The sequence below is a fragment of the Erpetoichthys calabaricus genome, chromosome 1, assembly GCF_900747795.2.
Source record: "Erpetoichthys calabaricus chromosome 1, fErpCal1.3, whole genome shotgun sequence".
In the NCBI taxonomy this organism is placed as follows: Eukaryota; Metazoa; Chordata; class Cladistia; order Polypteriformes; family Polypteridae; genus Erpetoichthys; species Erpetoichthys calabaricus.
Window position 1 is genome coordinate 267678065 of NC_041394.2, and position 144179 is coordinate 267822243.

A 144179-nucleotide genomic window follows, 5' to 3' on the forward strand; every position below is an offset into this window, starting at 1 on the left:
TGCGCTCTAGGGCTGATGCTAGAAATTAACAGCAATATTCCTTCTCTTCAGCATGTACATTAATTCAAAGTCATGAGAATACTGCACTAAATTGCCATTTTCATTTCTTCTCAATGGAACTGAAACATGAAAGCATACTGATATAAACACCTTACTCCCAAAAATGTTTCTCTTCATTTCAGACTGGTTTCCTGCACCTGGTTCAACTTCTTCTGAATTTGCGTTATATAATTTATGAAGGTTGTCTATGCCACCTTTCTTGTACAGTTCCATCCATCTTTCCATTCACCTGTTTCTAATCTCAGCTATTTTCTCCCCAACAGTATCCTTGGAAATCAGAATGTTTCTCATTCATATTAGGCACAAGGCGAGAATCATCACAAAATAATGCTCCCTGTCCATCTAAAGGCAACTCTCATGCACATGTCCACATTCACTCATGTAAGCCCACATTATTTTGCTGTACATGCATGCTTTTTGCTGCATACAAATTATAAAGAGGTATTTGTTAATAATGCCTTCATTAATGCTGTTTCTTATTGTGTAGGATATAGAACGGTGTATTGCTACTGTGAAAAAAGGGAAAAGAAGAAAATTTTACTCTCTTAAATTCTGGGAATTCACTGTTTCTACTTTTGAAACAAAAATTCCTAGTGAGGTACAATGCATGTGAAATACACAAAAAAAATTTTCCCAGGCTTTAGTGAGTTTTTTTCTACATATTTAACTCTTAAGTATGCCATTACATACTTAATTCTTGGAACTTTATATATGAGTCAAGTATGCACGAGTAGGACATATCTGCAGGGCTCCGGACAGGTAAGCAATACCACATGGGGACAAGAGGGGGCACTCTCGCTAATGCAACATTTCTTTCCATCTGCAGTTCAGAGGGACATTGACTGGACGACAAGTGGCTTCATTTCCAGGTCTTCACAATCAAGACCCCCCTTCCAGGAAACAGCTCTTTAATATCACCCTGCACCAGAAGGAAGCAGTCAGACTCACTGCAACTGAGACTAAATGCTCAGGAGCACTACTTTCTTTTTCTCATTTAAAAGCACTCTCACTTACTAATCAGTTTTCCCTTTTCATCCATCTTGATATGCATTAAATGGGGGGCCCACTGGTTCCCTAACATTTTTTGAGGCTTATCCATGTCTAATTGTTCACAATAGAGAGAAATTGCATTGATAAAGTGAATATACCAAAGAAAACTGATACATATTTTAGCATGTCATAGGGAAATACTTGGAAATGCATGTGTTTCACTCACTCCAGTGTTGTTAAGTAAAACTAATAACGCTAAAAGATTATTGTTGTAGCTTGTTTATACCAATAAAAATTGATATTTTTGGGATTTCCTGTTACTGTAAAAGTAAGCAGAAACCATGGATAACCAGTGACATAAGGAATTTACTGTAGCCACACATCAATGCATTTCAAAACGATGACATAGAAACATATAAGAAATGCAGATACCAACTAAGTAAAATGACCAAAATTGCAAAATGTCAGGACAGGAGTAAAGTAAAAGGTAGAATTTAGCAGTTGTAGTAACTCACGTAAACTTTGGCATGGATTAATGATATTTGCGAACTATAAAATGTAACCTATTCCAGTTTCATTTTTTCTTCCCGATGAACTCAATGCTTTGTATACTCACCATTCATTTATCTGCAGCACCACATGATTCATCTTTGTTTCTGTATATAAGGAGAACTTTTAAATGAGTTAATATCCATAAGGCATCCATATTCATAAGGATAAAATTATCCCTGTTAACTGTAAAAAAAAAAAGAAGAATTTTACCATAAAAATGAAAGTGACAATATTTTAAGGTCTATGGTATAACTTTGTAGTAATAAGTTTTTTTCTTTACAACACATTCCAATAGAAGTGAACATTTAACCATAACATAAAATCCATGCACTGTAATACATATGCCAATATTTATTGGCATATTAGAAAATATTGTCAGGATCAAACACTAGCACACAATTTGCATTAATAAAGTACTAACAACCAATAGCAAACATATAACATTTAATTATGTACACTGAAAAGAATTCAGTGTTTAAGGAAATTATGGCAGATTGTTTGGTGGAGAAGTAAAGTTTGCTTTAGTGGTGTATGGTGCCTTACCGATGTGCCAGCTAATCAAATACAGCCCACCATAAATCAGCTTCTATAACCTCAAAAAACCTTCAGCATGCAGGGAAAAATAAGTCTTCTAAATCTGTTACATTTTTTCCTCTACTGTTCAAAGGTATGCAGTTCACCAGGAACAATATGGTAAAAGGGGGCCTGTCCTTATGCAAATATCATAACTTCGGTGTTACTGAAACAGTGCTTTATCATTTTAAATTTTACAGTTGTTTACCTTTGCTATTTAACAGTTTTACACTGTACAATAGCGACTTTTTTCCGTGTAACTGTAATGTATGTATCAGTAAATGGTCAGTTAGTCAGTCATTGTCCAACCCGCTATATCCTAACACAGGGTCGCAGGGGTCTGCTGGAGCCAATCCCAGCCAGCACAGGGAGCAAGGCAGGAACAAACCACGGTCAGGGCGCACACACACACCAAGCACATACTAGGGACAATTTAGGATCGCCAATGCACCTAAACTGCATGTCTTTGGACTGTGGGAGGAAACCCATGCAGACATGGGAAGAACATGCAAACTCCACGCAGGGAAGACCCGGGAAGCAAACCCAGGTCTCCTTACTGCGAGGCAGCAACGCTACCCACTGTGCCACCGTGCCGCATCAGTAAATGGTATGTAGCATATTTTGAAGGTAGAAAAATATTGATTTTATAGAACTTGGCCTGTAAAAAACAATGAAATGTGTTATTCAAGATATACAGGTAATTTTCAGTAGAACATAAGGTAACTTTTCCTTTTTTCAGAAAAGAATACATTTACTGACATTTTTTTTTCAGTTTACCTAAGAAAACAAAAGTGATAATCTGAATGACTAGAGACCGATCAAGATGAAATGCTTTGACAGACTGCCATGACACATTAAACAGAATATTACGGATAGTCATAAATTATTAGTCCAAAGTTCTGTTTATGGAGTACCAGCTAAGCATTTAACACTGTTGTTCTGTCCAAGCTGTCCACAGAACTTCTCAATTTTTGATCTCCAAACAAATTTAGTATATATAGTATCCAGAAGTGGACTTGCTTTTGTAGTTTGAATCCCTGTTTTGCTGCATTACCCAATTGTGCTTGAGCTTCGGATCACAGACTGATTACTGAACACTCCGCTTCAGTACTTTCTGCTACGGGGCCGAGTTCATGCTTCCCTCAATTATGACAAGTCACCCAGGCTAAGAAGCAGCAAAGCAGTGCCACACCATCATCCTGCCAACACTGTGACTGTGGGCATAAAGCTGTGTTAGCTTTACCCCAGATATAAGTGGACCCACATCTTCTAAAAAGTTCCACCTTTGACTTCAAAACATTTTGGGAAGAGTCAAGGTGTTTTTTGATAAATGTTTGACGAGCCTTTATGTTCCTCCTGTTTAGCACTGGTTTTTTGCCTTGCAGTTCTTCCATGGATACCATTTTTGCCCAGTGTCTTTCTAATAGTGGAATCATGAATGCCAGCATTAACTGAGCTGAGACATCCCAGATGAGTTTTCTATGCATTCTTATAATTTTGCTAGACCGAATGCTCCTGAACAGGTTTATCTCTATTCCAAGTTTTCTCAATTTGGAGATGATAGCTCTCATGGTGGCTCACTGGAGTTTCAGGGTTGTAGAGATTGCTTTGTAACTCTTCTCCAACTGATATATTTCAGAAGTTTTCTGCTTGACTTGCAAAGCTAAATAATTAAGTTTATTTCTAACACCCTCATTTGTTATTGTTGCCAATAACTAAAATTTTGGTTTTGTTCCTTGTTCAGCTTATGGAAATCATTATCATTTATTCTTTAATGCTATGTTGTTAATTTACTGAGTTTAAAGCATACACAGTCTAATAGATATAACATTATATTAGCATTTGTTTTTACATTTGCAAATTTTCCATCAGCCTATTCCTCTTGAAAACACTTATGTCATTTCTATGATTCATTCTTTTCACATGTTCGCTGACTATAGTTAGCCAATAAAAGGTGTCATTTTGCTTGGCTTTTCTCTACATTCATAATGGCTAACATGGTACAACACCCTAGTACTACAGAAGTTTTCTGGAATTTCTTTTGATTGAGGCGTGATGTCCTGATTGTTGAGACCTTTGTAGCCAACTTTACATTCCTTGAAATGTTCTGTTTAAGTGATGTTTAGATTCAATTGTGGTTTCAGCAATCAGGCCTGGGTGTGTCTAGGCTAATTTAACCTGTGATTTATGTTTGGTTCATTAGTTGTTTTAGTGACTAAGGGGGCAATTATTTTTTCATATGAATGATACAGTTGTTGGTGAACCTTTTTCCTTTAATAAATCAAAACAATTAAAAATTCTACGTTGTGTTTAGTTAGGTTGTCTTTTGTATTGTGCTAAATTTGTTTGGAGATCAGAAACAATTTTTATGAAGAAGCCGAAAAAAGGAAAGGGGTAAATACTTTTTCACAGCACTGTACATCTTGCAGTATTCACATTTAAGATGTTAAGAGACTCAATAATTATTTGGTTTTGATGGCTATTTGATATGATTGATTGTCTTATCTGCCAAATATGAAGTCTTAGGCAATAAGACCCTTGAGATGCTGAAACAATAGTTAGCCTGAAGAAGTGACTTGTTTCCATTTTCATATTAGAGAAATGGATATAATTTTGGAAAATATGTAACTTTTTTTCTTTTCAACTAAAGCCGATTTGTTACTCTATCTTGGAATGGTGGTGCACTATTGGCAGGCTTCTCTATCTTGTGTAGGGATGTGCTGGTACGCCTTTATCTTATTCGAATAACTAATAAAAAATAACAACAATTAGCAGTTCAGCCTAAGTCGTCCGTGGTGGGGGTTGTTTCTGATGTTGTATAAGATACTGTTGCAGTTGATTTTTCATTTTAACAAATGGTTTGTGCATTGGGGTGAAATATTGTTCTTTTCACAGTTTGTTAAATGAGACTTGTAACAATTAATTAGTGTTATGTGTTACTGTAGCAATCTAAGATTATTTAGAGAAGATGCAGCTTTCAAGTAAATAAGTTGTGTAAACAGGACTGTGGGCCTTATAAGGAAGGCTAGTATTTTTGATTGTGTGCATTCAAATAGACGCCGAACAGGCAAATGTCTTTTTTGATTGAAGGAATAGTCAGCGAACATGTGAAAAGAATGAATCATAGAAATGACATGTGTTTTCAAGAGGAATAGGCTGATGGAAAATTGGCAAATATAAAAACAAATGCTAATATAATGTTATATCTATTAGACTGTGTATGCTTTAAACTCAGTAAATTAACAACTGTCTTAATAGCATTAAAGAATAAATGATAATGATTTCCATAAGCTGAACAAGAAACAAAACCAAAATTTTAGTTATTGGCAGCAATAACAAATGAGGGTGTTAGAAATAAACTTAATTATTTAGCTTTGCAAGTCAAGGCAGAAGTAAAGTATCTTGGCGTTATTATGGACTTGGATGTAAACTTAAAGATCCAAATCATATTTTTACCATATTTGGATTGTGTTCTTTCATTTAAGAAACATTGTAAGAGTTTTTAACTGGGTTTTGACCAACTAGACTACTGTAATGCACTGTCAGGGCCGCCTAAGAAAGACATAAAGTAGTAGTAGTAAATTGCACTAGTCACTGCTAGTTTTCTCTTTTTCTTTTCCAGTTTCCTGCAGTGGCACCCTGACCCACTGTCAGTTGATTGAAGTGCCCTGCAGCTGCCTTTGATTTTGGAGGATGTGGATAATCCAACTCTGACTTTACCATTTTGACATAGGATAGATTTTAAACTGTGTGTATTTTTAATAGTGAAAATGATGCATATTACAGTTTATTTATGTTAATTACTTTTTGTTTTTGATTATGTCATAATTCTGTATATAGTGAATGTTATAATCTTTTCTTGCGTTTTGCCTTGAGAGTTGTCACAGCGCTCTGTGCCTGCACTTTCCGAGTGCTGAGTGCTGTGCAAGAACAAAGTATTTTGTACTGTTGTATTGCATTTCTGAGGTGACAATGATAGATTGCCCATCTAACTCTATGAAGAGGATACTTGTCATGTGTTGTATTTACCCCATTTTTTGACCCACTTTGCATGCCCTACCTACGTAGAAGGGGGTCCCTCTGTGAATTGTCCTTCCCAAGATTTCTTCCCTGCCAAGTTTTTTTGGGAGTTTTTTTTTCCTGTCATCTTGGAGAGTCAAGGCTGGGGGTCTGTCAAAACGCAGCATCTGATAAGAGCCCATTGAGGCATTCCCTGTGTGATTTTGGGCTATACAAGAAATAAATTGTTGTTATTGATATTCCGATTAATCATCCACTGATTTAAATTTGCCAGTTTCATCCCAAATTACTTGATTGTTAAATGGTAAATCAGCTGATGATTTCAGAATATGCTTTTCTAAGCTTCATGGCAATTAAGTTATTGTGTTTCTTTACGCAATGTATTATTGTACTTAATGAAGTGCATGTGTCATTTTCCTTCCTGAACATCCTGTAAACCAAGCACGGACAGTCAAGCATCAGGAGAGAGTGAACACAGAAATATTCACATTTACATTAAAGAAAGTGGATTAACAAACTGATAAAAGGGAATCTGAAAAGTTGTCCTGTGTATGGAGAGGAACAGTCGATGTACTGATTGTCCAGCTGAACTTCCGAGTGGGAGAGAAGAGAGGCATGTCTTTTACAGAAATTAAGCTTGTTTAATGAGTTCAGACCTGCTTGTTTTGTCCTTTAATTAAAACAGACAGTCCTTGTCGGAATGTGAATAGTGAGAAAGCTTGTGTTTAGTAGAACAATTCACATTTTAATTAGAAATAAGAACTGCTTAGTAAACAATAAACTTGCCAGCTTAAGAAACAAATGTGGTAATTTTATACATAAACCTGTGTCAAAGTCAGATTCACAAAGCCAGTTCAGGATAGCAAAAATGCCTTTATTGACAAGCACAGAGTCATTTACTGCATGAAAAAGATGACTGACAATAACTATGTATAATGTTAAATGTTAACGTTTACCCCCCCGGATGGAATTAAAGAGTCGCATAGTTTGGGGGAGAAACGATCTCCTCAATCTGTCAGTGGAGCAGGACAGTGACAGCAGTCTGTCGCTGAAGCTGCTCTTCTGTCTGGAGATGATACTATTAAGTGGATGCAGTGGATTCTCCATAATTGATAGGAGCCTGCTGAGCGCCCGTCGCTCTGCCACAGATGTTAAACTGTCCAGCTCCATGCCAACAATAGAGCTTGTCTTCCTCACCAGTTTGTTCAGACGTGAGGCGTCTTTCCTCTTAATGCTGCCTCCCCAGCACACCACTGCGTAGAAGAGGGCGCTCACCACAACTGTCTGATAGAACATCTGCAGCATCTTATTATAGAGGTATGTGATTAGCTTTATTTCTCATGTTCTTCTAAGTTACTGATAAATGGACCTTCACAGTCAGAATTCTGTTACACTAGATTATACTGGTTCTCTTGTAGAAAAGTAGCAGCAAGACTGGGTCACAGATCAAGAGGCTTTAATTATAGACAAAGGCTAATTAGTTAACAGCTACAGCAAACAATAATATAAATCATTTAGTATGACCAATATCTAATCAATTAGTGAAAGTCACATTTACAAGTAAAAATCCCCTCTTACAGTACCCCGCTTTTATTTATCTAGATCAGCAATAAGCATTTGATTCAGGCAGGTCCCACATTAGCATAAGATAGTTCAAGTGATAAAGCAATTAAGGAGAAGAGCTGAAGAGTTTATCATGATATTGGTGACAGATGGCATAAAAATAGCATTTGAAGAAAATGATGATGACAAAAGTTAATAATGCATCAAATACTGGTTTTAACCAAGACAAAAAATCGTGAAACAGTCGGTCGGTATTCATGATGTCCAATTGGGAGCAAAAACTGAAACAGCCACATTAAGACCCTTACAGAGGAGGTCGGAAAACTTTTGAGAAGTGTCTGGATTGTAGGAGGAACATTTTTGTTCTATCATCTTACAGATGCCTACCTAGGCTCCTAAAAGCATACTCTGGGCCATTTGATCCCATTTGTAGCAAGGGCCTCAGAGACGACATTAGCCACCAGTAGTAGTTCATCGGCTAGTTCATTTATGTGTGCTCCAGCTACAGGCCCAAAAATGTGAGACAGAAAAATTGCTCCATACCACAGGCCATCTCTGATAGGACTTGTCTGAAGTACTGAGATGGAAGCACATTTAATCTGAGCAGGAGACAGAACATGTCCTCAATGAATAATTCCATCAGGTAGCATATGGGCCACGTAGTTCACTCCTCATTAGACCAAGTAGGTGTTGTAGGTGCCTCAGGCTTGTTGGTGATCATAGCTAGGATTTGAACAAGTAAAATTCAGGTGTCCTAAACCATCACACAAAGTTAAGTATTTAGTCAGTCCTGGGGTTTCCCTGCATCAGCAGAGGTGGAAGAACAGTTTTTTTATAAATCAGTATTCACCTTTAGAAGTGAAGTAGAGTGGCTTAATGTGACTACAAAAAGGTATGGTTTTTCATTTGAGGAAAAACAAGTTTGGAAAGGTCCATAGTCATATTAAGAAAGTAACCCAGTCCAGTGTCTTTTTGGAAAGTTAAATTCATCTCTCTGCCACGGTCTGAGAGAAGATGATGCCAGGTGGAAATATTACCATCCACATAAACGTAGTCCATCAATAAATGCATGTTAGCCATGTATATTCTTGATAAATAATTTATAACAATTTTATCAGAACTGTGGCTTGTAATTATCAAAGTGTTTTATTTTATGGTATATTCATTACAGATACATCTTTTGTGTATGTGTTTATATTAGTTTTAAGGGGATTTTATTAGTACTTATTATGGTAATTGAACAACAGGCTTACAGTATTCTATTTTGTTAATAGGTAACCTGTGTTCTGCAGTTTAATTGTAAAAATACCATTATAATACAGAACATTAAGATTTCTTCATAGCTGGTTGTGCAGGGGCTTAGTGTAAGAAAAGAAAAAAAAAATTAAGCCAATTCTAGTAACATGACATTGGTACAGGATCTAAAAATAACCTGACCGGGACCTCCCTAAATAATAGTAATATAAGTTATGCTTAATTCCATTAGGGAGTCTTAAGTTTCAATTAGATTTATATTTTTATTTGTATTGCCGTTTATTTATTTGTTAATCATTTTTTCTTTCATTCCATCCATCCATTTTCCAACCCGCTAAATCCAAACACAGGGTCACGGGGGTCTGCCGGAGCCAATCCCAGCCAAAACAGGGCACAAGGCAGGGAACCAATCCTGGGCAGGGTGCCAACCCACTGCAGGACACACAAACACACCCACACACCAAGCACACACTAGGGCCAATTTAGAATCGCCAATCCACCTAACCTGCATGTCTTTGGACTGCGGGAGGAAACCGGAGCGCCCGGAGGAAACCCACGCAGACACGGGGAGAACATGCAAACTCCACGCAGGGAGGACCCGGGAAGCGAACCCGGGTCCCCAGGTCTCTTTGTAATTATAATAATTTAATCTCTTAAAACACCTCGGGCTGTAGTCTTTGTATATTAATGTGCTATATAAATAATTTCTTATTATTGTGTTCTTCCTGCATCCCAAAAATATGTATGTAAAGTAAGTGGCATATCTTTAATAATTTTACTGGCTTCATATTTGTAATTGTGGATCTGTGCATTATATGTTCCAGCAGTGAACAAAAAAAGATGGTTTGATAATGGATAGATATTTTAAATTGAAATCCAGAGGATAGTCTCTTATTTTCTTATAATTTAATGTACATTTTTCTTCTAAACCATTTTATTACAAACCTATACATTTTTGGAAACACTCCAGTGCAAATAGCAGATTAACTATAAGTAAGTACTTAATATTGTATTACAGTTAGTAAATTCACTGTGCCTCCCCCCCAACAACTTATGTATTTTTAGATATTTTTTCAGATACAATATTGTCTTCGTACATTTACTTGGCTACTACATTAAGTGGATAAACACTCTGCAGATATGAATATTGACCAGTCGCAAACTTAATTATTAATATATTAGAAAGTGTAGTAAACAGCTTTATAGTAAACAAAATATTTTATTACTTTCATAAAATGAAAAAAAAGGACCATACACACACAAAATTCACATCTTCTGCTTTGATAAGTTCTTAACATTAAAGAACATCATTCTTGTGTTTTCAACACTGCATGAATGTATGCTGAGTAAAAACAAATAGATAGCAATCAGCCAAATTAAGACATCTCTTAAAAATGTTTTACATCATAAGAGCAGGAATTCTCTAAACCTTGATCTTTAATTGAAGTGTATTTCTGTTAATTACCTGGTATGAATACAGTGGGCTACATTTTTTCATGAGAAAGGACAAAAACCATGAAAACTGAAAGATATTTCATTGTAATGATGATATGTGATGTTCTGTTTAACACCCTTTATTGTGTGTGTGTATTTTTTATTTTGTCATGATTCACTTTAAAAACAATGTGCTATAGTGTTGCCTACATGTAGACACCATTCACATTTACACAATACACAAATACGCTGCCTGTTTAACAAGTTGTGTATAATCTTAATAGCATAAACCGTAGTTGCGTTATTTGGTAAGATGCACATAATACAGAGTACTTTTCATCTGACAAGTATTAATTGCCACAATTAGTCCTGAATAAAAATAAATCCTCCCCTTTCTGAGTGTTCTTCAAATAGGAAAGTCCATGTAACATGTATTGCTTGCTTATACTATTTGCTTACTCTGTGTACACCCCGACAGCATTTGGACTATAGCAAGCCTTAGGGTTTGCAGCTTTTCATTTCATCTGTGCTCTGGCATAGTCCTCCTGGGCAGAATCTTTGCTCTATAAATATACAGCATTCATTTTACAAGTCACTTGTCAATACTGAGCAAACATCTTTCTAGGCAAGTGGAAAAGAAAACCTTACCTAATTACACTGAGGCTAAATAAGGTCATGCACTGTTTGCATTTAAAATATTTAAAACCACAGCTGACGATAACAGTTTAATTTAAGTTATACAGTTATTTACAAAAGGTTTCAAAACATACCAAGATCTATAAGACCTACTGTAAATTTGGATTTGCACATATGCAGCTTACCAAAATCTACTAAACACTTTAACCCTTTAACTGAACTGAAATTCATAGTTGTTGCTTTTCACCTTTCAGCTCTAAAGGTAACTACCCTACAACAATATAACACAATCACCCAGCAGAAATTAACAGTGAGCCAAAGTTGACTTATTCCTTCATTGATTCAAGTATATTCAGAAAAGATTACTGGGAGGAGTTAATGGCAGGTGATAAAATGTGTTGAAATGAAATGCAATGCAATGCAAGACGTATTTTATAGTATATGGGAAACACACATTTCTAAATAAATAAATATAAAATGAATGTGTTTGACAGCTCACTGCATGCTATGAACATTTAATACCAGTTCTGCTGCTACATTTGTTCATAATTTTTCCATTTAAGGCTGTGTAGTAAAACAAAATAGTCTCAAACACAGTGTTCTGCTTCTTACAAGCCACCACTATCTTTGCTAATATTTGTGCAAGACTGTGATCAAACTTATTGCTAGTTGTTGGACTGTTCCACTTTGCACATTAACCATTTTGACAGATGCCAAACCATGATCAAAATGTTCCACTTTTTCCTGTACAGCCGAGTCTTCGTTATGTGGACGATTTACAGCGTCCACACATTATTCTTGAATTTGATACTGTTTTCCTTTTACACATAACATATCTCCACCATCTGAAATGTACAGATCCAGCAGCTTTGGGACAATCCTTTAAAACAAGGTAGTATAACCATGAAGGTCCATAATTGTCCACAACTTTAGATAGTTGCCATGCCCAAGCTAAAGCAGTCTTCAGGTGAAAGCTGCACGTAGAAAGGAAAATAAGGGTGGAAAGATGGTTTCAATAATAGCAACTTAGAAACACCACCCCATTATGATTGTCATGATATTTAGCTCAGATATGTACTGCACAATTGAGTTGCCTTTAATGCCATTAATGGTACTGTTCAGTATATCCACACTTTATGTATCCAGTGACTGTAATATGCTATTCGAACAAAAATCCCAGGACGATTCAAACGACCACATCCTCTGCCATGGACACTTATACCGTGTAGAAATTTTATTTCATGATACTCGCACACAAGAGGGCCTCCATGATCCTTCTGTAAAATGAGACAAAAATAATTAAATTAATTAATTAAAGTGGCAGACACTGATTAAAATGTACAACTGTTGAAATTTTAGTAATTAATAAACCCTTAATGCTGAATATATTAATTATACACTAGACCAATATCTCTCAAACTCCTGGAGACCGCATGTGGCAGACGGTGTTTGTTCTAACCAGTTTCACAGTCAGTGAGTCCTTTTGAGTCAATTAATTAGTTGGCCTTTTTTTCCCCCTTCTTCTCTTGTGCTGCGTTCAGAAACACACAGCAGTATAATTTTTATATTTATAGTACATTTAGAAATATTTGTTTTTGCTGTAGTTTTAAATGCTTAACTCTTTTGTTGTTTTGCTATTAATTGTCTTTGGTGTAGTTTGGCTCCTTAATTGTATCATAACAATGACAACAACAAGCAAGGCAGACATCCAAGCAAACAACACTTAATGTTGGAAGAATGGCACTGCTTCAGTGTCTGGGCCACTAATGTGCTCATTAGTAAATAATAGATTAAATAATCAGAACACCTGGAAAAACAGTATGAAAATTGTGATGATTAAAAATCTTAAAAACAGAAAAAAGCAATTCATTAAAAAAAAAAATCTCCATATAACATATGTAAAGATTTAGTACCTTTAAATAAAAATTCACCAGATTTTATTTTGTAATTTGTACATTGACACCCAAACACAGAAACTGGGAAAGAACAGCTTTCTTAATTAGGCTAGTAGTCCATTTGAAAACAGAAGTAAACAAACCTGTAGCCACATGAGGACTGAGTGTGAGAACCACTATACTGTAGCATCCAAAAAAAAGAGATCCTAATAGCAGAATAAGTTCCAGCAGCACCCTTTTTTTTAAATCTACATGCTCACAAATAAACACACTTTGGAAATGTGTCTCATTCACCCATTTCCCTTAGCCACTTATTTATATTCAGTTTCTGTAGGGATGCTGAGGCCATTCAAGCAGCAATAGCCAAATTACTGTAAATAAACAAGATGTTATTTCATTTTTTTTATACCTACAACAAACCTTTTTTTGCTTTTATTCTATCAGGTTCAATTGATTATATAGTATTTTGACAAAGCCAAAAGACTGGAAAAAAAAATGAAACAGCAATCAAATGCCTAGATTAATAAAGATGTTAATTTAAAGCAGAAGAAACAGTAAATCACAGCTATAATTGAATGTTAATCAAAATTGAAAAAAATCTGCACAATAAAGTTTACGTAAGTCCATATTTTATGTCAAAAAAGTATAGGACAAGCTGGAGGATTATCACAACACTTCACCACTAGGTGATGCCAAAGAGTCATGTCATCCTAGGTGCCTCTGAGGTTACTGCAGCCAGTTATAGATGTAAAAAGTGTGCCTACTCAAAACAGTGCTCTTGGAATGCTATTCATTTATAATATATGAATTGCATTAAAAAAGTACATTTTTTCTTATACTACTAAGCATTACATATGTTGAATACAAATGTTACTGAAATCTTCTTATTTCTGCAACCATAATCTACTATCCTAGGCCATACAATAAATATCTCCAAAAATAAAAATGTATCAACAATAAGATAATATATTTGGCACAGGGAAGTAGGTGTACTAGTGAGTAGGTTTATTTGTATTGGTCGTGGACATACACTATGAAAGCAGTCAGTGCAGGAGTGCTCATTTATTGATGCAAACACTGCCTCTGCATTTGGTGCAACTGTTAACTTCTTTTAAACATATAGTTTTCCTGTCAAAATCATTAATGACTTTGAACATCTACATTCATTCAGGAATAATGAACCAGTGCATGTCTAAAAATCCATCATGAATATGGTGTTGGTTAATTTTATTGTAATACTGTATTTAGATAGATACTTTATTAATCCCAAGGGGGAATTCATATACTCCAGCAGCAGCATACTGATAAAGAACAATATTAAATTAAAGAGTGATAACAATGCAGGTATAACAGACATTTGGCATGTTGGATATAATGGAAAATGCACTGAATAAAGGCCTGTTAGTTAGACTTCAAATGCTAACTAAACACAAGGGTGTAGTAACATTAATAATCATTAAAAGGGCTTAGCAATATTTACATCCCATTTTGAATGATAACTTATTAAATATTCAGATTCTTCTTAAATTTACAAGAACAATGCCTCTGCTAAAGGTAAACTAAGTATTTTATAAGTGATTTAGATCATATAAAAAACACAAAAAACAACCTACCAGGCTGTAAATGGCAACTTTATATATTACCAAAAATACTCTTCTTTAATTTATTTATGTTAAACTAAACTGGAACATAAACTGGTGATTCCATGTGTATAACAAAATTCAATTAAATGCCTAAATACAAATTGTTAGTGACGCTTCAATCACTCAGCCATCTAAACTGGCTGCCTTTCATTTCAATGACTCGATTGGTGATCAGTAAATCAGCATGTAGTGCAAGACGTACCAAATGCAATAGTCACATCTGCTTGTTCACGTGAAACAACTCAGCACCCCGTGGACTGATTTGTGTTGAAATTTTTTGCAGATGTAATTCTTCAAAAAAAAATTGTCAAGACCGCTCACTTTTTCTTGAGACATCTCAAACAGATCACACTGTAAAAAGTTCTGAAATTTTAAAAGCTCCCATTGAGAAGCATTGGCAAATCTGCAAACCTGTTTATCTTTAAACAGAGAAAGTTTCTGTGCAACATCAACTACAAAATAGTTTACAGTTTCAATTTTACACTAACAAATATTTGTGTATTTTTCTCTTTTACTTGTTCTTCAGCCAGTCCGTATAGATTTGCAGTACAATGCCAGGGAAAGGTGCACCGGTGTGCAAGCAGCTCATTCAGCATCACCCTTCTTCTGCTGCTCTTAATCATAACTTGTGTTTTGAAAGGGAATGACAGTTAATATGCGTTTAGGAGATCAGAGCCGCTGGGCAGGTAACAAGGACAATACTGTCATATACACTTTCTATGGTGCATAAAAAACATGATTGTGCCACAAACAGCAAGGACAGTGCAGGATTACAATTTGTGCTGTGCTGAATGAGTTACTTTGTGGTATAATGTACAACAGACAGAGCTGCAGTTACGGCTTTGCAGTGCCCAAAGAGCCTCTTTTGCTTTAGGGTATCTTTAGCCTATTATCACAATCTTTCAGATAATTGTCACCTTTGATATTCCCAGTATATGATTAAACCAATTCTTAGTTATTTAAATAATTAAATAACTGTGTTTTAACTAATATTAATGGCTGGATGGGGAACTTAATTTACTTTCCCCCTTTCTTAGTTTAATGTTGATTTTATGCTAGCATTGATCATTTTGTATTAATAGTTGTTTTTTTTTTTCTGGTAATTATTGGGTACTACTCTACTATGTATACTTTCAAAAATGTGTTTAAGAAAATTAAACAACAGGCATGTCACCACTAACACACAATCAATACCATTTTTCAGTCAGTTGAAATGGAATCTGCTGTGCTATCAATCCATAAACTTATTTAGGCTACAGTATCAGCTATATGATGCTGTAAAGTATCGTTAAAAAGCACATATTTCATCTGTTGTCTACTAACACATGTAATTGTATTACGTTATAACTGTTACATTTGAATAGAACTCATTGTTACAAAATATTTAATATTAATATTTAATAAACAAAAATGTGATAACTGACTCCTAGATGAAGTATCTAAAAAAACAAAATGCTCCAACTTTGATGTCAGTAAACTCAGTCATTGAATACATCTGAATGTTAAGCTGTATTACTTTTTCTGAGTTATTGTTACTGTTAACACTACCTTAATCCATCCATCCATTATCCAACCCGCTGAATCCGAACACAGGGTCACGGGGGTCTGCTGGAGCCAATCCCAGCCAACACAGGGCACAAGGCAGGAACCAATCCTGGGCAGGGTGCCAACCCACCGCAGACACTACCTTAATACTAGTGGATTTTTCCATGGTGTCTAATACAGACCCATGACAGAAGTTAAAACTTATCAGTTAAAGGTCTCTTTGTATAACCACAGTGTTTTATATGATGTGTTTATTAAGTACAATTCAACAAAAGACCAGTGGTAATAGTCTGTCTTTTGGTATAAGCAGTATAGCTTTCTAGTGGGTAAATGAGAAAAATCATCTTTCAGGAAATGTCTGACAATTTATTCTTAAATACAAGTGCAAACTTTAAAGGCATTTAGCAAAAACATCATCCATCTCTTGAATTTTCTTAATTCATCTTTAGTATCTTAGTCAGCTGAAGCCAATCCTGGCAGCACTAAGCACAAATGAATACTCCGGTCTAGACGAGACAGCAGATCACTGCAAAGGACACCCCACCGCCCATCAATCAAGATTTGCTTATTAACCTCCTTGGGGTAACTGAAGAAAAATTCATGTGGATGCAGGAAACATGTGGTAAAACTAAACAAGAAATGGCGGAGTTCTGATTGTAAACCCACAACTATTTAACTTTGTCCATTGCACCATCATATTCATTAAGTGAAACAATAAACTAAAATACTATATAGAAAAAGAAGAGAATCAGTGGATCATTTATTTGACATTCAGTACAGGTAAACTGAACAGGTCCACAGGTGGTTAAATATTTCATGCACACATTTTTTTACGTAACACCAAATCATCATCTTACCTCACACGTCCCTTCATCTTTCTTTCCACCAGCACAGATTTCGGAATCTTTTACTGTGATCCTCCCTTTGTGATATTCATTACATTTATCATTTCCAACAATTGGTAGATTAACTGCTTTCATAATGCCATCATGCCCAGTACCTTAAAAAAGAATTATTTTATTTAAAAATGAATGTGTTAATAGAATAGAATATTTGGAAATACTATAAATAATGAACCCATTTCTGCTGGCTGATAAACAATAGCATATGAAATACTTACACTCAAATATAATTTTCCATCATAAAGTACGTTTACTTTAAAACCATTAGGCCCGACTGAAGCCTAAAAATCCTCAATACAATTTCTGACAAGTATAGAAAAATGAAAAAAGTACTTAAACTATTGTGTGCACATGTGTAGATCAGAAGCCCATTGTATTTATATCCAAGGGTAGGTCACTATCAATTGTAAATTGAACAAATTTACTTTTAAGTGATCTCTTTTGGAACTTAGTCTGGAACTAAACAAATCAAAAATTAAAAACTTAAGAAAATGGGCACATGCACCAGCTCAGTGCCCCTTAATGAATTGTGACTAGTAAAAGGAAAAGGACACGCACATCTCTGAACGTATTAATGAAGCCAATGCACTGCTTAGGCTGAGGGGAATGTGAAAACATACCATTGCATTTATTACATTTTTACAGTCAGGGAAAAGCTAAGACCTTTTGGAATGGCATTGAAGCTCTCATCATATAGGTGATTATAGTGAGCTTATTTCTCAGATGGTATTCATTTGCTCATACCCCTCAGGACAATGTTAGGTTTAGAACACCATGAATGTCAATTAAAAGGCAGTTTATGCTACAGATTCTTGTTACTCTCAACCGATCAAATGTTAAATTAGAAAAGCAGGTTTCTTTTACAAGGAAATGTGTCAGTGGCAATAAACTTCTTTGAATATACTTTGTATTAGCTATATCTGTTCAAATAATAGGAACATGTGCCTGCCTATAAAGTAAGTCTGCCTCTGTATTCAATAAGCAAAACTGGTTAAGATGCTGGCCTCCAACATTAGACACTAATGACAATTCCAGGAATTGCATAAATCCTCATAACATTTGAAAATTGAACTTGACATTATTTTGCACCTATGACTGCATTTGATTTTAGATAACTAACTGGACTTAAGATATGAATTTTAAACCTATTTATCATGTGGATAGATTTGGTTGCATACAACAGGGAGTGCCTTCTCCCACCCTTTTGCCTTGATTTTCATTTTACATTTAGAATAATTTTTAATTTGAAGAATTGTAGGATGTGAGAGGAGAAAAAGAAAAAAGAATAAAATACATTGTTTTAAAGAATGAGTGGAATCCCTATTTTTATAGTTCTTTAAGACTTTATTTTATTTATATGCTTTTGTAATGCACCACATTATAGATTATAAAATAAAACACACTTTTAAAATAAACAATGTACAAAAAAGCCCTTCCAAAAGTCAAGGCATTACACTACCCATCATTTAAGTTTTTATAATGGTCTATCAAATTTGATGAAGCATGTATTTTAAACACAAAATTAAAATGTTACTCACAAAATAAGGAGAGATGTTGGCCAATACAAGTTTATGTGATGGCCAGGAGGAAGTGGGTGGCCAGTTGGCCATAGTCTAACTGTGCTTGTGTCCGACTTTGCCGTTATAATTGACTATGGACCCTCCAGAGGTTTATTTTCTGCATCGATGCTGAGGACTACAGTTTTTGTTTTCCTCTTCTCAGCTGTCAACTGGTTATACTTTAAAAATGAGTTAATGGACCCATATTGCTGGGCTCTCTTTATGTTAATCAGCTTCAAACTACTTTGTTTTCTTGTCCCTTTAAAAAATCATTCTGTGCACTCATTATGTAATTAGTAATTTGTAAAGTTTGTTATTGCATTTACCTGTGAACTTCTTAACAGTGCTCTGTGTCTGCATTCAGTGAAAATCAATTTATTTAATTCAGCTTATTTTATTTTATATTGCATTTAAAATATATATTCACTTTTAGGGTATTTATTTTAAGTACACCCCCCCCCCCCCCAAAATTCAAAAGTGAGTTAGCTCTTACCTTTTGTCTCACCCCAGCCATAAACTGTGCAGTTGGTGTTTTCCTGAATCACACACTCGGCTTGTGGAAGTGAAATATTGCTAACATTCTCACTGCGCAAAGCAGGCCTAGCTTAAAAAAAAGTAATGTCAGAGAATTCAAAATATAGAGCAGTATGTGTAAAGATAATTAACTTTTTTTTTTTTTCTGGCAAAATACAATTCATATGTTGTTTATTAACTACAGTGGAACCTCAGGTCACGAACGTCTCTGAACACGTACAAATTGGGTTACGACCAAAAAGTTCGCCAAACTTTTGCATCTGTTCACGACTACACACTTGGGTGACGAACAAGCCAGTTTCCTTTCAGTTCGTATGCGCTGATGATTTCCACACGCGTTCAGTCTCTCCCTGTGCATTCACTGTGAACTCTTTGTGCTCTGTTTCGTTTCCCTTCCGGCTTGTACGCGCCAGTGATTTACGCACGTGTTCAGTCTCTCCCTGTACAGTATAAGGTGGTCCACATTTAATTATGCAATTTTCATTACTCTATAACTTATTAAGTTTATTACATAGAAAATCACCTGAAAAATCCCTGACCATCAAGAAGTGTGCGAACTGACGACATGAAGAATCGTCTTCACGCCGAACTGGAATTGTCCCTGCATAAATCAAAGTCATCCAGACGATCTGGATCTGTAGAATTAGATCTGGACCACATCATGCAGAGGAACTTTGTGGTATAGCGGATCCACAGCTCACGTGAAGAGGCCAGTTTTAAACAAATAATCGCGGCGCTACAGTTGCCACGTCCTCTTCATATATAGAAGCATGAGGCGGCTAAAGGGAGGAAAAAGAAAGACGGAGGTTGCAAAGTGAGGAAGTAAGCAGGAAGCAGTGTGGAAACAACCAGAGCGAGCGAGCGCTCGCAGGTAGGCAGCTTGACAGTGAGCCCAAGCAGGGGTGTTTAGATCAAGGAGCTGGACTGACCAGAAGAAGGATGGCTTGCCATGTAAGGCCGAGAAGGCAGCGGGGGTCACCAGTTAAAGAATGCACCGGGCTTATTTTTAAAGCGACGGCTTCCAGCATTGTATTAACCTTGTTGTATTTAATGAAGACTTTTTTCTATTGGATTTTAACCTCCACTTCACTTTTGTTTTTATGGGATTATTTATTTATTGAAGGATTCTGAAAGCACTGCACTTTATTTAATTTGGACTGTTTTGATTGTTGTTTTGTTGATTTTAATAAAAGCACTTGGCACTTTTTGCACTATCCCCTTGCTCCATTGTAGCACCTCACTGTCGTGCTCATGTGTAACATTACCGACGGTGACGGGTTTAAGGGCTCCCGGAAGCAAGATGGGAGCATGGTGTGAACCCGCATCGTCACAGACTTTACCTCAAAACTGTAATCTCCTCTCCACCCAGTTCCTCCTCACTTCCTTCATGCCAGAACTCGACTCATGCAAGGTTAGTTTTCTTGGTTGTTTATGGTTAGTTTTTGTATAAATTACGGATTTTTGAAATGTTAATTTTTTTCCCTGTGCTTAAAACTCATTAAAAAAAAGGGGTTTACAGCGAGCAGTTCATAAGGCTATAGCGTGAACTCTTGCAATGTTAGTTTTCTCTGTGTTATTCAATGTTTTTATATTTAGTTTACTATTACACTGTGCATTCTATGGTATAATTCACTATTTTTGTGCTTAAAAATCTTTAAAAAAATATATATTTACATACAGTTCGTACGGTCCAGAACGGATTAATTGTATTTACATTCAATGCTAATGGGGAAATTACTTCAGGTCACAACCAAATTGGGTTGCGACCAGAGTTTTGGAACAAATTACGGTTGTGACCCGAGGTTCCACTGTATATATATTTCTATCTTTATTTCAGAAACATAATACTTTTATTGCTATTTAAACCCTTACTTTGATAATTTCAGCATCACCAGGTTAGACCCTTCTGGCCCACAGACAAGATGGGATATCTTTAGAACCTGCTTATTTGATATCTCTCGTCCTGTTTCATTCAGATGAAGGAAACCCACCCACAAAGTATATTCTGTTAAATCAGGTATGCTGCAAGATAAAAAAGCAAAAATACTATGAAAACAAAAAGTTTAGTTCTCCTGTTCTTTAAAAGTAACAGCAACGTTGAACCTTTGACTTGTGTACTATTTTCTTCTGTTGTATTCACAGTAATACAAGCATGAAAATCTACTCTAATATCTGTAAGCACAATATAGGGCTACAAAAGCACTACTACTGTAATAATATATATACAGTGGTGTGAAAAACTATTTGCCCCCTTCCTAATTTCTTATTCTTTTGCATGTTTGTCACACAAAATGTTTCTGATTATCAAACACATTTAACCATTAGTCAAATATAACACAAGTAAACACAAAATGCAGTTTGTAAATGGTGGTTATTATTATTTAGGGAGAAAAAAAAATCCAAACCTACATGGCCCTGTGTGAAAAAGTAATTGCCCCCTGAACCTAATAACTGGTTGGGCCACCCTTAGCAGCAATAACTGCAATCAAGCGTTTGCGATAACTTGCAATAAGTCTTTTACAGCGCTCTGGAGGAATTTTGGCCCACTCATCTTTGCAAAATTGCTGTAATTCAGCTTTATTTGAGGGTTTTCTAGCATGAACCGCCTTTTTAAGGTCATGCCATAGCATCTCAATTGGATTCAGGTCAGGACTTTGACTAGGCCACTCCAAAGTCTTCATTTTGTTTTTCTTCAGCCATTCAGAGGTGGATTTGCTGGTGTGTTTTGGGTCATTGTCCTGTTGCAGCACCCAAGATCGCTTCAGCTTGAGTTGACGAACAGATGGCCGGACATTCTCCTTCAGGATTTTTTGGTAGACAGTAGAATTCATGGTTCCATCTATCACAGCAAGCCTTCCAGGTCCTGAAGCAGCAAAACAACCCCAGACCATCACACTACCACCACCATATTTTACTGTTGGTATGATGTTCTTTTTCTGAAATGCTGTGTTCTTTTTACGCCAGATGTAACGGGACATTTGCCTTCCAAAAAGTTCAACTTTTGTCTCATCAGTCCACAAGGTATTTTCCCAAAAGTCTTGGCAATCATTGAGATGTTTCTTAGCAAAATTGAGACGAGCCCTAATGTTCTTTTTGCTTAACAGTGGTTTGCGTCTTGGACATCTGCCATGCAGGCCGTTTTTGCCCAGTCTCTTTCTTATGGTGGAGTCGTGAACACTGACCTTAATTGAGGCAAGTGAGGCCTGCAGTTCTTTAGACGTTGTCCTGGGGTCTTTTGTGACCTCTCGGATGAGTCGTCGCTGCGCTCTTGGGGTAATTTTGGTCGGCTGGCCACTCCTGGGAAGGTTCACCACTGTTCCATGTTTTTGCCATTTGTGGATAATGGCTCTCACTGTGGTTCGCTGGAGTCCCAAAGCTTTAGAAATGGCTTTATAACCTTTACCAGACTGATAGATCTCAATTACTTCTGTTCTCATTTGTTCCTGAATTCTTTGGATCTTGGCATGATGTCTAGCTTTTGAGGTGCTTTTGGTCTACTTCTCTGTGTCAGGCAGCTCCTATTTAAGTGATTTCTTGATTGAAACAGGTGTGGCAGTAATCAGGCCTGGGGGTGGCTATGGAAATTGAACTCAGGTGTGATACACCACAGTTAGGTTATTTTTTAACAAGGGGGCAATTACTTTTTCACACAGGGCCATGTAGGTTTGGATTTTTTTTCTCCCTAAATAATAAAAACCATCATTTAAAAACTGCATTTTGTGTTTACTTGTGTTATATTTGACTAATGGTTAAATGTGTTTGATGATCAGAAACATTTTGTGTGACAAACATGCAAAAGAATAAGAAATCAGGAAGGGGGCAAATAGTTTTTCACACCACTGTATATATATATATATATATATATATATATATATCTCCATTAAATTTCTGAATTTGTCTTTCCTAATATATATTAGAAACCACATGCCCTCAGTTATATTAACCTTGAACAATGGTGCCTGTCCATTGCGGGGCAAACTCAAACTTATATCGACACTTAACAGGATTTATTTATTTATTTTTTAAATTTTATTAAAATCAAATAACATTCCATACAAATAACTCAAGTTTTACAACCAAAAAAAAAAAAAAAAAGGTTCAAAACAAATCAATTGCGCCAGACAGGATTTAGAGTCACCAGTCAGTCATACATGCACAGCTTTGGAGGTGAGGGAGGAAGACTCATGGGACCAACATGGATTCCAGACATGTGGGATTTGAACTCTGAATTCTTGAGGTGATAGGAAGGAAAGCTAGCCACTGCACAACTGTGCCACCTTCCCAATACTACAGTATATTGGGAATTATTATATATTTGCAAGTATATTTGCAATTATTAATTATTTAGAGTCAGCCTTTACCACTGTTGAACAGCACTGGAAAAATAGGAGGTACATGTATTTTAACTATGTGGTGCAAAAAAAAAAAAAAAAAAGCGTCTGAACTGCTATCAACAGTGTGAAAGAATGGAAATGTGTCAGTTTTTATACGTGTGAACACCATATCTGTTAAAATGCATGAAGACGGTTAATGACTAGTAAGCTGCAAGTAATTATCTACATAAAATTAATAAAATTTACATGGTAACAGATATGAAGGTTTTTGATCATACCTGTGAATTCTGTTTACATAATAAAATTGAAACAAATTACTAATTTAATAATTTAGATATATATTAAGGAAAATATGTCTAGTATACTTTAGCAAATAATCATTTTAATTAATCAGTACATAATATGTTCCATTATTGTGTTTAGGACATTAAACCATATAAACAAATTGTTTACATTTTTTCTTAAGATATTTTTATTGAGTTGTTTATGGAAACAGTACCCAAGTACATTTTGTTTTCTAATTTGCTGTTTTAATTCTCTGCGATATTGTACTTTCAGTTCAGAAGAATTTTTTTTTTTTTTTTTTTTTGCAGTACAGGAATTTTTGTTTCAATTTTCTTTCTAATCAAGTGTCTGTCTTAGGAAGCATCAGAGTTGACTAAGGCAGGTTTTTGGCCATAATTTTGATGTATTGAGAGGATACTTATTTTACAATTCTGCATGTGTTTGCACCAACATGAGCAGACCTTATTTTATTTAATAAGGTCATACATTAGAGCCATCATTGCCAACATTGTAGACATTGTTCATTACTAGTATTCTTAAGCTCAGAATAAAAATAATGTTTTGAGAAGTATACGAGGTTTACTTATGCTGTAATTAAACAATGTTATCATAACAGCAAAATATATTTGTTTTTGATGGACTTCTAATTGCAGGATTTGGCAAGAAAAAGGGGAAAAAAAACTATACAATACCATGAAGAAAAGCACTGCCTGGCTGTGAGAACCCAGTCTTCTCTTATTAATGATCCTCCACACCAGTGTGTATTTCTGTGAAAAAATGAATAAAAAAATTAACTAAATTTAACGTTAAAAATATAAATAGTCTGATAATAAAGTGAATATTTTGAACAAAACTTGCACAAAAGTTTAAGTACATAATGCTTTATTAAAAAAAGAAGGAAGAATTCATAATTCATAAAGAAAGAAGATTCATAATGTCTTATGAATCTTCCAAGGAGTGAGCAACCTGTCAAAATTACTCCAAGGGCATAGTACAAAAGAAGTCACAAACAAACCTTAAACCGTCTACATAACATCAGGTTTTTAATGCCTTAGTTAAGGTCAGCGTTCATGACTCCACAATCAGACATTGGGGAAAAATGTGCACTGTTGGAGGTGAAGCAAAATGGAAACCACTCCAACAAAGAACATAAATGCTTGTCTTTTTTGCCAAGAAGGACCTCAGTGATCCCTTGGACTTTTGGGAGGGGACAGATGAGACAAAAGTGGAACTTTATGGACAGCAAGGGTTGCATTATTGTCTGGACTAAAACAACAGAGCATTCTAGACCAAGGACTTCATACCAGTGGTGAAGCATTCTGGTTGAGTCACGGTGAGGCTATACTTAGCCATCTCAAGAACTAGATGACTTGTCATAATGGATGAAACCATAAACTATCCTTTGTATCACACATTTCTAAAGGAAAATATCAGGTTATCTGTCCTTGAGCTGAAGCATAGGTGTGTGTTATGTTGCAAAATCCAAAACAAAAAAGCAAGGTTAAATTACCTTCTGTTCAGCAATTCTAATGTAAAGATTTGGAATGATCTAATCAAAGTCCAAACCTACTGCAAAATCATTAGAGATGCTGTGTCAACATTTGAGTCAGGCTCAACATTAGGCTCTAAAAATGACTTATTTTTCTGACATAAAGCAGTTCTGCAAGGACAAGTGGGCCAAAATTCCTCCAAAATGATGTAAACGACTGATACCGAGTTACGGGAAAGTATTGGTTGCAGTCATTACAGCTAAAGGTGGTCCAACTGGTTATTAAATGTAAGAGGGCAATTACTTTTTCCAAAGAGTGCCAGCTGGTGTTTGATAATTTTGTACATTCAATAAATAAGTAAAAAAAAACATGTTATCTATTTATTGGCCTTTATCTAATACTAGATATTGATGGAAGATCTGAAAATATTAATTGTCAAAAACTTGCAATTATATATATGATTACTCTCATCTAACATTAAAACATGCAATCATAAAATAAATAAAATCATTGAGTAAATATACACTGAATCACAAAATTAATGTAGCATCAACATAAAGGATTTTTTTTATTTAATGGCATACTTTAAACTTAAATAGTGACCTGAAACCTGACCTTTTAACAAAATATTACTTGAGCAAATACAACATGAATATAAATGCCTTCCTAAAAGGCAAGTTGAAAAGAAGGAAATAAGAAAATGAAGCCAATGTATTAATTCTCAAATTGGTATGGTATATCAGACACAGATATGTCAAAGTAAAATGAAACGATCGAAACGACTGTTGACTTTGAACACAATACTAAAGACAGACTTAATTGAAATCATAAGCATCTCTTAAATGGGCATACATTAAAACTTGTGTTAAATCTCTGCAAATGATCCTCAGTTGTTCATCACCATCAACTAAATTTATGATTATACTCTAAACAAGTGTTTTTCAAGTGGTGCACAATGAGAGCTACCCAGGCATGCCTTATAGGACCAACTTATGAACAAACAAAGGGACAAAGCAGCTGGAAAAATGCGTCCAAAGTGCTGTGTCTGCGAATGCCAACCTCCAAGCTGTTTTTTTATTTTGCCAGTGTCTCTGATAGTCTCACCCTTTCGGGCAGTTTAACACGTCTAAGAGATTTAATGCTTTTGTGGTTGGCTGAATCATGGTGTGACTCGGGATTTTTTGGTTATGTAGCATTCTTTGCATAAATTTTGTCTTTATATTAGGGCAGTAAGCACTGTGAGCTACCAGGCAGACTGGCAAGTTAAATACAGAAGCACTAGAGACTTATTTTGGTTTTGCACATATGTGATACAACATTGATTCAATCCTCTTACAGAAACATGACATGAAGAAAAAAAAATGTCATTTTTACCTTTGTTACTTTTTTCATTTGTATTGCTCCAGGACTACCATTAACCCCCCTTCTTCCCACTCTCCTGCATCAATGTTGGTATGTATAAATCAAGAAAATGAATACCAGTACGGATGAGTATTGTAATTCCTTAGGTTCACACTTAACTATTTTGTATTATTGTTTTGTGATGTGTTAAAAAAAAAATGCATGAAAGTGCCATATTTTTATATATATATATATATATGGAAATGTTTATTTAAAATGATGTGCCTTGATTTAATCAATTAAGGGTACTATAGCATGGAACTTAACAATCAAGTAAAGTTTATATACACGAGGGGGGACCCAAAAAAAACGAGAATTTTTTTTTTTTTTTTTTTTTTTAAATCGTGTATTTCTCAGAACATTTCCAAAATCTAATCACTCTCAAAAAAAACTCCCTGAGATGCAATACACTAGCAAAGTGATAGCCTTCAGTGCCTCCGCCGTTTGCTTCTTGACCTCCTGTACATCCTTTAAGGTCCCTCTTCATTCTAGGGAATAAGAAAAAAACCACAGGGTACAAGATCCGTGTTTTACCGTTGCCATCCCGTATTTCGTGAGAAACTGCCATACTTTAAATGCTGTGTGGGTAGGAGCATTGTTGTGATGCAGAAATCACTCGCCTGGTCGCCACAATTTGGGTCGTTTTCTGCACACAGCATCGGGCAATCGCTTGAGCCCTTCAAGGATGCCGCTTGGCCAAATGATGCAGAGAGCAGTCTAGAACATGCACCTAGCGGCAAACATCGGAACTAACACCCCTCCAACCTCCAGAAGAAAAAATCTCATTATTTTTGGGTCCTCCCTCATATATTTTATTATATATAAACTCAACTTGATTGTTAATATATTTTCAATAGAATTGTGCTACAGTTTCCTTTTAATTAAAATTTACACAAAAAGTTTGTCACACACGAAGTCCTTGAGTCCCCAGGGTTGCATGCTACAGTACCCTTACTTGATTAAATCAAGGCACATCATTTTAAATAAACATTTGCTACAAGGTAGCAGCAAGTGTACTGTGCAGTTTAATAACATTCCTCTAATGATTGATAGATGAAATATAAACTTGTTTATAATGATGTCAATCAAATTCCTCTACCATACTCATACATGGATTACAATATTCCCTATTGTAGGGAACCTTGCTTTTAGTAATTAAAGCTGAAACGTACTCAAATAAAGTACCTTATAAGACTTAATTTTCAGATCTGGTGTTAATCACAACCATCTCATTCATATATGTTTTGGGTTTTGTAAAATTGTATCGGAAGATGATTTATTTCTTTTTTATTTCCAGTAGAAGGAATGGGCATTATTAATAATCAAATCTGCTGCAAATCTGAAGCTTACAAAATGTTCTTGACATGTAAATAATAAAAGTCTTTAATACACTCAGAAAAAGTATCCTAAGTATAATATTTAATATTTTTAAATGCATAGCTCTGATATTAAAACAGGAAGGAACATTACCCTTTTTGTATGCTAACCATCCAGCTGGCTTCTTTAATTTTGACTGGACCTCCTCCAACAACTCTAGTTGTCTTAATGTGAACATCGCATGATTTTTGTGGGACAACTTAAAAAAAATAATAATAATAATAATAATTAGCACATCAAAGAATCTAATAACTTGACAAACAAGTAAATACTGTATCTAATAATACCACAAATCTTGCATTTTTGCCAAGTGTTATTTTTGATTACATTCATTTCAGTTACAGAACTGTTTTGAACATCATCCTTCAAAGTTTTCCAAAACGTATTTTAATATATTGCTTTACTAGTGTATCTATCTGCAACAACACATGTGTTCTGAATTTTTTTAGGTAAAGAAAAAAAAGACGTTACAAGGTAAGGTAATTCTACACACTAATCATGGCACAAGGGAATGACGAAGTGTTGCATGCTGATTATCAAGTAAGAATTTCACTGTACTTTGTACACATGACAATAATGATCCTATAAACCTATAAATGCATAATTAGCTTCACAAAATGTGAGCATCTAAAAAGGAGGTGTTTTGTCTTTGGTATGGAGCAGTGTACATGATGAAAGGTATTGGAATACTTGTGTAAGAAATGCACAAAAAGAAAATTTTTAAAATGATTGAGTACTATATGAGGTGTGACAATTTAATTCCTGGAATGCACCTTTAAAAAAATATATACGTGGAACTGTATACTAGTGGCTACTGTGTCCTTCAAAGTACTCCCCTTGTGCATCTATACACTGACTTAAACGGCATTCCCATTTCTGGAAGCAGGCCTGGAACTCATTTACCGGAATACTGTTGAGCAGCTGTCTCACATTCTGTTGGACATCAGTTATATTTGAAAATCTTTGTCCTTTCAGCGCAGCTTTTAATTTTGGAAATAGCCAGAAACCACAGAGAGCCAAGTCAGGTGAATAGGCAGGATAATTTAATTGGGTAATCGATTTTTTGGCCAGAAGGTCTTTCACAGTGAGCGCAATGTCATGATGAATGATCCACTTGTCAGACCACAATTCGGGTCTTCGAAAAGAATCTCGTAATCTCTTCAGTACCTCTAAACAGCATTGTTGGTTGATTTGTCCCTGTTCAATAAATTCTTGGTGGACTATTCCCTTGTGTTAGAAGAAACAAACCAGCATGGTCTTAAACTGCAAGTATGACATGCATGCTTTTAAAGGGTGCTGTGAACCTGGGGATTTCCATTGCATGTTCTGTCACACCTCCTCACACATCTTTGAACCTCTTATGCCACTCAAACACACTTGACTTTTTTATAGCATCTTCACCATATGCTACTTGTAACAGTTGTAATGTTTCAGTAGTGAATTTGCCGATTTTCACAAAAAATTTAATATTAATATTAATACGCAGAAATCCATTACCTTCCCAGTAGCTACTTTACAACCAGCTCTGTCACCTTGCAATTTACACACGTATTTGATTTCAATACAATTACATCACACATGACACTATGTGACCATTCTGGGAATTAAATTGTCACACCTTGTACAGGGTATACAGTTTTCTATTTATGGTGCCATCTCCAGCTTAATTTTTCCTGGCATTCTGTCCAGATGCCGATTCAAGACAACTAGTTCATGGAGCACGAGCTCCCTCATTCTGTGTTACAGAATAATGCTCTTGTAGGTCCTTTGCTTCTTTCTCGCTTTGTTATGCTCTCAATCATTCCTCAAAATGTTTTCAACTCTCAGAATTGTTTTCAGGAATTTCATCTGACCATTACATTCTACAAATATAAAAATTAAACTGTCTGTTCTTTTTTACTCTCTACATATCCCTAATAACTTCATATCTTTTTAAATTGCTTTATATGTTCTGCTGCAATACAATTCGCCCGTCCTACTTTAGCCATCTAAACAATTTAAGGTACAGTATTTTTCAGTTGCTTAGTATCTCATTATTTCTCTAGTACAACCCAAATTTTTTAGCCTTTATCTTCTTTCTATTTGTCTTTGGCACATTCTTTCGGCCTTGGATCTCTGTCTGGTTCTTTAGTAATGCTTCATTTTCATTCTTACTATAACTGAAAATTTTCCCTACCTCTTCCTTTTGCCTTAGACTAAGCATCCATTTCCAACACTTTAGGTAATATCCATCCATTTATCCATCTTCCAACGCAATTCAAGATGGTAGAGAGGTGGTGCATCCTACAGTACATGAGACACGCACCTTACGTGAATGGGGCACTTTTCTATCTCCCACTAATAACCACACTAAGAAAATTAGTTTCCAGTTACTCTAACCTGTACTTCTTTAGTTTGTTGGAGAAAAATCAGAGAGCAAAACCCACGTGAAAAATCCACACTGGCAGTGGCACTGGAAATTCGGACTCTACAGCTCTTAGGCAGCAGCTGCACTAAACATTGCAATACCACCCCGGGCAATATGATGAAAGGTGGATGGAAGGAAAAGGGGAAAAAACAAACTGAGAAAAAAACGTTTATAAATTAAAACTATGCAATAAATCAAAACTTTAAACAAAATCCTAATTAAACCACGCATATTTACAAGTTTTTGGGTTGTGCTTTAGATATTAACTTAAACTTAAATAATGAAAAATGTCCCATTCACAAGAAGGACACAGAAATAATTAATAAAAAAAATCACCACTAAATATAAAACAGTGGGCAACTGTGATACTTGTGCATATAGAATAAGTATATATTCACAACATTTTAACAGAGAGCAGTGCAGAAAATATTTATTCTACTTCTTATTCATTTCATACACTTAAAACATTTTCATTTTACTGTCCACTACTGAAGTCGTATATGGTAAATTTACCTGGTCTCAATTTTCTTGGTAAAATATGCTGATCTGAAACATATTCTTCAGAAGAATAGCATGCTCAGTTCTTAAGGCACTGGTATAAAGATGTGTGAGAGATAGCTAGATACAGTATGTGGCCCACAGGAAGGAAAACTGGCAAGCTTTCATAGAAAAGAGAGTAATTGTACTCAAGAGTAAATGTAATAAAGAGACTTTTTCAAAAGCACAATAAATCAAAACAAGCAGAATTTGATGTTAGCACTTTAACAAAATATAGCATAATGTTTTAATTTCATTTTTCAAATAGTGAAAGCAATAAGCAAATTACTATACCATATGTTCCCATTTTAACAAATCCGCAACAAATTTGCTATGCATACCTTTAAATGTTTCCTTATTTAATTCTGATGAGGCATTGCCTGAAAGAAACAAAGTGTCCTTCATAAGACAACAAAAAACATCCTATAAAACAAAAGTTCACATTTGAACTGTGTGAACAGTTTCAAAAGAAAAAGGAAGGGTTACCATGAGTATCCATTTCACAAAGCAGCACAGATTGCACTTAAACAGCATCAAATCAGTTTTATTAAACAAGTTAACAAATTATAACATGAAGGCACCTAATACATTTTACAAAAACAGCCAATTATAATGTAAAAAAGTACTCATATGTATACTTCAAATTCAGATTGAGTCTTCTATGTATTTGAAGTGTAAACAAAGAGAAAAAACACACTGGTCTGTGGTTCGCCTAGCTACTCCCAAAGCCTGATATATTCCAAGTCGAAGTAATTTTGTTAAGTGATGTTTACTATTAAGCATATGTGACCCAGCTAATATAATGGACAACCAAAGAAAGGCCAGTTCTTTTCTGGATACATTTTTAACAAAATGTGCTCAAAAATATCAAACTCCGATTGCACAGAATGAATCTGCAGATGTCAATGCTTATTGCTACAGTAAACTTCTTTGTTTATTTTATGTTTCTTTTCTGAATTACAAATATTCAAAACTGATATATACTCAATCCATCCATCCATCCATTTTCCAACCCGCTGAATCCGAACACAGGGTCACGGGGGTCTGCTGGAGCCAATCCCAGCCAACACAGGGCGCAAGGCAGGGAACCAATCCCGGGCAGGGTGCCAACCCACCGCAGATATATACTCAATATTATGGGAAATACATAAAAGTGAATTTGTGTTTCCCTTACCAGAATCCATATGAAAAGTTGCAGTAAATCTAGATTACCAACACTGTGTGCTTCCTTAAATTTTTAAATATTAAAAATACACATTTTACCACCCTCTGCCAAAGCTATGGCATCTATGCTAAATATGCTGGCAAGTACTAGGCTGTAGGGCCATTTATATTATTGAAAGTTTCCTTAGAAACAATTAATATGCAGTAACCAATGAAACAACTGGTGCTTCAGTCTTGTTATTAAAATGATTAAAGACGTATGACTGCCTCTTGCTTAAAATTCTTTTATTATACAAAGGTAAATACTTTGCCAAGTTGTTCATGCTGAGAAGATGATATCAGATTAGCTAACAAAGTGAACTTGATGAAATAAAATGTCTTGCTTCTTTTTCAATAGTTCTGCTGGGCATCTCACATTTTTCACTGTTATGTAGTGATAAAGTAGCAGTTCATCTAATTGTTAGTATTTTGAATTCATAATAAAAAACCATAAATAAAAAAGCTGCAGTAAATACATGCATACATAAATAATTTTTAAAAGGTTAACAAAAATCATGTCTTACAGCGCTTTATATCACAGTAGTCCCACGGAAAAGAAGGGTTGTTTGTGTAGCACCAGGGACCGTGTTTGTCTTTGTCAGGATTCCGACAATAAGCTTTTTCCAATCCAGCATCAGCATAGTTACTAAAGAAGAAAAACGTTCACGCAATCATAATTTGCAATTGAAGTAAAACTTCCATAAATGGGGACTGTAGATTGACTTTCACCATCTTTAGGTAGTGCTCAATTTTAGTTCCAAAATGTGTCTGGGGAATAGTCTTGTGGCATTCCCATATAATTTTACACAAGCATGTGGTTTTAGTTAAATGATTTATCTTACTTAAAAAAATGGAATTTTACAGCTATCCCATGGTGAAGGACAACAATCTTTACATTGTAAGGACTCAGACATCAAACTTCAAAATACCGTACAAATCAAATTTTAATGTACACTAAAGATGATACATAAATAATCTAGGAATTAAATACTTTAAGAAATGAAAACATCACAATTAAAAAGAATATGCTTTTGAGAATTCACAGAAAGAATCACAAATACTCTTTTTTTTTTTTTGACATGCCAAGACACTGTTACCCTACATTAGGCACAAGTCATGATCAATCTTGCAAGGGTTCCAGTTAGGGGCGGGCACGTGTATACTCACATCCACACTGGGCCAATTTATAGAGGAGAGAAGAAGTTGGGAGTGCGGACTGATTCAGCAAGCTGCTCCACCCACCACACAACGACCCACCTCTGTATCCTAAATTAGAACCCAAATGCAGCAACATCTCAGCACCACACTAGTTTGAATGGAGTGGAGCAGTGTGAGGTTTTCTTTTTTACAGTGGCTGGAGTGCCAATCCTGCCAGCAACCCCCAAATTTCCTCTAAGTTGGAGGACCTGTTTGAAGGTTAACGTCATTTCTAGAATGGAGCAAATGCAGATTAAGGGCCTTGCTCAAGGGCCCAATGGAGTAGAGTCACTTCTGGAATTTACGGGATTTGCACTGGCAACCATCTAATTGCCAGTGCAGATCCCTAGCCTCTGAGCTTATTTATAGCAAATGTATAGTTACCAGATAAATCTGCCTGAAAATCTATGGGATGGGAGAGGAAAACTGGAATTTCAAGTTTTGAAAATACAACCAGTATATTGTAAGGTACTATTGAAAGTCAAGATAAATTAAGAAAACAATTTAAACCTCTTTTAAAAGAAAATTTACTGAAACCAAAAACAGGACTGGCAACGTTATTTTTTTTAAAATTATTTTTTCAGTTACATGGATAAACAGGTGGCCCTAAATATTTAACATAAAAATACACTAATTAATGATAAAGTAGATAAGCACTGCAACAAAAACTAACTGTATGTACTGCATACATTGTTGACAGTAAATTTGTTTCTAGAAATCTTAGTTCAGCAGACTATGAATATTTCTGTTTTAAACTCATAATAAGGCAAAAATAGCATTTTGCTCATCAGTTGATTAAGATGTTAAGCAAACTGAAACATGTACTGTGATGGAAGCACACACACGTACATTTAATATTATACACACGCACAGATATACAATTTGTTGTGTCAAAGTTAATCTTTTGTACCTCTTATTTTTGGGGCTTCTGTCCCATAATTTACAAGGAATTCCAGATCTGGTCTTGGATACATACCCTCTGTAATCTTCACCACTTCCATTATAACAAACTAGAGAAGAAAATATACTAATTAGTTAACCTGTTTGATGTTTTTCCCTCTGTCTTTATAGAAATGAATAACAACATTTTGAGGAAGAGAAAAGTTAAAAGCCTCAAGCAAAATCCAACACCTTATATACATTTATAAACTTAATGGATTACCGTAGATACTCGCGTATTAGTCGAAAAATTAATGCTTTAAAATTCATTCAAAAAAACAGGGTCGACTTATCCGCAGGGCAACACAATTTAATAATTATAAGCCAGCAATGGGTCTTTTTACTTCTGGTACATGCTTCCTCAGTTGGTTTGCCCAGTTGATTTCATACAAGGGACGCTATTGGCGGATGGCTGAGAAGCTACCCAATTAGAGCAAGCAGTTAAGTTCCTGTGTGCTGATTGGCTCAGCGACGGGGCGCCAAATTCGATTCCGCTGCTTTAACCAGGAAGTCTGGTCTCGCTCATTCAGCATCAACGTGTTTCGCTGTGTAAAGAGTTAACTTTTGTGCTCTTTTGTGTTTATCTTTGTGCATAGTTAAGCCCTTCGTTATGGCTCCAAATCGATCTGCTCCTGCTACTGCTTCAGAGGCCGTGCCCAAGTGCCAACGGAAGATGCGAACGATTGCCATAATTATAATTATTTATAATTAGTTTTACCCTCGACTTACACGCGGGTCATAATAAATTTCGTAATTTTCAGCTTAAAAAAATACACTCGACTTATCTGCGACATTGACTAATACGCGAGTATCTACGGTAATTCTCATGGCATTTATGTATGGGTGTGTTGAAATATTGTATACCCAAATTAAATTCAAATACTCCATCTCACACTCGCACAAAACCGGTGTGTGATCCAGTGTCTGAAAATAAATTCATACATTACACTGCATATTAGGTACATTTCTAATGATTTACAGTTCAGTGGTATAAAGCTTTATATAAACAGAACTGAGGAAAAAATAATTTCCCAAGACATTTATAAAATGTTAATACTGCCTGGGAAATGTGTAAGAGTAAATGGATTACATCTACAAATGTCATTCAGATGCCAAGCCCATCCATTATTGGTCCATTCATAGGGAATGCTGTCAAGTGAAAAACTTGGCTTTAAAGCCAGAAGCCACAGAAGGACATGTGTTCTGAGGCTAAAGGTCTAGAAGCTGAACGTAGAGAGCATTAAATCTGCGTTTGCTCAGATTAAAATTACAAATGTGACTTTTTTAGTAGCTTCAGGAGTGGATATTAAGTGGAAGGCTATGAGGAACAACAATAAAGAAGAAGGGGGACACTGTAAATGATAGTAATATAATCACGAATACCTAGGAAAAATGACTGAAGAGAAATTAAATGAGGAATAACCTAGCTATACAGTGGACTGTCAAAAGAAGTGAAGGCAGCATGCCAATACAGAGTATTGTTGAAATAACTGGAGACAACTAAAGTGTAGGAGTAAAATGGTTGACAGATCCATGAAGGAAAGAAGAATGCTGGCTGATCAAAAAAAAAAAGAAGTTTGCTCATTTCAATATATAAAGAAGAAGTTTGATAGACTGTAGTGTGGTACAGCCAAGCTTTTAAAGCAAGCCAAGGCATTGATTAAGAGAGTGTCTGAGATTGAGAAAATTGGACATCAGGTAAATGTTACTATGAAAGACTGTTTAGTTTCATGCTTGGGGTGAGAACAAAGGATACTGTCTTTCTTGTGAGGTGAATGCTTGAAAGACTTCAGGCAAAAGTGGGCAAAAATGTGCATTATTTATTTATAGATCTAGAGAAGGGGGTCTGATGCCTACCCCATGAGGTAATGAGAAAGTGAAGGTATCAGTAAAATAGTTTCAAAAGTGTGTCAAAAGATAAGGCTATTACTTTCTAAAAACACAAACTAAAACGGAGTACAGTATACAAACACAGTGGACTAAATGAGTATTCATTAGTCTTCTTAACTCCATTAGAAATCTGTGGCCAGTAGCCAGCCCTGAATAGGAGACCAAATGATCCCGGGGCATACTCAACACCTACATTGGTCTATGACACCTTTGATACAGTAGATAGGGGATAGAAAGCATCCCAACAGTTACATCACTTTCAGAAAATATGGTCTAGCTGGAGGCCAAAGATTGTTATTTGTAAATAGGCAGAGTAAATTTTAAAAACAATTATTTAACTTGTTAGAAATATAGTCATTGCTTGACTTACGAGGAGAGTTTATAAAGTAGTAGTTGAGCAAGCAACTGATAGAAAAATTGTTTTCAACTGTTCCATAAAACACCGCTATAATGGGCTCATCTTGCCATTCAAAGTAAACAGAATCACTGTATTCCCTTTCATAGGAATTGTCCAGAGCCCATAATTATAAAGGGCATTAAATCTCCTCGACTTCTTCTCAAAAACATGATTGTTTTTCTAATATGCTTCAACTGTGTCTGCTGTGGGCTTTTAACCAACTTTCTTTCAGATATTTGGATGAACAGTACTTACATCACAAGGCAACGTTTCTAATTTAAATTCTGTTTTTGTACTTTACTATAGTCATCAGACCATCAAAAAACTGTTGATTCTTATAACATCTACATGTTGTATTAACAAAATAAATCCAGGAATTTCATAGAATGTATTAGCATGTTGTACTAAATGATGGTGGGGACAAAATGGGCAGGATGGATGCAGCCACAAAAACCATTAATAAATACTAATGGGGTTTGATTTGTCTTCAATTTTGTTTGGTTATAAATTGATCTATTTGTATGGAATGATTACAATAAAAATTAATAAATAAATACTAATGCAGTAGTATGAAAACCAGTCAGATTCACATTTCACAAAAAATGTACATTTATTAATAGAGTAATGGTTACAGAAAGGGCTAAGCAACAAAATCCAATAATGTAGAGTTTTTTTTTTGTATTTTTCTTTTTTTGGCAAAAATATTCAATTAATATTAAATTAAGCATATTTGGGGTTGACTAATCTTATTCCAGTGAAAACTTCTCACCTTCTGTGTCAGACGTCTCTGAAGTACACCTTGGGATGTGAGTGCAAAAAGCAACTCGTACATTTGGATCAGTAGTGAAGCACCAGGGTAATTCAGCACCATCTGGGTTCCGGCAATAGTTTTCTCTCAGATCTCTGATAAAAAAAGTGTGTTACTTGTGAGTACCATGTCCAACGGGATATTACTGATGAAAATGCTGCAGTTAAATTTCACATTAACAACATGCTGCAAATTCTACTAAAGGACATGCTTCATCTCTAAACATTTATCTGACCAAGTGTGATGTGGGGATGGGATCAGATTACAGTGCTTTATAATGAATTTATAATGAATTTTGTCATATAATAAAAATGCAAATGATGCATCTTCAAAGATAGTGATACTAATAAAAAGCAAATAACAATTTTATTGCATTTATACAGAACTTTTCTCACTACTCCAAGCACTCTCTACTCGGAGAGGACTTGGGAAGCGAACCCACAATCTCCTTAGTGTAAAGTATTACTCACTAGTATGTCAACCACTGGTAAATAAATACTGATGCTCATGGATTGACACTAATCTTAAGTCTGTGTATTTTGTAAAATGAGATGCAGAAGAGCACTTGACCAGCTAAAGTTCATCCTTTCTTTCCAAGATACACTTGAAAAGGAGATAAGGCCAGCGTCCAAAGGTAAGTCACCAAAAGTGGTCAAATGCCTGCATTCTAACATGTTTAAGTAAAAAAAATTGCAGTTTTATTTAATGAAACTTGAACAAGTTCACATATTGCTACTAGAGCTACAGTATGTACATCTTCATTTTGTGGGCACTTCAGTTTTAATATTTGACATATTGATGCAACAGGGTACAAAATGGCACATTGCTCGCGCTACGTCTGCATTGTGCAGGTAGCCACACAATAAGTTTAGCAAGTGCTAACAATGTGTAATGGTCAAAATTCACTATCTGCTGTGATTGATAAACCTATTTTAATACTACTTTATTATATGTAAAACCTTTAATAGAATAGCAGCACTTCCCCACTTACTGGCATTTGTAATTTTGTGGAGTGTATGAGTGGTTGTGTGGAAACTGAGAATCCCAATGCTGGCACTTGACACCACTAGGAGTAGCGTTAACTGTTCCTCTGTACTTTTCACCTTGACCTCTAAAGCACTTATAAGTGATGTCAGGATCTAGTTTCATACTTTCATCTGGCAAAACAAAAAAGAAAATCTTTAGGACAATAAAAATGTCTAAATAGATTAATGGCAAAATGATCATTATGTCAAACATTAGTATTTATAGCAGTCTTCCAGAAATCTCACACAACTTAATTCTAGCTTAATCTTTCTTTTTCCTGAAACTGCTTCCTAATTTGGGCAGTAATGACAGTAGACTATATTCATAACTTGACAAGTAAAACTGTTTCTGTGTAGCAATAGTAATGTAACAGTATTTTACCTGTAAACAAAACAATGCATATGTTACATTTATTTACATACTGAAACAAAAAAAAACTAAATTTCTAATATAAACCATAAAATAACCAAAATTAAGAAGTAGTAGTAGTATTTCCTTATATATAGTCTCACACTCGCACAATGGAGATGGTTTATGGGCTCAAATAGTGTCATTTCTCAGTCGGACTAGGGGTTGCTGTTGGCATCTGATCCTTTCTCCTCTAGTCCCTCTACAGACCAGCCGAAGACGTCACTTTGCCCACCCACTGATGATGCCACATCTGGTATTCAGAACCCACCTATAGATGACATCACTTCCTGTTCTGGCCACCCTGATCACACTTCCTGCTTCTGCCACATTTATAGTCCAGACTCACCCTGTTAGCTCAGTTCTGTTTTGGACTCTGGTCTGTAAAGATGTTTTTGCATACCATTTTTTAAAGTATATGGGCTGGCCGTACCCTAAACCTTTTTCTGTTACTGCCTTATTTTTTGACTATATTATATATATATAAAACAGAGAGAGAGATAGCTATAGATAGATAGATTATATATAAATCAATTTTTACAGACATAAGATTGAAAACAAATCAACCCCCACCCCTGAGAAAGAGAGCTAAGCCTCTTTCACCAAGGCTGTCCGATAGGCATTTAAAGATTTCGGTCCAGAATGATGTTAATTTGTTGCAGGTCCAGAATATGTGGCCTAGTGAGCCTGGAACGTGATTGCTACGTTTGCAGGATGGATCTTGCCCTGGAAACATTTTGGACAATTTTAAGCGAGACAGAGGTGCTTGATATATAATTTATTATTATTATTATTATTATATATAATTTTGAGTTGAATAATTGTATGCTTTGTGCATATGGAGATCGAGTGGATTCTCTGCACTGCTACTTTCCACTCCTTTTCCCACTGTCCTCTTGGATCTTTGAAAGGGAGATATTAACAGTACATATCATCATACAACTTACTCTATTTTCAAATTATTTTCATCAGTAAAACATCTGTTCCTTCAGTGACCATATTTATAAGTATTCAGCATAATATCAGATAAAGTCAAAATCAATGCACACTTGAACAAAGCATAAAATCTTCTAGTCAGTTTTGTCTGTTGCTAAAACACAATTAAGCATTTCAAAACACGCTTCAAAAATGTATTGCACATTGACCAATACAACTTTTCCTCACAGTAAACATAAAACGATCGCAGTGCAGAAAGTGATTTTGTTCAGTCTGTAGTGTTTTAATTTGGTAATCTTCGGTTCATCTGTTCTAAAGTTACAGCTATGTATGCTACAGACACAAATACAGATGAATGCACAAACATTACAGCAGAAATAGACAAGTTGCATAGCCTAAATTGCATAAATCTACTAAATATCTGTAAACTGAAAATTATAGTGCCCTTGTAATGTTTTCTGCTATACTATTTATAGAGCAAATAAACTAAAGGCTTGTGTCATCCTGTGATACCAGTTAACTACCAATGTACACCACTTATAAGATTTCTAATTACAATTTAGCCCATTTTGGCATAATTCTACAGTAGCCAAGTATGAACGCAAAACTGCATAAACATTTTTTTTTTCAAGCTAATACATGCCATTTGAGAGAGAAATCCAAGACATAATTTAATTAAACATACTAACAGTTTGGAATTTTGACAGATTTTTGGGTATTTGCCAAAAAAAAAAAAAAAAAAAGCTACATACCAAATTTTTCCTTTTATGAAGAGGCTGCAGCATATTGACTGCTACTATCTGTAGTAGTAAATTACCAGGTAAAGCATAAGCTACAGAGCCTCTGTGAATGATTCTGCCAGTAAAAAATGTATTTCAAGTACACCCACTACAGTGTTAATTGTTCCAAAGACTTTCAAAAGACCGCCTAACAGGTAGATTAGTCTTAATCATTCTAATTCAGTAGAATTTACAGTACCAGGCACTACCTGTACTGATGAAATTATCTATTCACCTTCAACACCAGCTACTGTACCTGAAAGGTGCCAATGGACCTATGTTCAAATGGATATCCGGTTGTTCATATCTTGACCAGGACAATATGTTAGTAATCTACTTTTGCACCAGGAATACAGGCACAAGTAGGGATGAGTCATACTTCTTCAGGTATTTCACTTGGAGTTATTAGTACAACAGTACATCTGTTGGTAAATGTGCAAGATTACGTACATCAAAGCAGTCAAAGCCCAGCCGTGTTTTAAAAGTCTTACGGTGGAAGACATAATTGGTAAGGCAGAGTCGCATTGTTGTAGTTTCCTATCAGTGTCTATATAGTGCAGACTGCACTGAGAGAAGAAGAGATTCTAAGAAATGTACAAATCAAACTCACACACACACTCGAGCTAAAAGATCTACAAATGTCTTATTGAATTATTGGAGACTTAAAACAGTGTAATTGAAAAAGACTGTCTGAACCAGAAAATCAAAGCCAGATTTTTATACTGCTTTCTCAGGTCCAAGCTATGAATGGAATGGAACATAAGCAGCTGTACAAGGTGATCAAGAACTTGACACAATTTACAACAAATCAGATATCCTGTCTAGCACAGTACACAGACACATTGTGCAGTTAGCTTCAATTTGTATTCAATTTTAAATAAAGTAATACTATACAAAAAAACAATTTAATACAGTATTAACAAAATTTCATACAAATGGACCCAAACCATTCTGCATTAGTAATATTAGTAGCACTGTACATACAGGTTTCTGTATTGAAGTCCGAGTGCATTTAACAGCCCCATTTTTGACGCAGTTCTAACACAAATATTTGTTATTCTTTTAAGTCATTTTTAGCTCCCATAAAGTGATTCATAATACTTCCAAGACCCACATATTAGTTCAGTAATCTAAAAGCTAACAATTGTTTTTCTTTTATTACTATAATAAATACTCCCAAACACCAATGTTCAACCTTTGGCATTGTGCGGATGGGGGAGTAGATCTGTGCAGTTTAAAATGTTATTCAGCTGGAAAAAAGCCAATCTGGGGAAAACATTAGAATAAATTGTAGATTGTATTGTGATCCAGAAAAAAAAGAAATAATTCATTTAAGAGGTAGGTAATGGCAGTATTTTCTTTTGATAGTGGAAAAGAACAGTAAGTGCAGTACATATGGAAAGGGAAACAAGATTACATGTGGAAACTCATTTATTCAAACCCAGGTCCTGTACAGAGACTGCATCTGCAAGTTTTTACTGCACTCCTCTTCGTTCAAAAGGTTCATTTGTGCCTAAAAATGCAGTGCTTGCTGAATTACAGCCATTCATCTTACTCTACGTCTGAAACCAGTTAAAGTGCAAACTAATAAAAAAAAATGAAATTTATTTCTTTTGGAGGTGGAAAGAAATGTATTAACACTCTATTATTTTAATGCTTTGTAAAGAATACCAAGAAATGCTTATCCACTATTCACAGGATACAGTATTAACCACTTTAATACCTGTTCATCCCATCATCCCTCTTTCCCTGAACTTTCATGATCCATTATACAGTTTTGGAAAACCAGAATCCATATTGTTCGCATTGGGAACAGGTCCAGTGACAACCCTTGATTGGGCAATAGCTCATCTAAGGACATGGTCGGACCCAGTGTCACATTTGGCCGATTTAAAAAAAAAAAAAAAAAAATATCAGTCTTTGGGGAGACAATTTCATCTGGTTTCTATTTTTCCAAGAATTGCAAAGATGTCATTCCAGGACAGTCATTTACCATCAGCCAGTCAACCTCTTACATCATGAAACTGGGACTACTTGAAAAAGTATTCAGAAATCCCACATTAGAAGAGACAAAAATATGTTTCTTAATCTTTCACAAATACATGTGAAAAATCCTTCGAACTTGGAGGAAAAAAAATTATCATCTAAATTTCCATGTAAATAGACTCATTTAAGAACAGATCAGTGTGCCTTTATATACACAGTTTATTCAGAAAGTATTCAGACCCCTTTCCTTTCTGCACATTTTATTGTGTAGTAGTTTTAATTTTAAGTGGATACATTTGCCATTTTTTTTTTCAATTTACAATCAGTAAACTGTAATAAACACATTTTTAGAAGGGTTTGTGAATGTATTAAAAATAAAAAAAACTGAAATCTCTCATTCATATTAGTATTCAGACCCTTTGCTGAGGCACTCCAAGTTGTGTCTCAACCAAAGCCCAGACATGTTTACTTTAACTCCTTTATGGTGGATGCCAACATTTGGGGCAGAGGGAGGAAAAAAAAAAGCTGGAAATGGTGATAAAACTCACTATTATGTTATAGGTGGACCCTCTTTGCTAAGAGGATGGTTGGACTCAATTAGTTAGATTAGATTAGATTAGATTGATAGATTGATAGATTGATAAATACTTTATTAATCCCAATGGGAAATTCACATTTTCCAGCAGCAGCATACTAATACAAAAAATAATATTAAATTAAAGAATGATAATAATGCAGGTGAAAAAAAGACAATAACTTTGTATAATGTTAAATGTTAACGTTTACCCCCCCGGGTGGAATTGAAGAGTCGCATAGTTTGGGGGAGGAACGATCTCCTCAATCTGTCAGTGGAGCAGGACAGTGACAGCAGTCTGTCGCTGAAGCTGCTCTTCTGTCTGGAGATGATACTATTTAGTGGATGCAGTGGATTCTCCATAATTGATAGGAGCCTGCTGAGCGCCCTTCGCTCTGCCACAGATGTTAAACTGTCCAGCTCCATGCCAACAATAGAGCCTGCCTTCCTCACCAGTTTGTCCAGGCGTGAGGCGTCTTTCCTCTTAATGCTGCCTCCCCAGCACACCACCGCGTAGAAGAGGGTGCTCGCCACAACTGTCTGATAGAACATCTGCAGCATCTTATTGCAGATGTTGAAGGACGCCAGCCTTCTAAGGAAGTATAGTCGGCTCTGTCCTTTCTTGCACAGCGCATCAGTATTGGCAGTCCAGTCTAATTTATCATCCAGCTGCACTCCCAGATATTTATAGGTCTGCACCATCTGCACACAGTCACCTTTGATGATCACTGGGTCCATGAGGGGTCTGGGCCTTCTAAAATCCACCACCAGCTCCTTGGTTTTGCTGGTGTTTAGTTGTTGGTGGTTTGAGTCGCACCATTTAACAAAGTCATTGATTAGGTCCCTGTACTCATCCTCCAGCCCATTCCTGATAGCAGTGTCATCAGCAAACTTTTGCACATGGCAGGACTCCGAGTTGTATTGGAAGTCCGATGTATATAGGCTGAACAGGACCGGAGAAAGTACAGTCCCTTGTGGCGCTCCTGTGTTGCTGACCACACTGTCAGACGTGCAGTTCCCAAGACGCACATACATTGAATCCCTGGATGTGTGTAAACAATATCTAGAATGGCATCGACATTTGGTGAGAAAGCGAAGCGAATGCGCAAAGTAAATTACTCTGCACATATTTTTTTGTGTGTTACTGCTGAATCAGACTCTGACTTGTCAAACTACGGTTTTGATGGAAGTGATCTGGAGATCGAAACTAAATGTCAGGAACCTGCATCAGGTGATTGGTCCCCAGCTGATCATAGTGCTGAACATGCTCATGGAGCTGACATGCCTAATGCAGTGTTCATCTTGGGAGGAATACACAGACATGGATCTGTGGGAGGCAAACTGACAACAGGACTTCATCAAGTGACACGCCATGCTAGTGGACACTACAGACTCCAGGCCACTCGACTTCTTCCAGAAAGTGCCTTTCAGCTTATGAGTGATGAGACAAGTACGTATTTAATAAGTATGGGAATTTACACACTGTAGGACCTCATGGAACATAAAACAGACTGACATGACATAAATACATATTTTATGTTGATATATGTGTGAAACCATTGCTTTGTGCAAGTTTCAGAAAACAGTTTTTGGAAAAATATTCAGCCCCAGGACAAAATGGGGAAAAAATTCCCTTGTTCATTGAGGTGACTACAGTCACTATCAGTCCTTCAGATGTCCTCTGCTGACAAGGGAGAACTTGTCAGAAGAATGACCATCTCCATCAAGAAGTTATTTATGTTAGAGTGGCTATGCAGAAGCCACACTTGAGTAAAGGGCTCTGAGAGCATAAGAAAAAAGATTCTCTGGTCTGATGAGACAAAAATGGAACTCTGTGGACAGTACCCCATGTATTATGTCTGGCAAAGATAAGACACTGCTCATCACCAGCCTAATACCATCCCTATGGTGAAGCAGGGAGCTAGTAGCATCATGCTATGGGGGTGCTTCTCAGTGGTAGTGACAGGGAGGCTGGTCAGAATTGAGGGAAGGATAAATGCAGCTAAATAAAGAGAGGTCCTTGAGGAAACTCCACAGTGTATGCAACCTCAGACTGGGTTGACAGTTCTCTTTTCAGCATGACAAGGACCCAAAACATATAGCCACTGGAACGGCTTTGGGACAAGTCTCTGACTGTCCTTGAGTGGCCCAGCCAAAGACTAGACTAAAACCACATAGAACACCTAAAGAGAGATCTGTAAAATGGCAGATTACAGACGCTTTGTGTTCAATCTAACAGAGCTTGAAAGGATCTGCCACAAAGAATGGGATAAACTGCCAAAATCCACGTGTGCCGCATTTCTAGAGACTTACAAAAGAAGACCTGAAGCTGTAATTGTTGCTAAAGAGGCTTCTACAAAGTACTAAACTAAGGGTTTGAATACTGATATGAAAGAGAATTCAGTTTTTGATTTTTAATGAATTTGCAAATATTTCTGAAAACCTATTTTTCCTTTGTCATTATGGGTTATTGAGTGTAGACGGATGGGCAAAAATGGCACAGTTATTCATTTAATATTAAATCTAAAACACAAAGTATGCAGAATTTTAAAGAGTCTGAATACTTTCTGAATCCACTATGAAGTTCTTACTTTACCATATCAGAGGTTAACTTTAAAGTTTCATTGGTTGAATGTAAATGACTGTTCTGCAACAACAGAAATACTGTACAATAAAATCTGACATGTGATCAATTCTGCATGTCTTAGGTATGTAGGAAGAAATGGACTGTGAGGAGAAAGTCCATGCAGGGACAAAAAAGGCAAAGGTGAAGCCCCCAAGTTGCATCGGCAACACTACCTAACGTATAACCCCAATAATGATATTAATTAGAAAGTAGTAATAAATAAAGTTGTTAAAAACATCAAATTATACAGCAGCTTTAAATATCATACTTGATGTTGGAAGAAGTCAAAGGGATGTATAATTAATCTGGGTAAGTTTGTTAAAAGACAATAATTATCCTTTAATTATGATACTGGTAACAATAAGAACCAGGAGAAAGTTCACATTTATAGTTACACAATAAAAGAAAAAGACAAAATCATGCAAGCACTTTAATAAGCAAAGAATGGCACTGGGAGATAACTTCTATAGCAAAGGGAATCAAGAACGTGAGACATTTCATTTAATATTTGCAATTTTCTTTTAAATTCCCTCCCTTATGCTGTTTGCTATTTCAGAGTGTCAGAGGGTTACAGGTTGGTCAATGTGAATGCAGAGAAAGCATTCCACAGTTTAAACTTTACACTAGAAAGGTGTGAAATGAATAGAAAGAAAACAAAAAAAAGAAAAACAGGAAAAGGAAGCAGTAAATTTAATGGACACTCACCACAAACTTTAATGTTACAATACTCTTTTTGGGGGATGGGATCCTGAGTGAAGCACCATGGCCGGGGACTGTTGTCAGGATTTCGACAGTAATTGTCATCAAGGCCTTTATCAGGATACCTGTGAAGAATAAGATGACATCAGTGCAAACATAAACTAAAAAAGAAAGAAAGAAAGAAAGAAAGAAAGAAAGAAAGAAAGAAAGAAAGAAAGAAAGTACTACAATAGTCAAATTTAAATTATACTGGTTTATAATACACTGTGTGTAGACTCTTTGACCAACACATTTCATCAGACAAATTGTACTTCTTAGAGAAATAAAAAAAAAACACAGATGAGAAAAATAAAAAATTTTGGAGTGTGTTAAGTAAATGTCCATGCAACTAGCAAGTTATATGAAGAACGTCAAGGCCAAAAATATTGTACATTATATTTACTATACTGAAATATTACCACAGTTTCATGTTTTAAATATTTCCTATTTTTATAATGAACATATTAGCAAGGCATTGGAATTTAAGCCACAAGGTTTTGTTGGCCTAATCTTTGCATGCCTCCGTTTAAATAGTGCACTTATTATAATACACTATAACAGAAGAAACTTCTTAATACTTTAGAAAAAGATTGAGTAGTCATTCATTCCTTCAAAGATCCACAACTGTCAAATGGCGAGAAGTAATAATGAGTTTTCTTATTGTAAGCAGTGGATGATAACTTAGAAAACTGACAGTATTAACAAATGAGCCATCATGTCTCTCAAAGAACAATTTGTGGCACAAATGTATATGATGTTCACCATTCTGTACATGGAGGTTGAATTTGTTGTTTCCTTTGGCTGTGGCTCTATAAGTTAACAGCATTTTCCAAGTTGGAGCCTGTCTAGGCAGCCTTTGGACAAAGGCAGGAACAGGACACCAGTTCACTTCAGACTATAAGTGATTGTTTTGCCAAAGGTGCAATGTGTAATGCCATTGTTTGTATTGGTCACAAGTAACGGCTGCTTAAGATACTTCCAAACGTCACAAATCTACTAACCGTTTTGGGTAAAATAAGTCATTATGTGGTTTAATCAAGTCCCAGCGCTGGCACTCCTTCCCTGACTCAGTGTGGTCCACGTGTCCTCTGTAGTTTTCTCCATTGCATGTCATGCACTCAACTTAAAGAAAAAGTAAAAACAAATCATCAGCAACCTAACAATAAGACAAAATGTTGACTGGAAACATTTCTACCTAACATTTAACAGAATTTGCTTGTAGCTATTTAGGGTTTAACTAAAATTGTATGATTCATTTAATGACATCAGCAAATTATCTTTGGCATTGTAAAACTGATTTCAGATGGAAACATTAATGGTGTATATTGCTCATGGGCACAAATTATTGAAGAACTGATGTGTTTTAGCAACAAACAAAGAATACGGAAATTATAAACAGCATATGCTGTATTATATGCTCAGCTGTAAGTACTGCAGGAAAACTATGATGGAAATATTGCAAGTACTGTACTTTTAAAGTCTGGACAACAATTTTTATGTAAGTCGGATGTATTAATGTTCATTTAGGTGAAAAAATCCTAAATATCAGTTTCCATTCAAAACATTACAATATGTATTTATTGTAAGGAATACACAATGTGTCCAGTTGATGGTTTGACATTAAACATTCTGATCGATTTCATATACAGTATCAAATATAAAGGAACTATCATACAAAATTATGAGAAAAAAATAAAATTAATTCAGACTGGTGCTGGTTCATTTGTAAAACTCTATGGGTATTTTATGAAACAAGATGTAAAGTGCAGAATTCTTTAAAACTTGTATATATTAATTGGGGTCAATACTTTAATCTTTAAGTAAAGCTAAAAAAAAAAAAAAAATACAGTGAAACAGTATCTGTTATTTTAAGACAACTGGGTACTCCATGAAATTATAACTCTTAATGTATATAAATAAATTTTTAATGGTATATGTACACACACATACAAATATATTAACAAAAACACAGCCTGAATGTTTTATTGTTTATAATCAGTTATCACCACCAACCATTTGCTAAATCCTATCCCCCGAAAAACAGTACTTTAGAGGGAAAAAATATATCAGGGGCAATGAAACAACCTATACTGCACTGGGCACCAGTCTTTTGCAGGGCACACTCTAATAACTAAACTAACATCACTAGAATGTAGAGGTAAAAAAAAATATATATATATATTCCACTTATGGAAAGTAACATTCATATTCTCTTAATCAAATTACCTTCAGAGCACTGAGGAATCCCACAAGACTGATGCCGAACATCAGGATCAGTAGTAAAACACCAAGGTCCTGAAGTCTCATTGTCGGGATTTCTGCAGTAGTTCTCCTGCAGGTCCTTATTTCGGTAGCTCGAAGGCAAAAAGCTAATTTTAAAATGACAATCAATACAGGTTTATAAGCATGCACAACATTCAGGAAGCACAATTATTTTTGCTTTAAATGCACATATGCACAATCACCAACAAATATTTTACTTTACTGTGCAATTAGAGATCTACTTTTTGTAGCTTTGTTTCCATTTATGCAAGAATTGAACACTGTAGGAGCAAGAACACAACCCTGGTGATCCCCAGAATCAACTGGGAAAAAATGCAGAGGTTCTGCCTCCACTCTGCAGAGCACTCACAGTACCAGTGTACAGGATATCCAGCAACTTCAGGGTGGACGCCACAACGTCGGAGATTGTCACACAGATCAGCTCGAACATTTTATGAAAATCGACAAATACCCATAAGAAACTCTGCCGATATTTGCATTTGCACTCCATGAGAATACTCAGTGCCAGGATGCAGTTGATGATAGACTTCTTAGGCCTAAAACCAGACTGCTTCGGTTGCTGGTAGGTGAGCAAGTGATCATGGGTCCTATTGAGGATGGCACTAGCAAGGACCTCACCCAGAAACCGAAAGCAGTGTTATCCCCCTGTAGTTGCCTCAATCCAGTCAATCACCCTTCCCGGGTAGAAACAATAAAACCCATTTTCCAATCAGTTGGGATGATGCATATGAAAAGAGACATTATGATTTTATAAAACTTTAATTTCCTTTGCTTTTTGCAGCTGAAGTCACATTTTATAAAAAAGAAATGCACTAGTAAATTCTCTAAAAACATTTTGCAAATACGATGCAACACCATATAATTATTTAATAAATAATATATAAAACGAATGTCTTGAATAGACACATGAGTAAATAATGCATAATTTCAAATGGTTTAAAACTAGAAACTTTATTACCTAACATTCTGAAAGGTCAGTAGTTTGTGATAGGGTCCACATTGGGCCAGTTTCAAACAGTCAGTTATCCAAACACCAATGAGAGTGAAAACTCAAAAGAAAAATCCAGAAAGGTCGCAAACACAAGGAGTGCCTACAAAATCCACACGGATGATATCTGCATGCAGAATTCAAAACAACAACACCAGATCAAAGAAGAACCAATGTTAACAACTGCACAACTATTGTGCCCACTAATTGCTTGTTGTTGACCCTCTAAAAATGTAAAAAATTATTTAAAAACTTTTGCATAAAATATAAATTTTTCTATGAGTGTATAACATATGACCACAGGCTAAATCTGTCTCAAATAAAACTGTACTGCACAAGCAGGGGAAAAGCCGTGCACAAAATTACGTATTCATCAACCACAAGTCAGAATGGACACATGAGCATCCTCTCATTGCAGTCTCCTAACTTCCCAGAGCAGAAATGTGAGACCAAACAATGATGAGATCATCAATAAAAATTAAAAAAAAAAAAAATAATAACGGCTATCTTTTCATAGTTTTTTTGCTATGTAATTCAATGTGCAGTGCTTTTAGAATCTAACTATTTGAATGTATGCTTAGGGTGGCATGGTGGCGCAGTGGTAGCGCTGCTGCCTCACTTCCAGGTCCTCCCTGCGTGGAGTTTGCATGTTCTCCCCGTGTCTGTGTGGGTTTCCTCCGGGTGCTCCGGTTTCCTCCCACAGTCCAAAGACATGCAGGTTAGGTGCATTGGCGATTCTAAATTGTCCCTAGTGTTTGCTTGGTGTGTAGGTGTGTGTGTGCCCTGCAGTGGGCTGGCACCCTGCCTGGGATTTGTTCCTGCCTTGTGCCCTGTGCTGTCTGGGATTGGCTCCAGCAGACCCCCGTGACCCTGTGTTAGGATATAGCGGGATGGATGGATGAATGCTTAAGCTAAATACATGCTGTACATGTAATGCAAGTATCCTACTACAGTGTTGTGGAGTTCAAGTGAACAGAACATGCAGCACAACTCCTGGTCCAGGCTTTGGTCTGGTCATGTCTGGACTACTGCACCTCTCTACTAGCTGGAGTGCTGGCAGGTGTCACCAAGCCACTGCAGAGGATTCAAAATGCAGCTGCATGTGTGGTGTCCCATGAGCCGAGGTGGGCCCTTGTCACCCTTCTTTTCAGATCACTACATTGGTTTCCTGTAGTGACACGTGTTAAGCCAACCAGTTCCTTACAGAGTAGTCAGCAGGTCAGCACCTATATAAATGGAGACAGCTGCTCTTTCTCGACCAATCAAGTCTGGTAATAACCGGCATTTGGTGGTGCCACCTCTGCTTGGCATCAAATCTCAATCCAGACTTTTTTCATGTACAGCTCCTGGCTTAACTTCCATTCAATTCATTGCATTTAAGATGGACTTGAAGACTCTCTTGTTTGGGGAAGTTCTATCTAATTAGCTGTTAGGTCTTTGTAAAATAGGAATTGTAACTCGCTTGTTTTTTGTGTCAAGCAGTGCACTTGTGGTGATCAATTTTGTACCCTTGTCCTCAAACAACTGTTCCCAAACAGTTTCCTGGACTTATTTTTACTTAAGCAAATAAATATAAATGTAAATGAATACTGTGCGCATGCTCCTATCAGCTCTATTGTCAAAGAAAGTCACCACAGTGATGCTTAGTTTTATATGGAAAAAATAAGTCACATGAGGTAATATTTTAAAACTTCTCTTTAATTGGACTCTCTTTCACCTGACAATTTAACCTGACTGTGTATTTGCAAAATGTTTTTTTTTTTAAGAACATTTAGTGGTGCAGTTCTTTTGTATAAAATGTGACTTCAGCTGCAAACGGCTACCAGGGAAATTAACAGTCATAATGTCTCTCCTTTTATGCATTTACAAAAGAGTGATCAGATACCAACTCAAAGCAAAACCACACGAGCTGCAATAGCTTTTCATTTGCACACATAATGCTTAGCTTAGTCTAGACCACCCAAACTTCTCTCTTTACAAAGCTAGGTATAATTCAATTAAGAAATGGATAAATAACAGATTGAACTTGGTCTTGTGTGGTGGTAAAGATACACAATTTTAGCAAAAGCACACGTCCTTGCATATGTTCTTCTTCATTATTTACAGTATTATTATAAAGAGTTATTTCTTTACCTCCCCTATTTGTGTAAAAACGTCTTAGTGCTATCTGCACAGTGATTTATGGACCTGTTCCAACCCATTAGGAATATAACTGCTAATAGAACTGCTAACGCTTACACAACAATTTTGGTATTTAAGTTAAATCAGACATCTAAATCATAGAAATGTAATCAAATTTGCAAATGTACAGTTTAGCATTATTAATATGGTGCTTGTCAGGATGTGTTACAAATTAAGAGTGACAGATTTTGTGTACAAAAAAAAATCATATGCCTAATAATACTTTCCATACAAGGACATAATTTCAGCACAAAGAGCGCTAAACTAGGTGAATTAAGTGTCCAGCAAGACTATCCTAAAAATGCTAAAACTGCAAAAAGCATGGTTAAAAAAATGCCAATCTGCTAAAAACTGATCATAAGAAATATACTTTTAAATTTTACCTATATTAAAAGTGGAAGCACAGAGCTTTACAGCCCCCATCTTCACAAAAACTCAACATCTGTGTTCCACCAGGGGAGGCACACACTATTATGAACATACGTTTCCAATAGCTTTAAAAGCGCAACACTGAAAGGTTTATAAAGAAGAGAGGACTAGGTAAGTGATTTGTGTTCTCTACACAAGAAGCAGAGTCTCGCTCAGCTAAATAAATATAATCTTGTAGTCCATGGAGACCGTGCAAACAGATCAGCTTCTTCTTACTTAAAATATTCCATAACTCATCTGCAATAGCAATTCATTTTAAAATACAGTGCAGCTAAGTGAGATATTTTTATAAAAATCAAGATATTTTACAAATGAAGACAGGATGCACCCACCCACTAGACTCAAACGTCTTCTTAGAAAGTGCAAGTCAGACATTTTTTAAATTTACTTAAAAAGGTGCTTGATACACCAGCATTGCTGAGTCAGAGCTCACAAGATATGGGTTCAACTCCCAGCAGTCTGTGTAGAATTTGCATAGGATTTCTCAAGGTATTCCAGTTTATTATTATATCTTTAAAATGCACAAATTAGGTAAACTGGTTACTTAACCTGGCACACTGTGTGGGCTTCGTATCCAATGCTGTCAGGTATGGTCCTGGCTGCCAAGAATACTAAACAGTGATGAGGTGGGTTCAATAAATGAATGGATGGATTGGTCAAATGTGGTGTTCTGGATTATCTGTCCATCTATTGAATCCAAATCAGAAGGGACTGGTGAAGCCTACTGTTATCATCAATCAGCCCTGGTTAAAGAACTGGTAAAAACTGGGGTGGTTTTCTTGAAATACATACTAGATGAAAAATGAATGTAGACCCCAGCATTACATAGTAAAGGTGCATGCTGCATTTTTAGATCTGCAATTGCAAACATGTTAATCACATCTGATTCCTATTGGCCTTCTAAATTATTTTCTAACTACACCAACACAAAGAACTGCACATCTATTATCCTTTCAAGGAACAAATAAAAAACACCCCCTAAACACACTTAAAATAATCCACAATCATCCAGACTATGTCTCAGCAAATTTGATACAAATACATGGCATGAGCATTTCACTTTAAAATGTTAAGGTATGCAGACTGGGGGAGTTGGAGGGGGGGCATTGAAAAAGGAAAAGTATAAATACAATTACATCAGAAGTGTTTCCAATAGCAACAATATTATTAATGCACCGTGTTTTATCTGCAGTCATTAATACACTGCAGAGTGGACAATTGCTTTGCTGGTAAAGATCTATAAAAGCATGGAAACCTAGCGAGACTGATCCAGCCCTTCCTTTGGAAACTTTTTGCTCTTGAAAGAATTCACTTCTTCTAATCGTCTTTTGAATGGCCAGAGCATATCAGTTTTGGCTTGCATATAATGTATTGTATATGGTAGTGATGTAATTTCACTAAAGATCTATGTTTACTACAAACCTTCCAACAGACAAGGTGGAGACTGTAGTTAACTACAGATAACACTCTATTAAAAATAACAGGCAAGTTGTTAACAAATTCATCTGTTTTATGAATACAGAAGGGGGTTGTGAGGGAAAATGAAGTAATCTTGTGCCAAACTGTTTTTTTTTGTTTCAAATTCTTAATGTTAAATACAGAAGAAGAAAATGGATGGTTTACAATATACAAATGTTGACATGTAAGCCCTTAAATTCCTTATTGATTCTGGTTTTGGGGAAAAAAAAAAAAAAAAAAAAAGAGACACTACAACCTTTAAATACAAGAATATTGATTGTACGTTGTGACTGAAAGCTGTAAAATTTTAAAATGCTCAGTTTGATGGATAGAATAATACAAATATTAGTACTACTAACAGACCTTAATCTGACACCCAATATGCCTATAATCAAAGTAAATCATTCCCTAAACAATGACGCAAAAATAATCACATACTGTATCTTCTAACTGCATCTAAATATTTTCAAACCAATCATTGGAAGTGGTTGTGTGTGTAGGTGATCTTTTACAACACGGGTGTCAAACTCCAAGCAGTTTCACTCCAACCAGTTCCTTAATGAGAAGCCAATTCTGGCTGTTAATTAAACCTGTTGTTTAATTCCACAGTTTGCTACTGCTCTCATTCTGCCACAGCAGACATTACCCAAACTGTTGATTTTCTGTTTCTTATTATTGACCTAAGAGATCAACCATACCAAGACCATCACCTTTCTTTATGTTCAGATAATGTGGTTAGCTGGTCACCTGTTTGTTTGTTTTGTGTCACAATATTGTTTGGCTGCTAATTAAGGAAAATGAAAGAACTAAGGGGTCTGAGCAGAGTTAAATGAAACTAAGGCAAAAGTTAATTATTAAGAAGGTGGTTAGAATGAAAACCTGCAACCACTGCGGCCCTCCAGGACCGGAGTGCGACACCCCTGATTTACAATATTAAAACTTAAGCTGCTCTTCAGCGTGCATAAATTGTAAATACCTTTTGTCACACATGTGCGCATAGGAGGCAGTCAAAGGGCTTAACTGAGGGTAATATGTCAGCTCCAGGGTTGATAAAGTGCACTAACCTCTCTTTTCCCTTTTCTACCAATTAAACCAGCACCATCTTCAGCCCTCAGGTCCAGACCGTACCCTCCTACTGACCTCACTTCCACTAACCCCAGCACAGCCCGCACCTTTTTCCCCTCCTCAGTGTATGTTAGGCCTCAATGTTTTTTGATCACTCGGTTACTATTTTTTGTGCCTTACAATATACAGGCTGGATCCCCAAACCTTTATATTTTCTCTTGTCCTTCTGTTACACTTTCAAATGTATTAATCAGTGAGTACAACTTAATTTATTCTAGATACCCTTTTTAGGGTGAAAAGTGCTATCTGCTACAACATGACGTTTCAATAATGTACATCCTACTGTAAAACAATGCTTAAATTCTTCACACTTCATGTAAGGATAAAGAAAAACTCATTTGGACATACTGTAAATAAATGGGAAGTCTTATATTAATGACAGCTTCTGCCATAAACATAACACAACACATAAAAATTGTGAAGTTTCAATTAAATGAAAACGTGACTTGTAACAAAAACAATAATAGTAGTAGTACTGTCACATACACAGTGTAAAGTGAAATTCTTAAATAATTTATATGACACATTTTGTCATCGTCATTCCGACACAACCAATAGAGCAGGCAAGTTTATATTAAGGTAAAAATATTCAAACGTGAAATCAAGCAGATATTAAAAAAAGGAGAAAAATGTCACTTAAGAGAACAGTTCATAGAATGGAACATACAGTAACCTTATTGCTTTTTTACACTCCAAATTGATTACACTCCAGATTATAAATCTCCAAACATTTTTTTGGACAGAGATCTTGCGTATGTATTGGAATAGCAGAAGAAGATATATGTGCATGAAGCTGTAATTCATGTTTTTCCTCTTTCAACAGAACTAAACTCATTTGCATCTTGATAGAATAGCAGAAAAATATGAAAAGGCACTTCACACCTAGTTTATCCTTTTTTTAAACTATACAATAAGTATTAATTAAATAATAACATAACCGAGGTATACGTGACATTAATTTTCAGGATGACACCTACTGGCTTTAATATCTGATTAGGAATTTGTCATTAATAAAACTTTGTCCATGCATTTTTAAGCTTGTGTGGACTTCTCAGTCTAGACTTTTTCTATTGCTTTAGAGATCATTATCACTTACATTCTGATGTTGTGCCCAAAAAAAACCTCAGAGCTGAAACCTATGTGCTAATAAACCCCAAATGTTGTAATGTTTACTTTTCACCCATCACCCCCACAGGTTTCCCATTTACGCTACGCTGCCCATAGCATTACCAAGCGCCGACATGCAACAGTATGTTTATGTAGCCGTTAATTTCCCCAGGAGACCTGACCTTACTGAAGTGTTATACCCAAAGAAAGTTTGAGTGCAAGGAGTGAGGAGACATGATTTAAAGACATGCTGAAGAACAAACCACCACATTTTTACCTACTAGGGTAGATTACAATTTTTGTTAAAAACAAGAGTAGAGCTGTAGATAAATCTGTCAGGAAATGGGAGTATACTACCATGGGCTTTTAGTATTTAAAATCAGTGAGTTTTGTATAATAAAAAAAGAATACACCCTATAAAATCCACCGATTCAAAATCCACTTAAAATGCAAATAAATAAACTTATTCATAAGGGAACAAAAATGGTATCTATACATTATAAAAAGCTTAACTCATATCAGAAAGTAACAAGTGAAGGAGTTAAGACAAAGTTCAAAATAGTAGGCATCATCATGAGGTAAGGTTCTTATTATCTAGGATCTGAAAAATAATCGCTCTAGTAAACCTGCATAAAACTACAAGCTGCACCATCTGCTGCAAACACTCATTGGATACATCAGAACAACTTGCTCATCTCACAAACAGGTTCTCAGAAGGAGAATCAAGAGCATGTGCCAACTTTGAAGAAATAATTTGAATCCATTCTAAAATTTACATATTTAAAAACTGATGAATTCTTGAATAAACCTGTCAGTTTACAAAGTCAGTGTTTATCTATTGACAAAATAATAATGGAAGTTTCCTTTAGGCATTTTCCACCTTTAAACAAGGCAGTGTGGTGTAGTGGTTAAAGTTTTGGACTTCAAACCCTGAGGTTGTGGGTTCAAATCCTACTATTGATACTGTGTGATCGTGAACAAGTCAGTTGAGCTGCCTGTGCTCTAATTGGAAAACCAAAAGAAATGTAACCAATTGTATCATAAATGTTGTAAGTCACCTTGGCTAAAGGTGTCATCCAAATTACAAAGGATTGGTGTGACCTCTATTGTGACCACCACTTTCTGACCAAAAAAAGAAAACTCATACGGTGCGTGTTTGTTATAAATAATAATAATAATAATAATAAAAAAAAAGAACTGACTTTGTGTATATTTATATTGTCTTCAATATACATGCAAATACATGCACATAATTTGTTCATGCAGCAGGTCAGTGCCCTCACTTCCAATGTTTTAGAGCCCATCTTTTTATTTCCTCTCTACCTAAAATTCCCAAATGCATTCATTGCACAGGCATGTGATAAGCTGTTCCGACACCGAGCACTTTGTGTCCACCATGGGTGTGTCAAACTCCTGGATGTATGCCTCCAAAGATTTATGAAAAGGAAGGACACAAAGCCGGCCACAAGTTAAATTTCCCATAAACAGCAAGTCTAAAATTCAGCTCAAGAAATGTCTCCAACTTTTCTTCACAAAAAGGTTCCAGAGACTTCTCCAATAAAGAAGGTTCACAGTAAAGAACAGAGATCTTTCAGGCCCTTCCAGAAATGTATAAAAGACTATTTTGAAATATGTTGATCAGCATTGCCACAGAGACTTTACAACTCCAAATAAGCCTCCCACACATGAGAATTTCTATTCCCTTTGTGACGGAGTGCTTTGCTTTGTCAGACACCTCCTACAGGTCACAATATACACACATGGACCACACGCTCTGTAATTGTACAAAATGGTGCATATCAGGACATCATTCTTTATCTTAATCAACCTGTTCTCCTCCTATAATGCACCGGTAGCTAAATTCCATCATAGACAACTAATTTCAAAATAACACAGGACATTTGCCTATACAGATTTGAAGTTTCGCATTTATGTGTAAATCTCATTACAGATCTGAATGCTACAAAACATATCTGAAAAAAATACAAGTAATCAAACTTTCATCCATTTATTCATCTTTCTAATGTCATAAAACTTACTTATCCCATTCATGAGGAGCCAGAGCTCAAGGAAGGAAACAGCCCTAGATGGAATGCCAGGCCATCACAGAGTGTACTAACTTAACCGCTACCCTCCATAGTTTTACTTTATTTGTTAAATTATGGCATTGGAACATATCTGTCAAAACACAAAAGCACAGTTTTCTGGTGATCTGAGTAACTGTTTTAACATTTGAGTCATATAAAAACAGATTAATTACAAATGTAACAGAAAATGAGTAAAAGAAAGACAGATGGCAATATATGGCTTCAGTTTACGGAATAAGAACATGAGGCATTTTCATCACTCATACTGTAGTATTACAGGAAATAGTCTGACTAAGAGGTAATAGAAACAGAAATGGCAGAGACATAACACAGGACTACATTGTAAGTTTCATTCTGGAAGTCTAATTAGAATTTCCAAAAGATTAATTTAAAAGTATAAAGTCTTTCATTTATTGGTTAACTCTGCTAACTCCTATATGAACTAAACTATGAACCCGATATAGACCAAACTGAGAGAATTAAGGGACCTTATGTAGGCATATTAGGATTCTGTGTCTTAAAAAAATCTATTTGGTACCCATACATTGAAAGTTTTTATTAAGTGCTGTAAAAGCTGCTTCTACAGTTGCTTTTTTTCTAATTTGTGAGAATCAACCCACAGAAATTCATCAACTATTCATTAATTAAATTAATAATAATAATAAATTTTATTTATATAGCACCTTTCCCATGCTCAAGGCTCTTTTACTCGTTAAATAACAAATCATAAAAAATAGGTAAAGAAGGTAGGTCCTCATGCATAACTATCAGTGCTATAAAGCAGTGCCAAATGAAACAAATTTGTTAAATCTCAGGCTTTTTAACATTCAGGATCTGAAAAGGGACATGGAGAGTTTCCCACAGGTGTACCTCCAAATTTCTATTGACAATGCACCTTTGGCAGAAATCTTCCAAGGCTTGGAAAGTGTGACAGATTTAGGGTCCCCGTGACCCCTTGAACCCTCAGACCACACGTTAGACACCAGGTAAAAGTCCAAATATTATATTTATTAGGACAAAACGTGCACAAAGCACCCTCTTCTCCACAATCTTCAAATAAACTCAATAAATCAATAATCCTCCTCACTCCCAGACGCATTGCCACCCTTCCACCCAGCTCAGCTTGACGTCTGGGATTTCCCATAGTCCTTTTATAGTCCTTGACCTGGAAGTGTTTCGCCCTCTCTGTCCACATGACTAGGAACACTTCCAGGTCATATAAAAACTTTATACACCACTTCTTCACCCTGGAAGCACGTTGTCCCTTCCGGTCATGTGTTCATGACACACTTCCGGGTTATAGGGCACGTAGCACTCTGTAAGCCTCCCCCCAGCGGCTCCTAGTGGTCCCCATGGTATCCAGCAAGGCTGTTTATAAAAACTACAATGTCCATATGGCCCTGCTGGAATTTGGGGCACTTCCATGTTGTTGGGAGAGCTCCATCTAGCGGCTTGGAGGTGTGGACCGGAATATTTGGCCGGCCATCCCTCACAAAAGCTACACTTAACAGGTTGTCTGATAAAAGGTATCACATTACTAGCATTACTAGCATTAACCAATTGTCTTCTCACTAAAAGCTACACAGGAGCCGAAAAGAAGTGCAATAAAACTCATACAATAAGTGATTAAGACCAGAAGAACAAAAACATCATTAAGTATATTATATATATATATATATATATATATATATATATATATATATATATATATATATATATATATATATATATATATATAGTGAAAAGGGTACTGAGTTGCATGAAGGCAAAGCAAAAATAAGTTAAACTTGGCACTTTTAGAGTTTTCTGGCATGTGGTACCCTGGTGACACATTAAGGAACTCAAGTTCACATTTGAGGAAATTAGAGTTGCAAGGGTAAACAAAAGCTCCTAGGTACAGAGATGGGGCATCCAGCAAATCAATTTCAATGAAATTGATAATAAAAAAAGGTGTAAAAAGCACAGAGCACCTTAAAAATGCTTTATGCCTATTATGTCTATACCATTTTTTGTAGCTTTGCATATTTATCGGCTTAACTTTTATCAAATGTATCAGATCTTGTACCTTGTAACTTGTATCAGATTCCTTTGCTCAATATATTTACACCTGTGTACATGTGGAGCCTGTATGGATTTTTAGGTTGATGAAAGTATCTCATTAATTGGAAACAGACAATTTAGATGCTGTAATATCTCTATAAATTAGACCATATTTCTTAAAATGTAGCCTGAACTGAATGTATTTTGCTTGCTTTGTTACAATCAAAATTCAGGATCAGCTGTGGCATATACTATAAAGTTGACAAAGTATGACACCAATGAATATATGAATACATATACCACAATAAAAATCAACCCAGACAATGTGGTATCTGCAGAATAAATAAAATGTTTCCCTGCTGTCACCCAAGTGTTCATACTAATAGTGCTCAATACATTATATATTGAAACAAATAAAACACACAGTACAGCATGCTCAAGAACAATACAATTGCAAATGAGACACTGGTAATAAGTGTGGTGGACAAAAGCATGTGATGACGAATGCATACGTGGAAAAATGCAGGCAGTGACAAATGTGCACAGCTACTAACAAGACCTTGGTAATAATTTCTCTGTTACATGAATAGTATGCACATAAAAAAACTTCAGTTACGATATATTTGCCACTTGTAAACTGAGATTTTGCCACTGAAAGTTGTTTTAACTGGAAAGATATTACTTTTTATTAAAGTAAAAAATCAAAAAAGCATATAATGTAATGAGAAAAACTTTACAAAAACAATAAACTATAAAATCATGTTAAAAAAAAGAAAATAACTGTATATGTATAGTGCCACATTGTGCACACTCCCAAGCAAAATGTCTAAATGTAGCACCTGTTCATATGTCGGTATTATCTGTTCCAGGCAGCAATTAAGCTGGACCGATTGTGGTTTGGACACCTCTAGCTCTGGAGAAAAAGTATTCATAAACTCTTCAAAAGCAGTGGGTACTCCAATCACATGGCACAAATCTTTTTTTTTTGTGTGTGTAAATAACATTAATGAGCAATAGAAATGACAACAAGGAATGGGTTTCTCATAAAACAATTAGTCAAATGAACAAACAACTGTAAATGTAACCAAATTTGCCCTGTTAAAAAGGTAAAATGAAGATAGCCTGAGCAAAACCTAGGAAGGAAACGTAGCCCAAATGTCAGACCCCATTGAGACAGAATTTAAGAAGCAGGAGGAGGAGAATGACGACAACCACAGGCCATCCAGCTCCTCAGAATTTCCATCAGAGCATGCCATTTTGTAATATATGAAGCAGATTACCTATTTTTCACCGTTGCTGAGAGATCTAGGAGAGAGAGATTGAAACGTGATGCCTGCCAAGATGCAAAGGAGGTAGGAACAATCAGTTTTGAATTTGATGCTAAAAATATATTTCCAAGAAAGTGGCAGTGTTGAGGCATAGCCCCACTGCCAACAATGACAAATGTTGATATGAGGCCTTACATAGAAGAGCATATAGATACAGTGGTGTGAAAAACTATTTGCCCCCTTCCTGATTTCTTATTCTTTTGCATGTTTGTCACACAAAATGTTTCTGATCATCAAACACATTTAACCATTAGTCAAATATAACACAAGTAAACACAAAATGCAGTTTTTAAATGATGGTTTTTATTATTTAGGGAGAAAAAAAATCCAAACCTACATGGCCCTGTGTGAAAAAGTAATTGCCCCCTTGTTAAAAAATAACCTAACTGTGGTGTATCACACCTGAGTTCAATTTCCGTAGCCACCCCCAGGCCTGATTACTGCCACACCTGTTTCAATCCAGAAATCACTTAAATAGGAGCTGCCTGACACAGAGAAGTAGACCAAAAGCACCTCAAAAGCTAGACATCATGCCAAGATCCAAAGAAATTCAGGAACAAATGAGAACAGAAGTAATTGAGATCTATCAGTCTGGTAAAGGTTATAAAGCCATTTCTAAAGCTTTGGGACTCCAGCGAACCACAGTGAGAGCCATTATCCACAAATGGCAAAAACATGGAACAGTGGTGAACCTTCCCAGGAGTGGCCGGCCGACCAAAATTACCCCAAGAGCGCAGAGACGACTCATCCGAGAGGTCACAAAAGACCCTAGGACAACATCTAAAGAACTGCAGGCCTCACTTGCCTCAATTAAGGTCAGTGTTCACGACTCCACCATAAGAAAGAGACTGGGCAAAAACGGCCTGCATGGCAGATGTCCAAGACGCAAACCACTGTTAAGCAAAAAGAACATTAGGGCTCGTCTCAATTTTGCTAAGAAACATCTCAATGATTGCCAAGACTTTTGGGAAAATACCTTGTGGACTGATGAGACAAAAGTTGAACTTTTTGGAAGGCAAATGTCCCGTTACATCTGGCGTAAAAGGAACACAGCATTTCAGAAAAAGAACATCATACCAACAGTAAAATATGGTGGTGGTAGTGTGATGGTCTGGGGTTGTTTTGCTGCTTCAGGACCTGGAAGGCTTGCTGTGATAGATGGAACCATGAATTCTACTGTCTACCAAAAAATCCTGAAGGAGAATGTCCGGCCATCTGTTCGTCAACTCAAGCTGAAGCGATCTTGGGTGCTGCAACAGGACAATGACCCAAAACACACCAGCAAATCCACCTCTGAATGGCTGAAGAAAAACAAAATGAAGACTTTGGAGTGGCCTAGTCAAAGTCCTGACCTGAATCCAATTGAGATGCTATGGCATGACCTTAAAAAGGCGGTTCATGCTAGAAAACCCTCAAATAAAGCTGAATTACAACAATTTTGCAAAGATGAGTGGGCCAAAATTCCTCCAGAGCGCTGTAAAAGACTCATTGCAAGTTATCGCAAACGCTTGATTGCAGTTATTGCTGCTAAGGGTGGCCCAACCAGTTATTAGGTTCAGGGGGCAATTACTTTTTCACACAGGGCCATGTAGGTTTGGATTTTTTTTTTCTCCCTAAATAATAAAAACCACCATTTACAAACTGCATTTTGTGTTTACTTGTGTTATATTTGACTAATGGTTAAATGTGTTTGATGATCAGAAACATTTTGTGTGACAAACATGCAAAAGAATAAGAAATCAGGAAGGGGGCAAATAGTTTTTCACACCACTGTATGCCACAGATTGAGGTAAAGGATAGAGAGTTCATAGACACTATGAAATGAATAGGACTGAAAAGTGGAAGATAGGTAATATCCCACAAATCATAAAGCTAAAACGATTTTGTTTTGCAGGTGGTTTCATTTTTGTAAGTGACCATTTTATTACATTCCTACACTCTTCCACAGCAGACTCCACGATGGAAAGAGCAACGCATTAGCTGTGGTGCTCCAACTAGAACAATAAGCATATTAAGACAAGGAAAAGAGATTTCTTGTTTGTTCAAAATGTTATATATCTTTGCCAACTCCATTCCCTTCTCAACAAACTCTTACATTAATTGCCTTCATATCCTAATCAGAAGGACAGAGCATGAGTGCAAAAATTAAAAAACACAACTGGTAACTTTATCTCAATGTTGTCAGACTCAAACAAAAAGCGTGCCATCTACAGATGATTTCGGATATTAATACAGGCTGTCAAAAGGGAAAAGTTCTGACTAGCTGCTTAAGATGTAGAATAGTGAATTATTATATATATATATGAATATGAAAAAAGAAATGGAAAATTAGCAGTTTAAAAGCATTTGTTACTACTTGTGTATGAAATTCTAAACTGTAGACTCAAAGTTCAGAGGAAGAAAATGTTGACTGTTAGAATCTGCAATATAGTAACAAGCAAACAACATTCCAACTGTATATACATTTAAACAATCGGCTGCAATAATGAATAATAAAAGATCTCTCATATTCAAACAAAAGCTTTGGTGGTAGGCAACTAATCCATTTTAGTAACAACTTTTGTTCACAGCAGGGATTTTGCCAATTTCTGCTGTCATTCAGCTCTGTGGAGTTTTCAGAAGTCCAAACACTGAAATGCTTCAGTAGTTGTTTTCATAATAGACCCTTCTGACTGGGCGTTGGAATTGAAACTACAAGATTTGATGTTCTTACACCACCCAGCTGGCTTTGATGTGACCCTGAGCAAAACACTTAACCTGTCTGTACTCCAAGCATTCAAATGTGCATCTGTTATTTTAAAGATCAAAAAAAAAAACACCACACACACACACAACACGTCAAATAACACAAAATAAATTTGAAATGAAGACCAGTTTTGTAGGAAAAAAATTTAAAGCATTTTTCTATTAGCATTTTATGAAAAATATTCATTTCCATTTATATAAAACAAGGTGCAAATATAGCCGGGACAAAAAGTAGATACTGTCAAGGCAGCACTGGTATCTTTCAACATTCTCATAAAATAATTAGCATACTGCATATTAATAGGCATCACTTTATACAGATAAATATGTTAATTAACATTATGTTAACAAACAAAATTTATTTTATCAAACATCTTGGGTAAACTACACATCCTCTTTTTCTGGCCTTGTAGTTTAATAATAAAGGTAACAAGACATATGCCCTTATGACTTTATTCCAGTTTCAGCCTTTAAAAAGATGTATTGTGTATGCCAGACATTTACATCTGGCTTTCATTCATGCCATTAACTGAAGCATGAAAGAACAAGAACATGCTTAATCGTGCATAATATTAAACAAACGTTATGCTGAGAGGAAAAAAGAAAAAAAAAAAGCATTTCTCTTACCTATGTTCATGTGGCACCATAGAGCTCCATGCCTGGCATTTCAGACCAGTCTTTGTGGCAGACTGTGAACCTTTATAGTTTGCACCATTGCCAACTATGCATTCTCTTATATAATCTGCAATAATAAGTTATGAATAATTTCATTTCACATAAATCGTATAGTACAAACAAAAATACTATGATGAGTAAAGTTATCACCATAATGAAACTCACAACTTTGCTACAATTACTACAAAAAGTACCAATATTTGATGTGATACTACAGATGTAGGGTTGGGGTGTGTGGGGTTTGAAAGATGCACTCAAAATTTCTTATTTAAAAAAAAAAAAAAAGTTAAACTATATAAAGGATAACTAGATTCTTTGAGGGAATGCACTTATTCAAAAAGCCTTAAAGATTGTCATACATTCAAAAAGTCAGTAAATACCAAAAAAAGAATAATAATGCAGGCATTACAGTAATGAAAAGCTTATGTTTTTATTATAGGGCACATGTTCACCTAACACTCATGCATGCACAAGTTAGTAAAATGTAAGTAGTGCACACTTCTATAAACATCACGATGCCCTAGAGGAGCGCTTTCCAAAATTCTTCGATGACAACCTTCCTAAAGAGTTTTAAAATTCTGCTTGACACCCCAACATAATAACTGCCCAAGTAAAATTTAGGAGCAGGGGACCAAGTAGAACACAGCATGCACACCATTCAGGTTGAAGATAAAACAACACGTTCTGAAAAAGTGATATTTTTTTATACCCTCGTGAGTAAAGTATACTGTCAGCTTTTAAAGAAAACTAGGAATGCAAGCTACAGGAATAAACAGCAGAGGAAGTGGCCCTGTCTGCACTTCACCAACACAGCACATGTTAAATTAAATAGCGAAATGAAGAGCAAAGGTACACAAGCACAAGGAGATAATGAACAACCATACCTAAATATGCCTGAGCTGAATTGAAATGGGGCACTGAATTGCACGGGGCATTTCCATTTGAAGGCTGCACTTTTCACTGCTGATTTTGAACAACAGCATAGTGAGCGATAGGATGCGGGGCTGCTGCTCTATGTGTATGTGTGCATCTTGTAGTCCTTGGGTCTGAACTTGCTGTCAAGAAGTTAGCGAGCATGAAACAATTCTGATATGAACAAAACTGATACTATGAGCAAACATGCATTGTACAGTTTCAAAATTTCAGAATCGATATTTGGCGATGAATTGAAATTTTTGACACCACAACCTTGTAGCACTTTTGCTTTCTGTAACCTTTTTTTTTTATATAAAGGGTAGCATTTCATTGAAGAGTTTTTTGGGATAACAAAGAATTCACACTTGATTTCACTTCAGTCCACTAACTGCAAATATGTACTTTGTAAAACTAGAAATACAATAAATGGTTCATGCTGGCAACATCATATTGCTGAATAGCATGTATTTCTAGCATTTGAAAGGGTTCACTCACATATCATAGATGCTCGGAACCTTGGATGACAACGCCACATACTGTATAGAGAATGAGGCACATTATCTTGTGAAACTTTGTAACTAACACAGGGTGCAATGGGCTTTGTTTCAGGGGTTAGCAAAGAAAAGCCTACCCTTTTCTTTTTAATAAGAGTAAAGAAAGCTCAATCAAGACATAGTAGCATGTAAAAGAATCATCATTTCTGGGATGCATCAGTTCCAATTGTGGCATAAAAAGATTCACTCTGGCCAGGAAGAACTGGTTGGGAAGACACAAAGGATTCACTGGGAGAAAAGGAAGGGAGTTAGAACTGAAAAGGAGCAAGTTCTTTAACTAGCTTGAAAAGGAAAAAAACATGAGCAGAATAAGTAGAACATCTACAAAGTAGTAAAAATAATCTGTATCACTTTGGCATCCCTAATTACACTGTACTTACCATGTGATTACCTGTATACTTACATAGTAACTAGATGTTATTACCTTGTACTTACTGTGTAATATAATGTGACATTATAATTCAGTGCTCAATTGTAATTTTTATTCAACTGTTTTTATAAGGATGTATGTACATAAGTTATGGAATAATAATTACAATTGAGTGCTTAATTTAGGTGTTGTTACCTTTTATTTAGTGTGTAATTTAACATTGAAAGTAAAAGGTAACAATGCCTAGATATTATATAGGTAATCAAATGGCAACAACAGCATAATTAGGGATGCCTAATCTAAAGTGATACCAAATAATCTTCTGAATGTCAAAAAAACGTAACCTTGGACAGATAAAAATAAATAAATAAATGTGATCCACAAAAACACAAAAAAAAAATTCAGACACACTCGTAAAATAGAATTGCTTTGGGTATACGTTTTCAGAATGTGAAACTCTACCCTCTACCAAGATATGAGGTAATGCTGCAAGATTACAGCAATGCATGGTATGGTACTACTTTATATTACATGAAATACTGAAGTCAGCTTTTGAAGAAGCTTTAACACAAAATCCAACTGTAAAATAAGAAGGTAACTCTGTATTAGTCTCAGTGCTGACATATGAGACATGAACATGTAGAAAGAGAAAATCATTTTAGTGATAATGTTTTGGTGAGATCATATCTGTATCTCTTTTCATATTTGGAAAAACTCCATCAAAATTACTGTAAATCATCTAAGAAAATCTTTGTCAGAGTAAACCCATAATGCATTTTATGAGAAGCTGAGTATTAATTAACTGTTCTTACAATTGAACAAGCAGAAAAAAACACAATGTTTTTTGAAAGTAGGTAGTCACCAGCATATATTTACCTTTTTTTTCATACAAATCAAATGAAAAGTCTTCCACTTTCCTAACACTTGCTGTCTTGGTGTTAAAAGAAAGCCATGAGCATCGATTCAATTTTCTGTCATAGAAGAAAGCCCTGGGTGGAAAAGAAAAAAAAAAAAAAAAGATTACATTATAAAAATTTTAAAGATGCAGTATGCAGTAAATAAGTGATTAAAAGGTTTGGAGCCTGACATATTAAAGGAAATACCAGTAAACCCAATCATTTTTTAAAATTTTCAAAATAATAAGCATGAACACCTGTTATTATGTTTTCAAAGTAAATCAGTGTAATATTAACCATTTATGTGGGCTTTTTGGGGCATGAAATCAATATGGACAATCAATATCAAAGGAAATTGTGCATATAGTCCTGCTGGCGCTGGCTTGGACCTTGATATTTTTAGCATGACAGTGTCACTGTTCTTGTATTCTCATTGTTGTTTGCACTAACACATAGTGTTGCATTCAAGTTTCATTCCCACTTATGAAACTCTTATTTTTCTCCCAGCCTCAACACATTTGCAGGAGATCTTCCTTGGAATACTGAATGCAGTGATGTATCATTTCTGGAGTCAGCTCTAGACTCTGCTTGTATTTAGTTGTTCATGAAGAATTAGCCCATTCACCATCTCTCTTCAGTTTTCCATTACGATTTGCTCCTTGGTGGCAACATTTTCTTGTGCTGTCAAAGTCAAGAGCCTGCCAGAAACTTGATTTTATCTTTGAGAGACATCTGCAATGACAAAGGTCTGTTGCCTACCACTTTTCTTTGGCATATGACAAGCACTGGTCCAATACATGTTGACTAGTTGAGAACAAGTTCCAAAAGGTGTATTCTTTCCTAGCAGTAGAAATTCAATGACAGTGCTAAACTAGATTTTGCAGTTTTCAGCAGCCATATAACTTGGCTGTCAAACAAGAAGCATGCACTATAAATGAGAAATGTTAGAAGTTTATATATACCATTATATTTTGGTATATTGGAACTATGTGAAACTTTGTGTCCCAATGCTGACATTTCTTTTAATAAGGTGGTAAGATAGTTAGGGGAGCTGGCAGTTGCACTGATTGAGTAATGGAAAGCCAAGTAGTGCCACTATAAGCGCCACCATACATATTACAGATTGATTAAATAATTAAGCACAGCTCAGCTGGGTTTTAAAAGGGCATACTGTACCTATGTACAAATTAGAGGAAACAGGACAGATAAAAAGGATTATGTCAATCAACTGAGAAACCAAAAGAGAGAAGGAAGATGAGCGAAAGTGAGGTGATGGAGAAATGTGCATTGTAAAAGTGATGGAATTACCTTCAGAAAGCTGCAGGACACCAGAGATGACCCTACTCTAGGAGCAGGAAGGACAACTAGCTGGTGTGTGATGTGCGACAGCTCAGGAGTTCAGGCACAATGGTGATGCCTAGGCTGCCAGTATGGTAATGGAAAGGTATGACAATACCTGTTGGGGGATCTTGGACTTATAAAGATATTGGCAAAGTTGGCATGATGGAGTGGATGAGACTAATATTTTGTCATTAGTAGATTCATCAGGTGAGTGGCGATGATGCGACAAGGCCTCATTCACAGACTGAATGCTGTAGGGAGATGCCAGATGGGTTGCTACTCTGTAGAGGACAGTTGGGACATTTCTCCTGAGAGTTTTAATAGGATTCGATTTTTTGCTTTTATTGCTAGACTACTTGCTGACCTTTCATTTTTATGAATGTGTTTAATTATTTATTATGATTTTTCTAATTGCGCCTTTTGCACAAGGACACTATTGTTAATAAATTTAGCACCTTTATGCACACATAAATCCGGTTGTCTGCCTCTTCTCACAATGTAGTCTGTCCTCAGCAATGTACTACAAGATGCCCATCCAGGAGTATGAGCCGGTGGCTAAGGCTCCAGGCGATGCAAACTAACCTTAGGGCCAGTTATAAAATCTACACCATAAAATTCCACTTTCAAGTTCAAGTTCAAGTTTTGATAGTTCTTACATGCTCACCTGCCACCAACAGCATGGTGGTTTCTAGATACAAAAGAATTGTAGAGTTCCCCAGGAGAGTAAATTTGAACATAAACATAAATATGTTACCCTATTAGGAGATCTCTGAGACATTTAAGAAGTATACACATACCAGCTAGAAAAAACTGCTTAAAAAATGGAGGACTGTGGATAAGCAAAATGCCACAAGAGAACAGGGTGTTGCAAATGTTAGCTGTTTCCATTTTACAACCTAATTTTGGCTTGGCATTCATGGCTAATCATTAGTGTTTGACAAATGGTACATAGCTAAATATTACGATTACAGGGGAGAGAGGCCAAAGAAAATATTGTTCCACAAGCCCTACAATGAAAAAAAATCTACCACTGGGTCCAGCACAGCGTATTGATCAGGAGTAAAGGGAAATGAAGAAGCATGAACAGTATCATACAAAAATGTATATAAATATCAGCAGCCAAATAAACAGAGTATATCATAGGGTTGAGTATTAAAGTATGGTTAAGTAATAAATACCTTTCACTCATATATATATGGTTACTCTTTGCTTTATTTGACAGTAGACTATGCAACATTCCATGATCTACTTCTCGCAGCTGAAGAGGGCCCCGTGGCGGATGTTTGCCAAATGGCAGACCAACCACAAGCGTTACCTGGTAGGTAACCACCCACACAATTGAGGTCGTCGAGACTCAGACTACGAATGCAGTATATATATATATATATATATATATATATTATATATATATATATATATATATATATATACACACACATACTGCATATATGAATGATGAGGATGAGAAAGAGTTTAGGGATTTTGAATCTGGGCATTTTCTGTGGGGAGTCAACATGTCCTCCCTAAGTCTCTGTGGGCTTGACCACCACATCTCCAGAGATGTGCTAGCTTTTGTTTGAGTCCAAGTATATTTGCGGACTTGTGAATCAGTGGACCTGGAAGCACCCACCTCTCAGTAAAACAAATATAAGGTAACTGCTGAATCAGTCAATGCTTTAACATCATAGGAGGCACTTTAAATTGATTTTTTTTTTATTCAATAAAATTGAGTTATGTATTTTAATAATTCTTGCTTATCATGGTGCTGGACAGTAGCAATGTGTTGCAAGTTGGTCAGATGTTGTACAGAGTATAGTGAAAATCTCACTGACATGTGATAATACCATTACTATTTCTACTACTACTATACTCATTACTAGGACGTCCACAAGTAGCAATACAGCCATATGGGGCCAGTGTTGCTGTTAAAACTCATTTCTTTGAGATATGGGGGAAAAAACTCAAAAGACATGGAAAGAACATGCAAACTCCAGGTAGACATGGACCAGGCCTATATTCAACTGAATATTTTGCAGCACTGAGACAGAAGCAAAGCAGCAGCAGTGCCCACTGCACAACAGTGTGAAGATGCGGGTTCCGCTCCATGCTCCCATCTTTCTTCTGGGAGCTCTGAACCCGACACCGTTGGTAATGTCACCGATAAGCTGGGCAGTGAGGCACAACAATGAAGCAAGGGGATGGTGCAAAAAGTGCTTTTATTTAAAATCCAAAAATCCAACAAACCAAAAACAAAGTGTCCAAATTAAAGTGCAGTGCATCAAAGTCAATAAATAAATAATCCATAAAAACTGGTGAATTGTGGAGGTTAAAAACACACTAGAAAAAATCCTTTAAAAACAATGAGGTTAAAACAATGGCTGGAAGCAGTCTTTTAAAACAAAGCCCGGTGCCTTCTTTTACTGGTGACTTCCCTGTGTCTCCCATCCAGGCTATTCACCAGGGGAGTCACCCTACATGCAACTGACCTTCTACACCGTACTGGTCTGGTGGCCTTTCCGATCCCTGGCTCCAGTTCTGCTCACCTAGACCAAGACTTGGGCTCCCCAGCGACCAGGACGCTCACGCTGTGGCTTCCACTACCCAAGTCCCCGACTCCTACTGCCTTTGCTGTGGCAAGCCAGCCTTCTCCCGGTCACTCCTGCTCCAAACAAGACTCTCAGCAGGAGCGACCACTACTGTCGGCCCTTGGGTGCCGGCCAAACACTCCACTCAGGCTCGCCGCTCCGAGCTGCCTGCAATCAGCGCGAGCCTGCGTGCACTCGCTCGTTCTCCCTCACTGGCTTTCTCCATCCTGCTTCCTGCCATCATCTTCAACCTTAACCTCCCTTCACATTCTTTTTTTCTCTCCCCCCCCCATCCACCTTGCACTTCTATTATATGATCCGGTGACATGGACCAGGTGTGGCAATCAGCAGTTCCTGGCAACAATTATGGAGGCGGACGACTCCTCACCTGTGCACTTAAGAGAGGACCGCCCACATCACGAATTCACCTGGGAACCACTCCCACCACACTACCACGCCCCCTCTCTAAGCTGCGAGTACGCGACTATTTACTTAAAAAGTGGCCTTTTTGACTTGAGCTGTGGACCCGCTACACCACACACAGTCCCAACTATTTAAATGTTATTTATTTAAACAGGTTCGTTCCTCTTTATGCCCATTTCTTAGGATTTATGAGTATTTGAGTATCTCATTAGTAAACAGTATTTGGTTACATTATATTGTGATTCTTTAAAATAGAGCATTAGACCTTATTAAAACTAATGCTAGAATTCGGGAAAAGAGAACTGGTACATTTTATACAGTTCTGTAGTAATAGAGCATCACTCAAAATGCAAACCAATTCTGGAACAATACTATTTCAGTTTCAAAGGAAGAATCCTGTGAAATATCATAGTTACTGGATATGTAGTACTTGACCAACTACTCACCTACAACCAAATGGCAAGCTCTTATTCCGATTGCATCTCCTGGCACATTTCACTAGACTGAGTTGCTTACTTTTCATTAAAAGTGATTTATCATCTCTCTTCAAGGTGACTCCTTCACTCTTTTCATAATCAAGCAGAGCATTCCTCCTCAGGCTCTCTGCAAAAAAAAATTATTATTGTGAATCATTTTTGTTATAGTAATATGAATGAGTATGCTCATAGAATCACACTTAAATATCAGTTACTCTGTGATCACAGGGTTTCAGACTACGCTCTCTATGGCTTACTTGCTCATTCGTAGGTAACTAGCAGCCAGATAATCAGTACAGAAGTAAAAGTTTGCCTTGCTACAAAGTTCTTAAAACAGTGTTACATTTCACCCAGGATGCCAGAACTAGAAAGAGATCTCTTCAGATTATAACTGAAGTTCATACGCTGTTGAAAATCTACTGACTTTCACTTTGCTGGCATAACATGGCGATAAACTGTTTTTCAACAAATGACTTGAACATGCTTGCTTCAGTAAACAAAACAATACAACTTATTCATAACGTAAGAATAATAGAAAATGAAGATATGCAAGTTTATACATACATGACAATAATGGAAAAAAACTATTCTGTTTCCATTGTTCTTATCTAAAAAAGGAAACATCATTCATTCATTCATTCATGAACGGCTTTTAAATGTTCTTTTCACAGTGTTGGTCTTTCAGCAAGTTAGATAAAATATTCTTAACTTAGTTATAAAGTTTCTCAGTGACTACATTTTGGTCTCTTCCCAGCTCATTTGTAAATCCAGCCCAGCTCCTCTATGTGGCGAGTGTGGCACACATTTGACTTATAGTTTGCTTGCATAAAAACAACATCTGTGGAGCAGTATGTGATCAGTCAGCTCCCTTTGTCAGCAAGACGAACACATTGCTTTATGCACAGTCTTTGTTGCTGGTGCACCTTGCTGTAACTTAAGGTTGAATGCAGCATCAACAGCCAACTCCATTTTTTGGATGGTCTTCCTCTCTTTGGTATAAAAGGGATCACTGTGCCCTTTGTTATGGCCACACTCTAAGCAACAGTGTTCTTGCTGCAGAGCAGAAGTTAAGGCTGGGCAAGAAACACAGTTAGTGCTTACAATGGGTTATAAAAGATGTAGCAGACATTCTGCAGTTGGTTTCTTGGGTGCATATAAACCTAACCTTTTGGTTGATAATTAATGAAAAGTTTTGTCCATCAAAGTGGCCAGTGGTGGAGTTACGGTTCACTAACCAAGTGTAGCAAATGGTGCCTTGCTAAGACATCTCTGGATGTCATTTGCCTGTAATTCATCAGTCTTATAAGAAGAAACCCATTCTAGCGAGAGGCTCTATGAGGAAAATTTAGAATTTAGCTGAAGTGTCAGTGAAGAAGGGCCTTGCAGCTACAGCTTAAGGAAAATATTTGTGAGCCAAAACAAAGGAAAGTGGGCAATGCCGTTCTTTACCACAGAATTATCCAACGTATTGCTCTTGTATGGAGATCAAGCATGATCTGCCAAGTTGAAATAGTAAAGCTCATAAGATGAATATGCACAGTAGTAATTTCGCTTTTTTGAATTTTGATCAACAGAAAAAGAATTTTTAATATCAAAGTGGAAAAAGATCTCGGAAAAGTGGTCTAAATTAATTACACATATTATACATCAAAAAAAAAAAAATAATAATCGCATATGTTTTCGTCCCCTTCAAGTCAACATTTTGTAGATGTCTCTTTGGCAACCATGACAACCTTGAGTCTGCACAGACAGGTCTCGATCAATGTATCTGGACACTGCATTTTTCCCCATTCTTCTTTGTGAAAACTGCTCAAGCTTTGTCCGATTGCATGAGAATTTTGAGTGAGCAGCCTTTTTCAAGTCTTGCCACATCCTCTCAATTGGATTTGGATAGCAAGACTCTAACTTGGCCACTATTGGACATTAACATTGCTATTGTTAAAATGTTCCTATGGAACTTTGGCTTTAAACTTGGGGTAAAACTGAAAATCTTGCTGAAAATCAAATCTTCTACCAAGCAGCAGGTCTGCGTCAGGTTTTTCTTTCAAGATTTCCTTGCATTCATTTTACCCTCTACCCTCACAAGCCTTCCATTGCCTGTTGCAGAGTAAAGTCCCTACAGCAAGATGCTGTCATCGGAATGCCCAACAATGAGTAAATGTGAGCGTTTGATAATGTGTAGTGTACAAAGATGGTATTTATTCTGATGGCCAAAAAGCTCAATTTTGGCCTCATCAGACCATACAACCTTCTTCCAGCTGATTTCAGAGTAGTCCATGTGGCTTCTGGCAAACTCTAGCCAAGATGTGTGTTCTTTATCAGTAGCTTTGACCTTGCCATTCTTCTATAAAGCTGCTACTAGGGAATTTTCCAGGCAATATGGTCTGCACATCCACTGTAGCTTACAATTCCTTCAGAATTATTATAGGTCTCGTAGTAGACTCTCTCACTGGCCTTCTTCTTGGACAATCACTCAGTTTTTCTGGATGGTCAGCTCTAGGCAGATTTAGAGCTGTGTCATATTCTTTCCATTTCTTGACCAATTAAACTGTACTCCAAGGAGATATTCAATGACTTTGATATTTTCATGTCTCCATCCCCTGATCTATCCTTTTTGGTTACCTTTCCACAGTTTCTTGGAGGGTTATATTTGTCTTCATTACGTAGGTTAGGCCATGGTACTGACTGACCACATGTTAGACCATCCAAGATGAGGTGCATTTATAGTACAAGTAATTGAAACCTTTTGTGTACAGACAGCTGATCTTCACTGAACTAATTAGGTGACTTCTAAAAACCAATTGGCTGCATCACTGATGATTTAGGTGTGTCATATTAAAGGGGGTGAATACTTATGTTATTTCTTTTGTGCTTTAGATTTGTAATTAATTTAGACCACTTTCAAGAAATGTGTTTTCACTTAGACATTAAACAGCTTTTACCCCCACAGATCAGTTTCAAAAAAGCCAATTTAAACATACTGTGATTCAATGTTGTAGAGCAATAACATATGAAAACTTCCCCGGGGATGTTATGGACACTGTAAATGGGCTTGGACTTAATCAGGACCACAATTTCTGAAAGCCACGAACATTACAAGTTCACCAAAATTTCTCTTGTTGCTCAATGGTGTATGACAGATGGCCGTGGCCCTTTTCCAGCCGGGAGGCCGATATGTGGGAAAAAGGACACTGTCTCTCCCGAAGTGTTAGAGGGAAGCCCCCATGGGTTGCTGTAGCTTCATGGATTCCCGCAGGGCACGTTGGGAATTGGAGTTTGCTGCAGCCCTGTTGGGTTCATTGGGGGCCACCAGGTGGAGCTGCCGAGACCTACTTTGGGTTTCCACCACACCTGGGAGTACTTCCAGATACCGCTGATGAGCCACCTGAAGTGCTCCTAGGTGCAGCATAAAGGGAGCCGCCTCACTTCACTAGGAGAGCCAGGGTCGGGAACAAGCTTGCCAGAGGAGGAGTGGGGGTGGAAAGGAGAGGAAGAAAAACAAGAAAAGAAAAAGTGTTGGGTGCCATTCATGGTATTGTGTTGTAGGGGGAATGAAAGACAAGCGTTTCCCCTTGAAAATAAAATTTATGTGTTGCAAAGACCTGTCTGTGTCTGGTTTGGACAGCTGGTGCTGCCACAAGTGGTACCATCTCTCAACAAAAGCAGAAGGAAGATCTCTGTAAAGACGTGTTTCCTTATTAAAATGAAGATGGTGGATTTTGGAATCATCTGCCAAGTTATATCAGTGCAAATGGTTACTCTGCCCACTTTCAAGACCTACTCAGAGAGAGGCTCTCGGCTTAGTATCTAAGCAGACCAAGGGTCCAACTTATCTTGAACCTTTGTTAGACTTGTAAGATATTAGAAGACTTACAAGAAAAAAATTCACTAAATAAGAGGGCATCAAGTTATATCAAGTATAATCTACAAACATTGAATAGGATTTCTATCTTGGAAAAAGCCACCCATTTTCTTTTAGTTCAGGCACTGAGTGCAAGGAAGAAACTGATCGTTGGGCAAGATACTACTCCATCAACAGAACACTAATGTACACCCATACTAAGCAATTTTAGAGTTGCCAGTTAACCTAACACATACCTTTGTAATATGGGAGATAGCCCGAGTACTCAAGGAGATACCCACAGAGACGTGGAAAAGCATGCTTTGCAGAGAGCCAGTAGCCAGACTAGGAAGCTGGAGCTGTGAAACAGCAGTGTGAAGCCACCATTCTGCTATAATGATGCACATGTTCTCAACAAGTGTTTCTTTTTCTTTCTTTTTTTAATACAAGTAAGCAAGTAGAGAAAGTAATTTGTCTATTATTATTAAATTAATGTACTATTTATTATTAGCTAAATAATTATGTAGATGAATGAATAATTTTGTATTTAATCCAGCTATTGGCATAAGTGCAAATGCAACCAACTAATTTTCCAAATATTCTTAACCATAATGTTAAAAAAAAAAAAGATGGTGGGGAAGTGGTTAGCACCGCTGCCTTACAGTTCCAGAATACTGAATTCAAGTACAGGGTATTATCAGCTGCTGCCAACCTTATAGCAGTGGGCACAATTCAGGAGCCAACTCTGGATGAGATACCACAGAGCATAATCATGAACTCTTCTACGAATACTGAGGTAATTTTGAGTGACCAGTTAACATGCAATCTTTGGAATATAGCAGGAAACTAGAAGACCCAGAAAGAACCCATGTTGGTAGTGACCACAGCACAAATCAAGCTCAGATTCTTGGAACAGTGAACAAGCAAGATGAAACAGCCTGCTACCATGCTATCTCAAAGTCAACCAATGTCAGAAAACCTCTAGCACCATTCTAAAACCAACATATATGTTATGGGTTTTAAGCACATGCCATTACAAATTGTGCACGATATACAATTTGTTTTTTTTTGTTTTTTTTAAAAGAAGCCAACTAATCCACACAACAGTAAACACCAAAAACATTAACAGAACCCATTTTTCTCTCCAAATGAACTGAAAACCATAAGGAAATTCCTGAAAAGCATAAAGGTTAACTTTATAAACGACTTCAAAAAGAACTAAACTAAAATGACTCATCTGCTGCAAGTCTAGATCTGTGTATCATGCAGTTAAGGTTCATGGAACCTATCATGAAATGACAGCTACAGTGAGCAGCATGCAAGACTTTAATGATAATAAGTTTCCATTACTATGCAAATCTAATAAGTGACCACCAGACAATCTTTGCTTGTTAGCTTCTTGGCAAATTATAAGCTATAGTGACACTTGGTTTCAGACAAAAATAATGACAGCTGAAACAAAGCATGCAAATATTGATCACAACTGATGGCTAACCCACTTTAATAAGTTAATACCTATTATTCATTAAAAGAGATGCTCTGCTTATTAACTCAGAAAATTGTCAAAGAATACATTGCCAGTACAAAATATAAAGTATTTACACAATAGGGTTGAAAGAATTCATTTTTTTTTAACATTGAGTGAAAATATGTTCCAAACTGTCTGTTTATATGATTAAAATGAGATTTATACATGTTTGAAATAGGATACCAATGTGATCTGATGTCAGTCATCTACACAGCCAACTTAGTCTGGCAGCTGAGAACACTCCCTCTGACATTAATAATGTTTTGGATACACTCAAATGGTCTCTTGATATGGTTAAGATGCATGTTATATCCTTTATTAAGTGAGAGTTATAGAGTATAAAACAAGTAAGCTGCTAAGGGATAGGTTATGAGGATAGGTGGATTAGTGACCATAATATTTTTGAGGGTTATGAGAGTCGTACTGTATTTTGTTCTCCATGTGTACACTACAACAGTTAGTTTTCCAGCCAGGCATACAGCTGACAACCTTGCCAGGAAGCTATGTCTATAGCATTATCTATTCGATTGTCAGTATTTATCTATGTATTGGCACACCACTGTGATATTCTTGTTTGTCAGCACAATCCAAAAATAACGTGCAAGTACAAGCATATTGGCAGTGGCTGGCTGGGTTTTCAACTTGTGTCTTCTTGATAAAATATTTCCCAAAAGGCTGGTGACAATGCCCATAGATTAAATGTGATATCCAGGCTCAAGGTAATTCTTAGTCTTTGCCATCAACAATACGGACTGTTAACATGTCTTGTTTTACCATTGTAATTACCCTTTGTGCGATTTCCTAGGACTGCTAAATTGAGTTTTTTTCCATTGCTAGTTCTGTCAATACCGTAGGCTTGCCACAGTCTGGCCTAGCAAGCAGCATGCTGGATTAGTGTATTAGTGTATAGTAATGGATTAGAAATGTGTCATTTTTGCATTTCAGCAAAGTAATATACAGTTTGCAGTGAACTTGGCCCCTCTTTAATTCAAAATGTTACCAATATGAGAACGCTTCATTTTGTTGAAATGTACCACTGCTTAACTCTTTGAGGGCTCAATATTTTTTCCAAAAAACTCAGTGTTCTGAAAAGCACACAAAGCAATGGTTTCACACATAAGTCAACATAAAACGTCTGTTGCTGTGCTGTGGCTGCTGTTGGCACAAGTTCAGCATCTTTGGCGGCAGTAGCTGCGTTGGGTGCACCTCGATGGTCAGCAGGAATGCACGGTGGGCAAGCTGCCTGGCTGTCTTTGCACAGCAGGTGGGTGGCAGTGACAGTCTCAGTGGGATGCAATCTGGTTTGTACCTCTTGTCATCATAAGTGGTGGTCCTCCCAGGCAAACGCTGCTGTAGGCGCATCAGCTACACAGAAGTGTTAAGCACCACGTTCAGCTGGGGACCAATCAGTTGATGCTGATACCTCACTTTCGTTTTTGATCTCCAGATCACTTGCATCATATTCAGAGTCCGACAAGTAAGAGTCCTATTCAACGAAATTACGTAAAACGTCCATGTGCTTTGATCTCTCGCCAGATGTTGGTGCCATTTTAGAGGTTGTTTGCTCTTCGCTACTTATACACGCGTAGGGAATCAAGGTTAAATCAACAAAGCTATGTAACTTTCCTAGAAATTTGATTCTGTTCATCTGGACAAAGTTTTTAAGTGGGAGAAATATTTCGAGACTTATCCAAGTCTCTTCCTCAGTCTCAATTGACTGCAGGTTTCCCCAACCTTATAAACAGTTCCTTTGCTTAATCACAGAGACTAGCACCATTGACAAAGGGCCAGTTGATCAGTGATATGCAAATTGTCCACTGATTAGTAGACGTGTGAACCATTCATAGAGGGTTGAGGAATGGCTGCAATCACAGCATTGTAAGATGGCGACAGACGTACTCTTAGGCCCCCTCCTCTGTTCAGAGATGGTCGTTCCTTTTTCACGTAAATGGCCTCCTTGATTCCTCTCTCAAACCAGCGCTCCTCCCTGTCCAGGATGTGCACCTCTTCATCTTTAAAGGAGTGACCACTATCCTGTAGATGTAAATAGACTGCGGAGTCCTGGCCTGACGAGGATGCTCTTCTGTGTTGTGACATGCGCTTAGCCAGTGGCTGCTTGGTTTCCCCGATGTACAATTCACGGCACTCCTCCTGGCACTTAACTGCGTAAACTATGTTACTCTGTTTGTGCCGTGGGACCCGATCCTTGGGATGGACCAATCTTTGGCGTAGCGTGTTTTGGGGTTTGAAAGCCACTGAGACCCGGTGTTTCGAGAAAATGCGCCTCAGCTGTTCCGATACTCCTGACACATACGGAATCACTAAGGGTTTTCGCTTAGGCAGTGGATGTCCTTCCTCTGTCATGAATCGCTTGGAGCGTTCTTTAGGTGTCTTCCCTGCTTTGACAAAGGACCAGCTGGGATATCCACATTTACTCAGGGCCTTTTTAACGTGGTGTTCTTCTGCTTCCCTGGCCTCTGAGTCTGTGGGAATGGTGTTAGCTCTGTGTTGTAGAGTCCTAATGACACCTAGTTTGTGCTCTAGTGGATGGTGAGAGTCAAACCTTAGATACTGGTCCGTATGTGTGGGTTTACGATACACATCCACTTTCAAATGTCCCCCATTGACGATGGAAATTTCACAGTCTAAGATGGCTAGCTTGTTATTTTCCATATCCTCTCTAGTGAACTTGATGTGTTTGTCCACCCCGTTGATGTGGTCTGTGAACTGTGGTACCTCCTGAGATCTGATTTTCACCCAGGTGTCATCCACATATCTGAACCAATGGCTCGGTGGTGTTCCAGGATAGGATGATAGAGCCCTCTTTTCCACTTCTTCCATATATAGATTGGCTACTATAGGTGAAACCGGGGAACCCATAGCACACCCGTGCTTCTGCCTGTAGTACTGGCTTTTGTATATGAAATATGTGGATTGAAGACACAGTTCCAAAAGCAGGCACACTTGGTCTGCGTTGAGCGAGGTTCTTTTACTGAGAGTGGGGTCATTCTGTAATCTCTTACGTACTACCTCCACTGCTTCAGTCACTGGGACACAAGTAAATAGAGATGTAACATCAAAAGAGACCAAGGTTTCTTCTGCCTCCATAATGACCTCTCTCACTTTCTGCACGAAATCCAATGTGTTCTGAATGTGGTGTTTTGAGCTGCCTACCACCGGGTTAAGAACAGCGGCCAGGAACTTGGAGATGTTATACGTGACTGAATTGATCATGCAGACAATGGGTCTTAAAGGTGCACCCTGTTTATGTATTTTTGGTAAACCATACAGACTTGGTGTAGCTTCCCCGGGTATAATCTGTGGTATGTGGTCCGGTCAATAGCAATGTCCTGAACTAACTGCTTAAGACAATCTATCACCTTTTTCTTGTAACCACTACCTGGATCTCGCTTTAAGGGCTCATAAGTATTTTTGTCACTGAGCAGAGACAAAATTTTCTCATGGTAGTCTGTCTGGTTTAGCACAACTGTGCATCTCCCCTTGTCCGCTGGAAGGATGATGATGTTGTTGTATTTGCTGAGTGCCGTGAGGGCCTTCCTCTCCTCAATGCTGATATTGGATGCAGGGGGTTTTGCATTGCTGAGACATGCCGAAACTTTTATCCGCAGTTGTTCTGCTTCCAAATCAGCAATGTTGTTGTTTCTGATAGCAGATTCTGTGGCTGTAATCAGTTCCACTAGCAAGATTTGTTTCGGTGTGACCGCAAAATTTAATCCTTTAGAAAGGACATTTTTCTCTGCTTGGGAGAGTTGTTTGTCAGACAAGTTCTTCACCCATTTGTCCACATCTTTAGTTTCTGTCTGGCATCCTTCTCTCTGCTGGTTGTGGAGGACACTCCCCATAGTGTGCTGGTGTTTGTGGCGCACAGCAAGTAGATCAAACTTCCTCTTTTGCCTGGTTTTAGACTTTTCATGCTGTGCTAGACGAGCCTTCCCGGTGAACTCAAGCACCTGTTGAAGTGTTTTCTCATCTAGAAGTGAAGAAAGTCTTTGGTGGATCTGCTCCTCTTTAGATTTTAAAACATCAATAGTGAAATTAGTTTGTCTCACCGTTCTGTGCCTTCTGGAGGATTTTGTTAGCTCGCAGGCCTTTTACTGACGATTTCATCTGTAGACTTTTGGGAGTGATCCCGCTCTGTCTACATCTGAGGCTGAATCTCAGATGGTTCCTGTAGTCTGCCATCTTGCATGCTGTTTGCTCATACTTACGTACAAGCTTTAGGCCGTCCTTGCCAAAGTGGCTCTCGATGTCTCGATGCATGCTCAATAAGCATGCATCGAGACTATGTATCTTTCCTTCTAGTAAAGAGAGTCAGACTAAAACGTAAGGTGAATTTTGTTGTAGTTTACAGCGGATTACTGTCCTCCACTCCTGAATTTTGACAAAAGTCGACATCAGCCCTGAAAGAGTTAAAGTGGAATGATCCAGTGTTTAGCTTAAATTCTGCTCTCATTAATTTATTTTAAGAACAATGTAACTCAAAATAAATATACTGCATTAGGCATTACAGGGCAGAAATACGCCAATGCAAGTTTAATTGTAAAATTAATAGAATTAGTTGGTGTAAATGCTTAATATACAGTATTTATAAAAAGCAACTTTGGAAATTTTCACATTTTATTGTAGTATAGCGTTGAATCACAATAAATTTAATTTGGACATTTTTACACTGATCAATAAAAGAAGACTCCTTAACATCAAAGTGAAAACTAGAGATACGCCAATGGAGAATTATGAGGCCGGTTCTGATCACCGAGATTTTTAATGATAAAGCAGCTTTTCTGAAACCGATTTTTGATTTTTTTGCCACGCTCCTTCAGGGTGTCACATGAACGATTCAATCAGAACCTGTAAACATTAGGATTCAGTTAAGTGCAATTAAACTTTTTGATAATATAACTTAAAACCTGGCATGCTATAGACATTTAAAAGTATAAATTTATATAAATGAAAAAATTACTTGTATCACACACCTCATAATATGCATACAGAAATAAATGAAATATTAAGTTGCAGCTTTGTACTTCCATAAAGAAAGTCTTCTTCAAACTCAGTTGTGTCTGAGAAAGTACCTTAAATTGCCACGAGAACATGTGCATCCTGCCATTCATTCACTTTTGATGCCACTTGTATTTATTGTACAGAAGCAAATGAAATAACACTTAACTACCAGACCTCAATAAAAAACAAAAAGTCTTACACATTCTTAAAAATACACTCTTAATTTCAGCCACATTTACAACGATCCATCCACAAAGCCACAGATAAAGCAGTAAACATTCTCTCATTAACTTCTTAACCTTGCTGTCGAGGTCTTTTAAGCACAGTCTAAGCACAGTCTTAAAGTCATCGCAGCACACAACCCTTGACAAACAAGGCAGCCACAGTGCATATCCATGCTTTTTTTTTTCTTGTGCAAGCTCTTCCTCTGCTGAGAGATGAATTTAAACCTCACCCCAGGCACGGTCTGCAAGGGTTTCATCCCACAGTAGTCACAGGTCTCTTTGCAATTCCTAAACATTACTTTTACTTTTTCAGTTTTCTTAACTTAACTGTAGGTGAAGATGATAGACCACTTCAAAACTGGCCTGGTGAGAGTGAGTTTGTCACTGTGCATGAAAGTGTCCTACAACTAAAATACCCAAAGTGCAGTTATAAACATGACAGGTGCTGGTTTGCAAATACTACCTGACAGTACTCGTAGGGATGTGCCAGTGTGGAGTACTTACCGGCCCACGTCAAGCACTGAACACTTCTATGAGTGAGCAAGAAAGTTCTTCTGCATCTAAAATAGCTTTATTTTAGTGGAACTCAGAGTTCATCTATTGAGCGATCAAGCTCAAAGACGAAAGTGGGCTCACACCAGAGCTCCAGATGTCACTTCTAAAATTTATTGAGGTTGCATTACCTCTAAAGGGGGTCTTGTACATGGAGATGTACATCTCAAGAAACACTATGTCTAAAAAGAATCAGCAGCTTGGTGAAGCATATCATGCATCCAAGTGCTGAATTAAATTATGGAATCCCAGATCTTCTACTAAAGAAAATTCTTGGTTATTTAATACAATGAACTACATGATCTTATTAGTAATACACTTTGATTTTTCACTACCCCTTCTTCTTCTCTTCAAAACAGTGCCATTTTTGATGCCTAAACAGATTTGGTTCCTTAGTGATTTTACTGCTTTCCCTACATTGTTGAAAGCTGGCATGCTCAGCTGAGGGATGTACCCACCCGCAAGAATCTAATCAAATTAGTCTTACCAAACATTTCTGCTTTAAATCCACGATGATGAACATCATCATTACAAACTTCACAGATAGCTATTCTGTCATTTTCAAATACTTCCAAACAGCAGTTAATTTCATCAGCAGATCCACTTACTGCACTCTGCCGGTACCGCACATGCTCCCATCATAACATACTGTACATCACAAATCCAGCAGCCAGATCAGCCAATTACAAGACAATTTCCGACTTCATAATAGCAAGTAAAAACCAGCCAATTTTGATTGAAGGAGGATTGAGTCGTACATCACTAGTGAAAACAGATCTTTTCAAATTGGGCTAAATTAATTAGAAATATAAATTACAAAATAGTGTCAATGTGCAGGTGATCAGCACATTAGAAAAATATTATTTTTAATCATTTTGCAAGCAGCAAGCTTCAGTGAAAACAGTAACTGTCCAGCAGTGAGCGCAAAAGACACTGTGTGCAGCCAGTTGCTCGTTTCTGAACTTAGAACTGGACATTATCATTATTGATAATTCAAATATCCCCCTGAGCAAAGCATGCTGTTGTTGACAGCAAACTGTTTATATCTTACTCATTTTACTGAGCATATACGACCGGAAAGTAGTTGTGAAGCTAAAAATAAGCTATTAAGTACAGCAATTCAATGAGATTTTTAACATAACCAGAAACACAGCGCATAGGGATTTGCATTGGGATTTTTCCAGATATTTTATAATACAACAAAATTTGCAAATTGACATCAGTTTGAAAAGGTCAAATGATGAAAACAAAATGCCTCAAATTACAGGTATTATTTTCCACTGGCTAATTTCATACCACATAATTCTATTTAGCTTGAAACATTTTTTCTGTGTAGAGCTTTTGACACAAACTGCTGTTGCAAACTATGTATACTATTTTAACAAATAAGACCTTGGGAAAGAAGCAGTAATGAGGGTTTGACCATGACAACTAAAAACCAGCCATAATGGAAATGCTTTTAAATGGTGAAGTCCAGCACACAGAAAACAGGTGTGCCACTATGTGACATACTGTACCAAGCCACAGGAATAATGATGAATGAAGCCACTTCTCTAATCCTTATTGTAAAACCATCAGCACCTCCGATGTGCAGCTTGCAGTGTGAGGAAACAAGCTCTCAGCTATGGAATCCTTCCCCCAGTGAGCTAGATCTGTCACCAGTTGTTAACAGGAATTCAGACAGGGAAGGCAGACTGAATGCTACATTTACCAAAACACTGGGAAAGGCTGTTGCAAACGTAAGCCCAAACATTTGGAAAGCCACAAGAGTCTACAGGGAACAATGCTTTGGTAGTAAACACTGATATATAAGGATATAAGATTACAAAAAAATAAATAAAACAAGGTTAGTTTGACTATGATGTCTGTCACAGTGCCATGTTTAATTTGGCTTCAACGATAAAAAGCGTGAAACTGGTGTTACATTTTCTCTTTAGGAACCTGTCACACAAAAAAACAACAAGAAGCCAGGTGTCAAATTAAGAGTGGCAATCTGGATTTAAAACAGTAACTGAGATGGAAATGAACACAGATAAACAAAGGAAGCCACAAATCATTTTTACTTGGCATGGCAGTACAACTGTACAGTTGTTTGTGGTTTTAGTTTGCATAATCCATTTTGCTTATAACTAAAATCCAGTTGACAGATCCAGCTTAGTCTACAGTTTTTTTTAGTAACGCCAAGTCAGCAATGTTAAGTAATCGAATTTCCTTTAGCAATACTTTTTTCAAAGTAATTCAAATATAGACTCTTGCATTGTGTTTGAAGTAGTTTTACTTCATTTCTTAATATATTATATAAAGCTGAATGTACATTTGTGAGTGTGATTGTCTTAAATAAATCATAAATCCACACCACTGTACCTCTCTGCCAAATGTTCCACAGATTTGTACAGGGAACGATGGGAGACCATGTGTTGTTCCAGGATTTAGTCAGTGTCGTCACCTCTGGCACCTCAGAGTACCCCTGCTTGTATTTGTCTGGTATATAAATCCACAGCACTGACCCTGCTTCCATGAACTTCTGCATGGATTCCCTATAGGCACCAAGGCTGTGTTTCGTTCTGAAATGTAATTGATGCCCCCAACTCTGAGCAGCACTGGGTAATGCTAGTCAGGTATACAGTGGAGTAATGCAATATATATATATATACAACATTAAACAAAAAAAAAAAAACACTTTAACTACACATTTTTCTATATGCTAATGATACTGTTTAGTTTAAACGATACTTACAGTATTATTGTGACATCTACATGCAGTAGTTTTTCCCCTCTTTTCTATATTTCTACCCAATAATCAATTAATAAGATTATCATTTAAACTTGAGTATAAAAGATAATACATTACAGTTTGCATACTTGCCTAGTATGATAAATCTAATAACTTTAGACTTGATCTTACAATATCAACCTAACATTCTCAAAACACTTAATCTAAGTCAGATTGGAGGAAAGCCCATAACAAGCAGCAGCCCTGACTGCACAGGGGGATGCAGCCCTGGACAACTCATCAGTTCACCGCCAGGCTCAGACAGAGCAAACGTGCAATCGCACCACATGCTTTTAGCGATATGGAAAGAAACTGCACCTATACACAAAGAGATCAGTCTTTACTCTAAAAAGTATTTTGATGAATCCATGGCCAAAAAAAAAAAAAAAGAGACAAGCAAGAGAGGGAAACTGTCTAATATTCATAGCACCACAATAATAATAAAAAACAGTGAGTAGGCTTACACACAACCATTCAGGTACTCATATTGGATATGCCAAAGTACAGTACTTGTACTTTGTGAGGAAACCGGATGTCTAGAGGGAAAAAATGTAGGAAGTAAAAAATATGCAAAGCTAACCACCCACAAATGCGCCATGAGGCAGCAACATCATCTACTGCACCACCATGTCAACAAGTATATAATAAAGTAAATGAGAAAACAAAATATATACAACTGGTTAAGTGGGTTGGAAAAATTGGATGGATATGACCACCCATTTGCACAACTACATGGCAGGCACATGTATGTACGTACGTGTATACACAGACACTGACACACACTGAGTGTGCAGGATGGGAATTTGGAGTGAGGCATTGTGCCAACTCAGATAAAGGCAGTTAAACGTTCATTTCTCGTCTTTTCATTCATGCCAAGAAAGCAATTCAAACCTGAGTTGGTGTTATAAAAATGCCTGAGCACCATAAAAAAGAAAATTAAAAAGAAAGCAGAAGTTAAGGCTTTCAGCTAACAACAAAAACACTCAAAACGAGTTATTACCATTAATGAGATGTTCACCATTGTATTAGTAACATGAGGTCTGACGCCCAAACTACGTTAATATTTTTAATGTTCCACTCCGCATTTTTATCTTTTTATATAGTGCCTTTCACAGTGATCAATTACCAGCAAAGGCACTATACAGAAACCTGCACCGAAGGTCTACCGTTCTTATGCAAGCGGATTCAGAGTCTCACGTCTGTGTGACATAAAGCGTGCTACTAGTGCGCTAGTATAAACAGGCAGATAATTCCAATTGGCATACAACTCTGTAAAGTAAAGTCAGTAAGATTAAAACGCGGGCAGATCTGAACACACGCAAAGTCTGATGATTAAAGCATGAACAAGACGTCTAGTTAATCAGTGATAAACTTGGACTAGACCCCTCAGTTTCCGTTTAAGTCAACTGATGTTGCAGCTCCCTCAAACTAAAAAAGCCCAATACTTGATCTGTTGTCATGAATCTCTGTGTTAATTCTGTGCACAACGATCTCTGCTCTTTCTAGGAAACAATTCTCAACAGAATAATGTAGCACAAGTGGCGGCGGAGGCTTCACGGGGTGCCAGGCTCCGACCACTAGGTTCTGTTGTTCTGACAGATAGGTGCGGAGGATTCACCGATTGAACACGCCTGTGCGGTGGCGTGACAAGAAAACGAAGACGGACACATGTGCCCCTGGAGCACAGAGGAAAGACGAGCGCAAAGGCGCCCTTGCTACAATGTGCCCCAGGTAGAACTTCTACTCCCGCGATCGCACCAAAGATAAACCATCTGCTAACTCGGAGGATACGCTTAAATAAAAAGCAAATGTGTAAATAATAATGCGAAACCTCAAATAACATCAGCTTAATACAACCGTGCAAAACTCTGATGGCTTTCTTTTTTCACTTTTTAATGTCATTACCGAAAGTTCAGTGAAGGATACCCTTCGGGAAGCGCACGTTCATCCAACACTACCAAGTGACACTACCAAAGTTCCATGCCACCGTGCTCCTAGATAGAATAATGAGGTCATTATCGTGTTTAACAAGCCAATTAGCAGTCCCTGTGGCTCTATAAAAAAACACCGCTGAAGACGAGTGCAGTAAATAAATGCGATGCGATTGAAATGCCACATATAGCTCGCGAAAACTCTTGGTGGAACCAAAGGAAATAATTGTATCAGTCACCTGACAGCAACTAAGCAATCCTATGAATCACGTATTCAGAAAGTGAAGTGCACTAAGTGTATCTTAAGCAAGGTGCCTGCGGCGGGTAATGCGGAAGAGTCATCTTTGCAGGTCGTCATCCAGAAAAGTCCCACACTGCTGCATGGGCAAGCGTGGCTTACCACTCGGGCAAGATCGCTCGCTGCGTTCTTTCTTTCAACTCACCTGAGCAGAGTAGCCACGCAAAACACAGTGCTAGCCTCACCGCCCACATGATCCTGCCTGTGAACTTGCAAATGCCGCCGCTCCGCAACGACTGCGCCCGACAAGCAGCTTCTCTCCCTCTTTTATGGTCTCATCACACCGTCGCCTTAGATGATTAACTGGAAAAAAGCATCGTAGAGCTAAGATTTCCCTTACTGGAAGGAGCTGTCCTCTGCTCAACCTCCCCCTCCCAATCCCCCATATCTCTCTCTCTCTCTCTCTCTCTCCAACACACACACACACACATCACACCGTTACCCCTCCCCTCGTCCAGTAACAAAACATTTAAAGGGGACCCGACACCAGAATAGTTGGATGCTAAGACGTGCGCCTCAGTCAGAAGCTGATCAACCCTTGTGGGTGGTCATTCACTCGGCAAGTGTCTTACGAGTGCCCCAACAGAGACTTTCTCAATGCGATCGCTTACGCAAAAACGTTTTCCTTTCGCCTACACATTAAACGTGCCGGTGACTGAACCGATGTGCACAGTACGTCTTAGAGCGGACACGGGGTAACAGGGCTGGTCGGTTCTTTAGATAAAGGTTGCGTGTGAATGTAAACCATCCATCCCTTTTCTGAACATGCGCGTTTCAGATTTATAAAGGCCGGGGAGCGAGTGCCTGACCCAAACCGCTATTTAAAGGTAAGGCAAGAGACAGACAGTGCAATAGACCAGTTCGATGTACCCGGTAAAGTCCTTAGCCCACGCACTCACCAGGAGAACACGACATCGACCATTGAACTAAGCTTCCCTCCTGCAACTGCCTAGCAGTCGGAAAGTTGGAGGAGGAAAAAAACTTTTGAAGATGGGGGGCGCACATTCCACACCGTTAGCATTGAGTCTGAAGCGAGCGCCGCACTAAGGAGTGTTGCATGTAACTGCTCTGCCAAATAGTTTAACTAGAGGAAGGTCTGATTCGTGCTGGCAATGTCGATCCCTTCAACTCGTTGCTCTACATTTATAGGTGCGCTGGTTTATTGTCAAGCCTTCTCTGGTACATTTGAACCTATTTTATATACTGGTATAATTACTAAAAGACTTGGAGCAAGTCCTATAATTTTTTTAGTATTTACTTATTTATAAAACAGGTACTCCATGTGGTGTTGTCCCCAAAGAGGGATCGGAGTTAGTAGCTGCCTAACTGTGCCCGTGCACTTGAGTCTCCGTCTGTTATACCTTTGGTTCCCATGTTTCGCCCCAAGGGATTCCTGCGGCTGCTGCTTTTACTCCAACTGATTTCACAATCAGTCTATCATCCATACTTTTAGTTGATCTTATTTAGTGAGCTGCCGTGCACTTATTCTAATACATTCTGAAATATTTTTATTTTTGCCAAAACGTTCAATGTTTCTTTCCTTTGGCATTTTCTTTCTAATACACCATTTTCTTTAGAATTTGTTCCCATACCCAAGTGCCGACAACACTGAATGCTGAATGAGAGCAATTACTTCAGAGCCATATTCATTTGTATGTTCATTAAAAAAAAACTGTTCTTAATTAGCAGACAAGGGAAAATGGCAGTGCTGTAACTGCTTCATTTTAGCGTTCAATGTTATTTGCATCTTTTCCTGCACTGCTCAATGGTAATCATCAGCATCTGGATACAGTTAAAGGTACAAACTCAAAGAAAAAGGTAAACTAAAACAGAATGACAAGAAAGTAAGCATGTAAGGATGTGACAAAAGTACAAAAATATATCAATTTCTTAGGAATATTTGTATGATGGATAACTAAACAAAGAGATCATTTAAAAGTAGGAAGGGCACACTATTTGTGACATTTGCTGGAATGAAAACTTGTAGCCATGGGACTCCCCATGGGCTCTGTATGGTCTTGCAGGTCCTACAATGGCTACCAATAGCACATGCATTAGTCATGTACAGCCAAGTAACCTTTAACAAAGGCTTTGTTTGGCCGTAAGACTCGCAAAACACCAAAAACAGCAATGTACAGTAAATGGCTTACCTACAATGCATCTGTTACTCACTCACTGCCATATAACCAGATGTTTGTTTGTATTACACATCAAGAAATGACTAATAGGGACACCACAGCAAACCTTTCAAGTTCCTAAAGTGCTACCCATTTATTTATGAGCAGATTTCAGTCAAATCACAAAGATTTCATGTATTTACCATATTTGTGAGAATTCAGCTTTTAAAAATACAGTTCTGTACATATGCCAATGTAACTCCATTTACAAGGTCAAAAGAAGCTAAAGCCTACCCTGGCAGCATCTGATACGTGTAGGTCACCAACACAACATGTCATGCCATTTCATCATGGAGTATTTAAATATACATCAACACTCCATCATATCGGTCCCATTTGGAGATGACATAAACCTAAGATGCATATGGAGGGAAGTGAAAGTATCCAGAGAAAACTCACATAGATACGGGTAGTTGATATATGCTCCCTAAGACACTTACTGCAAATCAACCCAGACCCATGGCACTGTAGAGGCCAGGTGTAAATCATTGTTTCATAGCTGCCACCACAAGAGGAAAGTTGCTATGGAACATTCATTCCTTCCATCAAGGTGCCCTGATTGCTTTAAATTACTCTACCTTGGTTTTTTCAGGGCCATGCAATAATCTGAAAACTACAGTAATAGTAGGTGTTAGTGGTGGTGTTGTACAGATAGGGCGGGGGATGAGAGAGAGCTCAACTGACCTCACCTCCGCTCACAGTGTTCAGAAGGAGTCTCGGTGCCTCTGAGATTAGGAGTGCTCCTATTAGTTCACACCGTAAGGAGACCATTTCTGAGCCAGATGTTGCATGTTTGCAGCTGACCACCGACAGTTTCCCACAGTGCAAATCTGCAAACTGAGATGCTTTGTGGTGTGAGTCAATAGTAATAAACTGGGAAACAATTGTGGATTTGCACTGTACATTGGTGTGGTGTAGTAAAAATATTTCATAGATAACGTGGGGGCTGCGAGAGAGAGAGAGTTTAGCTGTTGTCATCAGGAAGTGCTCCACTCACAGTGTTCACAACTTCAGAAGCAGTCTCTATGTGGCTGACATTAGGAGTTCTCCTATTAGCTCACTCTGTAAGGAGACTGTTTCTGAGCCAGAGGTTGACCATTCATGGCTCACCACCAGGAGTTTCACCACTGTGCAAATCTGCAAACTGACATGTTTCATGGTGTCCAAAGCAATACGAAATGAACCTTCCTGTATAAAAGTAAAGAAAGTACAATAACAAAAGCATTCGAATATAACTGTAAATTTCCCCATTTAGGAATTGCATTGATTATAAGTCATAGATATTAATTTTAAAATGGATAATTTCCATGTGTACAATAATTTCCCCAACTCCTTTATTTTTCTATCCCCGCTTATTTTATTCTGAAACAAAGCCCTGAAACAAGAGACAGAACAAGAAGGGTTGCCAGACCATTGTTGAGTGCCAGCTGTCCAAGTCAGGCAAGTCAGCTGCTGATCAGCCTGGTAGCACGTTCATGGACTGTGGCATGAAACAGTAAAGGCCTCACACAACTACAGAATGGAGATACAAACTCCATATTGAGTTCTTTTCCATGTTTTTACTTAATGTGCCTAATATAATCACAGGGTTGCAGAATTCAGAAACTATTCTGACAGCTTTGTATGTAAAGTAGGAAACACATCTGGAAAGGTCACCAGTTCATTGCAAGGTGCATTGAAACACCCTCATTTGAAGTTTTTGAATTCCTTAAACATTCTCAACTGTATGCATTATACTTGAGTATGGTGTTTATAATGTCCCTGAGGCAAGATATTGTTTTTCTCTCCTTCCTGCCATCTTTGGCTCCAGCTTACTATCTTAAACAGATGTCATACAGATACCTAGCTGAATCACATGAAAGTAAGAGTCTTCCTACACTAAAGGCGTTGCAGGCTAAATTTGAATCTGGTACTTGAGTGATGAGAAGGATTGCGGCTAACAGTCACAAAGTCCTTCTAAGCAGCAGTTATCATATGGAGGTTCACCTGTTTATATTTAAAAAATATGACATGCTTTGCCATTAATTACAGTGGAGGTCAGGTTGATGAGTACCTCGAAATTGGCCTTGTAAGAATGACTGTGAGTGTGCTCTGTGATTCAGTGGTGCAGTGACCAGTGTTAACTACTGCCTCATGTCCTAGGCTGCTGAGACACATTCTAATTTAAGTTGATTTCTATTGCAATAAGTAAGTGTGATGCCAGGGTTGCCCATAGCTGGTATTACCTCCTTGAACCCGGGACATTGATAGTCATAGATCGAGATGGACTAGAGCGAATGAGGACACAATACAGTAAGAGGTAGGTGCAATGAGCTTTTTCATTCTGTTCCACAATAAAGTATTTCAAAAATCAAACAGGGTGCCATGCAGATCTTCTATAAATAAATATGCAAGGGGGGTACACAAAAATATCCAGAATCTGTACAGGGCACGTAATCTAGACTTAGTTGAAAATTTCACCGCTAGGTGTAGCATACTTATAGTATTCTGTGGTAGTCTGCCAACTGCTGTTGTTCTGTATTGTTTGTACAGCATTCCTTGTCAGTTTTTCTTGGCGCTTATTAAACGTGTTCTGCAATTTTTGTGATGGGTGATCATAAAGAACAGCGAGTCTGCGTTAAATTTTGTTTTCTTTTAGGGAAAATAGATTCTAAAACTGTAGTGACGCTTGAAACTGCTTTTAAAGAGTAAGCTTTAAGTAAGACACAGGTCTATGAGTGGTTTGCACATTTCAAATGAATGGAAATGTCACTTGAAGACCAACCAAGATCTGTCCGACCTTCCACAATTAGGAATCAAGAAAATCTTGAAAAAGTTTGCAACGTAATTTATAAAGGTAGTCGTCAGACTATTGAAGAGATTTCTGAATTGACTTGTGTGTCTTGGAGTTCTTGCCACCTTCCCTATTCGCCTAATTTTGCACCGTATGACTGTTTCTTGCTCCCAAATATGAAAAAAGAACTCAAAGAAAAGCATTTTTGTACCATGGAGGAAGTCAAATAAAAATCGCAGCAAGCTTTGAAAAATGTTCCTCTACAGCAGGGGTGTCGAACTCCGGGCCTGGAGGGCCACAGTGGCTGCAGGTTTTCATTCTAACCCTTTTTCTAATCAGTGACCAGTTTTCACTGCTAATTAACTCCTTTGCCCTTCATTTTAATAGCCCTGTTTTTAAGGACTCAGTCCTCTGAATTGATTCTTTTCTTCATTAAATGACAGCCAAACAGAAATGAGATGTGAAACAAGCCAACAGATGACCAGCTAAATTGGGTCTTCAAACTCCAACCAATTTCACTCCAACCAGTTTCTTAATGAGAAGCTGATTCTTGCTGTTAATTAAACTAGTTAGTTAATTCCATGGCTTGTTGCTGCTCTCATTCTGCCACAGCAGACATTTCCAAAATTGTAGATTTTCTGTTTTTTCTAAGAACACCGTCAAAATATTTTGGTGATCTGAGAGATCAGTCTTATTGAGACCTTCACCTTTCTTTATTTTCAGATATTGTGGATAGCTGGTCGTGTGGGCAGCTCGTTTTGTGTCTCATTATTGTTTTGCTGCTAATTAAGGAGAAAGAAACAACAAAGGGGCTGAGTCAAGTTAATTAAAATGAAGGCAAAAGAAGTTAATTAGCAGCAAAAAAACTGGTCACTAATGAAGAAGATGGTTAGAATGAAAACCTGCAGCCACTGCGGCCCTCCAGGACCGGAGTTCGACACCTGTGCTCTACAGCAAATCCAAAAATGTTTCCACCAGTGGGAAAACCGTTGGGACAAGTTCATTCAGTTACATGATGAGTACTTTGAAGGAAACTAAAGTTTCAGTAAGTAAAAATTATTAAAACAATTTTTTTTTTCAATTGCAGTTCTTTTTGGGTACCCCCTCGTATACTCCTCAGTAAAAGCAATGTTTGTAATGGAGTTTTAAAACAAATAATCCAAAGATAAACATAAGGTTAATCGCTACCAGTGTCTGTTCATCAAAAAACAATATGAACTTCAGTGCTTCTTTCTAAAATTGATGTTCCCTCTACTCACCCATTCTCCATCTCCTCAGAAAGAGGAGATGTGTTTCCCTCAAAGCCAGCTCATGCTTCCATCTCACGGTCTTCAGTGGGAAACCCCACAAGCTTTGCTGCTTTCTCCTGCTGACATTCCTTGGCCTTCAGCGGGAGCCCACTTGGAGCCATTGATTGCTCCTGTTCCTTGAGTGCCCAGCAGGTGTGATGCAGCCCCTTGAGTGTCATCCATTCAGTTCCCTCTGGGCCACTTCTCAGCCGCTTGCCTCCACACCATCATACCAACGAAGCTTTGATCCTGTCTTCTTTTCTTTTTCTCCATAACCTTTGACAGTTTTCTTACTTTTTCATTTCTCCTTTCATGATTGATCCTCCTACTTATTCAGGCTCTGTTATACCTTAGTGGGCGCAGGCGTCTCATTATGTACCACCAGAGTGCTAATGAGGAAATCAGCCGAACCATGTGTGTCTGCACATGAATGTGGATTCCACCAATTCCCTCATCAACACCTGCTGTTGCTCATTTGTGCTACTGAATGTACCTACGCCTGCTCGGAGACTGAGCAAACAGTTAAAAAAAAAAAAAGCTCATGCACTGCCATGGACCCCAAATGCATTTTACCACAGTGGGTATAGATGATAGATTGATAGAAATTTACAGAATAAGAAAATTGCTCTAACAAAGAATCAGCTGATGGATGGGCAAACTTTCACATGTACAGAGGCACCAGACCCTGTTTAGCTGTCTCAGCACTAAATAACTAAATAATTAATGTAATTTACTGTATATGAATAAAGCAGCCACAGTCCCACTGCCACACAGCCCTTGAGCCCTGTGCTGAAAACCATAATTTATCCATTATTCACTTAGTCCAGTTCTTAGGATCAGGAGAGCCAGAGGATATCCCAGCACCATCGAGCATACAGCAGGAACAAATATTAAATGTGACACGAATCCATTACAGTGCACACTGACATTGGGCTAAGTTGGAGTTTCCAGTTAAGCTAACACCCACAAATTTTGGCCTTGGAAAGAAAACTAGAAAAACTCAGACAAAGTTGGAAGTAAACAGTGAGTGGGCTAGGATGTGAATTCAAGACCACTGCACCACAGGATCTTAAACCATACTGCAGTATTCTACCTATGGAATCTTCATGTTAGCATAAGGTTTTGCCAAACATGCTGGATTCAGGGTCACTTTCCAAACATATATTTGTAGGTACAATGGCCTTTTAATTGCTTGTGCTCACCATCAATTAGTTGTCGTGCAGTTAATGGTGAGTTTCCACAATGACATCCTAACTATAATGACTAGGTCCTACATGTATCTTCTTCTCAATGCTGTATGAGCTTGACTATGTTTAGAAAAATCAATAGATTTAGGAACTTGTGTGCTCTTTCTTTTGAACTCTATCTCCTCAGGTAGTGTGGTTAAGGTTTTTGGCTTCAAACCCTAGGTTGTGGGTTCAAATCCTGCTACTGACACTGTGTGACCTTAAGCAAGTCACTTGATAGATAGATAGATAGATAGATAGATAGATAGATAGATAGATAGATAGATAGATAGATAGATAGATAGATAGATAGATAGATAGATAGATAGATAGATAGATAGATAGATAGATAGATAGATAGATAGATAGATAGATACTTTATTAATCCCAAGGGGAAATTCACACTTGGCCTGCCTGTGCTCCAATATGACAACCAAAAGAAATGTAACCAATTGTATCGTAAATGTTATAAGTTGCCTTGGATAAAGGTGTCAGCCAACTAAGTAAATATAAATCTCCTATATTTTGTATTACCTGATTTTTCAAGAGAGGGCACCCCTTTAAACTGGATCTCCATTCATTTTGTGGTGCCCCTTTATTCTGACACTTCATTAGCAACCCATTGGGAAGGTGATGAAAAAGTTGGAACCCAAGTTGGGAGACAGGTGTGTCCTCAGCACTGTTTGTTATTTGTTTATTGTGGTTGGCTGGGGAACAATGATGACTTATGTTAAAAATTTGCTTATTTCATTCTCAGCATTTGAGCGTACAATTTACACTCATTTATGCCATAAAAACATTATGACTAAATTTATATGTAACTTACCAAACATTAGGTTTTGTTTTTATTTTGTTGCTCAACAGCGCCTCAAGGAAGTGGGCCACTTCACCTTCCTCGGTAGCATTGTGTTGACAGACTGATTATTTGTTAGAGCACTTTTTCTCATTCTGTTCATTTCTATCAATCCATCCTTAATGGCGATTGCTTGGTGCCCAATATGCCACCAAGCACAGGAGGTACTAAGTCTAAGTACCATATATACTTGCGGATAAGTTCTCCCGCGTATAAGTCAGGACTTGATTTTACCGTATAATTTCTGGTATTTTATAATGTTGGTCATATAAGTCAAATGCGGAAAACTCACGCTATTGGTCCAAGAGATTATGATATGCTAATGCCCACCTGAGAGAGTAACCACAGAGCACACTGCCTTTTTTCTGTGTGTTGTGCCTATGTGACAAACACAGTAATACCCAAACTATTCTGAAGGGACGTTTGCACGGATTTGTGTTTTTTGTATCTCACACCCTCATACACCTTTATCGTAAGAGGATCCCTTATCTACAATGGAGCATTCAATCAGAAGAAAATATGAAGCTGGTTTTAAACTAAAAGTCATTGAAGTAGTGAAAGGAATTGGTAACTGCGCTGCTGCCACAAAATTCGATGCATCTGAGAAACTGATACAAGATTGGAGGAGGCAAGAAGATGTAAAAAAAAAAAATTAAGTGTTGCATTTTTGAACGGGTGTATAAGTCGGGGTCTGATTTTATGATTGATTATTCAGGTTGCAAGACCCGACTTATACATGAGTATATATGGTGAGTAAGTAAGATGTGGTGGTTCTAGCATCTCGCAAAAAGCTGCCCTTTGGGGACTGTCATGCACCACAGAATTAAGAGTTTACAAAGAATATTATGACCAACAAAACAACTTTATCTTAAAGCCAAAATCACACAAGGAATGCCTCAATGGACTTTAACAGGCCCTGATTTGACAAAGCCTTGACTCCCAAAAGAAAACAAGAGAAAACTCCCCCCAAAAAAATGGTAGGGAAAAAAAAATGGAAGAAATCTTGGCAAAGGCATTTCAGAGAGAGGCCCCCTTCCAGGTAGGTTGGGTGTGCAATGGGTGCCAAAAAATGGGGTTAATGCATATGGATGGATGGATGGATGGATGGATAGATAGATAGATAGATAGATAGATAGATAGATAGATAGATAGATAGATAGATAGATAGATAGATAGATAGATAGATAGATAGATAGATAGATAGATAGATAGATAGATAGATAGAAACTTTATTAATCCCACGGGGAAATTCACATACTCCAGCAGCAGCATGCTGATGAAGAAAATATTAAATTAAAGAGTAATAACAATGCAGGTATACAGACAGACAATAACTCTGTATAATGTTAACGTTTACCCCCAGGGTGGAATTGAAGAGTCGCATAGTGTGGGGGAGGAACGATCTCCTCAGTCTGTCAGTGGAGCAGGACAGTGACAACAGTCTGCCGCTGAAGCTGCTCCTCTGTCTGGAGATGACACTGTTTAGTGGATGTAGTGGATTCTCTGTGATTGACTGGAGTCTGCTCAGCACCCGTCGCTCCACCACAGATGTCAAACTGTCCAGCTCTATGCCTACAATAGAGCCTGCCTTCCTCACCAGTTTGTCCAGGCGTGAGGTGTCCCTCACTTTATGCTGCCTCCCCAGCACACCACCGCATAGAAGAGGGCACTTGCCAGAACCGTCTGATAGAACATCTGCAGCATCTTATTGCAGATGTTGAAGGACACCAGCCTTCTAAGGAAGTATAGTCGGCTCTCTCCTTTCTTACACAGAGCATCAGTATTGGCAGTCCAGTCTAATTTATCATCCAGCTGCACTCCCAGGTATTTATAGGTCTCTACCCTCTGCATACAGTCACCTCTGATGATCACGGGGTCCATGAGGGGCCTGGGTCTCCTAAAATCCACCACCAGCTCCTTGGTTCTGCTGGTGTTCAGTTGTAGGTGGTTTGAGTTGCACCATTTAACAAAGTCATTGATTAGGTCCCTATACTCCTCCTCCTGCCCACTCTTGATGAAGCCCATGATAGCAGTGTCATCAGCGAACTTTTGCATGTGGCAGGACGAGTTGTATTGGAAGTCTGATGTATATAGGCTGAACAGGACCGGAGAAAGTACAGTCCCCTGTGGCGCTCCTGTGTTGCTGACCACAATGTCAGACGTGCAGTTCCCGAGACGCACATACTGAGGTCTGTCTTTAAGATAGTCCACGATCCATGCCACCAGGTATGAATCTACTCTCATCTCTGTCAGCTTGATCCCTAAGGAGCAGAGGTTGGATGGTGTTGAAGGCGCTAGAGAAGTCCAGAAACATAATTCTTACAGCACCACTGCCTCTGTCCAAGTGGGAGAGGGATCGAATAAACAATAATGTGATAAAATCATTTTGTAGGTCATATGATAATTAGGTGTATGGAGCTATTGTAATGGTAGCACAGTGGTAGCACTGCAGTAAGGAGACCAGGGTTCATGCCCTGGGTCCTCCCTATGTGGAATTTGCATGTTCTCTCTGTGTCTGGATGGTTTTGCTCTAGTTTCCTTTCACAGTCCACAGACATGCAGGTGTGGTGAATTGGTGATCCTATATTGGTCATAGTGTGGGATGGGTGCAGGAGTGTGTGTTTGCCCTGCAATGGACAGGCGCCCTGTCCAGGGTTTGCTCCTGCCTATCACCCTATGCTAGCTGGGATAGACTCCAGCAGACCGCAGTGACCTTGCTCAGGACTAAGTGGGTCAGAAAATGACTGACGGCAATTGTACAATTCTCTTATGCAACAGGACAGGTAAAAACAGATGTAACAGTACATCACTTGACTAGCCTGCAGCTATTGTAAAGGGTTCTAATTTTTGAAAGGGCTTGAAAAGGCTTTTTCTCACTTAATTTTATTTTGAATTCTTCCTTCTCACAGTACTTATTTATCATAACCTTTTTGAGGTTGAATTTAGAAGTGGATCTGAAATCAAATAGAAAACCACAGTGTGAACCAGCCTCTTGGTCTTTGCGTCTCCACAGGATGATACGGTATTGTTTAAATATGTTTATGCAAAATATTACTTGTGTTGTCTATTGAAGTGGTGTAAATAATTGAAGACACGTACAAATAACTTTGGGATTTCTTTACTTGTGACAATTAATTTACTGTACTGTAAAGAACAGAGTCTTTCAAGGAAATCCTAAAAATTACCATTTTCTGGAAACCTTCTTTCATATTGCAAAGAATGCTTTATTAATGTTTTAGCCATTTGTAAAACATTTTTGAGAGTAGAATTTTCCATCAGGAACAAAATTTTCTGGTAGAAGAAAAAGGCATAAGTGCAGCAGTTTTCAAACACCATGAATTATTCCACCAGGGGTGTTTGTGTAATAAACGCAGAGAGTTTAAACCTGAAACACTGGTAAATCACCATTCATCCATTCTTCTTTTTCCTGACATACTTTTCCAGTTATGAAAAACAGGGGAAGCCTAAGAGTAGTAATGGATGTTAATCCCTGTGAGTCCTGTCCTGTGTTCTGTGTTCATTTACAACAGATATGGAAATTAAAAATGATAGCAGAATGTATAGGTTTGCCAGGCATTACTAAGCTTTATAGTATTCTCCACTCTTCATTTCACTTCAAACCCATTTATCCAGCTCAGGAAGCTGGGTGCCATTAAAGGGCAGATGTCCTTTAAACTTGTAAATTATTCACACACCCACAGTGATGTGAGAACGAAGACAGCAACTCCTGGAGGAGAACTCACAAAGATATGTGGAGAACATGCAAACTCCACATAGACATTGCATGCACACATGATTTGAAGCACAAGCAACAAATCTGTGAGGCCCCAGTGCTAACCACCTCAGCACCAGGTCACCCTTCATGGCATCACATAATGCCAGTTAATTTCATATTGAACTGACCAGGATCACAAAAAGAGGCAAGAGAGGAGACATTAATGGAATCCAAATGTTTAAGCCTTCTTTTCAAGTTGCACACATGTTAAATGTTTTTCAGGGCCCAAAGTTAATTGCTATTTAACAATTGCAAAATAGCTGCCAGCAATGTGACATTGATCAGTCGCAACAAGCTGCCAGCAATTCAATAAAGCAAGGGCTGTGTGAAATCAAAGCCCAGCGTGTTATTTGGTGCAGAGCAGAGAACACCCATTTTACACACTTAGCTCCCATGTAAGCCAGCTCCATTTAACCCATAGTCATTTTATTGCTGTGAGTTATGATTTTGCCTTTTTTTTTAATTTTCTGCAGGCATTTCAAAAGCAGAGCATTGCCCTTGTTCAAGCTTGCTGTATTCATGCATACCCTTGTGGTGTCCAGTGTCAGCAAGTATTTGATCCTGAGATAGATCTGAAGTTTAACCCTTGTGAGGAACAACCCTCCTGACTTTATTACACTCTGGTGCCTTGCATGAGCAAAAGCCTATTGGTATCTGGAATGAAAGACTCACTGACAAACTTTTGTGAAGTGAACACGAATACTTAAAGAGTTTAATACTAAAGAAGAAAGCTGGGCAAACAAGGAGAAACTGAGAGAATCACCTTGTGACTTTGGATGTGTTCTGATCCGTGATTAAAAACTTGCACAGAATAGAGTGGTACGGTTCATGGCACACATATAACAATTACAGCGGCTTTGCCAGCTGAGATTGCTTCTTGTGTTTGCTTTTCTTCCCAAGGGACATGAGTACAATCAGAAAAGGTAGAAAATGACTCATCAGAGGCAAAGCATAGCGATCAGTAAACGCATACGCCAAAGCTATATAAACACCAATGTCTCAAAACACAACACTCGTAAAAATGAGAAGCAAAGGGCAACTTACTGTAAAGCATGGATTTTAATGTTCATATTACCTTCACATATTTTCCTAACTAAGCCTTTACAGTATTTGTCTGATAGATATTTGCATTCTGATATAAAATAGCAGCAGAGCTTAAAAGATAAATGTAATATCTATTGTTTTTGTAATGATAAACCCTGTAATCTGAAGGATATATTTTGCACAGACTCTTATTACAATCTCAAGTAATCCATCTTATACTTTACAGATGTAAGCTTTACAAGAAAAACCACATTTCTTAGCCATGTTTGGCATCTCCACACCTCCTCTTCGATGGTCTCCCTACAACTAAACACTGAACAAAATTATTTGGGTTCTCCCTGCTCAGACCTCTGCCCCTGCCTCAATGCCATTCTCAACATCAACCTCAGTCTTAGCTCAAGCTCCAGTCTAGTCGAACCCTGGCCTACTTCAAGCCGCAGGCGAAGCTGCAGCATTGTCACCATTTCCAGATGATCTCCAGGCTCAGCCATGGCCCCTTCATCACCATCAGTTATGTGCTCAGCTACAGCCTCTTTCCAGACTCCATCCTCAGTCCTTACTCCACTAATAACCTTAGTCTCACAGTATGCCTCAATCCCAGCCTCTATACAAAGATTTTTCCCAAAACTGTTGTAGCTTCCACCAAATTGACAACATAAATGTCTTGTTTGTAACTGACCACTAATGAGTCTTTGACATGCATTAATTAAAAGGACAGAAAGTGACATTTTAAAATATACACAACTTCTCCAACTGGCTACTTTCCCTGGCACTTTCCATTTTCAGTCGGGATGTAATCTGAGGTGAATGTATTGCACAGGACATGAGCTCACCAATCCTATCCACTTAAGTCAAATATTAAAAGTCCCTAAGTCCTGCTGTCTACCACACTACTTGGTAGTTATTCCAAGTGTCAATGGTTATCTGTATAAAGAAAACATTCCTAAAGTTTGTGCAAAATTACGCTTCAGAAGTTTTCAACTGGGTCCCCATGTTCTTGATGAACTCATTTTAAAGTTTCAATCCTCTGTACTAATTCCTTTCAAAAATACAACATGTCTCCTTTTGGTCATCTTTTGCATAACCTGAAAAGGCTCAGTTCTTTTAATTTTTCTTTTTAGTTCTTTCCCTGTAGCTCTGGAATCAGCCTAGTCGCTCTTCTTTGGACCTTTTCTAGTGCTGCTATGTCCTTTTTGTAGCCTGAAGACCAAAACTGCACACAGTACTCAAGATGAGGCCTCACCAGTGCATTATAAAGCTTGAGCAGAAACTCCTTGGACTTGTACTCCACACATTGTGCTATATAACCTAACATTCTGTTAGCCTTCTTAAAGGCTTCTGAACACTGTCTGGCAGTGGATAGTAACAAGTCCACTACAATTCCAAAATCCTTCTGATAAGGTGTTCTTTCAACTTTCAGTCCTCCTATTGTGTACTCAGACCTAACATTTTTACTTCTTATGTGTAATACTTTACATTTACTAACATTAAATTTCATCTGCCACAAATCTGCCCAAGCCTGTATGCTGTCCAAGTCCCTCTGTAATGATTCAATGGATTCCGGATTATCTGCTGATCCACATATCTTGGTATCATTCGCAAACTTAGCCAGCTTGTTACTTATCTTCCTATCCAAATCATTCATATATATTAACAATAGCAGCAACCCTAGCACCAACCTCTGAGGGACACCACTCTTAACATCACCAGTTCTGACAGGGTTCCTCACAGCATTATATAGTGCATATGCAGCATTTACTGTATGTAATTACTTATTCATTTTCTGAACACATGTCCACTAGTCCAAAGGCAGGAAGCAACCCAGGAAGGGGGTGCCAGTTCAATCTAGGATATTCCAATGTCTTCATTCCCTTTCAATAACACAGGCCAAGTTTAAAGTCAGTATTTGGCCTAATCTGCACATTTTTAGGGTGAGGGCCACAAACCCTTGTGGCCATAAAAAGAGCATGCAAACACCTCACATTTGAAATCCCAGATTATGGTGTATTATCATATGTCCCTATATAGTAAATAATTTAATACAAATGTTTCAAAATCCATCCACTCATTCAACCATTACTTAACCTACTTAATCCAATTCAGGGTCATGGGAGACTGGATCTTATCTTGGCAGGAAGCAACAATGAACAAGGTGTTAGTTCATCACACACCCTCACGTACTCATGCCAAACTAATCAGTCATCAGCACTCAGCTAAACACTCATGTCACTGGGAAGTGAGATTAATCTGCAAACTCCACATAGACACCTGGGACTTGAACCCCAGACTATAGGGCTTTGTGGCAGAAATACTAACACACTGGTTTGGGATTCAAACACTTGATGCTTTGAAACTCAAACTGGACAACAACCAATCTCAAATATGACAATGAAATTAAATAATTCTTCCATCTCTCCATCTAGCCATTTTTTAAACAAGGTTTATTCTGAACAGGGTCACAGGGATGCTGAAACCAGTTCCAGCAAGCATTGGGCACAAGGTTGGAACAATTCCTGGACAGGGCACTAGGCCATTGTAGGGTGAACACACAGGCACACCGTCACTCACTCACCAGGGCCTATTTAGCATTGCTAATTGACCAAGCCTTCATGTCATTGGGCTGTAGGGGGAAACCAGAGCACCTGGGGGAAACCTTTACGCACACAGGTAGAACATACAAACTCCACACAGGGAGGACCTGGGAAGTGAAATCGATCTTGCTTGTTGCTAAGCAACACCACTGTGCAGTAATGCTGCTCAAAATAAAATAACATGAAATATAAACAAGTTTAGAGGAATTCAATACCTTTTAGTTAGTCTGTATCATTAGTACCAAACCATTACTACCCCTAAAATTAACAGAACTATGGTAGTTTCTAGATGTGAGAAAGTCTACCAAGTCTTCTTGACTTCCCAACATTATGGCCACTGCATGTTTTTGACCGATGGCAAGAAAACAGCCAGGAGTAGAAAAAAAAATTGGGGTACCACCCTGTTAGCCCCATTTAATCATCATCTATATATATAAAAATGGAATGGGTGGGTCGTCGGGTGGGCCTTTTTTTCATTCCGTCGTTTTTTCGACGTTTTGAAAATGCAGAATGATTATTTGATTTTTTTGTTTTTATTTGATCGTGTCTATGTAGCCGCCGTCGTAATAAAGTATCGGTAAAATCGTTATTTATCGTTATTTATTTTTGACGTATAACGTCGCCGTCGTCGAGGTCAGTGATACCAGTGCAAAAAATCTGCTTACGGTTGAAAGACACGCCCTACTCCTGGACAGTTAAAAACACCAATCAAACTAACGATGACATCAAGTATTACCCAATCAAAAGTAGGAAAGGAGGCATCTTCATAAAATGCGTGTGGGATGATTTGCATGAGACGCTGCTTTAAAAAAAAAAATGATACAAAAAATACGGGATAAATCCCGTCCAGTATTGATTCAAAACGGGACGCGCAATTTCATTCTCAAACGCGGCACGATTCCGTATTTTAAAGGACGGGTGGCAACCCTACAGTGCCAGGTAACCACCCATACAATCACATTGTGATTCAGACTAGGAATGCAATGAATGTAATTACCCCGATCTACATACAAGGCGAAAGTCTTGCAACATTCAAAGATGATGGTTTGGGATAAGTACACCATACAACATAAAAGAGCTTATGAAGCCTTGAACCGAAAAAAGCAACATCTCAGAGATCGTAAAAAAAAAAAATAGGAGCTAATGTCGTTTTACTCGCTGTAGATTTTAGTCAAACATTACCAGTTATTTCACGAGGGAGACCAGCACATCAACTCAACGCGTGTTTAAAATCCATGCTTCTCCCACGCTCGGTTATATGTCGCGTGTTCTTGGGTAGGTGCACCAAAAAATGTATACATTTAAGCATGTAATGGGCAAACAAAAAATGAGGTATACCCGAAGGCACAGCAGTAGTACTTAATGTAACTTTACTTCTTAAATGTTAATGTTTTACTGTTTAATAATTTATACGCTTCTTATATGTTGTTCAAATTCTTTTATCAAAATACCACTGACAGCGCAATGCACGATAACATCGAGTGAATACACCATACGCATCCGCCCACGGCTGCCCTGCTGTGCGCAGATAGGACTTGATTGTACAATAAAATAAAATAAAGATAAAAAGACTAAAACAATCATCACCCATAAAGCGGATAGTAGACGTGACGTACTATATGTGTACCACATTTCAAGTGTATAGGTGCAACGGTTTGCGAGCTACAGGTCATTTAATATCCTGGACAGACACACAAATTGCCACGGTAGCAAATTACAGAAGAAGATTTTACTGTTTAATAATTTATATTTATATGAAATGTGCTTCTTATATATTACTTCATATTCTCATATGATAATGATGTTAATGTTTATATTGTTTTCTGTGTTATTAAAACTGCATGTATGTGTGTATATGTATATATATATATATATATATATATATATATATATATATATACTAGCAAAATACCCGCGCTTCGCAGCGGAGAAGTAGTGTGTTAAAGAGGTTATGAAAAAAAAAGGAAACATTTTAAAAATAACGTAACATGATTGTCAATGAAAGCCCGTTTCACTCAGTAAGTCTTATGTGTGTGTTTATGTATGTGTGTGTATATATATGTACATGTGTATATGTAGATATGTATATATATGTATATGTTGTAGCAGTTAGGTGTGTCGTCCACCTCTTCAACCCTCAGGTACCACTCTTCGGACCAAGTGAAAGTATAATAATACTTTATTTTAATATTATACAGTAGTGCACCAAGCACTCTCCTCCACACACTCATATACAATAAACTATTCTCAATAAACAATACTCTCTCCTCTCCCAGACACGTCGCCACCCTACCTCCCAGCTCAGCTCAATGTCTGGGCTTACCCAGAGTCCTTTTAAAGCCCCTGACCCAGAAGTGGCTCTAAGCCAAACCCACAAGTCCGTTTTCCTTCCGGGTCAGGGCAAAGTCCTTTTCTTCATCCCGGGAGCACATCGCTTCTTCCAGTCACGTGACTGGGATGCACTCCCGGGTTATAGGGCAGAAAAGAGTCCATGAGGCCCTTCGCAGCGACTCCTGGCGGCCCCCAAGGTATCCAGCAGGGCTGTGTATAAAAACTACAGAGTCCATGAGGCCCTGCTGGAACTCGGGGCACCAATATGCTGTCCGGAGGGCTCCTCCTAGCGGCCTGGGGGTGAGGGCCGGACTGGAAAGCCGGCAATCCTCCACAGTTCCCCCCTCTCAGCGAAGCCAACTGGGGCGGAGCGTTGGTCCCCGCGAGGGACGTTCTCCTCCAAGAGGACGCGTTGTCTGGACCCTGGCGACAATGTCGAGACCCCCCAGCAAACCTTGGGGGAACAGTGTATCGGTTAACCCACCGCTCCCCTGTCCTCCGGGGACAACTTCGCCATAGATGGCCCGGTTGACGGCAGTTGTAACACCGCCGCCGTCCTCCTGGTCGCCTCTCTTCTTGGGACCTAAAACACCTTGGAAACTCCGTCAGGGTTAGCTCCGCCCTATCCTCCGCCAAGGAGGGAATTATAGCCGCTTTGCTGCTCTCTGCCCTTTTCTTTATATTGTTAGGAGACCCGCATCTCTGTGTGGGGATCTCCTGCTTTCTCTGGGGCTTGTGCACAACGTGAGGCTCTCTATGGAAGAGAGAGAGCCTCTTTGCTGTTTGCACGCCCGTTGTTCTGTGTAAACTCGGAGGCGGCGTCATTAGTACTGCATCGCTCCGGGTAACAGCACTATTCAGCTGTCCCGGGACGATCGGCACTTCTCCCGCCCCTCCTAGCGGCCTGGGGGTGAGGGCCGGACTGGAAAGCCGGCAATCCTCCACAATGTATATAAATGTTTATGTGTGTGTGTGTATATTATATATATAATATATATATATATATATATATATATATATATATATATATATATATATATATATATATATATATATAAAAGACAGCAACAGTTATAACAATGACAACACAATTACATTGACAATCATGTTACGTTATTTTTAAAATGTTTCCTTTTTTTTTCATAACCTCTTTAACACACTACTTCTCCGCTGCGAAGCGCGGGTATTTTGCTATATATATATATATATATATATATATATATATATATATATATATATATATATATATATATATATATACGAGCTGTATATACCCGGCGTTGCCCGGGGCAGAAGTAACCTAATCGGTCAAACACTTACATATATACCAAAGTAAACCTAATCGGTCAAACAGTTACATATATAAAAAAAAGCGAACCTAATCGGATAAACAGCTTCATATATACAGAAGCGAACCTAATCGGACAAACAGCTAATCTATATACATAACCAAACCTAATTGGTCAAACAGTTACATAAATACAAAAGCAAACCTAATCGATGAAACAGCTTCATATATACAGAAGCGAACCTAATTGGTCAAACAGTTATGCATGTGCAGAATAATTTTACAAAGATTATGCGTGTTAACAATCATTAAAAAGAAAACATTGAGGAACTCTTCTTCTATATGTGATGAAGCTGGATGAAGCTGACTTGACGAAGACGTAGGTGGCATAGATTGGTTTTTCTAAAACAGAAGAAAAAAATGAGTATCTATTATTATTTTAAATTACAATGAAAATGAGAACCTTGATTAGAGATAGATTATCCGTATTAAAATATGTGCATGAATAAACTTTTGCTAACTCTCTAGCAAAAGTTTATTCATACAAATTGGCATGGGATGGCTTTGTGAAAAAGTAAAAATTAGATAAAAATAAATTGAGAATGCGTACTTCGATTTGACTGAGATTATCTGTAATGATGAAAAAAAAGTTTAGTATGTTTTTTTTTCCATACGGGAAGGATGTAAAACCTTACATAGGCACCCTTCAGCCCGTACTGAAGGGTACTGTCAGATTCTTACTGACTAAAAAACACCCTTTTTATTCCACAGCTACCCCAAAAACCACTATTAGGCATTACTTTGGGGTGGCAGTAGTTTAGTTATGAAACAGCTGGGTCCTGAAAAAAATCTGTCTTATTAGTGGCTTCATCACATATAGAAGAACAGTTCCTCAATCTTTTCTTTTTAATGATTGTTAACACGCATAATGTTTGTAAAATCATTCTGCACATGCATAACTGTTTGACCAATTAGGTTCGCTTCTGTATATATGAAGCTGTTTGATCGATTAGGTTTGCTTTTGTATTTATGTAACTGTTTGACCAATTAGGTTTGCTTATGTATATAGATTAGCTGTTTGTCCGATTAGGTTCGCTTCTGTATATATGAAGCTGTTTGTCCGATTAGGTTCGGTTTTTTTATATATGTAACTGTTTGACCGATTAGGTTTACTTTGGTATATATGTAAGTGTTTGAACGATTAGGTTACTTCTGCCCCGGGCAACGCCGGGTATATACAGCTCGTTAAAAATAAAAACAAAATGGTTGGGTAATGCGCAACAGGAAAGATGCCGATACTATTATCAGCCAAGTGCACTTTCAGTGGTTCTTACGTTTCTTCATTCTGTAGCTCTTAACAGAATTGTGTCTTGGTTGGCAATCAGATGCCACCTTCCTGGGCCATGTTTTATATGGTGGATAGACCAGAAGGGACAGGGCTTGCTCTGAGCATCAATGGGAGGAGAATGGAGAGAATACCATTAGCGACAGCACCACCCCCTTGTCCCGGTGTAGTAGTGCTTACCTAAGTTGAAGTTGAGAGGGGACCTCCAGATGTCCATCCATGACACCTGTTTATGCCTATTTACATTTGTAATTAATGCCATTGGCATAATTACTAAACAATTTGCTCTGATTTTCCTTACTTTAGAGATGAAAATAGTGATTCATCAGTTATATTCATATTGCTATTTGAGTGCAAGTGCATATACTCAAAATGACATACAATTGTCAAGGTGCACCCTAAAGGCACCAATCCTGTATAATTTAGTTAGAATCACTGATCTTCTTCTTTCATCCATCCATCAATCCATTCATCCCTCCATTTTCAGAACTTGATATTTACATTAAAAGGTAATAGAGAGCTGGGCACAATGTATGAAATAACCCAAAACAGGATACAACCACAGAGCTTTATTTCCTACACCACTTTTCATTAGTTTGGACAGCCCACCTGACCTAAACAGGACTGATAAGTCAGCACATGGTCCGAATATCAACTGCCGTGCTCATCAGTCCAGATGGAATACACAAACAATGAGTGGGAAAAACAAGTGTCAGACTAGTTACAGCTTCATGAAAACAACTGTGCAACCAGATATATTTTAAAATAACTATGTCTTACCTTAACAAACATAGTTGAATGAGAAATAAGCACTAGGGTCACATGTCAATATGAACTCATCAACAGATGGCCTGAAGGACACACTGTTATGTCATGCCTAGGACAAGATCACCTGCTCCCTTGAGCTGGCACCAGTCAACTAAAAATACCATACAGCCAGGTTTGTCACTGACCGTTGTGGTTCTTTCTCTTGATGCTTGATATCCTCTGGTACTGTATCCAGTTTTAAGATCTACTAGCCAACCCGCGGCGTAGCATACACCACATAATTATTTATTGATGGGTGAACACTTCCTGAAAGACACAGTTGTCCAAATGGGGTGGGTTTGAGGATACGACTGTAATTGAATGAAAAGATGGAACTCTGGAGAGAGCAACATACAATTGTCCGTGACTGAAAACTGGTTTTGGCAGATACAGGCATATCTTTTTGAAAGTTTATCCCTGTGCCTTATTAAATGTCATTGCAAAGGCCAATCTAACAGGAACTTGCCTGCGTGTAAACGTAAAAGTCAAATTTGAATCTGATGGGGTCAGGGATTCTCTCTCTCTCGCGCCTGTGTGTGTGTGTGTGTGTGTCTCTCTCGCGCACGTGCCTGTGTGTGTGCGTGTGTATCTCTCTCTCGCGCGCCTGTGTGTGTGTGTGTCTCTCTCTCTCATGTGCCTGTGTGTGTGTGTGTATCTCTCTCTCGCGCGCCTGTGTGTGTGTGTCTCTCTCTCGCGCGCCTGTGTGTGTGTGTTGTAAGTGAATGAAAAGATGGAACTCTGGAGAGAGCAACATTGTCCGTGACTGGTTTTGGCAGATACAGGCATATCATTTTGAAAGTTTGTTCCTGCGCCTTATTAATTGTCATTGCAAAGGCCAATCTAACAGGAAATTGTCTGCGTATAAAAGTAAAAGGCAAATTTGAATCTGATGGGGTCAGGGAAATCCGGGGAATATGGACAGTTTGTGAGGTAGGAGCTGCGATTGTTTTACACCCCAGTACATTGCGGTGAATGCTGGTAACAGTCAGTCTAGTGCCATTACAGGGACTTCTTGCTGACATGAGGTTTCTGAGAAGCATGACGACTGAACCAATTTTAAGTTTGACTTTATGCGGAGGCATGCCAGTGGGAGTAATGGCTGCCCGGCGGGTCATGGGAATAATACCGCTGGATCGCCAGTTGGCATCATTTATGGTCGGAACTACGACAGTATGTGATCTTCTTCGAACCTCCGACTTTCGTTCTTGATTAATTAAAACATTCTTGGCAAATGCTTTCGCTCTCGCGTGAATTCTTGTCATGCGTGTGCCATGGTTGGCTGCTTAGTGAATTGTTGGGGGGCGGGGCTCGGTCTTGCGTGCGTCTTGCTTGCCATGGACTTAGTGAATTATATATATAGATAATCAGGTGGCTGCTAAAGCATGTATCACAAGCATACTGTATATATATTTTTTGATTTGATATACTTTATTAATCCCCAAAGGGAAATTGTCTTTTTACATGACCTTTTTTAGATTAGAACGCAGGGTCAGCCATTGTGTCCCTGGAGCAATTTCTCACGTTTAGAGCCTCGCTCAAGGGCCGACTGAGGAAGATCCATTCTGGCAGTAACAGGATTTGAATTGGGAATTTTCCAGATACCGACACAGATCTTTATATCTCATCTCCAGAAAGAGAAGGTAATCCCTGAACACAGTAGGTTATTTCCACACTTAAAAAATCAAAAAAGAATGTTAGTTGCAGAACTGTATAATCTTCCTTGTGGACACTTGATCATGGCTAATGATCACTGCGCTTTTTTAATATAGAAATAACATCTGCCAATTTTTCCTTTTGTAGATATATGTTGGCATAACCCTTTACTGATCAATGTAACATGCTCTTCTTTGAGATATACAAAGAAACCCCAAACTAAGTCATACATCAAACCCATCTCTCTGATGTTGTAAAGCAACAGCATAAATTTCTCTGTCACAGTGTGGCTATAGCTTTACTGGTATTCTTGTCATTTGTTTGAAATGTGTCAGACAGACACAGTCACACATTGAAGAAGGAACACAGTGGGAGTTCTCTACAGCAGTAATCTTCAGCTTCTCCTTGTAGTTCTATCTCTCTATTATAAAAGAAAATCCTGTGGGATGGAATGACTAGGAGACGATATGTGATCATCACGGAAGACAAATAAAAGAAAGAGAATGGCCACAGAGCGTCTCGCGGGGATAAAGAACATGAGATTCTTGCAAGACACGACGCGACAGCAGCTGCCCCCACCCTCCCCCTTTCACAACGGGAGCAGCGTTTAAGTCCTGCAAGAAAGAGATTTAACCACGCCCTGGGCCGTAAATAAAGGACAATTATTGTTTTTACAACGTCACACGAGATAAGGCAGTGAGCCATTATTTAAAAGGAGTCCACAGACATCTAACCAAGCAGTTGTTGGATTGCTTTTGGCAGACACGCATCATGTGGTCCCAGCTCTTAAAACAACGACATGCAACAAGCAGAACAGGCAGCTCGCCAGCAGCAGAAAGACAGCTGATCCTGAGCGTGCGTTCAGCAGACCGCCCCCCCTTCACATATGTCTTGTGAGAAAGAGATGTAACCATGCACGGGGCTGGAAATAAAGGCTCAAATAAACGATGGCGTGATACACATGTAGAGAAAGGTACAGAATAGGAAAGCAGTACAATTCGAAAGTATTGTAGTGTCTCAGCCAGGTTGAAGACTTTTTTGTTTTAAGTGACTGATAGGTCCGATTGAGGGGGGCGGAGTACAGCACGGAAGACTGATAGCGAGGTACTGATTGATGCGGTAAGGGGGAGGCGAGACCCGGAGGAGAGGGGATTGGAGAGGGTGCTAGACAATTGTGTTTGGGGTTACGAAGTCGGCAATTGTTCAAGTAAAACTTTTGCGACACTTTATTACGTCAGTCGCTACAGTATCAAAAAAAAGATAGTATAGATCGCATTAGCACAAACAAAAGGTAATTAATCATCATAGCCTGGTGTAACTGAAAAAACAGCAGGACAAAGCAAGGTCAGAAATGAAAGGCGAAGAGTAGAAAACAAAGTCTTTTCGCCTTCGTATCATTCAATACACAAAACGTGGATTTACACAATAATGGACCATACACTATGAGAATCTGTGGTTCCACAACAGTTAAAGCAACAAGTTTAATTTAAAAGAAAACACAATTCGGTCAGGTGTTTATTTATGATGACGGAGAAGTGATGCAAATTTTAACAGGCGACAAGAAAGGTGATGTACTGTATATATTCCGCGAATAACATTAGACACCAAAGGAGATTGTGATATGCCATTCGTATTAAAATATTTACAGTTTACTGTGAGAATAGCTTTTGCTATGATAATTAACAAATCACAGGGACAACCATTAGAAAAAGTCGGATTATTTATTAGAGAAACAGAAACAATATTCACTCACGGGCAGTTATATGTTCCGTTGTCACAATGTGTCTCCAAAAACGGATTCAAAATTTTATGCGATCTTGAAGAAAAGGTAATTACAAATATTGCTTTTAATAAACCTTTAAAGTAAAAGTGTAACTAATGAAATTGAAACAATTCCAAAGAAAAAAAAAGCTTTTAAAATTGTATATCCGATTAACCAAACAGCGGCATGGTGGCGCAGTGGGTAGCGCTGCTGGGTTCGCTTCCCAGGTCCTCCCTGCATGGAGTTTGCATGTTCTCCCTGTGTCTGCGTGGCTTTCCAACGGGTGCTCCGGGTTCTTCCCACAGTCCAAAGACATGCAGGTTGGGTGGATTGGCGATTCTAAATTGTCCCTAGTGTGTGCTTGGTGTGTGTGTGCGCACCCTGCCCGGGGTTTGTTTCCTGCCTTGTGCCCTGTGTTGGCTGGGATTGGCTCCAGCAGACTCCCGTGACCCTGTAGTTAGGATATAGCGGGTTCGATAATGGATGGATGGATTAACCAAACACAGGGGTTGGCGAGCGAAGGGGGCAGAGCCCCCTAGTCTTCTTAAAATAATTTCTGCCAGAATTATTTATGGGGACATGGATTTCCCTAAAAAGTAATATGCCTACCATTAAGTTCTGAATCTCTGGGCTGATTATACCGAAATTCCTGATGATGTTTTATATGCCTAGGCACCCATATTGTAAATACTAGATGGTGGCCTGGCCTATATCATAGTGTGCAAGAAATCCCCTTTACTTCTTGGCCTGACATATGCATGAAGGATAAGCCACCTCCCCTGGTTACTCTTTATTGACCACATGGGCTTCTGTTTTTTCCTATTTTCCTCTGTTTTGTAATTTAATATATGGTGTCATGTGTACTAGCATACCACAGACCTTCTCTATGATTGATTTTAAGGGGAAGCAGGGAAGGATTTAGGGATTGCACAGTGGTTCATTATTTTCACTTCCACTCTGACGAAGATCAATGACACTACCATTGCTTCAGGTGCCACCTGCCTGTATCAGTCCCTAGAAGGAGGACGCTGACCAGGAAGCTGTAGGAGACACTGGTGTTGTCCTGAGGCTATGGACATTTAGTTTCTATAGACATTTAGTGCCATCTTTGCCATCTGTAATAAACAGGGTATTCAGTTTGAAATCCCCACACCTTTCTATACCGTATTTATTTTTCACAATGGGCTGTACTTTTCAGATATACTAAGTCTAGAACTTTAATTACAAGGTTTGAATCGGCCATCTGTTTGAATTCATTATGCAATATATGAGAATTTTGTTTTGCTACAACTTCCATTGGGTGCCTTCTGGGGACTTTTTGGTCATTCTACTATGTGATTTTAGTTATTTTCAGTTTCATTAAATTTTGAAATATTTATGCTAGGAATTAAGTTGCAATCCCTTATCGGACTTAGGAACATGTGATCAAATGTCTTTCATTTTGTTCTGCAGTTCTAAGACTTGCATTACCTCTGGCTTCTGGTCTACAAAGTGCCATTACATCAGGCCCTAGGTTCTCCTTTTAGTTCTGTTGAATGTTTCATTTGTTGCCTATTTTCAAGTGATCTCTTCTTAAGTTTTCATTAGAGTATGTTTGAAACTCTTCTCACATATTCTTGTGTCTGATTTATTGCATACTTCAGGGCATTTTTGTATTCCGTTGAATTTACTCATTTAGTTGGCATAAAACTAAATTATGAACTTGAGGACCCCTGTGAACATTAAGGAAAAGCATATTGAAAATGGAAACCAGGAAGCACATCTTTGCACAAATGATCAAGGAAATCTGGAACAAGCGGCCACTCAACACAATTGAAGTGGAAGGCTATCAGGGTGAGATATTGGGATCACTCGGCTTCTAGTTAACCAAATGACCTTGAATAGTCTCTTCCATCCATCCATCCATTTTCCAACCCGCTGAATCTGAACACAGGGTCACGGGGGTCTGCTGGAGCCAATCCCAGCCAACACAGGGCACAAGGCAGGAACCAATCCTGGGCAGGGTGCCAACCCACCGCAGGACACACACACACCCACACACCAAGCACACACTAGGGCCAATTTAGAATCACCAATCCACCTAACCTGCATGTCTTTGGACTGTGGGAGGAAACCGGAGCACCCGGAGGAAACCCACAAAGACACGGGGAGAACATGCAAACTCCACGCAGAGAGGACCCGGGAAGCAAACCTGGGTCTCCTAACTGCGAGGCAGCAGCGCTACCCACTGTGCCACTGTGCCGCCCATAGTCTCTTCCATTGTTTTCTATTACAGTCCTGTATAGATCAGTAATTCATTACGTCAGGCTGAATACAACATGAAGATATTTGGTGAAGGTTTGAAGGTGAGTGCTATTTTGATAGGCAGGAGACTCACATATGGCTGGACTTGCTGTATTAAATGTTTCAACAATCCAATAAGTTATCTGCTGTTGTGTCAGACTTACCGAGAGCAGCACAAATGCCTACATGCATTTGAGAACTAAAGGAGAGGTTACAATGTTCATTTGCTCAGTTTTTACTGGCAATTCTGTGTTACCCTGCAGCATTTACAGTTTTAAGTGAAATGTTAAGGAAGTTAAACAGGGTGAGAATAAAATGGGAAAATTAAATATCTGTCAAATATCATGATTAAAGTTCCCATCTGAGTCTTGTCTTTAAATGATAGGAAATAGAAAGAGATAGGGGAGAGAAAGATGTGAACCAGTAGTGCCCTTGTTGAAGGACATGTTTGATAATTAGAGCTGAACAGCTAGATGACATGGGAACATGGCTGACCACACAGAGGTTACTATACCATAGAAACAGAAATAGGAACCAGTGATCAGACTAAAACTGTAGTGAAAAACCAGACAAAATGTTAAAAACACAAACAGGGCAAATCCAAAGAGAAATGGCTAATCAAATTTGAAGCCAAGAGTAATAATCATGAAGGTTGAAGCCACAAGAGAATACTGGAGAGACTGGAATCGATTCAACAATGTAGTACTGAACAGCTGCCAAGAGCCTAAAACAGATTAGTTCAAATGAGTTTGAAGTGACCGCCGAGTAAGGGCTGTGGAAATCAAAAATCGTAAGTAGGGAATGTGATAATATAACGATAGCTGTTGAGAGGTGAGACTAGGAGTTAGACCAATGGTAAAGATGACAGAGAGTGATAGTGCATACATGCTGTAACACAAACTGTTATTTAGAGTTTAATGCATCCATACTAGAATCAAAATAAAGACCACTGTCATATTTGACACTATACAAGCATTTGACACTATACACTCCATCAAGTGTCTTCCTATAGAAGTGAATCTTAGAACACCAGCTTTTAGTTATTATGACAATATTTAATGAAATATGTTTACTCATGTATGCTTCATTTTTCACTTTTGTTTACTGAAGTTCTCAACATGTCTTGTTTTTTTTCTTGTGACTTCCATATTATCAGCTATATAGCTGTGAAATTTCTTCTTATGCATATCCAATAGGTGTTGTGCCTAAATGAGAGGCCATAAGAATAGAAAAGGGACAAGGAGATGAACCAAATAATTCAAAAGCTCCATCCACTACACCATACACTGCCTTTTAACCTACTACTAAAACGTAATAAGTAACACTCATTCATAGTCGAAGAAAATCACAGAGAAACCTGTAACCTTGGAACAAAAAAACTCACTATTGCATGCTGAGTATTGTTTTTTAAGTACCCAGGACTTTGAGCACTAATTGACACAAAATAAAGCACAATGTTTTCTTAAATGCTGGCTTGATTAGTGGTGTCACTTAGTTCTGGTCACTATCTAATGGCAATTTGACCAAAATCTCACAAAATGGTAGCTCCTGTTACAAATGCAAGAATTCAAATTGGCAGTGATGGAAACAGTAAATACATTTTTTTTAATTGCTTGAAGGTTCAAAACCAAAAAGAAAGTAAAAAACGAGTAGAAATGAACAGCTAATGTCTCAAAACCCATATTGGTAACAATTATCTGGCTGTCCTGAGTCTGTTTCTCAACTTTGCACTTCTCTCCTCCTTCCACACATTTGCTATTTTTCCTAACTATATCATGGAGGTAACTTTTGTAATTTTTGCCCATGCTTTAGAGTGAATTAGCAACATTAAGTACTGAGCAGTCACAGAATGGAGGGGAATTTGTATTTATGGTGGAGGTTGTCATTCAACACTAACTATAGCATTGCACCTTATAGCCTTTGTGAATTCCTCTGTGCTTGTTGAGATACTCAAAATTGCCCGACCTTTAGTCTGTTTTGTTGCAGCTCTCTATTTTGGCAATTAAGTTTGCCAGTTTGTGATTTTGATATGTTTCCTGCCCTTGCCAAAAGTATTACCTTTGCAAACAATACAGTTATTCACTTTACTCTCACTGTCTCCTCGAACTACTGTTTTTGATCATGGCTTGTGCTGCAGAGTCCACTCTGCTAAATCTGCCTGCTCACATTGCCTTACTTGATGACAGGCTCCTCATCCCTGAGGACAGTTTTATGCTTCTCAGAGGTTAATTCCTGAGATCAGCGAGGAGCTTGTGACATGTCCTGAGGCAGCAATGAGTCAGAATACATGACATAAGAGATGCCTGAAGGCTGACTGCTTGCTGTCATCAGATCAATGTTAAATTGCATGTCACTTTGTTTGTCGCCACATACAGCGGATGATAACCTTGTTGTGTATATCTTACCTTTTTTATGTGGAAACCGCACACTGATGGTAAATGTGGTTAGTATTTGCTTCATTGCTGGCATTAAATGAATGTTTTTTTAGTAAAATGCAAACTGTAAGATTACTTAAAATATATATTGTGGGGAACAGCCCGGACACAGACAGGCACCAATCACCCCAAAGTCCTGGCTTCTCCAAATGCCTCTTTCTCTACTCTGGACGCCTCCACTCCTCTCCTCCGAACTCAGTCCACTTCCACCTGACTCCAGGCATCGAATGGAGGGAGGCGGCCCCTTTTAAGCTCACCCGGACGTGCTTCAGGTGCCTCCCGATAACCTGTGGCGTGACAGGTGTGGCAGAAGAGCCGGCTGTGCAGCTGGAGGCACTCCAAGTGTCACTGGTCTTCTTCCCCCCAGCACTTCTGGGTGTGGCAGAAGAGCTGAGGGCAAGGGCTCCACAGGCATTGGGGCACCCCCTGGTGGTGACCACAGGCCCCGATAGGGTTGAGCTTCCAAGCTCTCTTCCCGTGGTACCCATACCATCCAGGGTGGCTGCCCTCTCGTGGTCCGGAGGAGGCGTAGTCCCTCTTCCAGTCCTTCCGGGCATCCCAGCTGGGTACTACCCCCAGCTGCTCGCCACAATATATATATTATATACAGTATATTGATTGTGACAACTCTGCAGATGCATAGCAGCCACCCAACCTGACACAGACAGATGCTAGAGGCACACTTTCAAAAACACACTTGATTTTATTTTGTTTCTTCACTTGTGGGCACGTCTTCCCCATTCCCACAAGTACACAACACAGTCTCAGCACAAGCACTGTCACAACCCAATCCTTTTCTTTTCTTTTCTCCAAGCTTTGTCTCCCTCCTCCTAACTTTGGCTCCTGGAGTGGTGGCTGCTGGCTTCTTTTATAGCCCACCCGGAAGTGCTCCAGGTGTTTGATACCCAATTTCCAGCAGCAGAAGAGCTGCTTGCCAGGGCTCAGCAGCAGCTGCAGCACCCCCTGGCAGCACCCATGGATCCCAACAGGGCAGCACCAAACTCCAACTCCCATGAAGCCCTGCGGGAGTCCTAGGCACAGCTGCAACCCATGGAGGCTGCCATTTGGCGTCCCGGGGTAGGTACTGTCCTCCCAAAGAAGAGGCGTCCCAGCCGTTCATGACAATATATATATATATATATATATATATATATATATATATATATATATATATATACTGTATATATATAATTTTTTAGGGCTCTGAGGCAATTTACTGTGAATGGTGCCATTCATTAATAGAAAGAGAATATTGAGATGATCTTCGATTTCTTTTTACAGCCTCTTGTTGGGTTAATTGAAGGCCGAGAATTGCCCTAAACTAAATTATGTGTTCATGTGCTCTGCAATGGACTGCAAGGCCATTTTGGTAATAGTCACGTCTTTCTACAATAGGCTCCAGTTCCCCATGACCTTGACTTGTGCATGACTTGTTTATGAAAAGGAATGAATATGGAGGTGCATCTTGCGTAATATGGGTTCCTGCTTTGTGTCTGTTGGTGCTGACATATTCTCATGGTCCTGAAGGAATAAGGTTTAACTCCTGATTAAAATTAACATGACATTATGGTCCAGATCACCCATTTATTGAAACAATAGTTTTACAATTCTTGTATTTATCCACACCAATTGTAACATTCAGGACAGAATTTTTAAAAGTCCAAAGATTGCTTGAAACAATTTTGTTCTTTTGTTTCTTCCTGAGGTGAATTAGCATCTTGGACAGCAATTTCTTTTTTTCAACTGATGCATTTAGTTTCTTGAATATTTGAGAATTCTAGAAATCTGTGAAGGGGGACAAGCAAATTTCAATCAAAAGTCAATAAATGAGGTGTTGACATTTGTGAATCATTATCTTATTGCTCATTAAAAACAAGATGGATGCTAGGATGAAGCAAAATGTTGTCTAGTGTTATCAAGAAAATAAAGCTTATACAGGGAAATTGCATTGGTGTATTAAAGTACATCTTACAAGAGTAGGACATGAAATGAGCCTTAACAGGCAGGAGAAAGTAAATCAAAATTGTCCTTTAAGCTAAGATTTTGAGCACATAGTCTAGCATCCAAGGAAAACAAATGTAAATTCAATCGGATTCACACATTGTTATTAATCTTGTGTTGTAGAACAATTTTGAAGAGAACAGACTATTTTCCCATACAATGGTTTTTGTAGTTTCCTTTGGGAATGCACCCAAACTTTGATAATAATGACATTGTGCATTGAGTGTCCTGTCTCAGTGAACTTTGACAGGTTTCAGTGGACCTCAGCAGTTCATTTAACATATCATAAGGCTTGTGGCACAGATGAAAAACTTCTTCATCCTACCTGTCGTCATTCAGCTGGGTTTGGGGTGTAAGCATCTTAAGCATCCCACAGTAAAATAATTCATTAAAACAGCTGTTAAGTTTTAGTTTTATAAATAATGAAGTTTAATTTAAGAGTCTACTACTTCTTTTATTGTTCTTGTGCTTTTCCACCAAGTAAATTACAAAATATAAAGCATAACCAACATTCTATCTACAAATATGTTGACGTCCTTCACAGTTTGTAATACTTTGAACTGCTTGACCATGGCACAAAAATATAACATTTCAAATAATAGGTTTACATGAATAGAAAAGCCATTGACCTTTTAATTTACTTAAAGAGAAAGAAATCAGAACCTAATGGAACAGAACAAAGCTGTGAAGATTTTACATTTACAAAGCAAAACAAACTGGAAACATTTCAAGTTGATGAGCATCATACCTGGATGATGGCCAAATGAAAATTTGGAAAATACATGGAACAGTGTGTTCACTCCAATGAAGGTAGTCCAACTATGTTTACACATGTGTGTACAACTTGTGACCTCAACATCATGAAAATGGATGAATGTTGTCTTTTGAATTTCCTTCGTAATTTATGCATTTGTAAAAGAGGTCTGTGGCATCGGAGATAACAGAAAATTAGGACTTGCTTATCTCATCTGAAGCCAGAAGCTATAATGATTCTCAGGCCAATAGCTTTAGCAGAACTGACCCAGAAGTGCCAAAGCAGTTGTTCATAACAAAACAGACACTGCTGGTACAAATTTTCTGTCACTATAAAATTCTGGAGGCTTCAGTCACATGAAACAGACTACCAGGTTCTCCTTCAGTTTTTCCAGGGCTCAGTGACCCACATTTAAAAAGTGAAAACAGCCAGATGGTGAGTATAGTGTATTTTTTGATGAGATAATGTTTGAAATTTGTTTCAGGATAAAGCAAAATACTTATTTTCTGTGCCTATTTGGGCTCTACCATTTTGTGGAGTGGGGTGCAGTGATGGATAGTGTGGGAATGGGTGTGATGATTTCTTCTTCAACATTATCTCTGTATGCTATGAATGGATGTGCCCTGGTATTGAAGCAGTTAGGAATTTATTCTGGAGAGGCATAGATGTAAACAAGCTTAAAGGGAATATTTCTTAGAACTGTGGTACTCAAAAGTGTTTCGGACTGAGAATCACTTTGTTAAAGACAAATCTAATAGTGGATCACTTGAATCTGGCAGTCACATGTTAGCGTAGTTCTGTGTGACATTGTATAAAAGGCATTTATGTGTAAAATACTAAGATTCAAATCCAACTTTGGTATATTTGTATTTCAAAGTCCCAGATTTCTCCCAGTGGTCCATAAATAACCCCTTAGTCTTGAAGAGAAATTAACAGCAGGCAGCCTGTCAACACTGATGCGCGTGTTGCCACTGGCATGGAATTTAAGAAATGCCTTAACCAGACATGGACTCTCCAGGCTGACATCAATGTGAGTTTAGAAGAGAGACCTGCTCAGTGACCAAGAGTTTTTGGACTGGAGGGAGACTGAGGTTGAAGAAGTGCTGAATGTAAGTGAGAGAGAGGGGGGCAACTGCAACAAGCAAGCAGGAGGAAGGTGTGAAATTAAAGTAAATGTTGTTACAAAAAGTAGAAGGTGTGCTCCATGATGGTACTTTTAGAGCTGTTTCTCATGTATGTAGTAATGTTGACTTAGTAGCGCTGATGTCAAATAGATGCAAGTACATTCATAACAGGCTAACTACCATATCTGACCAATTTAAAGGACATTTTACCCTTGTGATTTCAGTTTGTGGTCTTCTTGACTCTTGGGGACCACTGATGGTCCATGGACCATAGTTTGTGAACCACTTGCATTAGAGCCCTTAGGTCTCATCCATACCACTACATTTTCGTTGAAAAAAGCAGACATTAGTCTCTGTTTTTACCTGTCATCCACATTTCCCCTGCATTTACAACCACTGCAATTTCAGTCTTTTGAAAACACTCTCCAAAGCTATAAACATTTGAAAATGCTGTATCAGCACTGAAATGTAGACAGGTGAAAACACAGTTTTTCATAAACACCGATTCAAATCACACCCTGATTTGTTTGGGTTTATAATGTGCCCCTTCCCTGACTGGATACTGCTCATTACAACGTCTTGTTCCCTGATTACTCACCTTCCATCCATCCATCCATTGTCTCCCGCTTATCCGAGGTCGGGTCGCGGGGGCAGCAGCTTGAGCAGAGATGCCCAGACTTCCCTCTCCCCAGCCACTTCTTCTAGCTCTTCCGGGAGAATCCCAAGGCGTTCCCAGGCCAGTCGAGAGACATAGTCCCTCCAGCGTGTCCTGGGTCTTCCCCGGGGCCTCCTCCCGGTTAGACGTGCCCGGAACACCTCACCAGGGAGGCGTCCAGAAGGCATCCTGATCAGATGCCCGAGCCACCTCATCTGACTCCTCTCGATGCGGAGGAGCAGCGGCTCTACTCTGAGCCCCTCCCGGATGACTGAGCTTCTCACCCTATCTTTAAGGGAAAGCCCAGACACCCTGCGGAGGAAACTCATTTCAGCCGCTTGTATTCGCGATCTCGTTCTTTCGGTCACTACCCATAGCTCATGACCATAGGTGAGGGTAGGAACATAGATCGACTGGTAAATTGAGAGCTTCGCCTTGCGGCTCAGCTCCTTTTTCACCACGACAGACCGATGCAGCGTCCGCATTACTGCGGATGCCGCACCGATCCGCCTGTCGATCTCACACTCCATTCTTCCCTCACTCGTGAACAAGACCCCGAGATACTTGAACTCCTCCACTTGGGGCAGGATCTCGCTACCAACCCTGAGAGGGCACTCCACCCTTTTCCGGCTGAGGACCATGGTCTCGGATTTGGAGGTGCTGATTCTCATCCCAGCTGCTTCACACTCGGCTGCGAACCGATCCAGAGAGAGCTGAAGATCATGGCCTGATGAAGCAAACAGGACAACATCATCTGCAAAAAGCAGTGACCCAATCCTGAGCCCACCAAACCGGACCCCCTCAACGCCCTGGCTGCACCTAGAAATTCTGTCCATAAAAGTTATGAACAGAATCGGTGACAAAGGGCAGCCCTTTGATTTCTCACCTTTCACAGAAGAAAACCATATTGAAACATAGTGGACACAGTGTTGTTTTCCATGGTGCTTAGTATGTTGCTAACCTTTATTCATCTAAATTGCATTTTGTACAGTTTGAATGCTGCTTACATGTGCAAAAGGCAAATAATTTATTGGTCGCTAAAGTTTTGTGATAAATCCCGTGGTTGGTGGCATTCAAGGATTTTTCTGCTGCTGCACGCATGCCCATTGCAGGTGAATGTCCATGTTATATGTGTTTTTAGTCATTTTAGTGTGGACGGAGAAGTCTTTTTCACATTGTAAGTTCTGTCCAAAGCTCAAGCTTTGAGTTTTTACATTTCAAAACTTTTAAACATATTAGTAATATTATATGTTTGGGATAGTTTGTTTTACATACATAATATCTTGCATATACTGTATTTTTCATTATTTGGTAAATACTGACATTGTAAAGTAGCTGGCCTCTTTCACAATACTGTAAATCGCAGACTATTGTTCTAACATTTAAATTCAAGTATAGAAGTGTCATCTGATTGAAAAGAATTCAACAGATTTTAACTTCAGTCCACAATATGTACAATGTCACTTACTACACACTCAGTCAAGGGTTTCATTTCCCGATATGTGTAATTTGTTACGTACACTAATGAAATGTATTCCATTTTTCTTTCCAACTAATGGCATATACAACTGACACTATAAACTAATAAAGAAAATTTTAAATAGTAAAAAAATGCAGAAAATAAAAATTCTGATAGTGTGTGAACTACCCCCAACAGAGCCTGCTGGCTGTCACACAGCTGATGGTTCGACCACAGGAGTTTGAGACTCAGGTCCTGGGAGGCCAGTGTACCCTCTTTTTTTAGCTGTTAATGGATTTTGTTTTTGATTTCCATGATTAATTCCTGCTCTGATTTTGCTACTTTAACAAGGGTAGATTAACAAATTGTTTGATGTATTTGAATGAGATTGCAGTACTCTCCCTATCATTCTTCTATTGAGATGTTCCTTTTCCAAGATATAGTATCAATTTTTCTGTTGCAGCTTTATACAGCAGTGCTAATGTATCCAATGCTCTGTCTGTTAGAATGAAGAATATAATGCATTTCATTACTACATGCACTACAAAATACATTCCAATAGATGGCACATCACAGACAATGCTGAATACACCCAACAGAGTATAATTGCCGGACAGACAGAAATAGACTAAATGTGTATTTTATAGATATAGATATGGAGGGAGTTGTGTGTTTTTTTTAGCTGTTTTGAGTTTTCTGCTTACTTATGTACACTCCAAGTTTTATTGAGACCCTAAAAACTTCCCTTTTCTCTTTCCCTGAGGTGTCAGAGTGTCAGTTCCAAATTCATTTAAAATAATGACACTGGTGTGGTTATGTTTTCTTTCCTTCAGCATCCAGAAGACAAGGTAATATTTTTCTGGTGGTTAAATGTAAAGGAAGAAGTCAACATCAACCTAGGATGGCACTCCATTCACTAATTATTTCCTTAGTGTTTACATCTTGCCTGAAGAAGGGGCCTGAGTTGCCTCGAAAGCTTGCATATTGTAATCTTTTTAGTTAGCCAATAAAAGGTGTCATTTTGCTTAGCTTTTCTCTTAGTGTTTGGCATAGGCAGGTGGGGATGTTATAGCATAAGACCTGTAAAATCTTCAGAACTGAGCAAAAACATACCAAGCCCCAAACCCCAGACACAACTTACACACACACAGTCATAGTTTCAATTGTAATGGATTATATTCCTTCAAGTACCTTATATATAATACATATGGATGGTGAATCCTTCCTTTCTTCTTCTCTCTCCCTATTTCTCTTCTTCTCGCAAGTGTTGTCCTCTGCCTCCCAGCACCAACTCTCTGAGACAACGAGGTGCGGCTCTCTTTAAACTGGATCCTAGTAGTACTTAGTGTCCACCCAAAGTGTGACGGAAGCACATCTGGGTCAGGCAGAAATTTGCATAATGCTGGGATGGTTCCTCCCTGCAGCTCCCACTGGCAGCACCTATGGGACACAACAAGACTGCACTACAGGAATACACCTCCCAGCATGCCTGTGGGCTCAGGAAAAAGAGCAATGACACAAGAATGCTTCTCTCTAGTAAATTAGAGAAATATAGGCTCCGGGATGGCTAACTACCCCTGTCCCTTCATCTTTCTGGCCTTCCCTCCTGGCAAAGGACCAGTTCTTGACCTGGTCGGGACATCGATCCACCGTTGTCCTTCCACTGTAGTCTCTCCTCCTGGCAAGGGGTAAGGTTTCCTTCTGGATAGGTTGCCAGAGGATCCCTGACAACACTTACACGTTACACAATAAATCATTTGGTTTGGGGAGTCGGTGTTGGAGCTTAAAAACCAAATGTCTTGCTACACCACTTTTTCCATAAGATAAGTTTATTCTCAGTAAGATACTTTAAAATATGCCTGTAATCCTGTGTCACACAAATGTGCATGGGAAACATCTTCAGAGTCTAATTGTTAACAGCTAATACACTCTGATTCAGAGATGTTTCTGTCAATCACATCATCTTGCCTTTCTTGCCATTAGAACAGAAAATCAGTGGCACGAGGACTTTGTAATCAATTATGTTTCTGGTTTTGGACCTGCTTCTTCGTCCCAGAACCATCTAAAAGGTTAGATATGGAGTGAGTCTGAAGAAGACATTTCTCTGCAGTCATAATGATCTTTTACACTAGTTGTATTTTTTATTTGGCCAAACCATTCTGCCAAATTATACAGGGTTCACCATCCGGTGCCCCAGCTCTTTACAGTGGTTATTTTGTCTTTCTTACACCAGTAATTAGTGGTCTTTGTTGATAATGGCTAGAAGATGATTAGAGCAGAAATGTTTATTTGTGGCCTTAACATAACAAATGATTACACAGCCCAGGCTCTTGCTTGGAGCTGCACAGCAATCACTAATTCCCTTTTCACTCATTTGGTCACTTCTGTTTTCAATGTCAATTTTATTAAAACCCCAAATGGTTATAAGAGGTGTGAGAATATCTGACATTGCAAAAGTCCTTCAGAAAAGGCCTTCTAAAATAATGTTAAAAAATAAGAAGGAAAATGTTTATTTAGGGCAGTTGGTTAATGAAAGACTAAGTTTACGATGCCAATGATGTGTTAGCTTGAAAGGTGTGAATGAACTGTGCTTGACTCCTTAGGTAACAGATTTAAAACAAGAATTGGAACTGCTCTAAATAAATTTTGCCCTCCTATCTTACCTACGGGCCCTCCCACAGAGCTTTTATGGATGGTGTGAAGGTCTTTTCACATCGTAAGGTGTGAGAACGTCTCCTCCCAGTTCTGAAGCTATAACATTGTCTGCCCCAGGTGCTGACTTAAGTAACAGTCAAAGAATCAGACTTAATCACCTTCCTTTTCGGAAGCAAGATCAACAAATTGCAAAGAGATAACTCACGTCCCCCTTTTTTTTTTCCCAGACTGTTGGTCAACATGTAAATCATGTTATCTCATTATCGTAATGCCTGGAGGGAGCCAATCCCTAAGCCTTAAACCTTCTCAGATTTGTCAGTTAAATGTATTTATATTGCATGCTCCTTATGTATAACCTAAAAATGTGACCAAATAAAATATACAGTAAGTAAGTTTTGAATTTCAGTTCCTTTTCTTTTGTACTCAACCAAGCACTAAAGTTTGAATGAAAGAAGTGATCTGATAAGTTATCTTTTCTGATCTTATGGAGTGCGGTGAAATTTTTTTTTTCAAGTCAACATTGCTGTTTGGAGGTATATATTGTTTACCTTTTATTAACATAATATGAACCTTGAATGCTATAACTGCCCTGATACTGCTTATGGGCAGAGTAGTCATGTGTGTGTGAGTTCAAACTGTTGTCCTCTTACTGTTGCCTAAGCATTTCATTTGAGAAGCCTCAGTATGACAGGCATGTCATTTTCAACTGATATCAACATCAGGCCACCATTGCATACGAAAACAAGTGCAGATGTTTACAACGTCAGTGTGTCAGGCTGCCTCAGTAAAGTCAAAGATAAAACTGTGATATTTGTTAATTATACATAAGTGTTTCCACCTTAATAAAAGAGTAAGTATCTGTGTGTTTTTGCAGTTGCTATGTCTCCATCATTCCAAAAGATGGTGCATCGGACATTGCATTGCCTTTGTCACTTCTATTAGATGACACATTACAAACATTTGTAGTGATACATTTTATTACTACAAATGTTTGCAATGCACCACCTGTTGGAATGACAAATGCAATGCATTTTATTACTATACTAGCTGTGTAAGCCCGTTCTGTAAAAAGCCTGGGGTCCTAGAAACTATTGAAATCGTCAGAAAAAAAATTGAAATGTAGAGATGTCAGGTAATTGAAAGGAACTATTCTGGGCATCTCTCTCCTAGGTTTAATTTTTTCCGACGTGCTCGCCTCGCTTGTGTATTAGCGGTGGGAGGAAAAGTAAAAGGGATACCGTTTTACCGATGTGTTCGTCTCGCTTGCGTAAGAGTTTCTTCCTTTTCTCGCCTGTTTTACTTTGGCAACAGAGTCACTTTCTTCTTCTCTCTCGTTAAGTTGGGGCAGCCTTGCCGGTTCACTGGGCTTCATGTTGTTGTGGCCAGACAGACAGACACACACACTTCCACGCGTAGAAGTTTTAGTTTTCCGTTTCCTTGGAGGTGGAGGCCTTACCCCGACTTCACACAGACAGACACACACACTTCCATGCGTAGACATTAATATATTAGATGCATTGCAAAGTACATTCCAGTAGATGGTGCACTGCAGATGTTAATGCTCATTATTTAGATTTCAACCAGCCTTAAACAGGTAGCTCAGCTAGTTCTAATGACAAGGGTAAATCCAAAAAGTAAAGGCAATTTGAAAATTACACAGTAACCACAATGGATAGAAGCTGAAACAATGCAACATATTTGTGAGTCCTCACAGGTGGCGCAGTGGTAGTGCTGCTGCTTTGCAGTAAGGAGACTGTGGAAGATTGTGGGTTCGCTTCCTGGTTCCTCCCTGTGTGGATAGCGCTTTGAGTACTGAGAAAAGCGCTATATAAATGTAATGAATTATTATTATTATTAATTATGGGTAATTTTGATGTTAGTCTAGTTGAACTGAAGGTGAAATGAACATGGACAACCCACTGCGGAATTGCACCATTGTTGAACAACACATCGTAGTGTGATGTCTTTGGGCAGAAGGAGTGAAAGCTGTTGAAATTCACTGAAGGATGTTGGCTCAGTACAGGTTTGAACACAACATGACTCAACAAAAAGGTTAAGAATGTGTAGAAAGGTTTAAATTGGAAAGAACAAATGTAACCGACTGAAGTGTAATCTCGTCAACCATCAATTTCATGCACACAAGCCCACATCGACATGGTGAATGCCTTCATTAAAGAAGGCCAACAGACTATGTTATCTGCTGTTGCTGCACATTTGGATATCAGCTATTGATCTACTCATGCCAAAGTACTCAATGATTTAGGGTACGGTAAAGTGCGCAAACAGCTTCATGATCTGCACAAACCAACATCGATGAATTTTAACAGGTTTCACTCCCTCTGCCCAAGAAATCTCACTGCAGCGTGTTCAACAATAGTGCTATCCTGCAGCAGAGGGTCCATGTCCATTTGACTTTGGCTTTAAATAGACTAACAACAGAGAACTGCACTTGTGTGCTTGAACTACCCATAAGCCATTTTGAACATGTTGTATCAGCTTCTGTCCTTTGTGGTTACAGTGTGCTTTTCAAATTGCCTTTACTTTTTGATTCACCCTTGTGTAATAATTGGACTTCTATTATATTCCAAATAAGAAACACCTAAGACTGTGAAACAAATTAAGCAGGTTTGATCGAAGGGTAGATGAATAATAAGACTGTCGGTTCTATAGTCAGTTTCAGTAACATGAAATGACAGAATTAATGAATGTTATTGTTTTGTTTGGCACTTGCTCTGAGTCACATTGGAAAAAAATTAGAAAATGTTTGAACTTTGTTGAACATTTCTTTTATAGCAAATTTACCACAGACTTAAGGTAAATGACACCGTCTTATAGTATAAGTAATATAAACTTTTCCATCCGTTTATATTTTTTGGGTCACTTTATACAAAACTGAAGTCCAAAGCTAAATCAGAGAGTGATCCTGCATGTGTTTCAGCTCCTCTTTAAGAAGCCAGGAGCCTAAATTACAACAAACAGGTTTATATAATTTTAAATAATTTAGCAAACCTTTGCATATGTGAATAAATGGTCACAAATCCTTTCCACGTCTGCCCTTTTAATAAACCACACATCCTCTTAAATATGTGTGTACTTCAACAAGCACACTATCCATGACCAAACCCTGTGCTCAAATATCCTTTTACAGTGGGGTGTAATATAAACAACAAGAAATTACCCAAGATTGATGTGTGGCAAGTGAATGACATATTCAAAGAAAAAAGAAGCCATTCTCTCCAAATAAGACAGAGGTTCTGATGAGAGAAGTAAAGCACGGAGCAAATATTTGTTACCCCTTGCAGTGGGGTGGCTGAAAAATCAAACTGTAATTGCTTGACAGGCCATGACAATGGCAGTCAATAAAGCCAGCAATCAGAATCAGGCAAGCAGACAAGAGAATAGGCTGGGCAACTCCTGACCTGTCTGCAAGTTTTCTTTGGAAAGGACCCATTTCTAAGAAACCCAGATACAGGTGGAACATGCACCCCCACTGGAATAACATGATAGAGTGTAGTGAAGCACTCACGGGTGGAACGCAGCTGCTGGCAGAGGTCCATGGAGATGCTCTTGGTAGCTGACAGTGCCCTGTAAACCAATCCTCATCATGAGTGTGAGAACAGACTCTGTAAAACGCTCCATTTACAAAGTTCTCTGATGGAACAATTGCACCCATGGCTCCTTAATCGTCAAAGATGTCTGGCCATATACTCAGTGAACACCAACGCCAGACTGGTAAGGCGAATGTTGCATTTTAACTAAGAGATTACCCGGATATCAAAACTTTTAACTGATTTTTCATTGGGTGAGCAGATAACCATTATGAGTGGACACTGCCCACCCTTAGCTAATCCCCTGAAACTGTATCAGATTTACATTTTTTTTAGTTAAATAGAATTCAACAATCCTTGTGCTGCTTGATCTCAATAGTGAACATGTATACAACACACGACTCATTCTGTAAGTATATTCTGTTGTTTGGTGCTTCATCCTATAAGTGAATCTAAGGAGACATGATCAAATAAAATTCGCAGACATCCAGTTTTGCTGACAGATTTTTGAAGTCCGTCTAAATTCTTATTGTTGGGTCAGAAAATAGAAGAATAATCTGTCAGAAAATAGCAGATTAATCTGTCTGTTGCTTTCAGCACAGTATAAATGTGACAATATGTTGCTGCGTTATTCTTCATAGACGTTCATCCATCTTACTGGTAAACCTCATTCTTTCCATACAGTTTTATATTTTGTTTTTCTCTAATCCCAAATGTTTAGTTTATTTAAAGAATAATACAGTTAGTACCTGCCCTGTTCCTCGATGTTGCTTGAACAGACTCTTGCTTCTGACAACCCTTTAACTGAAATAAATGGATGTAAAAAAAATTATTATTTGTAGAATGTGTTAATTCCACACAGATGCTACAGCATCTGCTAACCACCATACATTTGTGACTAATTAATACTGTATGTTCAAAAAAGCAGTATATTGCACTGATCATTGCTCTTATTACACTGGACAAGAAACATGACAAATGGATCTATTAATTTTGCCAACTTAACATATTATACACTTTAGTATATGTTTAAGGGGAATATTATTTGCATAATAATCAACTGCCAATGTCTGAAATGGGAAGTAGTAAATGGACAAATAAGAGCAACAGTGCAACACAGAAATCAAATAATACTATTATATACTAAGAGACACACTTAATGTTAATTGCATTTTGTATTCATCTTCTTGTAAACTGGGAGCTAAGATGTCATGATAATGTTTTCATAACTTGCAAAGCTTAGGGCAAAGTTGCCTGCATATTTTTCATTTCAAACTCTGGTGGGTCCGACATGCCATTATAAATTTGGGGAGGCCTTCTATCAGCAGAGGTTGGAACGACACAAAACACTGGAGGTAAAAAAGTGAAATATACAAAGTAACAGCAACAAAAAGAGAGAAAAGCTGTGAATATCTCCTTTGTACTGAGAGTGGGATCGGGGGTCTCAGTTTTCTGTGGCTCAAAAAAAAAATGGACATCAGGCATTGATAGTAACAAGAGAAGAGAATATTTAAAAGCAATAAAACATTTATGCTGGTCAAAGGTCTCAAAAGTATGTAACACGAGGCCATTTGAAAGCAGAGCAAGGTTCAGTTGATTGAATTAGGGAAACTGGGGCAGATGTCACTAGGTCATTGTCGTTCTCAAGTCTCATCTGAGTGAGCATTATAGTCATAGGCACATAACTGGTGCGGCCTGAAATAACAGCAAAGGGAATACGTCAAGATCCCTCTGACAAGTGTGCTGGAACAAATAAGCAAGAGCTTTTGAATCACGAAGGATGTTTGTTTACACTTTGTGCATATCTTGAAATGTAATTCCCAGCATCAGCACTTTAAGTTTTCTTTAATAATTAGAGTATGGTTCAGCCAGGCCATTAGCTAAAGCCTTCAGAATGTTGCTGAGAATTTTTTAACATTTTTAACAGTGTGAAAAAAATGCATTTTTCTGCAAAGATTTACAATGAGTTTGGCCTTTTTTTATTCTGTGAATCTTCTAATTTATACACATCATCGGGAAGAATTTGATTTAAAAATTATTTTGCGAGTATCTCACACAAAACGTTCAGTTAATTTATATAGAGCTAGACAGCTCTTTTTGGGATTCAGAGTCTTTCAATAGTTGAGTTTTTCTAAAATGATATTTTGTTTAATAACTGAATATTTAAATTTGTTCCCGTGACCAAAAGTATACCATCATAATTAATGAATTGCTGCCTGAAAGTGCCAATGCATTCTAATCTTCCATAGTCTGTTTACTGGTTTATTTTATTTCTTTTGTAAAAGCAATCATAAATTTGGCTGCACATGGAAAATATTACAAGTGACATATGGTCAATTTTGAGTTTAGGGCAACACGGGAAGGACCAATGTAGCTCAACTCTGTTCTTCATAGATGATATGATGGTTGTAAAATAAGCCTTCATATTTTAATTCTCAGTGTTTGGGATGGAATACCCTAAAGGACTACAAGTAGACCATCAAAACTGTAACAACTAGGACTCAATTAAAGGCTCAGAAAAAAAAATAGCAATCCTACTAACACAGGCTTCTTTGAAACTGCTACATTTTTACAGCATAATTATCATTTTACTACTATCTCATATGTATATAGCATATTTGCGTAAAGGGAATGGCATTCTGCACAGCGTAAAATCATGTACTGGACTTTAACATTTTAGGGAGTCATGTCAACAAAAAGATGGTCACCTTTTATTTTCTGGAATAACATTTTTTTTTTACTCTTCTTAAACTTGTTGAAACAAAAGAACATGGATGATGAAATGTTGTCAGAAGAAAATAAAGCATGTCATAGGCCATTTTACAATACTATATCTTTCAGCTTCTGTATTTTATTTATGTGTTGAAGCTTTATCTAATTCTTGTGTAGACAGTCTGCAATTTAACTCTTTGTCACTAGTGGTAAAGACTAATCACTGACATACCTCTTTGTTGTCATGCTGACTGCTTTTGTTAAAGAACAATGGTGCTATGCTGACCTATCAGAGAGGTGCTTCTGGACATCAGAAGGTGTGAGGTATTTTACAAACATTACTGTTTTTCTTCTCATGTTTGTCATCGTTGAGTTGATGTCTCAGGAATAAATTTTACACAGTTTTATTTAAGGCTTACTTGTCTGTGTTCTGTGCAAAATATGTCATTCAAGTGAGCTTGTGCTTTCCGCAGTTTTATGAGATTCATCATAGCTGAAGCTTGACTAGACTGAGTGCTCCGTCCATCCATCCATCCATTTTCCAACCCGCTGAATCCGAACACAGGGTCACGGGGGTCTGCTGGAGCCAATCCCAGCCAACACAGGGCACAAGGCAGGAACCAATCCCGGGCAGGGTGCCAACCCACCGCAGGACACACACAAACACACCCACACACCAAGCACACACTAGGGCCAATTTAGAATCGCCAATCCACCTAACCTGCATGTCTTTGGACTGTGGGAGGAAACGGGAGCACCCGGAGGAAACCCACGCAGACACGGGGAGAACATGCAAACTCCACGCAGGGAGGACCCGGGAAGTGAACCCAGGTCCCCAGATCTCCCAACTGCGAGGCAGCAGCGCTACCCACTGCGTGCTATCATAGCAAAATGTTGTAATTGAAGGGAATTTATGGAAAGTGTATTATATTAAGAAGTTTATTACATTTACCACAGAAATGTTCATCTATTGTTTTTATCTACCCATATGTTCAATATATTGCTGTTATATTTGTAAATCAAAATAGAAAAATGCAGTATAATATGTGTATTGATTGTTGTTAAATAGAATGCATTTATGTGCTGAAATATTATCAATGATTAGGATTTCTTTTACAGTGACATTTGCTGCTCCTTGTATTCTATTGATACTTCTTAGGTTGAAGTTTCCACATTTTCCCGCATTTTTTGTCTATTCTGGCTTTTCTCCTACAACAAAAAAACCTGTGTTAGGTTAAAGAGCAAGTCTGAGTTTGTCCAGTGCCAAACATGGAGTAAAGCTTTTGCAAACCTAAGATTAAATTAAGCAGAAAATACAGAGTTAGGTGTATACATTCTTCTGCTTTGTCAACACTACTACATTTATGTTTAAAAATGCAGACATTAGTGTCCATTTCCACCTTTCATTCACACTACCTCTGAGTTTTTAAAACACGGAGATGACAACTTTTGAATATGCTTCTCTTTAGCCATATATTTCTGAAATGTGGATAGGGGAAAACAGAGACTTTAGTTATGCTCTGATTTGTTCATGCTTATTGCTTGGCCCTTTCCTGCTCATTACGTCTCATTCCCTGATTGGTCACCCTTAATGGGAGAAAACCGTATTCCAACATATCAGGCAGAGAGGAGTTGCTTTCTATAAAGCTAGCTGTCTTGTTTATCTGTATGCATCTAAATTGTGTTTTGTATAATTTGAATGCTGTATTTGTATACAAAAGGCAAATAAGTTATTGATCACTTTATTTTTTCCAATTACTGTAAATCCTGTGGCTGACAACATTACTATCCTATCCAGGATTTTTCCACCAATGAACGCATACCCAGTACAGGCCATGTCTATGTCTTATGCATTTTTGGTCATGTTTGTGTGGATGGAGTTGTTGCTACTATGTTTTTAAAATAATAAGTAGTAGTTTGGATGTAGCCTAAAGATGCTAAGATTTGCACTGGGTGTGACAAGGATGGATAGGATTAGAAATGAGTACATTAGAGGGTCAGCTCAAGTTGGATGGTTGGGAGACAAAGTCAGAGAGGTGAGATTGCATTGGTTTGGTCATGTGCAGAGGAGAGATGCTGAGTATATTGGGAGAACGATGCTATGGATAGAGCTGCCAGGGAAGAGGAAAAGAGGAAGGTCTAAGAGAAAGTTTATGGATGTGGTGAGAGAGGACATGCAGGTGATGGGTGTAACAGAACAAGATGCCGAGGACAGAAAGATATGGAAGAAGATGATCCGCTGTGGCAACCCCTAACGGGAACAGCCAAAAGAAGAAGAAGTTTGGATGTAGCTTTGGTGACAGTGTTATATAAATTACTTCTGAAAACGAAGTACACTTTAATATCACTTCCATTAGCCATTTCCCACCAAACCTGCAACATGTCAGCAGCAGAAAGACTGAAAGCAGATAGTAGTTTGTTTATACATATGTACTGTCATTGGAACACACTGGAAGAGTGTGAAAGGTTTGGGAAAAAACGTCTTCTTCCTTACTGCAAACTTGGAGAGAAGAGAATCATGACTCACGAGCCTTTATTGAGCATACTACATCACAGAACTTTTGAAATCCACTGGATCCAGAGTAGCCAGTTTGTTCTTTGGGAGGAGAAGGGATGTTCTTCTTCCTCCTTTTCCCATTTGGTCCGCCTTCTTACAAGCTTCCTGGTCTACCGGCACAAAAATGGGTACAGCTGGAGTTCCCAGGGTGATAATTTCACTGGGGAAGAGTACAAAGACCGCATTAGATTTCCAGCTGGTTGCTCTTCCTCTTTTGAAAGCCTACTCAGATGTTTTCCTGCAGCATCCTTTAAAGTTTTCTGCTAAGAATCACAAATACATTTTGGCACATTTTCAGTCATCTGTTCATGACTTTGAACAATTATTGTTTTCCCTATGTGAATTCTGGTTTATTTTGTTTGTATTTTGTAAACATTTTTTCATTACACACATTTTCTAATTAAGTTTTGTAATCTTAAATTAGTTTCTTAGAAACTTAAACATTCTGTGAATAATAATGGAAAACAATTTAGAAATGTTATTCTACACTGTTTTTAACTTTTTTTCGGTAGAAGTACATATGTTTTTATACAATCAATGGGATAACAAATATCACCACACTACAATCAAAATTAGAAAAATAAAGGTTTGAAAATAATTTATATTTATGTTTAAATGAATATTAAGTTATTTTTCTGTTGTCTTTTTCACCTTTTTCTGTGATCATATATAACTTAAAGAAAAGTATTCAAAAGTATTTTTGTTTTTAGATAAGTATTGCTTACATTTTGTTACAACGAGAAGGCACTCTACTAGTGAACATTTTATTGAAAATAATCCCAAGGAGTCCAAAATAAGCAAAAAAAAAACAAAAAAAAACATTACTTTTGCAACAGGGACTCCAAGCAACTGCTCACTCTAGAGAACCCTAGAATCCCTGACCCCTTGAGCCTTCAGTTCCCTAGTCCACATTGTCACTGTCTAAAGGTACAATTCAGATCTTGCTTTCCCAGACTTGATTAAGTTTTACTCTGTTTCAGTCTCAGACTTTTAAAACCCAGTCGAACCATTCATGGCTCCACTCTTTCTCTCTGCAAGAAGAGGCTGATGTCCCCACCATTTTCTGGCTCATCTTCCCTCTGTTGTCCACTGGTTCCATTGCCTGTTTTCTCCCAACACCTTCTGTCCTTTTGCTTGGACACTCAGTGCACATAAAAGGGATGAAAGACATGTACCATCCTTGTATGTGTAAGCTTTCTTTTTTCCTTATACAAGCTCTGTTCCTTCTCTGCCTTTTCCTTCTTGTCTATAGGCTCCTGTTCACCAGGCCATCCATCACAATTTTAAAGATTCTAATTGAGTTTAACAGTTAATTGTCAACTTAAGGTTCTAATTCTTTTCTGCAGTAGTTGCACTTATGAGTTTTGGTGGGAAATATTAGAGGGCTGAGCAGCTTGTGTAGGTGTGCTGCAGCACTGAACATTCCAATTTTTTGGTAAAATTTATAAATGTGAACAGTATTAAAATAATTTTACCATTTTTATTAAAAGGGATGTTGATTCGTTCTTCATTAAAGTTTACTTCATGTTATGATTATGTTTAATTCTAAAAATAATTTTTAATAATTGAGTAATTTTCTTATGATGAGAATTATCAGCTAAGGGGCCTCATCTGCTGCATCCCTTTTTGGATATCTAATAAATTATTAATATTCTTATATTATTATTTACATTTATATAGCTCTTTTCTCACTACTCAAAGCGATTTACTGAGTGGGGAGCCACTTCAACCAGCACTGATGTGAAGTATCCACTTGGATGATGCGATGGCAGCCTTTTTTGTGCCAGTATGCTCACAACACATTAGCTGTTAGGAGGTGAAGTGATGAAAGGGACAATTAGAGATGATTAAGGGGTAAGAATGACTAGGCCTGTGTGGGCAGTTTAGCCAGGACATAGGGATACACCCTGCTGTTTACAGCTCAGGGATCTTTTATGAACACAGAGAGTCAGGACCTCAGTTTTATGTCTCATCTGAAGGATGGTGCAATTTTTACAGCACAGTGTCCCTGTCACTGCACTGAGGAACTGCGATCCACGTTCAGACCACAGGATAAGTGCTGCCTGCTGGCCTCACCAACACCTCTTCCAGCAGCAACCCACTCTTTTCTTAGATGGTCTCCCATCCAAGTACTGGCCAGGCTTGAACATGCTTAACTTCAGGTGGATGACCTCTTTTGAAGTGCTTGTGAAGTTTTGTACATGAGCTAATGGAAAAAGTGGAGCGATGCGTGTAGTGTAAAGTAAAAGACTGATAGGCAGAAGAAAAGCAAAGTCTAAGGTGTGCTGAAGTCAAAACTTTAAAGGTAAAATTCACTATTAACACAGGACCTGCAGTGAACAGGTTTAAAGTTATACCTGTAAAGTGGACAAATGCTAATTGCAAAACATAAGCAATTTGTAAGTGGAAACAGTTACTTTGAATAACATTTATAATTATTTCAGAATACAGGTGTATGATGAACTACTATTCTGAACACAATTGGTTGATTAAACACTGAGGAAATAGTGCGGCTACCTTAAAACACATTTACTAAGAAGAAGAATCTCATTGGCCATGTTTCATTTCACAAACTATTTCTCTTCAGTCATTTTAACAATCCATCAAGTATAGCATTCAAAAAGGTTGTGCAGAACACCACCACTCAAGAATTTTTATTATTGTAAATCTTTTTCTGGACTGTAAGCATTTATTTGCTTGTGAAAAACACTACATACCAATAGAATAAACACAAACATTAATATCAAATTAACAAGAATGTATTGTGTTTAAACTAAGTCAGATTTTATTCACATGCTATGCGTATGAGAGTGGCAGCGAGTTGCATATTGCCCATGCCAGTAAGAATTTCACTGTACTCTGTACTCATGACCATTTTGACCCTATAAACCTATTTTATGTGGCCTTCTTTACAATGTGAAACTGAAGCAGTTCACTTTGGTTAATTGCCGGTAAATTCTTCCAAGTTTTTTTACAGGATTTGCTGTAGCTTCATATATTTTTCACACAGCCTCATTTACATTGGCAAAGCTTTCAAATTCAAATATGGTCAGTGTTCCGTCTGCTGAGTTCTGCTTGAACTAGGTTCTAATTATGCTTGCAATATATTTGGAGTCATCCTGAAAGATAAAGATGTTTTGCAGATATGTAATTTTTCTAAAGATATAACACAATGAATAAAAATCTGTTTGTATTCCTAAACAGTCCTTATCCCATTGCTTATGTCCAAATTGCATGATGAGACACTGCTTCACAGAAGCCTGCAGACATGCTTTAATTGTTTTCCTCGCCAACTTTTCAGACACACTGGTGTCTTTGTGAGCTAAAATTTCAAATTTGTACTCATTGCTTCTTAAAACATTATACCAGTGGTTCATTCCATGCTTTATGGTCTTTCTTGTCCTGCAATCTCTTCTATGTGTTGTCTTTCTACTAGAATGGTTTCTTAGCTGCAGAAAGCCTTCCAAGAGCATTTCCTCTAAGAGTTCTTTGCATGATTGAAGTGTGCAACTCTGCCATATTCTGTGCAAGCACTTCACTGGATAGACTTCTGTTCTGTGTTTTCTGCCTTTCCCACTTTCTTCTAATTTCTTTATGACATCATGAACACCACATTTATGTGTAGTTGTTGGGATTGGTGCCCTGCTGATACAAAAAAAACTGAAACTGATTTTCTGCATTTTTAATTGTACAGGCTAAGCCATTTTTAAACGTCTCCTTGCGGCACCTCAGTACTCGCGGTTATTATCTAATGCACTCATTTATCCATTAAATTACACCACTAGCACACCTGAATCACCATCTTGTTAATTTGAATCAGGTGTGCTGTTGTGGAGATTTATGGATTGCCTGGGGTGCCTCAAGGAGAGGTCTGGAAGCCAGACCTGTATTTTCTAGTCACCTCACAAGATATCAGTTTTTTTTGGAAAACACAATACGTTCTTGTTACTGTTTATGGTATCAATCTTTATTTGTATTTATTTTAATGCTGTAAAATATTTTCTTGTTGATAAAGTAATCACTTATTGCCCAGATAACTATCTACAGTATAAAATTTATTTTTGGGTGTCCTACCATCTTTGCAAAATATTGTATCTAGCAACAGGGTGCTCTAACCAGCTCCCAAGCAAGAGATTGCCCGATATGACCGATCTAAATGGGGATCCTTCTGTATCTATTAAAAAATATCAGTTAATTTGCATTCAGCTTAGACATGCAGCTCCCTTCCTCAGTAACAGGTGCTGCTTCACCTTTTGTAAGCTCGGAAATGTGGCTGTGTTCTCCCATTAGCAGTGCAGACTCCTATTTCCTCAGTTGTGGAATGCTGCACTGCTTTTCTGCCAAAGTTACAGCTTTTCTGTCTTCTAGCCATGAGACTGTACATTACATTCTCCCTGTGACAGAAGATGCAGTTTCTCTGTCTTTTTACCTGAGTATTACAGTTAAATGTTTGGTAGCACTCCTTGCTTGAACTTGCATTTAGAACATTTAGAAGCATATGTTTTTATATGATGTGGTGTGCCAAGTCACAGTGCTGTGATTACACCCAGCAGGGATGGAAAATATACAAATTATATATATAATTTATATATATACATATATTTATTTATTTATTTTGAACAGTATCCCGGCCGATTTGTCATCCTTGACCAAAGACGGCTTGGTGGCTCCTCTGCTCCGCTTTCGTAACACGTAACGACGGCTGCTGTGTGCTGATACTCTCTTAGCTGCGAGGTGACTCTCTGTTAAACAGTAAACCAATGGCAAAGAAACACAGCTGCCCTTTGAAAACCCCCTCCTAAACAATATTTCAATGGGAAACAAACTCAAAAACTCTTAACTATCCTTTTGCGGGATCAGCTGCAACTTTGCCCTCTTACTGCACAACATGCTTCTCGGACGTTGTTTAGAAAATTTAAAAGACCGAGCCCTGACCAGCCCAATTGTTCACTCTTCTGGTCTCTCTCCCTGAGACTGCGTCTGCCCCAGCCACTGCTTCCGAGGCAGTGAACCTGCTCGACGAAAACGATTTTGTGTTCTTTTAAACTGACGGGTGTAGCTAGAGCAGGACATTTGCCTGTTGCTACCTTCTCTCTGTTCCTGCCTGTTCAGCAATAAAGTTAATCTTCCTGTCTGCTGTGCAACTCTACAACCTAAGCTTGACAAGATCTATATACATATATACATAACAATTAGTTAAAAGATTAATAAATAAATTAAACATTCTATGAATAAAGAAACAATAATAATTTACAAAACAAAACAAGACATACAAAACAAAACATTTATTTACTATAGCACATTTTCATACCAATGTTGTAGCTCGAAGTGCTTTACAGAATGAAGAAAGACAAGTTTATAAAAAATAAAAATATAAAAACAAAAATAACATCAGGCAATACTAAATAACAAAGAATAAAGTAAGGTCCGATGGCTGGGAGAACAAAAATTACAAAAAAAAAAAAAAACTCCAGAGGGCTGGAAAAAAAATACAAAATCTGCAGGGGTTCCAAGGCCATATGACCGCTGAGCCTCCACTGGGCATCCTACCTAACATAAATGATCGTTATCAGTCCTCATGGTTTTCAGGCTTCACGTGGAAGAATAAGATGATGATGGTCATGTGGACATCAGGCTTTCAATCCATCAGTTTAGGGACTGATCAGGTGGTGGTGGTGCAAATCACTACCACAGAAAACTGGAGAATGAATAGCAGAGAATAATAGGGATTAGTATGGATTGTGGAGCCTTGATGAAAATGATAATTCAATGCATATATAGTTTGTTAGGGTTACACTAAAATGTAGCTATGAGAAAACCATGTTAAAATAATGAGTTTTTAGCAGTTTTTTAAAAATGCTCTACTGTACTAGCCTGGCAAATTTCTATTGGTAAACTATTCCAGATTTTAGGTGCATAACAGTAGAAGGCTGCCTCACCACATCTTTTAGGTTTAGCTCTTGGAATTATAAGTAGGTACTTGTTTGATAAAGTGTTAAACCAAGAGTGTACTTTAATAAATAAAAAATAACCAAACAAACTACTCAAATGTAAAAAAAAAATAAAGTAAGTAGTTAACAGAAAATGATACTCAAAAAACAAACTAAATGGATACAGAAAAATTCTATAGCACTGAAATAATGAGCAAAAGAGAAATGTGCTGAACCCAAACATAAGACTAAATTCAAAGCACTAAATGTTGTAAAACTGTAAATTCAAAATGTAACAAACCCAAAAAAAACCAAGCATAATTCATAATCGTCAATCGTTTCAAAAACAAAAGCACAAGTGGGGCTGAAGCACACAGCAGCTCAGCTTTCTGATCCCCAGGCAGGTATCTTATATGGGATTCTGAGGTACCGTAATTGAGGCCTGAATGACCACAGTACTGAAAAATCCATAATGCCACCCCACCCCTGCATCAGAAATGATGTAGAGAATCATGTAGAAATTACAGCAATAAAGTCATAAAACCAAAACAACAAACATTAGAACGTGAGACAAATCCAACAAGACAAAAAGTGAGAAGTATTTTGTGAACAAATATGATTCCTAACTACAAAGTGAATAAGAGATACAAAATGTTTTGAACATACAGAATTTTGTGAGCTGGGTGCAGCCATCATCTAGGAAAAAGGAACAGTCATAGTAACAGTAAACAAGATGGATACACCTGTGATAAACTGGCATCATTTGAATGAAAGGATAAAAATAAGTAAGACAAAAGAAAACAAAAGCAACATGTGCCAAAACTGCACAAATCGTTTTTAAGGGTACAAAACCAAACTTCAAGTAAAAATAAACTCTGGACCATAATGCTGAAAAATGAAGCAAAGCAAAAGTGATGGAGAGAATAAAAAAAGTAAGTAGTTATGAAGAAGGGGAACAAATGACGACGAGACAAATGTAAACCAGAGTGAAACACTGCAGCAATCCTAACACACAAAGTTGCCACAGTCCTAAATTCACACCAAACAAAGTGCTTCAGGGACCATTCCATCTCGACATGAGCAATTTCCTTTGCACTTGTTGATTCATTGCTAAAAGTATTGCATCCTCCATATTAGCTCACACTGAGAATAAAGAGATTGTCCATATGGAAAAAACTTGCGAGTTGACTGTGCCAGGATACTGGAGAAACAACTTCTGTTTTCATTTTTAGCTGAGCATTACAGTATGTAATTACACCAACCAGAGAGTTTTCAGATTCTCTTCACAGTGTCAACTGTGTTAGTGTAGTAACAGTAGTAATACTGTTGTGTACAGAGTGCAGGGAAGTTCTTATTTGTGTGTCTGACCAACATGCAACACGTTATCACTCTCTGGTGCCATGATAAACAAGAACGTAATCAAAATGTATTTAATAGTTGTTATACTTTCAAGAAATTACAGCAGCTCTGCTTTTGTATCAAAGTGTTACATTACTAAAGACAACTTCTGGAGCCATAATGATGGTGTCAGCGTAAGAACAAGAGAATTCATGTTATCATTCATTAAGGTTGATTATCTTCCTCTAGTGAATGATTGTCATAAGCAGCTACAGTATTGTCAACTTCACATTTTGTGAGGAAACTGAATAGAGTACTCATATATTGATTGATCCTAACAACACTGTTGAAGAAAGAAATTATATCGTAAAGGATATCAGCGGGGTAAAATTAAAATGCAAAGACAAACCAGGCCTGCCATTTTTGGATTAACGATTAAGGGTGGCAATGGCAAGGCCTTTAAGCCATTACTAGAGATAAAGGGAATGTCACAGTGACAGCTACTTAACAAATTTAAAGCTTAAAACCATATGCTCTCCAGTAGGTTCATAGTGAAGAATAGAGTTTTGAGCTTCAAACTGGTGAAATAACCAGAAGATAAAGCCAGTTTTGAATAGTAGAGCTGGAAGGGTTGTTGATATGAAGACACAGAAAGTTCACATAAGAGAAAAAAGGACAGGAGATTTCCAGCTACAGGCTAAAAAAAAGCAACTTAGCTGCAATGGTTGTAGACATTAAAAGCCTCTACTGGGAGACAGCAAGGGAAAGTGAGGAAAGAGAAGAAAGATCTACGAGGAGAAGAGCTTGAAGGGACAAAGGAATGGGGAAGGAATCATAGAGAGGGATTCAGCCCCGTACTGCAATGCTAGAGAGCCGCAGCCAAAGGATATTCCCAGAACATGTGGAGAAACGTGTCAGGGACTTTAACAGGAAAATATCGACAAAGGGGATTTAATTCAAGTCCCATTAGATAATGTCGCCAGGGAACATCGTATAGTCTATGAACAAATTTAAAATGCATGTGCTGGTGATTAGGATTTTTAGAGTAATCTTTGATATTTAGAAAGATAATTTGTAAGCACAACTCAGAGGACAGGGAAAGGTCTTTTAGCCAGTAAGACATTATTGGTAACATTTTGTG

At 37.9% G+C, this 144179-nt stretch overlaps 1 protein-coding gene across 2 annotated transcripts; it reads right to left on the reverse strand.

The window, feature by feature from the left end:
- Positions 1-7891: 7891 nt before the first annotated feature.
- On the reverse strand, positions 7892-89052 carry LOC114661724 (hepatocyte growth factor). Of its 2 annotated transcripts, XM_028814895.2 has the most exons (19): positions 88819-89052; positions 72475-72631; positions 67660-67772; positions 64897-65011; positions 48725-48867; positions 47500-47620; positions 46466-46584; positions 38417-38582; positions 37387-37520; positions 34302-34401; positions 32719-32840; positions 31333-31371; positions 28141-28246; positions 24472-24546; positions 21033-21182; positions 19120-19226; positions 17023-17165; positions 12214-12359; positions 7892-8481 (listed from the first exon to the last, which is right to left on the reverse strand). In XM_028814895.2, exons 1-19 carry the CDS (start codon positions 88865-88867, stop codon positions 8460-8462), a joined length of 2127 nt encoding a protein of 708 aa, XP_028670728.1. In that variant the 5' UTR covers positions 88868-89052; the 3' UTR covers positions 7892-8459. The 2 variants fall into 2 exon arrangements, 1 of the variants encoding a protein (XP_028670728.1); XR_007933672.1 differs by lacking the exons at positions 7892-8481; positions 12214-12359 and having other exon boundaries at positions 17145-17165; positions 19120-19230.
- Between the last annotated feature and the right edge of the window lie 55127 nt (positions 89053-144179).

What these genes read in the sequence shown, in the direction of transcription:
- LOC114661724 (XM_028814895.2), bottom strand. Translation starts at nt 88,867, where the DNA reads ATGTGGGCGGTGAGGCTAGCACTGTGTTTTGCGTGGCTACTCTGCTCA. An exon ending in TGATTTGTATGAAAAAAAAG is followed by an intron (nt 65,012 to 67,659) that starts GTAAATATATGC and finishes TTATTATTGCAG; the next exon opens with ATTATATAAGAGAATGCATA. An exon ending in CCACAAAATTACAAATGCCA is followed by an intron (nt 37,521 to 38,416) that starts GTAAGTGGGGAA and finishes TTTTTTTATCAG; the next exon opens with AGATCTGAGAGAAAACTATT.